The 144,179-nt window shown below is 43.0% G+C and overlaps 1 protein-coding gene across 1 annotated transcript; it reads right to left on the bottom strand.

The window, feature by feature from the left end:
* Positions 1–18,505: 18,505 nt before the first annotated feature.
* ST18 (ST18 C2H2C-type zinc finger transcription factor) lies at positions 18,506–70,586 on the bottom strand. Its single transcript, XM_069600018.1, has 17 exons — positions 69,805–70,586; positions 64,038–64,172; positions 62,832–62,922; positions 61,772–61,876; positions 58,796–58,983; positions 56,385–56,596; positions 46,545–46,790; positions 37,839–37,954; positions 33,697–33,759; positions 32,878–32,946; positions 32,225–32,287; positions 32,044–32,124; positions 30,990–31,211; positions 24,689–24,777; positions 22,262–22,365; positions 22,013–22,156; positions 18,506–20,949 (listed from the first exon to the last, which is right to left on the bottom strand). The coding sequence occupies exons 1-17, from the start codon at positions 70,580–70,582 to the stop codon at positions 20,809–20,811; spliced, it is 2,847 nt and encodes a 948-aa protein (XP_069456119.1). The 5' UTR covers positions 70,583–70,586; the 3' UTR covers positions 18,506–20,808.
* Between the last annotated feature and the right edge of the window lie 73,593 nt (positions 70,587–144,179).

Consider the following 144,179-nt stretch of genomic DNA (forward strand, 5'->3'; position numbering starts at 1 on the left):
AACCCGGCATTTTGCATTATATACTCTGTGTGTAAGTTAAATAAGCAGGGTGACAATATACCGCCTTGACATACTCCTTTCTCGATTTGGAACCAGTCCATTGTTCCATGTCCAGTTCTAACTATTGTTTCCTGACCTGCATACAGATTTCTCAGGAGGCAGGTCAGGTGGTCTGGTATTCCCATCTCTTTAAGAATTTTCCACAGCTTGTTGTGACCCACACAGTCAAAGGCTTTGGCATAGTCAATAAAGCAGAAGCAGATGTTTTTCTGGAACTCTCTTGCTTTTTCTATGATTCAACGGATGTTGGCAATTTGATCTCTGGTTCCTCTGCCTTTTCTAAATCCAGCTTAACATCTGGAAGTTTACGGTTCATGTATTGTTGAAGCCTGGCTTTAAGAATTTTGAGCATTACTTTGCTAGCATGTGAGATGAGTGCAATTGTGAGATAGTTTGAATGTTCTTTGGCATTGCCTTTCTTTGGGATTGGAATGAAAACTAACCTTTTCCAGTCCTGTAGCCACTCCCAAGTTTTCCAAATTTGCTGGCATATTGAGTGCAGCACTTTCACAGCATCATCTCTTAGGATTTTGAAATAGCTCCACTGGAATTCCATCACCTCCAGTAGACTTGTTTGTAGTGGTGATTCCTAAGGCCCACTTGACTTCACATTCCAGGATGTCTGTGGCTCAAATCATGAACTCCTTATTGCAAAATTCAGACTCAAATTGAAGAAAGTAGGGAAAACCACTAGACCATTCAGATATGACCTAACTCAGATTCCTTATGATTATACACTGGAAGTGACAAATAGATTCAAGGGATTAGATCTGATAGACAAAGTATCTGAAGAACTATGGATGGAGGTTTGTGACATTGTACAGGCACAGTGATCAAGACCATCCCCATGAAAAGGAAATGCAAAAAGCCCAAATAAGCTACCTGAGGGGAAATACTTCAGAAAAAAATGCCAAAAAAACTTAAGGATTATAATAAGTTGGTGGTAGTTTAGTTGGTCAGTTGTATCTGACTCTTTGTGACCCTATGGACTGTAGCCCACCAGCCTTCTCTGTCCATGAAATTTTGCAGGCAAAAATACTAGAATGGTTTGCCATTTTCTTCTCCAGAGGCTCTTCCCGACCCAGAGACTTCAGGCAGATTCTTTACCAACAGCTACCAGGGAAGCCCCTATAACTGATAGATGAACAATCTCCATTTGATTCATACGTGCATTTCTCATTGGCTCAAGTCGAGTATTATAAATATGCTTTTACTTTAGATGTTGTAAATGCTGAACTTACTTCTCATTTCCTAACAACAATAAAAGTAATAAAATATTAGTGCTCAATGTGCCAAGCACTGTTTACATCATCGTTGTTCAGTCATGCCTGACTCTTTTATGATCCCAGGGACTGTAGCCCGCCAGTCTACGGAATTTCCCAAGCAAGAATAGTGGAGTGGCTTGCCATTTCTTACTCCAGGAGCACTGTTTTACTTATACAATCAATTAAATTAGGAATAAGAGAGCCTTTGCTATTTTCTTTTCACTGAGGCCTCTGTTCTGACCATCCATCCAGGGACCGTCCCCAGCCAAGGGACCCACTTCTGATCCTGCACCCTGACTTGTCAGAACTCGGTCAACCCTGGTGCGGCCCTGAGTACCTGGTTCTGCTGCTCCCCATGCCCTCATTGGATTCTGGTGCATCTTTTGTTTTTAGGGTCCATCCATGTGCTGATCTAAATGCATTGATGGTTTGTAGAGATCATGTGTCTTTTGGGTGAAAGAGGATAAAGAATCTGATTTAGTAGTCTCTCCTGTTTGTTTGTTTTGTCTGTATCGAGCTCACATCAATTAAGGACTCATACACTTTGTGGAAGAGAATCAATCGCTCTTTGGTTTGAGCAGTAAGTTTCTTAATCCTGTGTTTACCGCTGACCCATGTCTGAAATTCTGCTCCAAAGCTAGAAGCTTTCTCACAAGTTTCTACGTCTGTGACTTAGAAAGGCCTTTATCTCTCACTGGTGAGTATGTAACATTTCCCTTTCTTCTGATGATATTACTAAATTAGATTATAAATCTCTTAAAGGAACTATGCTCTGATTGCACCTATATAAGTCAAATATTTGTACAAGTTCCAGAAATGAAGGAAATGTAACTTTTGGTACACTCAATGTTCTCAAAAACTGTATTCTTATAGCCTGACAAGCTCCTGTGTCCTTGGAATTCTCTAGGCAAGAATACTGGAGTGGGTAGCCATTTCCTTCTCCAGGGGATCTTCCCAATCCAGGGATCAAACCTGGATCTCCTACATTGCAGGCAGATTCTTTACCATCTGAGCAACTAGAGACTCCATATTCTTATCAAAATCAACCCAAACAATATTCTCCCTATTTCAATACGATGAATGAAATCATAACTTTCATTGTCCAGTACATTTTATCCTTGACACCAATGATCTCCTTTCTGGCACTAGAGTAGTTTTCATGTTCTGGAATTTTATAAATGAAATCTGTCCTTTTTTTTTTTTTGGTCTGGCTTCTTTCACTCACCGTATCGTTTCAAGTATGAGCACCTCACTCCCTTTTATGGCTGAGGAGTGTTCTATTACATGAATAGGCCACAATTTGTTCATCCACTCACCTGTTGCTGGACATTTGGGTTGTTTCTGGTTCGGAACACTCATGTACAAAAATTTTCATGGGCATATGCTTTCACTTCTCCTGGGTCAATACCTAGCAGTGAAAAGGCTGGTTCTGAGCAGATTTCACTGTTTAGCTCTAATGCTCTTCTGTTAGAATGTCTTGAAATTGAACCTTTTCTTTTTCCTTTTGTGGCCAAGGGAGTGATTTTAAGCAGACATTTTTCACAGAGAGATTTTCCAAAGCTCACAGGATGACCTAAACAATACTTTTGACAAGAACAATGAATTTGAAAAATCTGTGTGGCTTCTACAGGTTTTTTTTTTTTTTAATTCAAAAAGAGAGAATCTAGGTTGCCTGAAATATCTGTAAGTTTCAAATAATATTTCCAATAGCATAAAATTATCCAAATGAGATGCTGTTAACCAGAAATTATACTAGTGATGGTCATAAACACAAATGAATAGATCAGAAGCTTCACTGATACAGGAAAGTCATATTATGAGGGTGATTGTGGGGAATGTAAGATACAGAGTTGAAAGAAGATGAAACAGGTTAAAAAATTATTTCAGAACTGTCATTTAAGCACATTTCTTAAAAAAATTTTTTTGGGGGGGTGTTGACCATTTTGAAAGTCTTTATTGAATTTGTTACAGTATTGCTTCTATCTTATGTTTTGGTTTTTTGGCCACAGGGCATATGGGATCTTCATTCCCTGACCAGGGATCAAACCTGCACCTCCTACATCCAAGGTGAAGTCTTAACCACTGTCCCATGAGGGAAATCCCTAAGTGCATTTCTTTATAGGTAGTATCTGTGCCTCCAATCAGCTCCTTCCTATGGGCCTATAATCATGTTCAAGACTTCCCTGAGGAAAGAAAACAGAACACTTTGCCCCCACCCTCCCCTATGACCCATCCCCCTCCATCTTGCAGAGCCAGTTCTTCCTCAAGTCCCCACTGGACTGCAGGTGGCCTTCCGGAGAGGATGGGCTTCCACTCCATGCTCCTGCTCAGTCATATCCGACTCTTTCCAACCCCATGGACTGTAGTCTGCTAGGCTCCTCTGTCCATAGGATTTCCCAGGCAAAAATATTAGAGTGGATTGCCATTTCCTCCTTCAAGGGATCTTCCCCTTCCGGGGATCGAACCCTCAGCTCCTGCATTACAGGTGGACTCTTTGCCCAGGGAGCCTTGGAGAAGCCCTGGGTTTCCACTATCAGCAATATCAGCAATTATCACCAATTGCTCCCCTCAATACTGTTCATCACATTCTTCCTGCTTAGCCATCTGCTGCCCTGATTCTGGGGTCCTGCCTTCCGCCTGGTGATTCTCCTGCATCTTCACCCTTTGTCTGGACTTCTCCCTCCTCATAAACCTCAGGGTCCTCACTGCTCTGTCCTCTCTACACACGCTTGCTCTGACGCCGAGGTGAGGATGTCAACTTCTCTTGAGTGAACAACAGACTCAGGGGCCCCTGGAAGAAGGTGAATTAGGAAAAGGCAGCCCACCCCCTCCTCCCTGTGGAGGCACAGCTGAGCCCAGGGCATGAGGTTCCCAGAATCCGTGCCCTCAGGCATCGCCCCCAAACACCCTTTTTCCTGCTCTGGGTGTCTCTTTGCTTCTAGCTGGTTCTCACTGTTCAGGAAATGCAGTTTAAAATGTTCCTCTGCACTGCAGGTCTCCTTCTTTAACTCACAGCCCCTTCATTCTGCTCTGATGAAGGAGACTGGCATCTGTAATTACAAACAAGATTCACCTCCAACTGGCATGTTTTCTGAGAATAGCAGGAAGCACATAAGTACTGATAGTAACGTTTTCTGGATAAAATTACAGGTTTTTTTTTTTCAGTCAGAGTAGCTTATCAGAATAGCTTTAACTGATATGATTCCCCACTCATCTCTTCAATGATATCACTTTAATAAAAATGTATGTATGTGTATATATGGTAGGAAAATTATTGGAGAAATACTGGGAGAAGGTGAGAAGGAAGTTGCTACCAGGAAATGGTCACCGATGATGTGTTCATTTAAAGATTAACATTTCACAAAATCTCTTCAATATTTCTTTGTATTTCCTAATTTTCAGTGCAATTTTGTCTGTGTTGACTTGCTAATGTATTTGTGTGTCAATGAAGAATAATTTGCAAGAAAAAATACAGCCCAATATTAAATAATAACAAACAGCATTGCTATTGTTTCCACTAGAGGTCAGACAAAATAAACGTGCCGGAGACTTTGTTCCTGTGTCCTTCATGAAATATAATAAAGCTGAGCTATTTCCAGTGCATATTAAACACATGCTTTGTATTTCTCCTAGCTTTTCCACAGAGCCAGAAGAGAATGCATCTATTACCCTAGATTATGTAGTCGAAATCGTATCCGTTTATTACTCTGACTTTTTAAATGAAATGAATAGTTTATGAATTAGTAACGAGATTGTAAGCATTCACAACATTATATTCCTTACCCGACTGTTGCTAACTAGACTCATAAAGATATATGAAGTTTCATATATATTTTTAAAAGACATACAATGTGAATTAGTGAAAGGGTTTTGCTCAAGATTCTTTTATAATAACTAGCCTTAGTAATGAGCATATTTTATACATTATACTATCTTCTTTATAAGATATGTTAGAAATGGACTTACACACGCAGAGAACAGACTTGTGGTTGCCTAAGGGAAGGGGAGGAGAGGGCAGGGTGGATTGGGAGAGTGGGGTTAGCAGATGCAAACTGGTATATTTAGGATGGATAAACAAGGTCCTCCTGTATAACACAGGGCACTATAGTCATTATCTTGTGATAAACCATAACGGAAAAGAATATGAAAAAGAATGTATGTATATGTATAACTGATTCACTTTGCTATACAGCAGAAACTAACACAACATTGTAAATCAACTATATGTCAATAAAATTAAAATACAGATATATTAAACACTGAAGCTCAGTAAAATCTCTACTGAGTACCAAGAGAATCTCCCTCTCCACTGCCCATCCCCCAGTCACCTCCTACCCTTGAGCCTTTACTGTGAAGATGGAATGGACAGGCCTGGGGGCAGGAGGACCTGGCTTTGATTTGCATCAAAGCTGTGACCTCAGGTAAGCTCAGCAAATTCTCTGAGTCATGGCCTGTGTTCACAGTTGGATGGAGCTGTAAGGACCAGGGCCAGTAGCTGCAAGGTCTTGGTGGGGGCGCGGGCAATGACTGGATCATGGATGCAAGAATTCTTACAGTGAGAGGCCCCCAGAAGAGCACAGACCCTCTTAGATCCTAATGGGTTTGGAGAAGGTGCTGGAAAGCCTGTAGATTATGGGGCAGAGACTTGAATTAAATCACAATTTCCTCTAATATTCAAACAACACAGAAGCTAGAACTTGGGGATGTTTATAATACTTGCAAATATACTGCCTCAAACTATTTTACCTTGTGAAAGACAGTTAAGTAAAACACACCTTACAGGTTAAATACCATTAGCTGCTCACACCTCACTTCCCGAGAGTTGTCCATGTGTTGACTGCGCCCTGTGGACCCTACTGCCTCTGCATCCCAAGTTTTCCTTGCCCTGCTCTTGTCTACTCTTATTTATGTACCTGTCCCAGGTGATGCCCCTGTATCACCTTCTGCGCTAGTCAGATCTGACCATCACTATTGGCCCCCCATCCTGGGCTCCATCCTGAACTTCCTGCGTCTCTTCCTTGTCGTCTGCTGGCTCTGGAGTACAGGTATCCATCTCCCATCTCTTCTCTGTGATTCTGTTCATCCTTCAAGTCCCAGCTCAACTATTACTGCTTGGAAGTGAAGGGCTGGGGGTGCACTCAAGCCAAAGCACTGACACTCCCTCCCCAGCTTCAGGGAGATGTGTGTCCCCCACTGAAGGGAGCCCCCTGGGCCTGGCCACACCCTCCATGGGCTGCGGGGTCTCAGGACTCCTTGGAGGTTGGTGGTGAGAGCCAAAGGCCCATCCCTTTGGCTTCAGCATGGACCAGCTCTGTGGCGCCAAGCCATCTCAGCAGTGGAAGTGCAGTGTCCCAACCACTGGAACTCCAGGGATGTCCCTACTACCAGTATTTTTAGAAAAAAACCTTCAAATATTTTAGGGACTATTAAAAGGCTTCCCTGGTGGCTCACATGGTGAAGAATCTGCCTGCAATGCAGGAGACCTGGGTTCAGTCCCTGGATCAGGAACATGCCCTGGAGGAGGGTATGGCAACTCACTCCAGTATTCTTGCTTGGAGAATCCCATGGACCCAGGAGCCTGCCAGACTACAAACCGTGGGGGTCACAAAGAGTTGGACACAACTGAGGGACTGATACACACACACACAAAGGACATTATTAAAATGAGAAAAATTTTCAGGTCTACAAAATAGAGGCTGCAGGTGAATTGATTATAAATCGACTAAGCAGAGCTTTTGATCAAATTCAATCAGAGAATAAATTGGACTATCTTCAAGCAGAATATTGTGTAGGTTTGACTGGAAGAGTATCATGAGTGCAGAAGAGATGGAAGAAAAACAAATTAAAACGAGTTGTTGAAAGTTGTCATGGTCCGTGAGATCCATGTAAACTCCTCTCCCTTTCAGTGAGGCCCACCCACCCCCACCACAGGTCCTGTAAACCAGCCCTTCTCCCAAAGAGTATCAAGTCAGGTGCTGGATGGATCAAGTACAGAAACAGCCTCAGAATCCTGTGGGGACATTCAGGAAGAAGATGCGCGTGATGATAGGAAATGGTTTTGGAACCGAGCGCATCGTGGGAAATGTGTGTAATTCAGCCACAGGAACAGGCTAAAAAAGGCTATTGAAAAGTTGATTCACTCATTGTGTGGGGCCAGATCCAAGTGTAATTGCAGTGGAGAAATTAGCATTCCATTATTGCAGAGCGGTTCTGAAAAACTGTGTCTTGGCCAATTTGTTTCTCAAATCTGTGTAACATTATCGAACGTGAGTCAGGCGGTAATATTTTTCAGGCTCTGCCTACATAGTGCCAAAAGCCCTAGATGCAAAGTTAAAAAAAAAAAAAAACTATTCATACAGATACAGATGTTTTTAGCTCTATACCAAATATTTCACCTATAGTTTTCACTCTTATGAATAATAATTTTATAGGGTTTGGGTGAAAAAAAAACCCCACTGATTTGCCTGTTAAGTAGGATTTTTCAGGGTGGAGAAGGGAGGGTGACTGTCCTGCCACTGGACTGTCTGTGGGCATTTCAGGTTTGGAGTCTTTTAGGAACTGGATTCTTAGCCCCCTCAAATTTAGTCATATCCATAAATGCATATAAACTTCGGACATATGCAGTCCTTTTGGGCTGCCGTCTGTGGGGTCGCACAGAGTCGGACACGACTGAAGTGACTTAGCAGCAGCAGCAGCAGTCCTTTTAAAGATTGTCCAATAATTTCAAATGTCCATTTTTCAGGAAGAAAAAAGACTTATCAGAATTATAAAAATCAATAAATTCAAAGTATTTTCAAAATAATGATTTTTAAAATTGTGGTCAGAGGAATGCTATTATTTGAAGAATTCTTGCACCCAATTCTGCCCTGGATAAATGAGTCACAAGTGATGTTTCTACATCAAGTGGGCTCAGAGGTAGAAAATGAGAGCTATCTACCTCAACATCCATTCTCTTCTTTTCACTGAGTGATAGAACTCAAATTCCAAATCTTGGCTACATACGTGTGCATGCTCAGTCATTTCTGACTCTTTGTGACCCCGTGGACTATAGCTTCTGTCCATGGAATTCTCCAGGCAAGAATACTGGAGTGGGTAGCCATTCCTTTCTCCAGGGGATCTTCCTGACCCAGGGATCAAACCTGCCTCTCCTGCATTAATGGTGTTTTCTTTACTGCTGAGCCACCAGGGAAGTCCCTTGGCTACATATGTTATTATACAACATATATACATATGTTAATATACAATATTAACTAGCATTAGTTAAGTCCATGTGACTAATTCTGGTCAATGAAAGTAAAGTAAAAGTGTTATACATGGTGTGTGGGATGGACAGTTAAAGGGATATGCTAAGATTTGTGGCTCAATTTTTGCTCTTTTGTCATTCTTTTCATTCTTCTGTTAGTCTAGCATGCAGGTGAGATGGCTGGAGTGCTAGTAGCTATCCTGGCTCATGTAATGACCCTGAGGATGCAACCTAATGATAGGATGATAGCTCAGAAAGATTGATGAAACTAGAGCCACATTGAATTGTCTGCCATCCACCTTCTTGAAAAAAGAGAGAAAGCAAGACAGAAAAACCCTCTCTGTCATTTGTATTGGGATTCCCAGGTGGCTCAATGGTAAAGAACCCACCTGCCAATGCAGGAGACACAGCAGACGGGGGTTCAATCCGCAGGTCAGAAAGATCGCCAGAGGAGGAAATGGCAGCCCACTCCAGTATTCTTGCTTGGAGACTCCCATGGACAGAGGAGCCTGGTGGGCTACAGTCCACGGGGTCGCAAAGAGACAGACGTGGCTGAGCACACATGCACCATCACTTGTACCAGGGTTTACTGTCATGCTCAGATGATCTGGATCTAACACAGTAACTCTTTACATGGCATCTGGTCCCATCACTTCATGGGAAATAGATGGGGAAACAGTGGAAACAGTGGCAGACTTTATTTTTTTGGGCTCCAAAATCACTGCAGATGGTGATTGCAGACATGAAATTTAAAGACGCTTACTCCTTGGAAGGAAAGTTATGACCAACCTAGATAGCATCTTCAAAAGCAGAGACATTACTTTGCCGACTAAGGTCTGTCTAGTCAAGGCTATGGTTTTTCCAGTGGTCATGTATGGATGCGAGAGTTGGACTGTGAAGAAGTCTGAGCGCTGAAGAATTGATGCGTTTGAACTGTGGTGTTGGAGAAGACTCTTGGGAGTCCCTTGGACTGCAAGGAGATCCAACCAGTCCATTCTGAAGGAGATCAACCCTGGGATTTCTTTGGAAGGAATGATGCTAAAGCTGAAACTCCAGTACTTTGGCCACCTCATGCGAAGAATTGACTCACTGGAAAAGACCCTGATGCTGGGAGGGATTGAGGGCAGGAGGAGAAGGGGACAACAGAAGATGAGATGGCTGGATAGCATCACCGACTCGATGGACGTGAGTTTGGGTGAACTCTGGGAGCTGGTGATGGACAGGGAGGCCTGGTGTGCTGCAATTCATGGGGTTGCAAAGAGTCGGACACGACTGAGCAACTGAACTGAACTGAACATAATTATAAGCCATTAAGATAGCAGTGATTATTTTGTGGCTCTGGCAAAAAGCTCTAGATATTTGGATTGAACATGGGCCTAGAAATAATGGTGAGATTTTTCATTTCTTACTAGTTTCAGTGCTTCAAAGGTATCACAGTGACAAACACCTGACACTCAGACACAGAGGCTTCAGCATTAACTTGGACGGAATCTGGGAAGCTGGGGATGAGTACCTAACCCATTCCTTGGGTGTGCATGTCTCTGAAAGCCCTTTGGAATGCATTTGATCTTCATTTTACTCTCTGAAATGTTTCCTTGAACTTGGTCTCCTCCCAGTTTCCTGCACGGTTGCCTTTGCTCAGAACCTCACCATCTGCTCAGCTTTGCAAGAGCCCTGGCATCTGCCCATGCCCGTCCCCACCATGTACTTCACCCCCCATCCAGATCTGAGATTTTTCTCAATCATGGATCAGGTTCAGCGTAATGAGGTGGGAGAACTACAGTGTTCAGAGTCAGACACACCTGAGTATAAATTCTAACCATTCTACTCGCCAGCTGGATGATCGTGGACAAGGTATTTACCTTTGGGGAACCTTTGGTAAAATGAAAACACAGCGGCCTGCCTCATGGAGGGACATGTCCTGAAGTCATGCAGGTCCAGCATTTGGTGGCTCTGGTTTTCATAGGCGCCCCTCTCACAGGTTCTGCCCCAGCCTTCTGCGCATCAGTTTCACTGTACTCAGGGCTCTCGTGTACAAGGGTGAGGGAGCGGTATGCTTTCTGATCCACCTGTTTCACGGTGTTCAGGTTGAAGCCATTGTCACCGGTGCTCCTGCTGTGTTCTGAGAATGTGCCGTGTCCCCACACCCAGGAACTCTCGCTGATTCTGGCCACCTGGTCCCCACACCTTCCCTGAAGCCGATTCTAGAAGCTCCAGGGCCTGAGGGCTCCTTTAGTTCACAGGGAAGTCTAAATTTACCCTGGAGAGCAGACCCCACCCTCCACTTTTGTCATATGAATCACCATGGCCTTCCTACTGCAGTGTCTCTGTGCATGTGGCTTTACTAATCCAGGCACTGCCATCCAGAAGATGAAGCTGCAAATAACTATGTTGTTGGTTTCAGGAGCTTCCCCCAAATCCATTTATACGGACATTAGATCGGTCAACTTCAGTTTCCGTTTATTCTCCAACACTCCCTCCACAGCTCTCCCCTCCTAACTGGGGGCCACTGTAAGTAATTATACCCCACACCTTACCCAATCAGGCCCTTGTTCAGAAAGAGTTACCTAAACCAAGAAGAGCCACCTTCACCTTTCCTTCAGGATCAGAGGTCCTCCTGCGGTGGAAACAATTAACTCAGATTGCAAATAAAACCACCAAGAGTTATCATCTCACACTGGTTAGAATGGCCATCATCAAAAAATCTGCAAACAATAAATGCTGGAGAGGGTGTAGAGAAAAGGGAACCCTCCTGCACTGTTGGTGGGAATGTAAATTGATACAGCTGTTATGGAGAAAAGTGTGGAGATTTCTTTTAAAAATTAGCAATAGAACTGTTAGGGGAAGCACAATGATTGAAACCACCCACCCTGGCCAGGCACCATATAACCATTTGCATGAGCTGTTTTATGACAGGAGATCCTGATAAGGAATACGGAACCAATAAGCCACCAAACCCTCCACCAACCGGAAGAGTTTGGGAAAGGTCGAAAGGAGACACCGCGTGTCCGTCCACTTTCCAGAATCCCTCTCGCTAGCATCCATCTTGGCTGAGTGATGCGTGTGCCACCAGGAAAGACTCTGAATTTGAATGATTGGCCAAAGACCACCTGGAAACTAATCCCATCACTATAAAATCCAAGACTGCGAGCCATGCGGCAGAGCAGTTCTCCTGGGTTCCCTTATCCTGCTGCTCTCCACCCAGGTGTCCTTTCCCAATAAAATCTCTTGCTTTGTCAGCACATGTGTCTCCTTGGACAATTCATTTCCGAGTGTTAGACAAAAGCCCAGTTTCGGGCCCTGGAAGGGGTCCGCCTTCTTGCAACAGAACTGCCATATGACCCAGCAATCCCACTCTTGGGCATACTCCGTGAGATAAGAATAATTGAAAAAAAAACACATGTACCTCAATGTTCATTGCAGCACTATTTACAATGGCCAGGACAAGGAAGCAAGCTAGATGTTCATTGACTAAATATGGATAAAGAAGATATGGTACACATATACAATGGAATATTACTCAGCTAGAAAAATGAATGAATTTAAGTCAGTTCTAGTGAAGTGGATGAACCTAGAGCCTGTTATACCGAGTTCTGTAAAGTCAGAAAGAGAAAAACAAATACCTATAATAATGCATATATATGGAATCTAGGTAATGGTACTGATGAACCTGTTTGCAGGGAAGCAAAAGAGACACAGACACACAAAACAGACTTGCGGACATAGAGGGGGATGGAGAGGGAGGGACAAAGTCAGAGAGTAGCACTAAAACATATACATTACTGTATGTAAAGTAGCCAATGGGAAGTTGCTGTCTAACACAGGGAACTCAATGCTGTACTCTGTGATGACCTAGAGGGGTGGGATGGGAGGGAGGTTCCAGAGGGAGGGGATGTATGTATTATAGCTGATTCGCATTGATGTATGGCATTAACCAACACAACTTTATAAAGCAATTATCCTCCAATTAAAGATAAACATTTAAAAAATAAATTCAAATTGCTCCCCCACAAATTGTCACTGTTGCTTAAAGGAAAAGAAGTCCACTGGAATTTTTTTTTTGGTTCTCTAGTTTCAAACTGGTTCCCTAAGCTTCCAGTTCAGCCTTGTAGGCAGATATGTACTCAAAAAATTATTTCAAGGTCTATAGTGATCTTTTAAAACAGAATTTGGTTGTGTAGATTGGTAATTGTTAAGAAAAAGAAAGCAGAAATGAGTAAATTTTCAGGTTGTGTGAACACATTCAATACATTTATAGATTTAATGGTGTGATTAGCTGCTTTGCTTTCTTGCCTGAACACATAAAATTTATAATAGGTCTCGAATGTTTTCATAATTTGGCAATTTCTCCCTCAAAAAAAACCGAAAAGGGACGGAAAAAGCACTGCAACTTCTCAGCTGCAGAAACACACTCATGGGCTTTCTGCTTGAAGAGTGTTCTGGCTCCTCACAGAAGAGATGGTCTGATGATGATGTCCAGGAGAGAGGCAATGAGAGCCACTCTCAGACTTCACATTTTCTAGCAGTTACATTAAAAAAATAAGTGTAACAAAATGAAAACTGATTTTAAAACTATTTTACTCAAGCTGTTACGTGCAGCGTGTTCCCGTGTCACCCCGTGGCACTAGCCAGGACTTAAGCCGGCTGCTCCTGCACAGGGAACAGGAGGGGGACAAGAGGGCCAGGTGGGTGAGGGCAGTGTGGATAAGCAGTCTCCAGGCCGGGAAGGGGCCCAGGGACAGCCGGCCTCAGCTGAGCTCCCGTGACTCAGGCCCTGGGTGACTCCTCTTCAGAGTGTGCAATGATTGGAATCATTCATAGCTCTTACAATTATAGTCAGAGTTAAATCACGTATGCAAAGCCCCTGGGAAACCCCTGGTGAATGTTCAGCACTGAATAAATGTTAAAACAGACATGTGTGTGTGCACGCATGCACACACACTTTTTTAAGTTGTCCTGGGCATTTGGCAGTATTCGTGGGAACCAGTCAAACTCTGCTTGTCCAGGACAGAGAATTGGCTTCCGCATGTTCCCCGGTGGCTCAGTGATAAAGAATCCGCCTGCCAATGCTGGAGACACTGGAGACCAGGGTTCAGTTCCTGAGTCGGGAAGACCCCATGAAGAAGGAAATGGCTACCTGCTCCAGTAGTTTTGCCTGATAATTCCACTGACAGAGGAGCCTAGTGGGCTACAGTCCATGGTGTTGCACAGAGTCAGATACGACTGAATCGACTTAGCATGCACACATGCTGTCCATAAGGAATTTGCATTCACTCTTCATTAATTTTTTTGTTAAAATATTTGTTTTCATTTATTTCTGTGGCTTCACAGGGCCTTTGTGGGTTTGGGAAAGATGCTCCCAGTGAATCAGGGGAGACAGAGGGCATCTTCAAGTGTGAACGGTCATTCTGGGGTGTCAGTTGTTCTGAGAAGGAGAGTTTTCAACGAGAGCATGCCAAGGCCTTCCCCATGCGATATGTGATTAGCTGAGAAGCTGCTGACAAATACTGAAGATGCTAAAACACTTTCTTCCTGGACAAGGAGTTCCTAGAGTCAGGGAGACACTGGTGGTCTGGGTGCATCAGAGCACGGCGTAGCCAGCACTGGGGGTGGAGGCTTCCTCCTCTCTGGTCCGAGGGTGTTATTTGTTTGTTTATTTTCTTGTTGCCCTGGGTCTTTGTTGTTGCTTGTTGCTTGCAGCTTTCTTTGATTGAGGTGAGCAGGGGCTACTCTCTAGTTGTGGTGCGTGGACTTCTCCCCGTAGGGGCTTCCCGCTGCGGAGCATGGGCTCCAGGGTGCACGGGCCCCATAGATGTGGCAAACGGGTGGAGTTGCCCCCTGGCATGTGGGATCTTCCCAGATGAGGGACTGAACATGTATCCCTTGAATTGGCAGGTAGATTCCCAATCACAGAACCAGCAGGGAAGGCCCCTCGGGCCTTATTTCTTGACAAGAAATGTTCACGGCGATTTCCAATGGATAGATGTTTGATTTTTCACAAGCACTGTTAATGTCTGTCCCTAAAGTGCCATTCTTCCTTCCAAACATCTAAACTATCTCCTCGTACACTCAGTTCCAGATTTCATTCCAGACAGAATAAGGTAATCGATCACAGAAGGAAAATAGCTGCATTTATATATGATAATACATATTTGAGTGGAAAACTCTGAAACAGCAGATGTTTCTTAGAGCAGGGAAATGTCTTCTCTTTATGTTTCTACATATTCAATCACTGGAAAAGGTCGGCACAAAGTGTCCTTTACTCATTGGAGGCCAATGTGAAGCTGTCAATCCTATACAAGGCAGCTTTGAACCCAACTCAATTATTATGTTGTTCTGCCTTAACAACAGCAAATATAAGTCATTTATATTTTCCTTATTTGAGGGAAGGAATCCATATGGAGAAGGAAATGGCAACTCATTCCAGTATTCTTGCCTGGAAAATCCTGTGGACAGAGGAACCTGGTAGGCTATGGTCCATGGGGTCGCAAAGAGTCGGACACAACTGAGCGACTTTACTTACTTACTTATAATCCATATGAAGATTTTCAATCCCAATTTGTCAAGTTAATGATTAGGGTGTCAGATTTGCATGATGGGTCTGTACAAGAAAAACACATCACAGGGGTGTGGCTGAGATGCAAAAATGATACTTCTTTGAACAACTTTATCCAGATTGGTGGTGACACTGACCCCTTCTCCCCTCAGGCTGCTGGGACGTCGGCTGGGAAGTCGGGGGTTGGCCTACAGGAGGGACAGGGGATTCCCTGGGGGGTCAGAACTGGGTTGAACCCTGACTGTGGACTTGTCTCTGGCACGTGAGGCAAATTATTGACTCTCCAAGTCCTGTAATGCTGACGGAAACCTTTCCACTTGTTGCGTCTAGGAAGCTGCGAGGATGAACTCAGGACCTCAGGACACCAGGAGGCGCTGTTGTCCCATCAGGATTTAGGGATAGTCCACCCACTCCAGTGTTCTTGCCTGGAGAATCCCAGGGATGGGGGAGCCTGGTGGGCTGCCGTCTATGGGGTCGCACAGGGTCGGACACGACTGAAGCAACGCAGCAGCAGCAGCAGCAGCAGCCCATATCCGGGCTTCCCATGTGGTGCTAGTGGTAAAGAATCCATCCCCCTCCCAATGCAGGAGATATTAAGAGATGCCAGTTTGATCCTGGGTTGGGACGATCCCATGGAGAAGGAAATGGCACCCACTGCAGTGTTCTTGCCTGGAGAATCATATGGATAGAGGAGCCTGGCTTGCTGCAGTCCATAAGATTGGAAAGAGTCAGATATGACTGAAGCAACTTAGCACACATGTGTCAGGACCCAACAAATCTTATTTTTAAAACATTCAACTTTGGAAAAGCACATAGTAGTATTTATTAGAGCTGGCCCTAAAATCCCATTCTTAGTTTTAGACCTGAAAGAAATGAGTGAATACCAACAGATGTCATAATCTTGACTAATTCTTGTTTTCTTTCTTCCAGTTGAGACAACAGCTAACAGGTGAGTAGATAGCGCCCCATGGCCGAGATATTAAAACCAGTGGAAGGTGGTCCAATCATGGTTTTCTGGTCTTGGACAACTTACCCACTTTCCTGAGCAACAGTTTCCTCATCAGTGTTTTTGGGCCTTGGGATGTTTGCTCCATAAATGTGCTTGAGGATTTCAGGACAAGACTATATGGGCATCAGTGATGGGGTCTGACAGTGTCAACAGTGATTAACCAATTAAATCTGCTTGTATGATAATCAGCTGCTGAATTATGACAGGAAATAGCAGGGTATTGCTCCCAGACCACAATAAAATGGATGTGATGTGTGGAAAGAGACATAGAAAACACGAGTTTTAAGAAGATTAGTAAAATATTTATGTATCATTATGTCAGTTTTAAAACATTTTCTAGGGAGCCAGATCAAAGACTCATTTACCCTCTTCTTTTTGCTCAGAATGTAGTTACAGTGGAAGAATTTTACTTCTCTGCCTAAAGGCTCCAGGACTTTTCACGGGCTGGTGACAAGGTTTTCACCTGAAAACAACCACAGCAAAACTCATCGTCAGTTTTTATTTCCTACCAAATATCAGAGGTACAGCACTGAACACAACTGTGTTGCCTTCAGGTAAGAAACTGTAGCGCTTCCCTGGTGGCTCTGACAGTAAAGAATCTGCCTGCAATGCAGGAGACCCGGGGTTCAATTCATGGGCTGGGAAGATCCCCTGGAGAAGGAAATGGCAACCCACTCCAGTATTCTCGCCTGGAGAATCCCATGGACAGAGGAGCCTGGTGTAACTGTTTGAATGGATGGAACAAATTGTCTTTAATGGAGATTTGATCCTTCTTTGGTTTTAGATCTTTCCTTGGTATTCTGGAGTCTGTGTGTGGAAATTATAATTCTTTAGCACAGATGTTTATAAAATGACCCCCTCTCCCACTTATCTGGGTTTGTTGCTTCTTATGGCCTCACTTCTCACTAATTTTTGGGTATTTCAAACACCTGCTTGGTGGATGGCCATCTCATTGTCATCTTCTGTAGATGCTTCTCCACACTGCCTGCAGTGTTTTTCTTCCAACTTGCCAGCTTGTCTGTAACCAACACTTCTTTCCAGGGAATCGGAGTCAGGATGGCACCCTGCTCACTGTGTCCATAGGAGGCTGTGTTCCTGTCACTCACTTCCTTGTCCCCCGCTAGGCTGAACTCCCTGGGAGTGGGCCTGGCACACACGTCTTCTGATAAAACACCTGTCATCTGAGCATCTCTGACTCTCCATCCTGTCTAGTTTCTCCTCTTCTCCCACATCTACTGCCTGGGATGTGTATGGAGCTTGCGGATGTAACGCTCCACAGAGGGCAAGACACCCGTGCTCTGCAAAGAGTGCGCTAAGAGCCACGGAGCAGATTTGCGGCTTGTGATCCCTTTACAGGACGGATCACATGTGCATCGTAGGTGCATCGTAAATACATCAGCTGGTGATTCCAAGCAAGCTACAGGGACTTCCCTGATGGTCCAGTGGGAAAAAAATCAGCTTCTCAAAGCAGGGGACACATGTTCAATGTCTGGACCAGAAAGATCCCTCATGCCTCGGAGCAACTAAGCCTGAACACCACAACTACTGAGCCAGCACGCCTGGAGTCTGGGAGCCGCAACTAGCGAGTTCAGAGGCCGCAACGACAGAACCCGAGTGATACAGTGAAGTCCTCCACTTGCTCTAAGACCTGATGCAGCCAAATAAATAAGAACATTTTTTAATATATATATTAAAAAACCAAGCTAAATATATATTCAACTGTTGTGTGCCAACCCCTATAATGCAAAGGTCTATTCAGGTATCGGTCTTTTCTCTGTGGACCCAGACTCCCCTTCAGTCAAGTTTGCTTTAAAACAAGGATGACATGGTTTAAAAAAAAAAAAACAAAACTATATTGAGTATGAATGGCAACCAACCTAGAGATGTGTAAAAGTGAGCAAGAAACTGTAAAATTAAATTAAGCTGTTTGAAATAAGATAGGAAAAACAGGTAAGACAAAGAGGTCCTGTGAAGAATTAACAATTTTCCTTTAATCTGAGTTCAGCTGGCTTGTAGGAATACAGAGAGATACTCCTCAAAGCATGAGGAGGGTGGGGCCTCTCTTACTGCTCACCAGATGCAGGTGAATTTCCAGCAAAGGTTTCCTGACATCGGAGGCAGCCGCCCTTCTGTGTGTGCCTTTACTGGAACTCAGGCTGGGATGGCGTAGCAGCTGGCAAAAAGTCCTCTCCACTTGGGGTGAGAAAACAATCCAAGCAGACTGGCTGATGGACCCCAAAGAATCAGAGTGACTCAGAGGTTCAGGGGTGCCCTCCCCTTTCCCTCTCACTGAGCTCCTGGGGCATGGGGGACAGTGTTTATCATGGGCTGGCCACAAGCATCTCTATATAGCAGCTCGAGAAAGACCACAGTGAAACTCTTTTCCATTTTTATTTCCTACCACACACCAAATGTACAGCACTGAACACAATCTGTTGCTTTGATGTAAGAAATATTAATTGTTTGAAGAAACGGTATACAAACTACTTCAAATTAAAAAAATGCATACATCATTGCCTTTTTGTTTGTTTGTTTACAAAAGACCCAATTTACAGTATCGACCGTTAACATTATGGAAAGAAACAAAAATTCAGTGCACATTACAAAACAGACCAAGTACAAAGGCAGCAAATAAAAACAAACATCCTTCACAGAACCATCCCGTTCAAACTACGCGAACACAAATCAACGAACCTGAACTGCAGTAAGTTATGGTAATAAATACATAGGTTGGTAAGAGATTTCTTTTAAATTAAATAAAATATATAACAAACTCGTTAAAATATTTAGCAAATTAAACCTTTGTCTTTGTAATAAGTGAACTCATTTGTATGCATCTATCGAGGACTGTATAGCAAAATGTTTGTAAATACATAAATAGAAAATTTCGTTTGGTGTCCTGTTTGTAATAGACAGCACACGCGTTAGCTCTTTTTTCTTAGAGTTGATTTTTAAATACCCACCGCTCCTACCTAAGAACAGACATCTCATTTTCACTAGACTAAGAGTCAAGGATTTCAGTGAACGCCAAACCAAAGATAAGCCCCACTTAATACAGAACAATGACTAGTGTCAAGGTGGGGGGAATCACCGCGCATGGCGCTTCAGCTGGTGCAGCAACAGTGACAACAGTGGGAAACAGCAAGCCTGCGAGCGCCATGGCATCCGGTCCACATACACATCCATGTTGCTAAGAAAAATAAACACTTTGTTACAGCACTGAAATCAAGCCCATTTACACGGAGGCACGTCGCACACCCGGGGTGTGTGCACAGCAAAAAGGCAGTTTAGCTGGTTGTCTATACCTTTCTCTTAAAAAAAATAAATATAAAAAAACTTTTGAAACAATGCTTAACTACTTTACAATCCCTGAAATAGACATTGCCTTTCCTATAGCAACTACTAACCTCTGATCCATCCAGAAACGTGAGATCACGGGCTCAATCTCGTGTTGGTGAGCGTGTCTGTGTGCCTGTGGGTGTGAGTGTGTGTACTTTGCAGCACTCCTCTGTCTGCAGAAAGACTTTTGTCAAATTGAAAGCTGTCTGTTTGCCTCAGGGGGCTGAGACAATGTTGCCAGTGTTTAAAGCAATGACTCAGATCCGGGTGCCGTTGGTGCTTGTGTGACTGTATTTTCCATTCCTTTCCAGTCAACCCAGTAAGATAAATGCTATTTCAGGGGATATGGTATCTACACAGTTTTCCATTTGGGTGCGTTTACATTTGCTAAGTACAAATCTACAACAGTGTCCCTCGTGTATTGTACCAACAAGTGGCAGGAAAGCCTGGCCAGTTACATCAAGTCTTATTTCTCATCTTGGGGTAAGAGCTGCCAACTATCTGGTATAACCTGAAAACAAATAGACAAACCTGCATCGCTGAAAAGCTTGTTTCTTGAAATAATTTCAAATAAATAATTCATATGAACTGAAACCGGACAGCCAAGTCGAATACTTTGCTGATTGCTCTATTTAATTATTGCTAACAAATTTGAAACAGGCTGGTTTTCAGTCAACTGTGCTTCTGTAGGGCACACATCCTGTGAGTGAGTGCCTTTTATCTATGTCCCTCCACGCATTTCACCCAAGCCCGTTCATAAACACAAAGCTCGTGAAAGGGGTTGGGGGTGGGGGGTAGAGTGTGCAATAAAAATTAAACTGGACCACCGTGCAGTCCTTAGACAAGGGTTTTCCTTCATATTTTTTTTGTCTTCTTTAAACCCAGCCAGATATGTAATTTGAGAATAGCATTTCTAATATTTAAATTCTATTGGAAAATAAATTAATAAACACACTTGTAAAAATATGGCAGACTTCAAAATGCAGTTAAAAGATAAAAAACTCTTTGATTAGAAATAAATAAAATATAAAAATGTCACATTTATTTTACATATACTGTACAAAAAAAAAACCCAAAAGAGTGCAATGAAGGAATAAAAGGAAAACATATGAAAATAAATAAGATCTAATATTTGACTGCATTGCTTTTTCATCCAAAGAGTCTATCATAGTTTTTCTTTCCTTTTCACGTCAGCTGGGGGGGGCGGGTGGGGGGGAAATTAGTGCAATGTTGCAATTGTAAATGCAGTGTGGCCACTGCCTGCCCGGGTGGCCTGGAGCCCCTCCAGGTGCGTCTGTGAGGCTGGCAGGGCTCCCCAGGGCTGGGGCACTACGGTCTACACGTGGATGCCCTTGACCGCCTGCTTGATGCTCTCCAGGAGAGCTTTGCATTCCGGCGAGTAGTCCCGCTCCAGGTTGCTGTACATGTCTGTGAGCGTGTTGACATATGCCTCGAAATTCTGCTCGCTGATGGGCCCCTGAAGGAGGACAGAATACAGGGCTCCAGTCACGTGACCTGGGCTGCCAGGAAAGGGGGAGCAGGGAAAGGGGGTGTGGTATTCTGACCCTGGAGCCTAGGGAGGGGTGAGGGGACCCGTGTGGCAGTTGGAGTTCAGGGGGAGTCAGGAGTGAGTGTGTGGTGGGCTGGTCTGCTTACTCTTCACTCAGCTAGTGGGGGGAGTGTGGCCACTTATCTGTGCATGTGTGCCAAGTCCCTTCAGTTGTGTCCCACTGTTTGAGATCCCATGGACTGTAGCCCACCAGGCTCCTTTGTCCATGGGATTCTCCAGGCAAGAATAGTGGAATGGACTGCCATTCCCTGCTCCAGGGGATCTTCCCAACCCAGGGGTTGAACCCACATCTCTTATGTCTCCTGCATTGGCAGGCGTGTTCTTTACCACTAGCGCCATCTGGGAAGGCCGACCGACTGTCCATACTTTGGGAAAAGCTTAGAGCCACACAGGGTGGAGGTCTGGCTACTGGGTCAGGTCCCTCCCAGCTGCACCCCTTCTGAACCCCTTCTGCACCCCTTCTCCTGAGGAGGGAGGGGTCTCAGCCTCAGCTCATGTGTGCATGAGCTCAGCACAGAGACCTTGTCTGCAGAAGGGGGTGCAGGCCGGGCAGGGGAGGGGAGGCCCTGCTTGTGCCAGAAGCTTCCCCAGACTGCCCTGAGCTGGGACCAAAGGGATGTGGGGGTGGGGGGGCAGCTGTCTGGTGAGAATTGTCCTCTTTCATCCTCAGACTCCTTTGTCCACATCCCCGTTCCAAGAGTCAGAAGCAGGCTCCTTCCCCCCTTTCTCTGTCCTTCCAGGTGATGATTGGATCCATAGTCAGGTTTGTTCATCTCCTGCTCTCTGTGTGCTGGGGCACCTCCTCTCCCTGACCTGATGGCTCAAACAGAACAGCCCCTGGACATGTGGAAACTGCACATGAGTGAAGGACTGAGCAACCAGCAGGTTCCCCCTGCCCAAGCCACCCTTCTGCTCCAGCCCTGGGAGGGAGCCTGGGGGCACGGGGAGGGAGCTGTGGCCTCAGACTGACCATCTGTGGGAGCTGGATGTCAGCAAGGCTGGAGATGAGGGCCTGGCTGAGCCCCGCCAGCTCCTTCAGCAGGCTCTCATTGTTCTGTTCTATCAGCTTGTTCTCCTCCTCGATGGTCTTTAAGTTGCTCTCCATGGATGTAATCTGAAAGGGAGAAAACTTGGGAACGTAGAAGCAGATTCCAGAAGGACAGGGCACCAGGTGGGTCTTGTCCCATCCTTACCCCCTTCCCTCATTCTTTCTTTTTACCTGTGTCTGGAGTTTCATCATATCGGCTTCAATTTTAAGGTTGGACTCGTTGAGTTCCTTTATTTCTTCATCCAAATGCCTAATTTCTTCATCACTCTCTATACCTGTAAAAAGTCAGATTTTTTTCAATTCCAAGTGAAAAAAGAAGACTGACAAATCTGAGTCCATTTATGTTTAATTTGTGGTTTGGTAAGTGAGAGCTGGACCATAAAGAAGGCAGAGCGCCAAAGAATTGATGCTTTTGAACTATGGTGCTAGAAAAGACTCTTGAGAGTCCCTTGGACTGCAAGGAGATCCAACCAGTCAATTTTAAAGGAAGTCAACCCTGAATACTCATTGAAAGGACTGATGTTGAAGCTGAAGCTTCAATACTTTGGCCACCTGATGTGAAGAGCCTACTCGTTGGAAAAGACCCTGATGCTGGGAAAGACTGAAGGCAAAAGGAGAGGGTGACAGAGGATGAGATGGTTGGATGGCATCACCAATGCAATGGACACGAACTTGGGCAAACTCTGGGAGATGGTGGGGGACAGGGAAGCCTGGTGTGCTGTAGTCCATGGGGTTGCGAAGAGTTGGACACGACTTGGCGAATGAACAACGACAAGTTAAAGTGAGACTTTAACTTGAAATGTTGAATTTTTACCCAAATCCATGTCCAAGATTCTAAGAAAGTGGGTCCAAAGAGTTGCAGGATGGACTCCCTTGGTAAGAACTGCCCCAGGATTCAATGTAGCTCTGCTGTGTTCCAGGTCTGCTGGCAGATGGGTTCACAAGTAAGGTCTCATTGGAACTTGGCTGGACCCTGTCGGGCAGGTGTCATCATCCCTTCCCCCATGAAGGCCAGAGCCTCACAGGGGCTAAAGGAGGCTCACTGACCACCGACATGACCACATCACCTGGCTGGGGCCAAGGGAAGGGGCAGGGCTGACCTGAGATCCAAGGCCTGTGAGTCCGTTGTGCACAGTGTTACCAGGCCAGGAGCACCCGGACTGTGCTGATTAGTGACCAAATGTAGGGACCTTCTGAGCCACTATTAGAGGCGGGCTGGGGGGCAGTCCTGGCAGATGGGTTCAAGCCCAGGGACCCACAGCTTGACTTCTTTGTGGACTTTAATCAGAAGCAAATGTGGTCTGGGGGCAGTGTAGCTTTGGAGTCTGAACACTGCCTGACTCTTGTTGTTGAAGTTGAGTCACTTCACCTCCTCGTGCTTCAATAAAACGCTGTGAGAATTAACACAAAAAAACATAAAGTGCTGAACAGACAACAAGTTCTCAATGAACGGGGTTATCTTCCCGTCATTCTTTTATACAAGTATGAGTGCATTTTAAAGATTTTAAAAGTTAGGAATAGTGGCTGATAGAAGCAGGATTTAAGGTCATCTCAACAGTCCAGAATGATGACTCTAAACCAGAAGATGACAATTCAGCAGGATAAATGTGATCACCAGCGTTTAGATTTAGTAAGATCAATGCCTGGAAGCAGGCTGGGTGGGAATCGGCAGCTTGTGTGCAGAGGTGCAGGCTCTGGTATCTTCCTGGGTCAGGGCTCTTGAACAGCAGTGCACCACCTACTGAAGCTGGGCCTCGCAGGCTCCACGGCCCAGCAACTTTACTCCTAGGGGCAAATGTTTACACACCTACAACAGGAGGACATGCGAGCTGCACGAGTCATATTGTGCATGGAAGCACAACCGGAAACAAGCCACTGTTTCTAAGAGTCGCGCATGGATTTAAAAGATGGAGCAATGCTTTCAGACTCATGTAGAACTGAGTGCCAAAGATGTCATTGACTAAAATCGATAAAGCAAGTAATGATTTCGCCTCTGTTCCCCAGATGCGTTAGGATGATCTTGTAAGAGAAGAACACATGCCTGAGAAAATGCTGATGAGAACTCAAGAAAAGTACTCAGAAATCAGAGGGACACGAGAAGATTCCAGTAGGGAGGATGGCTTAGCCTCTGTGTCGGGGGTCGACCCTGGGAGAACATGCAAGGAAATAGAGACAAAGATGCTGAATTAAACCATCTGGATTCATCATAAAAATATTCTGGGTGTAGGACAAAAGGTAAAGAAGGATTCAAACATGGGTGCCCAGACCTTGAAATTTCATAGAGGGCTCACACCAGGAACACACACACATGCAGGCTTGTACAAAAACTGTCATTTTAAGATTGAAGGACAAAAGTTCAAGCAGTGTACCCTAATTCTTCCAGCATCATTGCCTGATTTTCTCTGTTGGAGATCCTTATTAAAAAATAGGAAAAACACCAAGACATTGTTTTTTAGAGAAAGTTACAGCTTAGTTCAAATTTCAGGAAAGTGTCTTTCTTGCCTCTTCAAATATCACTTCCAGCATGGAGCAGGGTTTGGATGTGGGCCCCTTGGGGGGCCAACCCTTGGGGGTCATGGCCCCGCCCTGTCCTCCTACCTCCAGATGCTTTGACCTTGATGGTCATTAGTTCTTCAGAGACCTTGCCCTTCTTGATGGCTTGTGCATTGAGAGGACATCCAGACAAGCTGTGAAAGTGAAAATTACACCAGTGGGTGAAACCTGTACTATTTCTTAGAAAAATTAAAATTTTGTATTCACTACATACTCTTTAAGTCTTTGCCTGCCTACACATTACATTATAATCTGCAGTCTCTGTGCAGAAAGTAACAATATCTCCTAAAACAAAAGCAGTGAAAGTCTCTCAGTCCATGTTCAACTCTTTGAGACCCCATGTACTACACGGTCTGTGGAATTCTCCAGGCCAGAATACGGAAAAGCGTAGCTGTTTGCTTCTCCAGGAGATCTTCCCAACCCAAGACCTGATCGAACCCAGGTCTCCCACTTTGCAAGCGGATTCTTTACCAGCTGAGTCATAAGGGAAGCCCAAGAGTTCTGGAGTAGGTAGCCCATCCCTTCTCAGGCAGATCTTCCCGACCTAGGAATCGAGCTGGGGTCTCCTGCTTTGCAGGCGAATTCTTTACCAGCTGAGTTACCAGGGAAGCACACGAATAATGTAAATGTTTCGTATTTTTTCTTAAATCAAAATACAAATAGCTACTGTAGATCATTATCATTTAATTAATTTTTCAAAAGCATCACTATTTTGTATTTTTGTGTCATTTTTTTCTTTTAGCAGTGATTACTTTATTTTCTGTAAAATTGTACCTATACAGTTTGAATAAGATTTGCTCCAAATCAGTCAAAATGCCGTGGATAATAAATCTAGTTCTTTCTGTCTCTATACACACTTTCATCAGATCTTTACAGAATGACTCAAAATAATACAGGCTCAAAATAATTATTCTACCCCATGATGGCAAATTCAGTTTGAGTAAGTGAAAGTTTCAAATTTACTCTTTAATTTTCTTAAAAAAAATTGTTTTGTTGGAGTATAGCTGTTTTACATTCTGTATTATTTTCTGCTGTACAGAAAAGTGAAGCAGCTATTCTGTAACTTTTTAAAACATCATTCTTTATTAAAAAATCTCTTTGTTGTTGTTTAGTTGCTCAGTCGTGTCCAACTCTTTTCAACCATGTGGACTGTAGCCCGCCCGGCTCCTCTGTCCATGGGATTCTCCAGGCAAAAGTATTGGAGTGGATAGCTGTTCCCTTCTCCAGGAGATCTTCCCAACCCAGGGATCAAACCCACGTCTCCTGCCTTGGCAGGCAGGTTCTTTACCACTGAGCCAGGTATGTGACAGGAAAATAAAAGGAGGGGCTGCCGGTACATTTAGGAGCCCTCATTGCTCACAGTGCACTGTCTTGTAGACTGTTTATATATCTTTCCTACAAAGCTGTTCCATTCAGGCCTGCTTCTTTCATCTGTTTTATTTAAATTGCACCAAAATGATAATGACAACATTGAACAAAACATGTTTTCTGTTGGACATGATGAGATGATTTTTTGTTCTAAGCAGCCACTAATTTTTTGTCATTTGTTATATTTTTGGATCAACAATTTTGAAATAAAATTAAAAAATTATAATAATCAACCATTGAAAATATTTTTTCCCACAGAAATTTGGTTACTAATTATTCATGAGACAATCATTTTCCATCCAAAGATTAGGACATTTGGTAGAATGAAAGAGGGTATTTCTGAAGCAAAACCCTTAGTAAACGCCTGTAGAGTGCATGCATTTTTTGAAGAATTTAAAATTATTCTATATTAAGATGATATGAAATAAAACAATACTAGATATGTAATACTACATGTAAAAGGAAGGCTGTGTGGTTTTCCAAGACTTGATAAATTATGAAATATTTTACACAGCAAAATAAAATAATGGAAAAGCAGAAACTGAACTGTGACCATGATATTCTGTTTTGGAAACTGCTCACGTAAACAGTGGCCTCAACTGGCACAATATTATAAAGCAATTATCTTCCAATAAAAAAAAAGAAAGAAGATACAAAAAAAAAAAAAGAGTAGCCTCTATAAGCTGCATTATCTTTCTTTCTTTTTCTGGGAAGTTTTTGCCAGTCTGTCTTGTTTTATGTCACCTACTGTGTTCTGAGAAAAGGGTCACAAACAGGATTACTGTCTAGTTGGTAAATGGGACTTTAAAAGTGACCTGCGGGAGGCTGGTAAGAAGATGGATGTTAACACCTCCAGAGAGTCTCTGACTCTCCCCTTGAGGGTCTGGGTTATTCAGACAACATGAGCTGAGAGGAGTGGTTGTGTGGATGGTCAGTGAAGCCCCACAACCACAGGGCTGACATCTAGTAGAGTTCACGACAGATACGAGATTCTGGCCTAAAAATGCCACTGGGGGCTTCCATGGTGGGCCAGGGGTTAAGAGTCCGAGCTTGCAACGCAGGGGCACGGGTTCCATCCTGGTGGAGGAACTAAGATCCCACATGCTTGTGGCAGGGCCAAGAAAATTTTTAAAAATGCCACTGGGTATTTTGTATCTCCAAGGATATGAAACAAATCCTAAATTTAAGAAAACTGGGGCTTGAAAATATTTTTAAAGTTCCTTTTTCTTTTCAGGAGGCCAGGTCCTCCACAAGGCTCAGTTCTGCTGCTAAGGGAAAGGGGAGGTTGGCCGGGCGTCACCTTCAGGGTCTGGGCAATGCATTGTAAAGGCAGGAAAGATGTGCTTTATATGGCTTGGACCAAATTCACAGTGCAATGAAAGTACAGGAAGGCAATTTTAAACTATATATATCTTCGTCTGCTCTGTTATAATGAAATTGCAGGTGACATATTTGTGTGAGGGACGTCCCTGTATAACATATTTATAATCTTCAATAAAATGACAGTTACATCTATTAATAAATGAGTTGTGTTTAGTCCCAGGACTTCCGGTTTTCAGCCTCAAACATCCATGAGTGTGTGTGTTTATCTGTGTATTTAATACGACACAATTCGTCACCTCAGTTGCCATTAAAAAGACACAGATGTGTATAACGGACTTTTGGACTCAGAGGGAGAGGGAGAGGGTGGGATGATTTGGGAGAATGGGAATTCTAACATGTATACTATCATGTAAGAATTGAATCGCCAGTCTATGTCTGACGTAGGGTGCAGCATGCTTGGGGCTGGTGCATGGGGATGACCCAGAGAGATATTGTGGGGAGGGAGGTGGGAGGGGGGTTCATGTTTGGGAACGCATGTAAGAATTAAAGATTTTAAAATTTAAAAGAAAAAAAAAAGATATGCGGATCCATAAAAAAAAAAAAACAAAAAACAAAAGTGGAGGTTTGTAACATGAAGACGCAAAGCAAGGTTGTAAAGTGCTTATCATGTAATCCTGATGCTGGGAAAGATTGAAGGCAGGATGAGAAGGGGGCGGCAAAGAATGAAACAGTTGGATGGCATGACTGACTCAATGGACATGAGTTTGAGCAAACTCCGGGAGATAGTGAAGGACAAGGAAGTCTGGCGTGTGGCAGTCCACGGGGTTGCAAACAGTCAGACATGACTTAGTGACGAAACAAAAACAGCAACACAACACTGACGCCAGGCACAGGTAACTGCTCTAGGCACTATTCCCGTTTTGCTGAATCTTAAATGGGAAAAGTTACAGACCCTGCCTTAGAGGATGCCCAAGAGGAATCTGCAGGAGTGTTGGCCTGGCGGTTGGAAGGAGCCAGGAAACACCCGGGGTGGGCTGGTACCTAGCTCAGGAGAGGAGCTTTGTGTCCTGATGCTGTGAGCTGTGCATGGGGGCAATTCTTGAACTTCCCTGCACAAGGATTTGTCTGTCAATGGAGGCAACCATAGTGCCTGTAGCTCATTGGGTTTGTGAGGGTTTAAAGGAATAAACAGTATGAGGAACTTAGCTGGGACAGCATCTCTGCCCGGACAGAGCAACCTGGATAGCGGCTGGCCTTTGGCAGAGATGGGAAAGACAACCGAACCACGTCAGGATGTTAGGGGCGAGAACAGGACAGATAAAGGTGTATCGTAGGTCAGCAGTGTGATCCCAGCACAAGTCATTTCTACTGTAATGAATTACTGCATATATGCACATATATTAATACAGCTGTACAAAAGGGAAAGGAAATAGTCTGTGTCAAACACTTCTTATGTGCCAGGCAATAAGCTAGGTATTTTATTATATTACTTGTATGAAACCCCATACAGCGTAAAAGAAAAGCATTCCACCTCAAAGAGAATTTCCCCAGGTGACGTTCAGGCTCTTTGAGTAGCAAGACTGAAAAGCAGTGCAATCTGAATTATTCATTTGTCTAAACTCTTAATTGTTTCTCTTCTATAAAATAATATCTCTGCATTAATATTGCAGCCTATACTTTTTGAGCTCCTAATTTCCTTTTTCACGTGATGAAATAAACGGTCTGTACATAGATACACACAATGCGCATCTGCAGTTGAAAGAACAGCCTTGAGGGGTTTACCATGCGTTTACCTGCAAACACAGAACACGCTTTCAAGCCTCACCAGCCCCGTAGCAAGAGCTGGCTCCTGGTCCCCAGAGACGGCCACTGACTCCAACTATAGAGGAGTAATTACCTGACTCTTTAAAAATGGGATTTTGCTACATCTTTTTTCACTCGGTGGAAACAAAATCACAACACACATGTCCCTCAGCGCTGTGTCACTCAGTACCTGCTCCAGTCCTTGAGGAGCCTTCAGGCCCACACTGATCAGCAGCCCTGCACGTGGAACCACCGCTGTTTCCTGTGCTTTGGGGACCGTGGTGGGGGGTGGGTGGGGGGCAGGTGGAGGGGGTGCGTGGGCCCCGGCCTAGAGTCGGGGGAGCAGACCTCCTGGCACATGTCTGTCTCTGACTCCGGGTTCAGGAGTGTCTCTGGGGCTGAGCCGGCAGCTGGATGGCAGGGCACCTTCGCTCACCTGCCCCATTACACCTGATACATCAGCTTCCCGACACAGTTCTTCCAGCTCCTCCTCCTCCATCCACAGCCCTGAGGGTCCCTGCATCCGCATCAGGCCTTGGTGTCACCATGTAAGACTACCCGGGAGTTTACAGAGAATTCTAACTGAGGGATGTGCTCGCCACTGTCCAGCATTGACGTTTCATTATTGATGTCAACATGGATATTGCAGGCTCTGTGATAAGGAAGCATGGCCGCTGTGGAGCCCGTGTGCCACTGGGCTCCCCCCTAAATGGGAGATGACAGTGCAGACCCCGCAGAAAACAATGTGTGCTGCTGTGAACGTGATCAGGCATCCGAGAGCCATCAGGAAAGAAACCACCAGAAGAGTTCAGGAGCACTTCCCTGGTGGTCCAGTGGCTAAGATGTCACACTCCCAATACAGAGGGCCCAGACTCAATTCCTGGTCAGGGAACTAGATCCCAAAGGCTGCCACTAAAGATCCTGTATGTTGCAACTAAGACCCAGCACAGCCAAATAAATCAGTAAATAATAAATCAATGTTAAAGGATAAAGAGTCCAGGTTCCTCTACAAGCAGGTGTGACTCGGAGAGGAGAACCTCATTTCCCGACATACAGACATGCACCTGGGAATGGAATCAGCTTTGCTGTGTTTGCATCCTGCCCATGAGCAGAGCGCCAGGACTCCCTCGTGCTTCATTAGATCTTAAATCTGCATCGTGAACCACAGCCCCATGATGGGAAGGGCCCAGTGCCCGGAGAAGCATGCAGGAACCCTCCAGGTCCTCTCCTTGAGGTGGGATGAGGACAACACCTGAGCTGGGATCAGTGCTTCTGGCCACAGGCCGGGTGAAGTCCATGCCACTGAGTGAAGAAGGAGCTGAGTACTTGGGAAGCTACAAAGGCTTTTCTAAACCTCTCTCACCCTCTGTGTACTTATCAATGGCTGTGTCCTTTTCTGTCTGGCTGCTGGGGACGAGTCACAGCTTCCCAGCTGCAAACTATCTACCATTTGGTCTGAAATGGAGTCAGTTCGTGAGCAGAAGGGAATGACATCAATGAGTAAAGTGAAGCTTCACAACCATATGACATCAGAGAGTCGTTATCACCACCCAGAAGTAAAATAAACCCTTGAAAGATAGAACCATCTGAAAAGCAGTGGCATGAGCAACATTTTAGGACAAAAGATACAAGCACAGTTTTGAAAGTACCTGAAAGTCGAGCAGCGGATTTCAGAAATAGAGAAAAGAACATTTTCCATCTCTCAAACTGGTCTAATACCTCTGTGGCAAGACTTATTGCTTGAAATCTAAGGTGCTCATTGCTAGAACATTCCTGACCTTGGGGGTCTCTCCCCCACACCCAGCCGGTGACAATCAATCACAGCAACCACGTGACAGACAGCAAAGCTCACCTCCTGTGGGTGACGAACACGTTGTTGACATGGCCCAGCCCATTGCAGCCTGGCAGGGGGCAGTGGGGAAGTTCCTGTTTGTTCAGCTTCCAGGAGAGGGGTGCCCCATTGAGTGGGTTCTCCTTCTGTCTCTTGGCAGCCAGGGGACATCCAGACGCCGTGCGGTGGGATGTGTATTTACCTGATATGTGACCTTGGCCATCACACCCAATCACAGGGCATCTAGAGAGACACAGCACAGTCACTAGATGCTGGGGGAGATGAGATAACCCAGGTGAGGTGCTGTGACCAAATCAAGGCGGTGATGTTGAGTTCAAATCACACAGGAATCAACTGAGGGAGATGACAGGGTTTACCAGATGTCTGGTAGATGCTGTCTACCTTCAACCAGGTAGACAATGGGTCCTGGCAGTGACAATGGTTCCCAGGCTCTGAGCTAAGCAACTGTCATGCATCATCTGGAGGAGAGAGCTGTCATCCCACTTTATCATGTCATTGTGCCAACTCCCTTAGGTCGTGTCTGATTCTTACTGACCCCATGGACTGTAGTGCACCAGGCCCCTCTGCCCATGGGATTCTCAGGTGAGAATACTGGATTGCATTGCCATGCTTTCCTCCAGGGGATCTTTCTGACCCGGGGATGAAACTCACATCTCTTAAGTCTCCTGCATTGGCAGGTGGGTTCTTTACCACTAGGGCTACCTGGGAAGCCCATCACCCAAGGCTTGAAGCATATTTCTCAGAGGAGGGAATTCAATTTAGATAAAATTGTGTCTTAGGCAGAATGGAAGTTCCAGGGGAGGTGCAACCATGTTGATGACACCAGGGCACATCCCCAGGAGACTGAAAAAAGAACCCCCCTCCCCCACCCCCAACACACACACTCCTTCTGCAGCATCCGAGCACTGATCGAGCACGGGGGAAGCCCCTGACCGCTCTTGTCTGTGCTGCCCCAGCACTTGTGATGCTGGATCCCTAGCCACCTCCCAGCCTGGATCCCGAGTCCTGCCCGCTGACCCTCGTTAGGCTTCTGCCCTGAAACGGGGTCGCTTACTTGAGTTCAGGGTCTTCTTTTTCTTCCTTTGTAGGAGTCACCTTGACACCACCTTTCCTGGCACGAGGGCAGCCGGACAGGCTGAAGCAGGGACCCAACAAAGAGCAAGAGAAAAGTGTGTGATCTCACGGTATGCTGCCGCCCCTCTAATCTCCATCTTGGGGGCAGGGGTCTGTCCTACCTGCGGTGGGAGGCATAGTTTCCGGTCACGTGCCCTGAACCGTCGCAGCCTGGGGTAGGACACCTGGAAAAATGAAAGCAGAGCTGGGCCCTGTTGGCTTGGCGGGGGTGGGTCCCACGATACAGTGCAGAGCCAGGTATTCAAAAACAGGATGAGCCAATTTCGGGGGGTTCTTTTTGCTTAAATACAACTGGTTTTGGCTAAGAATCCATTCATGTTAATGTATGGCAAAACCAATACAATATTGTAAAGTAATTAGCCTCCAATTAAAATAAATAAATTTATATTTAAAAATAATAACAATAAAAGGAAATGCTGATATGTAACTACTGCCCAATGCTTGGGAGAAACCGTATCTGTTGTTATCCTGCACTCTTCTTTTCTTCTTTTTAAACCTTATTTTGGAATAACCTGCGATTTGACCCACAGCTTACCACTGGGCGCCTGTCAACATCATGCCAAGTTCTCATCTTTTGCTCAAGGCCAGTACATTTCGAAGGCCAGCAAATGAACTAAACTAAATTTCAGGGACTTGATTTTAGTTGTGGACTTTTGGTGAGAGGGTACGTGGCTATGGTTTACTGAGGTGCCATCTGCCCCTGGTTAGGACCACCCTGGCCAGACACAGGTGCAGAGGCAGGGTCCACACTCACTTGAGCTCCTGAGAGTTGGCTGCCATGAGGGATTTCAGGGTCTTATCCGCCAGGGGACATCCAGAAACACTGAAGAGGGAGGAGAGAGGCAAAAACAGAGACACGCTACCACACATAGGCCCAACCAGGGGGAAGCCTCAGCTTCTGAACAAACCTGTGTTCAACCCATGGACAGGGGTCTGGGAAGAAGAACCAGGTCTGACCCCGGGTTAGCTGGATCAGGCTCTGGACACCTGGAATACTTCTCATAGACTGCGGTTTGCTATCTACCAAGCCAGGGGCTTTACCCAGGGACACCCAGACCCTAGTGATGACCGACACAGAGAACCCTCTGTCTGAATCCTGAGGGATGGTGCTCAGGGTTAAAGCCACGGCCAGAGGGACAGAGAACCACACAGTGACGCAGGAGGGTGGAGCGCCCACTGTCTGCTCCGCTGTCTCTTTACTCCTGCACCAGCCGCCTGCCCCGGTGAGGAAGTCCCCACAGCGTGAAGGGTCAGCCCAGTCACTGCTTTCCTACCTAGGTTTCATGCAAAGCTAAATGGAACCACAGGCTGAGATGAACTCTAGCTTCTGGGTTGTAGCCTGCCCCACTGGATCAGAAAATCATTTTTGATCATAAAAGTATAATTTATTTACAACGTAAGTAGAAAGACTGAAGATTTAAGTTAGCTTTATTTCTGAAAAACAGAATGAGCCAAACACCCAACTAACTCAGCCTCCAATTTCTGATGGAGAGAGTGTCTTTCTAGAAGGGGTGAGGACAAGTCCTTGAAGAGGATGGGATGATGGAGCCTGACCCAGCAGGCGGTGAGCTACCTGCGGTGAGATGCATAGTTGCCCGTGACGTGGCCACTCCCATCGCATCCTGGTGTTGGACAGCTGGGTCAGTAAAAACACAGAATCAGGATTAGGTGCATTCATGCGGGCATTGGCTCTGCCTGACTGGTTATGAATGTGGTAGCTTCTCTTTTAAGACAAGTTAAAGGCAATGGCAACCCACTCCAGTGTTCTAGCCTGGAGAATCCCAGGGACGGGGGAGCCTGGTGGGCTGCCATCTATGGGGTCGCACAGAGTCGGACACGACTGAAACGACTTGGCAGCAGCAGCAGCAGCAGCACATGTGAGACGTGCAGAAGCTAAAGGAACTAAGGAACTAAGGATGTAGCTATATAAGGGCCTGCAAGCTCGCTAAGAAGAAACTTGTATGGGCTTAGCTGCTTAGTCATGTTCGACCTTTTGCGACCCATGGACTGTAGCCCACCAGACTCCTCTGTCCATGGAATCCTCCAGGCAAGAATACTGGAGTGAGTTGCCATTTTCTCCTCCAGGGGATCTTCCCAACCCAGGCATCAAACATGTTTTTCCTGCATTGGCAGGTGGTTTCTTTACCCCTGAGCCACCTGGAAAGCCCAAGAAGAAACTTATGGTCCTAAATTATGAGTTTCCAGCTTTGTATCAGTTCTCTGATTCAGAATGATGCCAGAAAGTGATGCTAAAACGTGTGTTCTGGTGATGGGTGAGAGTCAACAGTCAATGCTGTTCTATTTCTTTGAAAATACGAGTTAAAAAATAATTATTATAAACCTATGTTTTATCATGATAGTGGCTCTTAGGAATACTGGTACCAACTACATCATAGATTTCAGAAAGTTTTGTAAGTTTTTAAAGAGAAAGATAACAGTAGCTTCATAAACATGTTAGAAATCACCTGAAAAAGATCTTTGAAAATACTACCTATGGCTGACATGTAAATTGACATTTCAGATGGGAAAGCTGCTGACAGTACAGAAATAGTTAAGAGGTTTAGTTAATAAAGCTTGTGATCAGTTTCATCCTAAGGTTTGAACCCACCAAAGACACGAATCACCAACCTAAGCAGTAGTCTCTCCCACCCACCTGCCCAGAGTCTATCCCAGGCACTTCATTCATCTGAGAAGCTGATCACATTCTGTGTATCTTATGTGTGGTTTAAAAATAATGAAAGAGGATAGTTATTCTGAACAGGTTTACTCCCATAGTTAACAGGTATACCTTGGTTTCTCAGCCATTTATTTTTCTCTGACACTGCTATAATGTTGCTGGGGGTAAGCAGATTGACCCCTGCCCACTCAGTGGCCTTTATGACGATGCCGATAATCAGAGGAAGCATCAGCTACGTCAGTCATGCCTTCTGATGTTCTAGGCACCCTGCCTTATGGAGAGGTTTACCCATGTGTGGAATCAGACTCTGTCCCTTTAGAGGAGTATCTGGGGATAGTCTCACGACATTCAAGATTTCTGAAATGTCACCTTCTCAGTATATTTTTCCTGTAAGCTACTTTCTGATCGTTCTCAGATATTCTAAAGAAACTATAAGGGTGGAACATCTCCATCTCTCGGGAGAGGCCTAATTTTCAGAGCTTGATCTGAGCTAAACCAGCCAGCTCTCTGCCCATCACCTTCTTAGAACATCAGGAAGGAAAATTAAAAACTACAAATATATGCAAAGAAAAAAAAGAGAACAACAATCCACATCTGAGCTGAGTTATCCCGCAAGTGCCATTCGCCCGCTCAACAGAGAAACAGTCTTTTCTGATCATTGTGCAGCTGGAATGTGCAGAGCCAGAGGGATGGCTTATAACAGTCTGGGAATTCCCAGTTTGGAAATACATCGCCACCTGGTGTGCCAAAACAGCATTGCGTTTATTTTATTTCACTTTAAATTTTATTTCTATTTTTTAAATCATCCTTATTAATACTGCCAGGAGAGGCAAAGAAGTGCCAATGATTTTTAAACCAGACAGTGATAAATTACTTAGAAAGTACAGTGATAAAGCGTGCATTTAGGAAGTATAATGATAAAGTGTGCGTTTAAATAGTGGCTAATTGTTTTGTTGAAGCTTTGTGCTTTAAAGAGGTCAAGCAATAAAGCAAAGACTGAAGGAGTGACATAGTAGGAAAAATTGATGCGTTGGGCTCTGATGGCTGGGTTAATTTACAGATCTTCGATGAGAAATCTTGCGCAGTAACGTGCCAGTTGGGTGATACGTTCTGGGAAGATTTGCAAAGGAAAGCGTCACAGTTTAGAGAAAGGAAATCAGCTACTTCCCTTCAGTAAGTGGCGCCCAAAATCTAAATGAATTTATGTTGATCCCGTAGCATCGAAAAATCTACTCTAGCCAAACAGTTTCTGGTAAGCAAGTAAGGGACATTTACCGGTTAGAAATGTAAAGCATGATAAGGACTGGGTGCGTTGTTTACAGAACCCGTGTGTGACACAGGTTCGTGAGAGTGCTTGGTACCCACCCCAGTGCTCACCTGTCCTGAAAAAAGAGGAAAACCACAAGGCCTCTAAGGAGCTCATGTCCTAGGAATTCATGGCTACATTCCGAAAATCGTTCACCGCATTTTCAGAGCCCTTTCTCTTTGCACCAATGAGAAGGGCCCATGACAAAATAATTGCACTTCATTTTTCTGTCCAACATGGTGATGCAGGTTAATCATCAGTTTTTCACACTACATTTAGTTTGAAACAACTATGGAAATTTCCAAAATCTGCCTTCAAAGGATAAACATTGGTCCTTTTTGAGGATCTTTGAGATAATATGCAGAAACAAAATCCATACAAAAATTTTAGCAACTTGACTAGCAGGCCAGGAGGACGTAAGTACCTGGCTGCCCAGGTCACCTCCCAGGGGGTACAGTGCTCAGGGATGCTCAGGCATCAGGAAACACTATTCTGGTAAGGGAACCCGATGCTTGGGCATTCTGCCTTTTCTGCTTTGACTTCGCTGAACTTCCTGTGGCATTTGAAACCACCAAAGGCCCAGGTGGGAATTTTCTGAGCTCTCAGCTCCCAAGACCATCACCTTCCTCCTTGACCCCAGGTCTATATTCTTTGTGGGCGTCTTTGACCCTCTCAGGTCCCAGCAGCATGCGTGCTCTCAAATTCTGGGATGAACACTCTGTCCCCTTCCTTCTATTTGTCTTCCCCAAAGGCACTGTCTCCCAGGCCATATCTCACGTCTGCATCTTTAGTTAACATTTTAGAAGATCTTTCTGACCCCAGACGGTCCCCCACATGTATACGGCCTCAGCAGAACTCTGCACACTGCTCTTCCCCAAATAGCCCAGCACTAGCTCATATTTCTGCTCAAACATGTGGTCTGTTCATGGAAAACTTGCAACCAGGCCATCTTCTCAGGCCCCTTGTCCTGGCCCCGCCTTCTGACTCTGTCTCTGTCTCTCCGGGCCGCCTGGTCCTGGGGCTCGGCATAGGGCCTTCTGGTCCAAGCAACCCTTCCTGATGAACAACCCACTGCAACTTGACCAGTACTACCTGCCTGGGTCTTTCAACTCTCCTGAGTCATAGAACTCCTTGAGAATGTAACAAAACCCATGAACTCCCTTCCCAAATAACATGCTGCAGGAAGCTTTCAGTTTCTGGGCTTCCCTGGTGGCTTGGACAGTAAAGAATCTGCGTGCATTGCAGGAGACCTAGGTTCGATCCCTGAGTTGGGAAGATCCCCTGAAGATAGGAATGGCAACCCACTCCAATATTCTGGCCTGGAAAGTTCCATGGACAGAGGAGCCTGATGGGCTACAGTCCTTGGGGTCACAAAATGTCAGATACAGCTAACTGACTAACACTCACACAGACTATCTCTAGCCCTAACTTGGCTCCTCTGAAGTCAGGGAATGTCAGATTAAAATCTCTGATCAGAACATAAACATTTCTAATTGTTTTACATATTTTGTTTTTCAATTTGACTTTTAATTCCCTTAGCACAAGATCAAATCATGCACCTTTTTTTCATAATCCTCTTAGTTCTGAGTAGAGGTCTAGGTACACATAGCATATTTAACTATCGGTCAGTCAAAATTGCCCTAAAGCAGTGTCAAGTCAGCTCCATAAGCCAAGGTGTTATTACTCAAGGCTTTGATCAGGAGTCTCCATTCTAGAACCACAGGTCACTCACGTGATGAGTTCTTTCTTGAGATCTCTGGTGTGGAGCTTGGGTTTAGGGCTTGGTATGGAGGCCTCTCCAGAGAACTTCTTTTCCTCTAAATTTTCTAGAGAGCTCACTGGGTCTTTCTGGAAAAAAAAATATAGAAGCACACAAGGTATTAGGAAACCCTGGAAAAACAATTGTATTTGAGGTCATCGGGGTCAAATCTGAGTTTTGGCTTAAAGACTTAGATGACATCCTTCACTGGATTTGTACACAAAATAAAAAAAAAAATTATAAGGGTACACCTGGGATGCCATGGACCTTTATCCTTGGTAAAGAATGAGAAATTATAACTCGAAGGCCCAATTTTTAAAAGTTCACATGTTGGCAGATAAAACTACAGAGGAATTTCTTGAGCCATGTAAATAAGTTAATATTTTAAAATATTAACTTCAATATATTTCACGTTTTACAGTATAATAAACATTTCCTAGAGAGCATGGAAATAGTTCTCTATGTACATAGTGCGCGAGTTTGCTAAGTCACTTCAGTCATGTCTGACTCTTTGTGACCCCACATACTGTAGCCCACCGGCCTCCTCTGTCCTTGGGATTCTCCAGGCAAGAATACTGGAGTGGGTTGCCATGTACACAGTAGGCACTGGTAAGACAAGAAATTCTGCAAAAAATGAATCACAAAAATTTTTAAATAGAGAACGAAGAAGTAAATTTAGCTTATTAAAATGTCCTTCCTGATATGCAAATAAGATTTAAACTATTTGCTTAAATGCATAGTGGCTGAGTCCACAATGTCTCGGCAACGTTTAGCTTGATTTTTCTGGACACCTGTTTTTAGTCTCACATCAATTCCTTACTGTTTTCCTTAAGCTACCTCTTTTGCTAAGTTGGTTTTTTCTCATGTTTTCACTCTCTCAATGGACTGTCTTGTTGGATTATCATTAATTTTCACGGTCTCCTTTTAAGCTTAGTACTGATCCTGATTTCATAAGGAAATCTCATCAATCCTTTCACATCACTTATTTACCATCTGATATATTATTGTCAGACAACTAATGATGGTTTCACTCAAACACATAATTAGTTTACTTTTATCATTAAGCTTATTTTCAGTAAATGTAATATTTTCTGGATTTAATATTAAAATCAGATTAACTACTACTAAAAAAAACAAACTGTCTCCTAAATCTCAAAAGTATTGATCCGTTTAAGATGAGAAAACAATTTTGAGTTGTTGAGGGCAAATCTCATTTAAATCGCATGGACATGACATTGCAAGGGTAAATACAATTTTAATCATTCTGAGTTGACACTCAAAATCAATGGAAAAACAAAATCCGTGGATTTTCCCAATCTAAGAAAAATTCTAAGCCTTGATCTCAGTTATAAAGGCAAATGTAATTTTCTTCATTAATTACCTGGGCAACAGTTCAATTGATTATTTTACACCAGGCCACACAGTGGTGAAAACATGCGTGAATGACCTCAAGAAACAGGATCTTCAGAGCAAATTAGTAAAACCTGGTTTGGTCTAATTTCTTTTTTTCATATTATTTTTAATACTGAGTATTCCATTTTGAATTATTGATAAATGTTTGAAACTAGTAGCAGAAAATCATACACCATTAAAAAAACAAAGAGAAATGGGTGCTTGATGATCGCGTCTATTAAGGTACAAGGAGAAGGGTTATTTTAATGCTGCTTCTGTGAAATCTATAGAAAACAAGTGAATGATGGTTATCCTTTTCACATTTCACAATGTGACTAGAGCGAAGCAATTCCTAATTATAAGACCTTAAACTGGATTCACTATTTTAAACAAATATTATTTGCTATTCATTTGCTGTGCTGGGTCTTCATTACTGCCTGGGCTCTTCTCTAGTGGTGGCGAGCAGTCCATGGACTTTTCATTGCAGGGGCTTCTCTTGTGGAGAGAAGCTTGTGGAGCACAGACTCTAGGTGCACAGGTACTTCAGCAGCTGCAGCTCCTGGGCTCCAGAGCACAGACTCAGGAGTTGTATCACACGAGCTTAGTTGCTCCGAGGTACGTGGGATCCTCCTGGACCAGGGATCGAACCCGTATCTCTTGCATTGGCCGGTGGATTCTTTACCACTGAGCCACCAGGGAAGCCCCCAGATACACTATTATCCATTTCATTTGGAGGTGCCTGGATTCAGCGTGGGTAGTGTTTTCCACTATAATTTACAAAGCGTCTTGGCCTTTTGAAAGTGGATACAAACGTATATCCAATGACCTCTTCTGCTAAGTTGATATTTTGTAATGCTTTTACTCACTGGATGGGATTGTTATTAACTGATCCAAATTCAGTGTTGGATCATTACTAATTTTCATGGCCTTCTTTTCAGTTTAGTACTGATCCTGACTTCACAAGAAAGACAAAGAACAGACTTTGTTTTTCTGATCAGATGCTAGATTTTTCACAAAAATGGCGTAAAGCAGAAAAGAGCTATTTTATTATTTTCTTTGTGATAGAAATTAACAAAGCATCTCTAAGAAGGCATGTACATTCACCGATGAACGTATAAAGCTTATCAGCTGTTGTTTGTTGAATCTGCACACTGTGGAAAACAAGGGAATAAGAGATTCTGGAAGGAATAATCATCTATGAGAGCTTAACTTACTATCTCAAATGCATTCAAAGTTAATTCTTGCAGAGTATATGGTATTTAACAGCACAGTAAAATGTGGTGCTGTTTCAACAGAATAATCTTATTGGATATGACCTTTTAAATATTTTGTAACTTCCTTAAAAAATTATGGACTCTTGGATATGCAATCGCATTATGAAATGATTGTCTCTCCCTTCCTCCTTTTTTTTTTTTTCTTTTGGCTCAGCATTCTACCTCTAGAAACTTGCAGAGAGCATATGTATTAAAATGCAGGTGACCCTCATTATAAGAATGTTTAATTTTGTTACAGAAGCATTGTATATCATATAAACTCTTAAACTGCATACCATAAAAAATATGTCAACATCATTTGTCAGGTTTTTTTTCAAAATTTATAGCATCCTTTTGAAAATAATAATTTATATTGGAGATACATAAGAGAAAATGTGGCATACATATATGTGTGTTTAGAGAGTGCATGGGTGCGATGAAATTCCTTTAATGTACAATAGGAGTTTATATTGATTTTAGTAAAAACCAGAACATAATGAGAGCATGAATAACAGATAATAGCATCTGGCACTTTTAACATCTGAAGTCTTTGGAGAACTGACAGTTGAACAAAACTGACAGCTCTAGTTATTTCTCAGCACTTTCCTTTCGAGATAGTTTGAGTTTTTTCCAGATTCAGGATTTTTTTTTTAGGGGGCATCTGGACAGGCTATTTCACTGAGAGAGACAGACAATATTTTCTGAAAATTACCACCAAAATTAAGCAACTGTTGTGCATATGAACAAGATAACAATGAATTAGAAATAATCACCCAGTTTCTGGTCAGGAGTACAGGCGTGAGTGTTGTGTGGGGTGGGGGGTGTGGGAGGTGTGGGGGCTGTGAGGGTGTGGGGCGTGTGCAGTGTAAGGGGTGTGTGGAGTGTGGGGTGTGTGGAGTGTGTGCAGTATGAGGGGAGTGTGGGGTGTGTGGAGGGTGTGTGGGGGTATGTGGGGTATGGGGCTGTGTGGGTGTGGGGTGTAAGGGTGTGTGAGGGGGTATGGAGTGTGTGGGCTGTGGTTGTTGGCGTGTGGAGTGTGTGGGGTGTGGGTGTACGGTGTGTGGAGGGTGTGTGGAGTGTATGGGGTGAGGGGTATGAGGGTGTGTGGGTGTGGGGTGTGAGGGGATACGAGGGGGTGTGGAGTATGTGGGCTGTGGTTATAGGTGTGTGTGGCGTGTGTATGGAGTGTGGGGTGCAGGGTGTAAGGGTGTGAGGGGTTGTGGAGCATGTGGAGTGTGGGTATGTGGTGTGTGGAGTGTATGGGGTGTGGGGTGTGAGGGTGTGCGGGGTGTGGGGTGTAAGGGGGTGTGGGGGTGTATGGGGTGTGAGGGGGTATGTGGGGTATGAGGCTGTGTGGGTGGGGTGTAAGGGTGTGTGAGGGGGTGTGGAGTGTGTGGCCTGTGGTTGTAGGTGTGTGAGGAGTGTATACAGGGTGTGGGGTGTAGGGGTGTGTGGGCTGTGTGGGTGTATGTGGGGCTTGGGGCTGTGTGGGTGTGGGGTGTGAGGGTGTGTGGAGTGTGTGGGGTGTAGGGTGTAGGGGTGTGCGGGGTGTGTGGAGAGTGTGGAGTGTGTGGGTTATGTGGGGTATGGGGTGTGTGGGTGTATGGGGTGTGGCGTGTAGGGGTGTGTGGGCTGTGTGGGGGTATGTGGGGTTTGGGGCTGTGTTGGTGTAGGGTGTGAGGGTGTGTGAGGGTGTGTGGGATGTGAGTGTGTAGGGTGTGGGGTGTGGGGTGCAGGGTGTAGGGGTGTGTGGGGGTATGTGGGGTTTGGGGCTGTGTGGGTGTGGGGTGTGAGGGTGTGTGGAGTGTGTGGAGTTGAGAGCAGCCCAGGTTCACAGAGCACCCTGGGACCCTGAGCAGCATCTCGGCAGAGCTCCCGGGAAGCACAGCCAGGACCATCCGTCCCTGGTTTGCGTGGTCACTGGCCATGTTCTGCACCAGGGCTCAGAATTCTGGTCCTGCCATCCTGAGATGGCACCTGGTCCTGGCACCTGGTCCTGACACCCAGGCCCATTACTAAATTTCTATATGACCAAAGAACAGCAAGTTCACTCCATCTGGCTTCAATTTCCTTCTCTAGAAACTTTGGTAAGAATCCTGCTCTTCAGATTAGTCAGGAGAGTGAGACACTGTAGAGAAAGAGCCATCATCCTTATTCTGACTCAGTGTGGCCACCCTGTGCTACCTTCGCAACGAGGACATTGACTACCATCGATTTCTACAAAATAGTAACTATTGAGCATCAATTCTGGGATTCAGAACAGAATGTGAAAAATACGCTCTTTATTTCACACATGCAAATCACCTTGGCATGGACTCAGGAACAAAGAGCAGGGGTAAGGAACCGTCCCAGGGCTCCTGTCCCAGGGCTTACAGGGATTCAGAAGCACTTTTGTGTATGTCCTGTGGGGATAGCACTCAGCAGTCAACCACCCACGCTCAGACCCTGACAATAGGCACTGAGCTTAAAAACTACCTTGTCAACTCAAACCTAGCCCAAGCCCTAGGACTCCAGGAACTCAGGATCTCCAAAGCCGTCTTTGTTCTTGTTATAACATCGAACTTCCAGTAGCTTGTCAATCCCAGATGTCAGATGTGTGCTGTGTGCTAAGTCACTTCAGTCATGTCTGACTCTTTGCGACCCCAGGGACTATAGCTGGCCAGGCTCCTCTGTTCATAGGATTCTACAGGCAAGAATACTGGAGTGGGTTGCCATTTCCTTCTCCAGGGCATCGTCCCAACCCAGGGATCGCACCCATGTCTCTTATGTCTCCTGCATTGGCAGGTGGGTTCTTTGCCACTAGCTCCACCTGGGAAGCCCAGATGTCAGATAACTTAGGTTGCAAGTTGTAGCAGTGAGCATGCACTAGCAGACCTGAAGGGAGTAAGCCGCTCTGAAAAGAGCAGAGGTCTAATCGAAATGATCCATCTTCCCTATGACTGCGCTGGGACATCAGCTCCATCAGCATTAGATAGGAACGGGCCCCAGCCGAATCCACAAAGCTGCCCAGATGACTCCTCACATGTTTCTAAAGAGAGAATATTTGTTATGAGACTTCACTTTCCGCTGAGTGATAAGAAGTACACACAGCCAAGGAGGTCCCCAAGGTACCTACTCAACCCCCAAGCGGCAGGAGTGCCCCAGAATATAAGGGGTACCCTGCAGACATTGCTATAGAAATTCTGGTGGTGGTTTACAGCTAAGTCATGTCCAACTCTTGCAACCCCATAGGCTGTAGCCTGCCAGGCTCCTCTGTCCATTTCCAGGGATTTTCCAGACAAGAATACTGGAGAGGGTCATCATTTCCTCCTCCAAGAGATCTTCCTGACCCAGGGATCAAACCCGCATTTCTCGCGTCCTTTGCATTGGCAGGCAGGTTCTTTACCACTGAGCCATCAGAACCTATGTCAAATGACCCAAAGACTCTGAAAGGGAGCAAAACAAAGAACTTTGCTTTGTTACTGGTGGAGACTGGACCAGATGTCTGACTCTGTGCAAGCAGAAAAGAGACTTGGGGTGAACAGTGACCTTGGCTGGTATGCAGTGGGGTTGCAAGGGAGAGGAAGAGAAAGTCCAAGCCCCCAGCACATGGCACCAAGCCTCTCCAACGTGGGGGGTTTTGTCCCAGCAGACTTGCCCAAGAACAAGGATGTACTAACGGTCACTCTGTAAGGGACCGTCCTCCATGCCACACATTTTTGACTGGACCCCACCTCCAGGTCTCATAGCTGGGATTAGGTGCCCTCATTTGGGAGTGGTTTAGGCAGGAGACTGGTTGGCAATAGGGGGTTCTCCTGGACTGGGGGTGTCCCTGACCCAGAAGAATCACCATCCTTGCTCTCATCTGGGCTGTGCTTCCAAAGGATCCACCCCCACCACCTCATCTCCACTTCAGACCCCAGTGTGGAGTGATGGCAAGTGTGAATGTAGGCACATTTCTGGATTATATGGCAATGACATAAACAAGGTGTAACCTTGGGGACTTTGCACAAGCTGACCAGGGAATGCGGAGGAGGACAGAGACACATGTTCACCAATTCTCGCTCACCACCAGAGGCAAACCAGCTTCTTACACTTTGCAGGGTCTGTTTTACATTAAAGTTGAATGTGTATGATTTAAGAAAGTTTTTCTAAAGTAGTGTTATGATAGATTAACTCAAACCATCCCTAAATACGTGGGTGAAATGGATGACCCACAGAGATGTTATGGGGAGGGAGGTGGGAGGGGGGTTCATGTTTGGGAACGCATGTAAGAATTAAAGATTTTAAAATTAAAAAAAAAAAAGCCAAAGAAAGGACAGTGATTAAGCCCCACATGGCAGAATCTAACTGGAACCTGCTGCCGTGGGAGATCCCTGCCCTCCTGGGAAGGTGTGGCTGGTGGTGACGGAGACGCAGACCTGCCTTGGGTCCTGGGGGCTCCTTCAGGCCACCCCCGGTCCAGCTATTCTGCATGCCTGCTCAACTGCTCACTCACCCAGGAGCTTGGCTACAGGTTGGTTCTCCTACCAGATGGGTGTCCTACATCCTCGGGGCCAGTCTTACTGGACATGGGGATGCCGACGAAAGTGTGGAGGGGGAGGGTGGGGGGAAGGACAGCAGGGGAACAGAAAACACCCCAATTTTGTGATCACTGCCACTACCACTGACTCATGCCCAGAGATGTTAAGCAAGATGCTAAAGTCACACAGGGAACTATACTCAGTATTATGTAATAATCTGTAAGGGAAAAGAATCTGAAAAAGAATACACACACATACACATACATATGTAGAGTGAGTAGTGTTAGTCGCTCAGTCGTGTCCGACTGTTTGTGACCCCATGGACTGTAACTCGCCAAGCTCCTCTACCCATGGGATTTCCCAAGCAAGAATACTGGAGTGGGTTGCCATTTCCTCCTCCAGGGGATCTTCCCGACCCAGGGATCGAACCCCAGTCTCCTGCATTGCAGGGAGATTTTTTACCATCTGAGCCACCTGGGAAGCCCATGTATATGTATATGTATACGTATATGTATATGTATATGTATATGTATGTGTATATGTATGTGTATATGTATGTGTATATGTATGTGTATGTATATATGTATGTGTATGTGTATATGTATGTGCATATGTATATTATCTGAAGCACTGTGCTGTACTCTTGAACTTATATGATATTGTAAACCAATTATACTTCAATAAAAAATAAAGTGTATGCTAAAATTAAATTAGCCTCCCTCCAAAGTCTCTGAGCTTCACAAATCTGAAAAAGGGGGATGATGCTTACTTCCAAATGTCTACTTCAGTTCTTCAAATGTGTCAGCTGGCAAACACCAAGACTTCCCTAGGACAGACAAAATCACTTGCAGGAAGGCTGGGGTCACATGTGCAGTGACCCAGAGGCTAACCAGTGGAGGATGTGGCCGTGAACTCTTTGGAATGACACTGAGTCAGGGCTCATCAGACCCACCCCTAGGGGCTCCAGCCATGAGAGGAAGCTGATGGCTTCCTGCACAACATCTGACTTCCAGGGTGACACCACCTCCAGGGATAACCCAGCCCACAAGTCTGGGGTTGCCACAGCTGGGACACCCAGTAGCCAAGATCAGTCCCTGGACTACAGCTTTGCATGGAGGGATGCCTACACCTTCCCTCTGTGAAACCATGGAAGGGAATTTGACAAGAAGCATCCCTGTACAGATTTGCTCTCGTGTTCCAGCCTCTGGTGCAGTGACGCATGGGCTCATGGCTCACAGGCTGCTGTGTCCCCAGGATAGATGACACCACCTCTCAGCGCACATAACTCAACCCTTAACGGTGATATGACAGACTCTAATGACATCTCGTTCTAGGCAAGGGGTGGGAAATGTTGAATTCATTTGTAAATACCTCCTGAAATTTAAAATCATCGCTTTACCAAAATAAAAATCCAGCTACAGAATTACGTGTTATCTAAATAAGATGGTGAGAAACGGTGCAGGAGGAATAAGTGAACCACGCTCTCCGATCACGCTCTGTCTCCAACTTATTGACCGACACTGGAACAGTACCTCTTTCTCCTCCTCCGTCTTCCCGTGGGCTTTGCTATAGTTGATGGGCGTATCCCAGCCCTCGTGGTCACACAGGGCCTGGTAGAAGGCTGCGTTAACCAGAAGGCTGCTGGTTTTGAACGGGGAAGAGGAAGCAGTTGGAACAGAAGGGTTAGTGGAAGTTAGGGGTGCAGCTTTGTCCAGGATTCGAGCTTTTTTCATGCTCAAGTCCAATGTGCCATTCTCATCCACTTCTATCTCAGCCCCCTGTGTATAACAGGAAACAAAAAAAACCATGTAAGCAGTTTGCAGTGGTAGCCTGGCCATGTGGGGCTTTTAAGGGATCATTTTAAATGCAAGCTTTTATGGAAGTATATCTGATTTTAAATCTCGCTTTCTGATTCGCTTTGGTTAATGTTCAATTCTTAGGCAGACTTTTCAGGGCAGCCCCATTAGGGAGTTTCGTGTTTCTGGGTTTAAGCAATGTAAGCCTGAATATAAGTAAGATGGTCCAAATACTAAATGTACTGGCTAAACGTATTTTATCTTTTCTTTTTAAGTTTAGCTTTAAATCTTCCTTTCTAGTTTGCAGAATTATCACTCCCAATTCATCCTTTAAAGCATTAACACTGGAGTTAATAAAGAGACACACTATCCCCCTCCCAACATGAAAACCATGCAAAAAACAGCCAGCTGGGAGAGAATTTTTATTGGGAAATATTAGAGCCATATTAGATCACTGTGGCAGTGACATTTTACCCTGGGTGACTTGAACCAGAAGAGCTTGGTTAACTCACGGGGGGCGGGCTGGGGGAGGTGGGCAGTGCACGCCTAGTTCCCCCTCGGGGCCGTGAAGTGGCAGCTGGCAGCATGATGAGGGTGGGGGTAGGAGGTTAAGTTCTACATTGAAAACTCCAGAATAAAGGTGATTATTTTCCAGATACTCAGTATGAGACCTTAATTCTGCCTCACAACATTTCTCCTCGGGAGACCTTGGCTAGGCTTCGTTTTGTTTTTAAGGTTCAAGTGCCAACAAGGTCCCCATGCATCCTGGCCCTTCTGCAAGTCACGTGCCCGAGGATGGTGTGCACGATCCTGAATCGTGAACGCTGCCAGACAGTAACTCCCAGGATGCTCAGAGAGCGAGCTTGTTACCCTCCTAAGTGGGTCAAAGGAATACCTTCCCCGGGTTCTCATTGCCGTCCGTCAATTCACAATTAACTTCTAGACAATGTCTCTCCCCTGTTTCTTTTGTCTGGAAAAGCAGGAGAGTTCCCTGAATATGTTCCTAAAATCCCTAACAGTTACTTCCCAGGGGTTTATTTTAACCCCCCAATTACGCTCTGCCCTTACCCCCTCCCCAACATTCCCACTGAGATGAGATCCACTGTACTGTTGCTGAATTAAAAAATAAAAGCATCTCTTCTGTCTGCTTGTTTTACCTGCAAAGTTTTTGTTCTCAGTCTCTCAGGTAAAGATGCTTTACGGTATCTATGGGAGGTAAATACACTTCTAATGTATTTGTACTAAGATGCTTTCGTCCTGTCTTTCTGTCCTTTTTAGTAAATAGTTTAATCTCCTGTGATAGTTTTAAGCCCTGAATTTCACAGTAGAGCTTATCCAGGATAATAACTTAGTAACCACCACATCTTATGCCATCTGTATAATATCAAATACGTTTTTATACCAGCATTAATAAACCTTAGTTACAAAAATCCAAGATATTAACCATATCTGTGCTGCACACTCTCTCCATGATACAATGCAGTCTGCCACAAGCACATCAAAACAACTTTTGGCTTCCACGCTAATATGTAACTATAGCAATGAAACAGAGCTATAGCAATCAAGTTTAATGGCCAATGTAAAGTAAAATGCTAAATATTGTAGTTGCTGACATTTTTTTCATAAAAAAATAAAAAACTTGGGTTAAGACTGCACAACCAACGCTCACATAAAATTCCAGACCTCTGTGACAGATGGCTTAGGAAAAAGGAGCCACGTGACTGGGCTGCAGCATTTTATAGTGCAAAACCCATAAATAGTGCAGATTCGAGCTTGCTAAAAAAAAAAAAAAAAAAAACCAACTATTCCAAGACAACACTAATATATATTTTAGTTTCTACAGGAAAAAGAAAACTTCCAATGAGTAAATGAGAAAACAAAAAACAAAAAACAAAAAACAGAGATTCTCAAAGTTGTGGTGGTTCTACATCTTGAGTAATCATGGGTTGATTGAAAAAAAAAATCATTCCTAATGTTTGAAAGAGGTGGTTTTCTGTGCCCCGCGCCCCAGCCGGCTGCTCTGAGCACCTGACTGTGCTGGGGAAGGGGAGGGGGGTAGCAGGCGGCCATGCGGGTACAGATGGGCTTTAAGTGAGCTCACAGATGCACTCGACAATTACACACAGCACCAGAGAAGGGCCCCTTTCTGCCCATGGATGGGTGGATCACACGTTTACTGCATGGATTTCATTCAGAGCAGTATCAATAGACATCATTTCTCTCTGTGCTTGAAACTCCACATGGCAGGGCGATAAGGAGGGGTTGGTGGTCGTGGGAGAGTCCATAGGAGGGGGAGAGGACAGCCCCACCAGACAGGGACCCCCAGCCTGACTCCTAAGATGCTCATTTCTCAAGGGGCTTAGTTCTTATTTTAATTATTTGAATTTTAAGCTTCTTGAGCCTGGTGTAACACTGCTCATATACTCTCCAACTTGGGAGCAACATCAGTGACCATGTAATTCAGCCACTTCTGAGTTAGAGATATTTCCTGTGATGTGTGTTGATTTTCAAAAGGATCGAGAAAGCACATAACATTTTCAAGCCATTACATTTAGGGCAAAAGAAAATGGAAAAATCTAGTGTCGCTGCCTTCAAGAAGCTTATGTGACACATATAGGACACTTTTAGTGAAATAGACTACAAATTATTATTTTAGTTTATATAATTTATATATAAATTATAAATTTTTATTCAGCTGAAAGTTGAGGTGATTATCTATGATAAGCCTTATCTGTACTATAAAATCAGTAGTGACTCAGATGTCTGCCAACAGAGGGACAATATAACACTGCACCTATTAACTGGCATGTTATGTGATCAGTAAAATGATAATTTCAAGGACTTTGTTTTGACAGGGAAAAGACTTCTGTCACTGAAGGCAGGAGGCAACCTGGAATTCTGGCTACACTTACAACTAGGGAAAATAGGAAGAAAATCGTTTTCTGAAGAATAATAAAAGGGAAAACACAGAAATTCTTGTGAGGATAGGCTAAGGGCTCTTTTCCTTGAATATTTCCCAGGAAAATGATAATATGATATTGTTTCAAAAATTTTAAAAAACTACCTTACACTCAAAGATGGTGACAAAGTAAATAAAAAACAAAACTGTAATTTTACTTTAAATGTTTTGATTATGAAAAGCATTAACTTCCAAGGCATTGGTAGAATACGATGGCCTTGTTTTCCTTATTTGGCATATTTTCCGATGTTAATAAGGAGAGGTTGAACCACCTCCTTGTTTTGTGACAGGGCTAAGACGAATGCAAGGGTTGGGGGGGGGCGGGCTCTGCAGACGGGTTTCTGCTGCATCTCTCCACTAAGGCTCTTCTGTTCCTGATTCAGGGGGGTTTTCTGTGGAAACATCTTCATATTGGAAGTCCTCTGAAACATGTTTTCAAAGTAGGCAGGGTATTGAATACAGTTCACTGTGCTAACAGAAAGTCCTTGGTAACAATACCCTGCCTACTTTGAAAACATGTTCCAGAGGACAAGCGTGTATATGTTAACACCAAGTTATTTATAGCACAGGGCACTCTACTCAATAATCTGCAATAATCTATATGGGAAAAGAACCTGAAAAAGAATGGATACATGTGTATGTACAATTGAATCAGTTTGCTGTATACCATAAACTAATACAGCACTGTAAGTCAACTATAATATAAAATAAAAATTAAGTTTAAAAATCTAATTAATATAAAAAAGTAAAATCCTCTTGCTCCTGAACTGTGGTGTTGGAGAAGACTCTTGAGAGTTCCTTGGACTGCAAGGAGATCCAACCAGTCTATCCTAAAGGTGATAAGTCCTGGCTGTTCTTTGGAAGGAATGATGCTAAAGCTGAAACTCCAGTACTTTGGCCACCTTATGCGAAGAGTTGACTCATTGGAAAAGATTCTGATGCTGAGAGGAATTGGGGGCAGGAGGAGAAGGGGACGACAGAGGATGAGATGAAATGGCTGGATGGCATCACTGACTCGATGGACGTGAGTTTGAGTAACTCCAGGAGTTGGTGATAGACAGGGAGGCCTGGCATGCTGCAATTCATAGGGTCGCAAAGAGTCGGACGTGACTGAGCAACTGAAATGAACTGAACTGAACTGATCCTCAAGAAAGGGTAGGCAAGGTACTAACAATAAACAAATGGGGACTTCCTGGTGGTCCAGTGGTTAAGACTCTGTGCTTCTTCTACAGAGGATATGGGTTTGGTCCCTGGTCAGGGAACTAAGATCACACATACCTCAAAAAATCAAATGAATAAATTAATAAAATAAATAAATGAACTGAAAACATCTTATTCTTACTAAATAGCAATTGAATATTAATATTAATACTATTAAGAGTATGATTCATGAGATATACTAATAGAAATCCTGTGATGGAATTCAGAAGAGAAGTAAGTGACTGATAGAAGGTAAAAAAGTAAAGTGTTGGTGTGTCAGTCACTCAGTCATGACTGAATCTCTATAACCTCATGGACTGTAGCTCACCAGGTGCCTCTGCCCATGGAATTGTCCAGGCAAGAGTACTGGAGTGGGTTGCCATTGCCTCCTCCAGGGGATCTTCCCAACCCAAGGATTGAACCTGGGTCTCCTGCATTGCAGGCAGATCCTTCACCACCTGAGCCACCAGGGAAGCTAAATTTATAATCTTTTTCCCTAAATCTTTGTCTGACACTTGAAGTCATAGTGAAAACTCTTGGTAGACCAGTAGTTTGTATACCAGAGAATGATAAATTTATCAAGGAGATCAAAAGTTAGGCATGAATTCAAGTTTTATCTCCAACAGTCGTAGCTGCGCCATTTAAGGGGCATTATTTAATATCTCTGCACTACTTTCTTCATCTGCAAAATGAGATGCCATTCAAGTATTCTTGGACTTCCCTGGTGGCTCAGATGGTAAAGAATCTGCCTGCAATGCAGGAGACCTGGGTTTGATCCCTGGGTTGGGAAGATCCCTTGGAGAAGGGCTTGGCAACCCACTCCAGTATTCTTGCCTGGAGAATCCCATGGACAGAGGAGCCTGGCAGGCTACAATCCATGGGGTCACACAGAGTCAGACATGACTGAGTGACTAAGCACACGGTACATTATGGGCAGAGGGCTCATTTATAGTGCATGACACATAGTAGGTATTCAGTAAACAACACAACTGATAATAATCATAATTTGATTGGGTTTTTGGACTCTAAGAGCTCTCGCCACGCTGTTCTACACAGAAGCAAAGCGGTGGTTTCCCCACACACATCGCTGGTTCTCTGAGATCCTGACTACAGTCCCTCAGAGCAGTTCACTCACATTGTGCAGCAGCATCTGACTTCACATTAAAGTTACTGAAAAAGGCTGATTTTGGATTCTAACCATCCCCAGAGCCGCCGGGCTATTTCTGAGAGAAGGCAGCAGGAGTCACGATGGGATAGCGTGTTGTTTCTCGGCCTTGTTCAAGTACAAAACAGACTTTGAACTTTAAACATTTCAAGCAAGTGTCAATTTTTTGTTTTCTTTTAAGGCACACTGTGCATATGCCACTTTGTCTAAACAGGTGGGGAAAACACCAAAACAAACAACAGAACACTTGGCAAGCGGCAGTGATTGGGATAAAGATAGACTGTGTGCCTGTTCCTACCTCTGCTGACGAGGGAGGAGGAGGAGGGTGGGGAGGAAGGAGGATGGAGCGGACTGCCCATACCCCCGCTGCTCACTCCTCCTGCTGCCTGGTTGTCCTCAGCCCTGTGCTCATCTCAGGAGCACCATCTCCAGACTCAAGGGGGAATGTCTGAAGCTGTGGTCCATCTATGTTTTGCAAACTCACAGGAATTCCACATGGAAATGAAGCACAGGCTACAAATCTCAGGACCAAGGACAGTTCCAGGATCACACTGTGGCTCATTCTTCAAACAGAAGTGTCCGTAACCACAATGATCTCCACTCGGTATTGCTATTACTAATTTTTCTCTGACTAGATTTCTCAAAGAGATACTTAAAACACGCACAGGTGATTTAGGCAGTGTGGACATGCTGTGTAAGTGCTGGACTGGATTTTAACAGGAGCAGTTCTTTCTAAGATCTACTTTCAGGATGTAGTGGATGTGAGCTCAGGCAGCAACTGACAGCGTTTGCCCTGGCACCTCCACCCAGGGCTGGGCGGTGAAGGAGGCGTGTGGGGTAAGCAGACACTCAGGTTGAGAAACTCAGGAAGAAGAACACTTCAGAATGTTCATAACGTGCTTCATTGTTTTTGGAAGAGGGTCTCTTGCCTCCCTGAGGTTTGCCTCTGCCCTCTTTTCTTACACAAGAGTAGGGATTTTGTATATCATGAATTCAGTTATCCTGGCAAACTTGGGGTGAGTTATGACTTTGCACATAGCTTGAAAGAATTTGTATTAGCCCTGATGAGTGGGTATAAAGGCAGTCTCAAGGTCAATGTCCTTTGGCTTGATTTTAACAAAGTCATGCCCACATGCAAGATTCATAACTTGTTCTCCTCTCAGGCTCTTTAAACGACTTCTGAGAAGCTCACTGGGGGAAGGAAAGGACCAGATGGAGGCAGAAGAAAATCAATCCTTTGTCAAAGTTCTGGTCAAATTCCCTACAGAGTCACCCACACCTCCCCTGGACCTCAGGAAAGGCCCCTCTGAAGACCTTGCTCTCCTCCTGCACTGACCACTTTTTTTGTCCTTCTTTGATAAGCTCCTTGAAGGCAGGGTCTCTGAGGGACTCTACTCTGTTGGGCAGAGCACCTACAGACTCTCCATTTGGGACAGCTGAATCCTCCTGCCAGAATCTCTCTAGTCCATCAACAGTGCTCCTATGCTCAGCTCCAGAAGTTGAGAATGGGGGAAAGCTGTGTATTTCTATATCTTGTTTTCCGAACTAGGAACTCAAGAGGTCTCTGGATTCTGATCAGCAAAAACAAACACACCAAACACCCACCATGGAGGAAGCCCTGCATCCTGGTGGAGAGAGAATCAGGCTAGTTTTCAGTGCGGAGCAAGATTGTTTACATTTAATCCTACATGAAACAAAGGGCACGGAGCAGAGGGCATTGCGGACAACAGAAACGGCCGGCACAGGGCACTGCTGGATTGGAGCCCATATTTCAGGGTTAATTACTTTGGCTTTCTCTCTTTCTCTCTCTCTCTCTTTTTTTTTTTTTTTTTTTTTGCTATAATAATTACTTTTTGTGGTTTCAGGAATGTATGAGGTTCTCTTTTAAGGTCAGAAAATAGAATCCAACCAGGATGGAATTCTGCAGATCGTTACAGTTGTGTGCAAATGCAGGCCTGGAGGAGAGTGGCACCAGGTGGCAGTGCAGGGGGCCACACTGATCCTGTTTACCACCCACGATGTCCGACGAGACAATGTTCATGGGGAAAAGGGTTTGAAAACTAACTGCCAGCATCGCAGATTCTCTGAAAACCGACTGCTGCACTTTCTGCCCCTTCCACTCTTATGGTCTCATCCGTGGCTGGGCTTCTGCAGTTAAGGTGTGGTTGACAGTTTTGGGGCTCGGACATTTGGGGGGTTCCTGTCATCTTTGTTGGATTCACTGCTTGGCTTCAGCAATTGATAGAACGTGGAGAATACAAAGGTAAAAGGCAGAAATTCGAAGGAACCAAACTGCATCTATCCACGTAGAGCCTTCACCCTACAACCATTCACACAAGCAAATTTAAGTAGCTTTAACCATTATAATACTGGCACTTTTTTTTAATGTGTGCGTGTGTGCTCAGTTGCTATAGTCATGTCTGACTCTTTAAGATCCCATGGACTGTAGCCCACCAGGCTCCTCTGTCCATGGGATTCTACAGGCAAGATTACTGGAGTGGGTTGCTATGCCCTCCTCCAGGAGATCTTCCTGACCTAGGGATCAAACTCATGTCTCATGCATTACAGATGGATTTTTTTACTGCTGAGTCACCAGGGAAGCCCCTTTATTCTTACGGGACAGCCTAAACTGACAATAAGGCAAATAAGAAGGAAGACAGTTTAGTATCACTCCAATGAGCTGCACATTAGAATATCCCTTTAAAAAGAAGAAATGCGTTCAGGTTTTTAAAAATGGATTTAAGAATAACCAAAGTTACATTCTAAAGAACCCAAAATCATTCATTTATGTAAATAATCTTTGACTGTGATTTCTGGAGAAATTGGAATTTTCTTTTTATTTTTGAGGCAATGTGTTTTTCTTTGTTTAAGGAACTCATTTGTTTAAAATGGTTTTTGAGTGGTTTTTGGCCACCAACTCTTCCTGGGGTTTACTTGGCTCAGACCTGTCCAGAAGCTAATTCTGATTCTTCTGTCAAATGCTCCATGCCACTGTGCGCCCTGCTCTCCTGAAGGCCTGGCACGCACACAGGTGAGCAGCTGACTGCACCGGGACGAGTTGAGCTTAAAGGGAAAGGGGAGCGAATGCCTGTGCTCAGTGAGTTTGGGTTAGAGTTTAACCGGGCCATCTTCCACCCAGAGCAAGGGGAACTCGCTTCTCTAATCACCACTTCTTTGGTGGCTCAGATGGTAAAGAATTGGCCTGCAATGCGGGAGACCCAAGTTTGATCCCAAGGTCTGGGAGATTCCCTGGAGAAAGGAATGGCTACCCATTCAAGTAGTCTTGCCTGAAGAATCCCATGGACAGAGGAGCCTAGCAGACTACAGTCCATGGGGTTGCAAAGAGTTGGACACAACTGAGTGACTAACACTTTCACTCTTCTCCAAACCAGCCTGGGCATGCTCTGTCAGCTAGCTTCTGCCAGCTAGGTAGGAAAACAATTTCTTTTAACAGCCTTCCATGTAGACAGACGTTACTGGCTCTAGCTGCCTGCGGCCAGTTCTGGCACCCCCATCACTGTTACTCTGGAGCATCATGACTCCCTCCTCAAAAGCCAACACACAAAGAAAGGATCTTTGATTTCTATTTTCATCAAGACATCCTAAACACAGATGTCTACTTCTCCTTGTTAGTTGGAGAGGAGAGGTTATTAGAGAAAGGTGATTAATTTTGTGAGCTTCAGAAAGATGGGGATCTTCAGAAACTTCCTAGAATTTAGTTCTGGATTTGAATTTGGGCCCTGAGCTCTCAAGAGCCCTTGATCCTTCTCTTGTTGACTTAATGGACCCAGGTTTTATGATGTCCTTTGAGAAAACTACAGTATCTCAGACCATTTTATGCTCTATGATGGTTCTACACACATGAATGAGATGTCATGAATTTTGCCACGTTTTACAAGTGGCAGTTTCATTAAACACATCCTACCATCTTTGATTCTCAGACAGCGAACAGTTTCCACTGTTCAGACAGAATAGCGCTGTCTGTGTTCATGCTGCTGTGGCCAGGACCCCAACACAAAAAGAGGTTTGGAATCCACTGGGCTCCCCAGCCAGTCTCCACACCCCCCACCCAGCTTCCTTGCACAACCTGCAAATGGGCCCTGGTCTCTCTGCTCCTTGAATCCACCAGGCTTGCCCCTTCCCAAGACAAAGGGGGCCAGGCCATGGGGGTGGTGAGCATGGCCAGGATTGCGGAGGCAGCCTATCCTCACGGCGAGCCGCTGGCCCCCCTCCGGGCTCTTGGCCTGCCTACCTTGGCGTGCAGACCCTGCTGTCTGTTGGCGAGGATGTCGGCGGCTTCCCGGCAGCGGGTGGACAGGTTCAGGATGGCCGCAGCTGCTGCGATGTGGGTGTCTTCACTGCGCTGGCCGGAGCTGTAGGAGCTGGCACGGCCTGGGCTCTGTGTGTGGGCGCCTGCACTCGGCAGCCGGGGGGGAAATTTCCCTGGACTGGAAAAATGCTTCGCTGTTGAAGAGAGATTTGATTAGCAATTGCACAAACATGGATTTACTCATTAAATAGACTTGTTTCAAAGACAGAACTTCTTGCATAAAAATACGTGAAGAATACGCAGAAACACAATCCATTCTCTCTGGGTACCTTAAATGAATGTTATTCAGATTGGTTTTCACTGGAGTTCATAGATCAAACAAGGTGACTGCTGAGAAAGGAGGCCTATTCACTTAATATTTTTTTGCATTTACACATTTTATGAGAAAAACTCTAACTCAGGTTACTGGGCACGTGCTCTGGCAGCACAGGTGGTAAAAATGGTAGATTCAAGTCTACGCTAGTGAAACTTATCAGGGACTAGAGAGGTATAAGGCCACAACATCCACAAACAGCGTAGGTACGAGAATCAGAGATCCCTATGGAGGAAATGGACTGTTTCATATTTGTTCTCACACTAACAATTTATACTTAGATTCAGAATTGCATGCTTTGCTATTTGTTTTGTGCTTAAATCAGAAGCTTCTCTTCCTCCAACTTGGTGGACCTGAGTAGATGATGAAGCTTTTTTTTTTAACTTCATTTTTGTGTTCAGGTGCAGGGCAGCGAGTAGGGGTGGGACTGAGCCCAAGTTCTCAAGGTGAACAGAAAAGCACTGAGTTATCAAGGCTGAGTCCTCCCTTATGCTTCTGCTATGGGTACCAGGGTATCCCTGAGAGAATTAAACGTGTTTCTCTTTACTCTGGGTGTTTGCAAACATCATTCAGGGACTGGGAGGCACATCCGAAATTTAATGTGGGCTATAAAGGCATTTGGCTGTTTTACTGTATGCAGTGTTTATTTTAAATATTTGATCATTATTTTTCATAAAATATAGTTTAAAACATTATCAAATATTATTCTTGTAGTTATATAAATGTCACGGAAAATTCTATTTTTTAAACCCACATCCAAATTATATGAATATTTAGAAGGCTCTTATTAACTAGTTTCACATGAATTAACATATATGTATGTGTGTATATTATATATATATATATATATATATATATATAAAATAAAACTATCTCCATATAGATACAAAACACTGTGTGTGTATTTGTGTGTATAATTTTCCCCTTGAATCTAATAGATTGTCAGTGGTTACCTATGTTGGTTATACTTTATTTTTAGTAAGAACAGGTAAAACAGTCTTTTAGAGTACACTGTACTCTAGTTGACGGACACACTCCTCCCTAGTCTGTTTAGCCAGCTGTTGGGTTCTATACCACATTCAAATTCTTTGAAAAATTTGATGATTCATATCACAGAAGGGAGAAACATTCTGTGTTTCCAAGAGCACCACATCTAGGTAACTATGTGTTAGATCAAAGGGAGTCCAGGGATCTGCGAAACACTGTGAAAAATTCATGGTCTATGGAGGACCCCAACTGGGAGATTATTTCCCTTTGTAGAAATCATTCCTGGATTTACTCCCAGGTGAAAAATCTCACCTATTCATTAGAATATTCAAGGACTCTAAACAACTGGAGAAAACTGTTAGTAAAAACATCAAGTTTTATGTGTTACAAGTACCTTTGCATTATGACCATCCATACAAATGTGTCATTGTTAGAGAATGAACACATTTCTGCATTAATTCTTAAATCTGTGGGTGAACATCTCCATAGCCACACTTCTTTTTTCCTAGTAAAATCTTGACTTTTGAATTATGAGTTTCCTCTTAGACTTTTCACTTTTTCTCTCACCTTAAGCCTGAAAGCTTTTGCTAATGCAAGTCATACTTTAGGTAGTATTTTGCTATTTGACCTATTAGATTTTCATAATTTTAATATGAATTTAAATTACTGTATTATAATAGCTATTGCAGTTTCCAGTGTACTAATCCCAATCCTGGATAAATGAGAATTAAATATTTTGTCAGAATTACTGTATTTAGATTCAACAATGGCACCATATTTATAGAATAATTAAAACACAAACTATTCACCATATTCTGTGTAACATCATGTAATATCAATAGTACTGATTAACTTAATTGTTATTCTTATTTCACTATATATTTTCTCTCCTCCCAGAAATAGTATATTACCTATTAAATATTGCTAAATATTACCAATAAATAATATATTACCTATTTAAATGCATCCCCTCCCATAACACACACATACACAAGATACATTTTGGGGGATAAGTATTGGAATTCAAGCTTACATTCAGGAAATGGTGGTGTTTTCCGACCTGTTTGTACAAGGGGGCATTTACCAAAAACCTGGGCATCAAAACTGGCGTAATCGAAGGGTACTTTTCCAAACTTCTCTTGCTCTTTAGACACCGTGGCTCTGGGAGAGTTGATGGCTTGTGATCGGAAGTTGAATTCGATCTGCTTCACCAAGCTCGTCCTGAAGAGAGAGGCACAGAGCTCGAGAGAAATAGGAGGACACTCTCAGTGAGCGTCCCAGAGTCAGAATATAAGCAGGGTGGATATGTCACACCTGTGGGTGCTACAGAGACATGCACTGGGGAAAAGCCAGACAGGGAGGAGGGACAAGGAGGTGCTTTGGGCCCTGGGTGGCCGAGTCGGGGGGTTTAGGGGGGCAGTTGTACATGGTTGGTCTGAGTCTCTCATCAGTAACAGAGAGAACATCATCCTCCACTCATTAACAAAGATGCTTAAGGAGCAAGTATGTGATGTCTATTTGCACTCTGAGCTACTTAGAGAAAAGGGTGTTACTACCACCAGGGGACTGATAAGGTGCACGCATCCCACTGTTCATCAGAGCAGCCGTGGAAGTCACGACCGTCGCTAGTGAGGAAATGCTATCATATTCTTTTTGGCAGAGCCAGCAGGACCCTGACGTCCAACAGGGTCAGTGTCAGCACCAGAGACTAGATTTCTGAACCATGAACTTCTGAGCCTTTTTACTTTTTTCCCCCAAGTTCAGAATAAAGGCTTTTGCTGTGTTAGGTAGTATTTCAATATTTTATCTATTAAATTGCCATTGTTTCAATATGAATTGAAATTACTATAATAGCTATCACATTTTTCAATAGAGTTATCTTAATCCAAGCTAAATATGACTTAAATATTCCTTTAGAATTACTGTCTCGATTAAACCAGGGCATCATGTCTGTGTAGCACTAATGTCAACGAAGGAAAACACAAATATTGTGGGGCTGTGGTCTAAGGCTAAAGAACACAAATATACCTTTCACAATTTAGTAGTATCAAAATTTATTATTTTTCTTATTTTTCCCACCAAAACATACTTTGCTCATCAGAATGTCAAAGTTTCTGTGATATGTCTTGGATTAGGTAAAAAGCTTGTGAGTGCTACATCAAAATATTTAAGTAATTAGTTGATCTTGTTATGGCATAAATAACTAGATTTATAGCCCTAATATTGCAGCAGTGTTCTAGCCTAAAATAATACATCTCTTTTAAGAAATGGGCAAAATGAAACAATGCTTTTTCTGTGTTTGATAAATACCCTCCTTAGGGAACTTCCCTGGTGGTTAAGGGGTTAAAAATCCAACTCCCAGTACAGGGAAAACAGGTTCAACCCCTGGTTAGGGAAGATCCCACATGCCATAGAACAACTAAGCCCTTTTACCACAACTACTAAAGCCCTCAGGCCTGGAGTCCACGCTCTGCAACAAGAGGGAAAGAAAGTCAAAATGTTAGTCATTCAGTCATGTCCGACTCTGTGCGACCCCAAGGACTGTAGCCCGTCAGGCTCCTCTGTCCATAGGATTCCCCAGGCAAGAATACTGGAATGGTTCGCCATTCCCTTCTCCAGGGGATCTTCCCAACCGAGGGATGGAACATGGGTCTCCTGTATTGTAGGTGGATCCATTACCATCCGACCCACCAGAGAAGCCCCTGCAATAAGAAGCCACTGAAACTGGAGAGCAGCTCCTGCCTGCCAACTAGAGAAAGCCCTGGAGGGAACAAAGACCCAGCACAGCCCCAAAAAAAACTTACTAAGGGAGGACCTGGAAAATACAGTAATACTGACAAAAACTCTTGTTATAAGATTTTAAACGGATAGCTACTCAGGAATTATCATGATCTTTGCTTGATTTATCTTTTTCACTCATGTAATTTTGATTCTTGGCAAAGTCATGCCAATTGGCCCTTTTAATTAAATCTACAGAAGCAAATATTAAGGGATACCATATCTTAAAAATGTTCCTAATAACTGTTTTTCTCAGCTCAGTGTCTCAGTAACAACAATGAAGATCTGGTTATCTGTTGTAATCCTGAAATCGTTTTTTTTCCTGCATGTGTGATTTTTGTGTTAATAAGTATATCATTTCACACTGTGTGGTCCTCTGTCATTATTTAGATGTATGTAAAGCCCTCCAAAGTGCTTGAGAATGTAGAGGACCCAGGACCAACAAGAGATATTTTATTACAAGTTACCAGTTTGGAATGAATTTCTGTTTTAAAGAAATTATATGCATATCTGAAAGAGAAGGATGAATATATAGCATCACATATTTTGAGTAATGAGATTTATGAGATGGAAAGGTTACATCAACCATAAGGTGGTGCGTGCCTGACTCGTGGGAAGGCTTACACTGAGTGAAACAGAACTTTGATTAATACATACTATTATATGAAGTGAAAGTGAAAGTCAGTCATGTCTGACTCTTTGTGACCCAGTGGATATACAGTCCACGGCATTCTCCAGGCCACATTTCTGGAGTGGGTAGCCTTTCCTCTCTCCAGAGGATCTTCCCAACCCAGGGATCAAACCCAGATCTTCCGAATTGCAGGTGGATTCTTTTCCAGCTAAGCCACAAGGGAAGCCCAAGAATACTGGAGTGGGTAGCCTATCCCTTCTCCAGCAGATCTTCCCAACCCAGGAATCGAACTGGGGTCTCATGCATTGCAGGCAGATTCTTTACCAACTGAGCTATCAGGGAAGCCCATGTTATCATATACTTCATATCTTTTTGATTCATCCACATTACATAACACTGCATGCAGATTAATTTTAAGCTGAACTTCTGGAGGGTCTAGCAGTTCATTTCAGTGACATGATGATGAACTGGGCCGGCCTCTCAAGTGGACAGTGGCTGCTGCACACTGAAATGAAGGTGGCCCATGGTGCTCACACATGGGGGGCGAAGGACCCTCAGTGTAGGATCTCTGAACACAGGGAGCATAGGGGACTGTCATACCTGTGACCCTGCTCAGGACACTGTCCGGTTTTGGGAGAATCAAGCTGACTTTTGTCCTGGGACATAGCCAGTTTTTCAGCTGCAGCAATTGGACAACCAGAAAGACTGTTAAAAAAAAAAGTGGGCAGATCTGAGTTAAAAAGAGAATGTAATTTGCTTGGGCACCTACCTCACTCATCCTTGGCATGCACCAAATGTTGTCGTAATAATATTAATAGTTCTCTTAGCACCATTATCATCCTAAAAGATTCCGGAGGGCTTTGCAAAACTACTGTGTCAACATTTGTCCCAAAATCTCATCTCAGAGGTAATAGAAAACAAACTCATTTAAAAATCAAAATATTATGTAAAGGAGATATAACTGAATTATTTGGAAACTTGGTGATATTTTAAGTATTAACAGAATGCACTCATCCAATGGCAATTGTCCAGCTATAGATAATTCCATGATATAATAGCTTAGGGTCTATAGGCAAAATGTTAGGAACTTAATTTTACATCTTAGTTTAAATGGAGAGTACAGAATATAAGTTTTCTGGCAATATGCATATGCATCAAATAGTATCTCATGATTACATAATCTATACATATTATATATAAAACAATAAGCATTTTAGCAAAATATTTACATGTATGCAATACATAAATGCACATATGTGTTTAAAGTTAGTTGCAGTCTCTGTGGAATAGCTCTCAGTGAAATGAAATGATGTTTACCTTCAGGAATCTGAAGTTTTATGGTGACTGCTTTAATGTACATTGGATGGGGTTCAAGAGAACCCCTAAGCCACTCTTTCCAATATCAAACAGCTCTGGGGAGGTTCAGAGCAGAGGTCACACTCTGTGTGCGTCCCTATATGAGTATCTACCCCTGGTGTTCAAATATGACATTTTTTGTTGGCTGTTCTATGAAAATTTCTAGGGAAATAATGAGGTATTTTATTTTTTACTCTCCACACACTGAGAATATTTCTTATCTATGTCAAGTGCTAACACAGTTGACAATGATCCAGCAATAGTGATAACACAGGTTAAGTCCCTGGAGTCTCATTTGTATTACCTCCTGTGCGTGTTGCGGTTGCTGTTCACATGCCCTCGTCCCGTGCATCCCGGGGTGGGGCACTTGAGCACGTTTTCATGCATGGCAAGAACTAAGCACAAAATAGCACAGAAAAGAAAAGAGCAATTTACTACCAGTACATCACATGCCAAGAAACTGATATCTCAGCTTCGCATCCAAATGAATTTAGTTACAATTCAGCTTGCTCCCTTCCCATACAACTTCGGGTTGAAGACCAGAAGCCCATGCGAACGTCCAGTATTAAATGTCTTTGGGGCGGCTGGCACTGAGACATGCCCGTCAGGGCAGGTTGTATGGCCTAAGAGGTGTTTCAATAAGAGTCTCCAAAATAGAGGATGGAGCCTGCAGGGATTTCAAAGTTTAGGAGCAGCTTTCCCCTCTCCCTCCAGTTTCGGGGCTCATGGTGGGACATGGGTGGAGGGACCAACAAAGCCCTCACTCTGCAAAAGTGTTCTGGGCAACGCTTCAGATGCCAAGTGTCTCTGCTGTCAAGGAGGAGGGGGACACAGGTGATGCTCTGGAATCTCAGGTGAGAAAGGACCACAGGGCACACAAATCATCACTCAGGCCTTTTATCTCCTGTATATTCTGATGCCTTAACACTGCGGTCTTGCTGACTCTGGGGAGATGACCCCACCTGCGGCTCCCTAATTCCCAGAGGTTGTAAACACTTTTCAAATGCAAACCAGACAGTTGGAGTCCACATCTGACATACTCTCCCATCTGATTCTCACTCCAGGACACTCTCCACCTGTTCTAACCCCCAGGGCCAGGTCCCAGACAACCACAGACAGCCCCCAAGCTCTAGAGCTCCCAGGAAAAATTCCAACTGGTCGATCTGAGACCGGCTTACTTCAGCAAAGGCTCTTGCCAACGATTCGTCCCCACTCTCAACTCCCCACCTTCCCTTCTGGCCCTGGTGCTTCCCTTGGGGGCTCCGCCTGGCCTGAGGAGCCCCCTCCTCTTGGGAACTGTGAGAAGCAAGTTATGTTTACAACACCAGTCATCTCTTGATCTATTGGCCTCACTGCACCCCAATGTTTTTATGAATACGCTGTATTTTAAAACACCCGGCTAGACGGAAATTGTCTTGACACAGAAAACTTGGTGTTTCCATGTCTAATCCCAAACTGGAGGGGAAAGTGGGCGACCCATGGACTTCTTCCAGGGCTGGGCGGCACTCACTCTCCAGCGGGACCCGCACTTTGTGGGGGCACCCCGAAAGGCTGCGGTGGTGGGGGTATAGTCCCGTCACGTGCCCTGTGCCGTCACACCCGGGGATGGGGCACTTGGTCTCCCTCTTCTCAGGCCTCGGTGAGTCTACGGAGGAATTAAACGGAAAGACAGCTGGTCAGTCCTCACCCTCCCTTCAGAGAGCGCCCCTTGCGGGGGCGGTCTTCTCACGCTGCTCAGCCTCCACATAATAAAATCGCCCTGAATAAGACCCTCCACTAAGACCCGCGGGAGCAGAAAAGTGCTTTCTCTCTGATTTTCTTGGTATCTTAAGCAGAGGCTGAGACAGGGCGAGGGTGTGTCAAAACACAGAGACGGTCTCAAGCTGTCGTGTCAGGTCGTAGTTGCGAAAAGTCAGCCCTACACCAGAGGATGAGTAGGCTCCAGAAAAGCAAAAGAGAAGGAATTTATTTAAACCCACACTGTCTCTTATTGAGGGAATCTGGAAAAGCCAGGCTCAACCATCACGCGATGAAGAAGCTGTCCTATTTGAGGAGGGACTGCCTGGCCAGCCCAGCGGGTCCTGGTGGCAGGTGCAGTGGCCCCAGGGCTCTGGGTTCCAGCCACGTTGGGAGGCTGACCTGACAAGAGGTCACCTCTCGCCAGTCCCGGCCAGTGGACAGGGCCGCAGGGGCCCAGGAAGCCCAGACCCCCGTGGTCCACAGCCCTGGATCAACTCGCAGCAGCCACGGAGGAGAAGGGACCATGGTTTCACTCCTGGTGCAGAAACTGAAGACAGAGGCCTGGCAAGGATGCGTTCTTAGGGGAGACCTGCAAAGTGTGGGAGCAGGAGAGTGGGGCAGGCTGGAGTGGTTTATAGGGCACTGTCAGAACACGGTAGGGGATGCGGGTAGGCCACATGCACAGCTGGTAGAGGAAAGGGACACTTAGTATCCCACACAGTCAGGCGGCCTAGAGGGTGTGGGCGGAAGACAGCTTAGGGTCCTCATTTCCCAGCACACATGAGGCTGGGGCTTAGATAATAAGTGTGAGTATGTGTGCCTGTGTGTGCACGTGTGCACCATCATGTCCGACTCTGCGATCCCATAAACTGTAGCCCAGCAGGCTCCTCTGTCCATGGAATTCTCCAGGCAACAATACTGGAGTGGATTGCCATTTCCTTCTCCAGGGGATTATCCTGACCCAGGTATTGGAACTGTGTCTCCTGCATCTCCTTCATTAGAGGCAGATTCTTTACCCCTTAACCACCGGGGAAGCCTGAGGGTTAGATCAAGGATTATACCAATACATAAAATAAATGAGGACTAAATATGAATATGCTTATATTCATGACTGAGAGGGTAGATAAGCTTAAAAGCAAAATGCATTCTCAGAGGTGAAACTGCACTCTTCACTAGTGAGTGAAGTGACAATGCCAGCTTGGGACAGGTCTGCCCCTCACATCCCTCACATCAGGGCTTCTAGAGAACCAGGACCAGAACGGGCAGAGAGGGCCTCAGAGAAAGGACCAGCACGGTGCAGAGACTGCGGCTCATCAGAACTCCATCGTCAGGAATCAGGAGCACACAGTGCTGAGAGTGAAAGTCAACAGTCCACGAGGTCCTGCCGCTCGGAAGCCACGGGCGAGGGGTGCGGCACGGTCCCAGCTGCGAGGACGCCAAGGGCCATGTGCTCCAGCTCCAGAAGTGGCACAGAGCGCCAGGCAGCGCTGCCCGATGAATATCATGGAAGCAGACGTGCCTCAGTGTGGCCATGTCACCCCAGTTTTCAGAGGGTAAACGGTGCTGGGCAGATGGGCACAGCAGGTCGCGTGTAATGCAATTATTGGGGGCGGGGCGGGGGTGCTGGTTTTAACAAAGCGGGAGGAGCCAAGGACCCTTGGAGTTAGAAGTGCTGCCTGGGGTGGGGGGGCCAGGGATAGGCAGGGAAAGGACGTGGTTGGTGGAAAGGGATACTGGAATAGCCAGTGTGCATGTTTCCAGAGACAGCATTTAATGCCAGGATGTGGAAACTATATTGTTTTCTGTGAGAGACAAAGGGACGTATGAAGAGTTCTGACATATTGTATGATTTTGTGGGGCTATTTTTCACTGAGTCTGAAAATGCTGCCAAATTTCAAGTTCGTTTGGGTACAGAATGTCTGCAGAAAGCTAGTCAAAACCCTCGATGTTTGATTAACATGAAATTAGGATGGGGGGTGCTGACACCCCACGAGAGCTCATTGGAAAGAACAAATGACCTGAAGTCTGATGGCCTCCCTCCCTCGGATCTTGGCCAGGTGAGGCCGCATTTCCAAACCACGGTGAGAAGTCTGGCCACACTATCTGCCTGCGGGAAGCCAGAGGGGGTGTGGGAGATAAGGGAGGCTGGCCCCTGCCCAGGTGGGGGCCGTGTCTGCCAGCCTCTCCTTGTGGGAACAAATATGCCCACAGCGCTCTCTAGGACCAGCCCCATGCCTGAACCAAGTGCAGCAGCAGCTCTGGGGGTGAGAGGGCTCTCTGGCCTGGCTTTTCTTTCTTCATTTTCTTTCCTGGATGCTGCTTAATGAAAATGACCTTGCAGTCTGGTGACCTGACATCCTGATGGACTCGTGGGCGTGTTCTCATGGCTCCCCTTCATCCTGAAAATGTCACAGGCTGTAGAATAAATTATATGGTGACTCTACTTACCCTGCGACCCAAAATCTCCCTGTGGCTGGTGGCAACAGGACAGCCAAACCCGGTAACTTAAGACTTGGGTGAAACAATACTTTAAAATCCTAGTATTCTCAGAGAGCAAAGTCCCAAGCCCGAGGCACATGGGAAATTAGTGCTAACTTGCCGTCGTTTCATCACTCAGTTTGTGTCCAGCTCTTTGAGACCCTATGGACTGTAGCCCACCAGGCTCCTCTGTCCATGAGATTTCTCAGGCAAGAATACTGGAGTGGGTAGCCATTTCCTCCTCCAGGGGATCTTCCTGACTTAGGGATTGAACCTGCATCTCTTGTTTTGGCAGGTGGATTCTTTACCACGGAGATGCTTGGGAAACCTGATGTTTACTTAGGTGCATGGAATATACTCTCAAGAGAAAAAAAAATAGCTCCTCTTATGATCCCACACCAGGGATGAGAGGAAGAGTATGAACTTGGACATCCTCTGGGAGAAGCCTGAAGTCCCTGCAGTTGGCTTCACTGTTCTGCCTGTTTCTTCCTATCTGGAATGAAGTTCCCTGCATGGACTTGACACCCCAAGGCATGACCTCACCCCCTCCACACACACACACACACACACACACACACACACAGAGGCTACACCGTGGACTCATCTAGTTCCATCAGCGATTCTCTAAGGCTCCATCATGACCTGTATTCTCTAACTCACATTCTATTGCCTTGCTAATGTTTGTAAACAAAAAACATTTTGAAAGTTCTGTAAAAGAGACCTAAGAATTATCATGTGTTTTAAACTGTGGAACAAAGTATCTCCGAAGTTGAGATATCAGTGGCTGAAGATGCCATCAGTCGCAAGAGGAAACATTATTCTGTGTGCCAGTGAGAAAGGAAAAACAATTGAAAATTGAATAATGGCACACCCTTCTAATTTTACAGAGATGCTAAAATGGGAAAACTGTGTGTCTTAGAAGGGAGGAAATAGAGTGCTTTGGAAATGATGGAGTTTGGGAATAGGAAGTAAATTTCATCTTTTCTTCTGATTTTGTTGTTCATTAAAACACATACACATGCACACACACACACAAACACACACATGGGTAAGTTTCCAAGCTGAGTGTAAATGGAGTGCTCAGGGCTGCTTATACAGCATCCTGCCCCAGACTACATGCTGGTCCTTAATGTTCAGCCCTTACAGTATGTACCCAAAGAACTACTTGTCTTATCCCTCACCAAATGACATTGTTTTATTCTTTTTTCCTCAGAGATGAGTTGCAACACAGTATTAGACAAGATTGCAGGTGAATACTAAAATGGATTTAAAATACCCTCCTGATTTCTCGGTAAATTTCAGTGATCAAAACATCTAGCTAGACAGCACATTATTCTCATCAATCCTGCAAGATTGGCCTTCTCTAGGATATTCCTCCCTTAACTCTGTGATTCTCAGATTTTACGGTGTCCAAGAATCACCTCAGGAACTTGCTTTAAGAAAAGCAAGTTATGCACATGAAAAGATGCTCAACATTGCTAATTATTAGAGACATGTAAATCAAAACTACAGTGAGGTACCACTTCACACCAGTCAGAATGACCATCATTAAAATGTCTATGAACAAAAAAATGCTAGAGAGGGTGTAGGGAAAAGGAACCCTTCTGCACCACTGGTGGGATTGTAAACTGGTACAACCACTATAGAGCACAGTATGGAGGTTCCTCGGAAAACTAAAGCCAGAGTTACCATATGATCCAGCCACCCCACCCCTGGGCACATATCTGGAGGAAAATGTGGTTTGGTTCAAAAGGACATACACACCCTAATGTTCATTGCTGCACTTTTCATTCCATTGCCAAGATACGGATGAGCCTAAATGTCCACTGACAGAGAATGGAAAAAGAAGATGTGGTATGTACATGCAATGGAATATTACTCAGAATAAAATAATACCATTTTCAGCAACATGGATGGACCCAGAGATTATCATACTAAGTGAAGTAAGTCAGACAGAGAAAGACAAACATCATATGATGTTGCTTATACGTGGAATATAAAAAAATGGTACCTATCCATGAAACAGACTCACAGACATAGAAAATGAACTTAAGGTTACCAGTGGGGAAGAGTGGGGTGGGAGAGATAAATTAGGAGTTGAGGAATGACAAATACACACTACTACATGTAAAATAGATAACTAATAAGGACGTACTGTAGAGCACAGGGAATTATACTGAATATTCTATAATGACCTACATGGGAAAAGAATCTGAAAAAGAACAGATATTTGTATATGTGTAACTTAGGGCTTCCCAGGTGGTAAAGTGATGAAGAATCCACCTGCAATGCAGGAGATGCAGAAGACACAGGCTTGATCCCTGTGGAGGGAAGATCCCTTGAAGGAGGATCCAGTACACTGGAGTAGGTTGCCCTTAAGGACCACCCCTTGGGAAACCCCATTTAACTGAAGGACTCATCACCAGGCCCACACAGTGCAAGACTCGGTGGTGGTGGTAGGGTACATCTTCATGGGAGGTGCAATTTCCCAAAGTCTGAGGATCGATTTAAGGTCTCCTCCAAGCACATTGACCTTCTCATTCAAGTTTGGTCCAGATGCTTCCAGACCCAGAGTCAGAGAGCTTGTTTAAAGCATAGGCTTACAAAGGAATTAGCTCCCAGTCTCGTCCCAAGAACGATGAGAACATCTTGCCTGGCTTGCAAGTAGCCTGATGTTGATGAAACTCCAAGCCAGTGAGATGATCCCAGAAAGAGGGCGGGGAAGAACAGTTAAAATTCAGTAAATACTAACGTACTTCTAACGTATCCAACATACCACTTTTTTTTTTAAGTACCATATATTTTTAAAAAGTCACATTAAGAGAAATACAGTCAATGATTTTTCTTGTGTGTGAAAACCAAGTAAAACCAACAAAGCTTGATCTGAGAACAAGCTAGAGAATCGGAGAAAATTTTGGTAATTTTATAGTATAAATTAGATTTTTAAACTGTGTTAAATTGTCAAAAAGCTATCTGGCAGAAGCAATTAAATCTCACTTGTTCTCCACTCCCAACTCTAAAGCAATTTTAAATGAAATAAAAGCAAAACTGGGTCTTACGTTTATTGGGAAAGACTTGTCTTCCACCCATGTCGATGACTTTAGTTTGCCTCCTCTCCCCTGAGAGATGCTCCAGCAGAAAGCGGTCCAGCTCTTTGTAGGTGTTGTGGAAGACGCAGCCTCGCTCAGCCTGCAGGGCAATCGCCTGCTCCAGCAGACTCAGGTTCCCCTTGGCTTTCTCCAGGGTAGCGGCCTCCTCTGTCCCCGCGGCCGGACACCCACGCCCGTGACCGCGGTCCTCACTCCCTGGGAAGGAGGGCTGGGCTGGGCCATCTGATGGGTCCAATGCAGTGTTCTGAGGGTCTTTCCTTTCTGTCTCTGAATCACACACATTTTTGCAGGAGATAAACTTGTTGCCTTCAGTTTTTATTTCGGGAACTTCCAGTAGGTCTTTCCTATCATCCACTAAAACATACTTTGGGACCCTCGGAGGTTTGGCTTCTTCTGAGAAGTTGGAGCCGCTGTCCCAACCATTCTCCACACTTTCAGAGTTACTGTCGCTGTCGGAGGAGGGTGAGAACCGCAGCTGGGAGTTGTCAGTCTTATCTTTTCCATCATCGGAAGGAACCAAAAAGCACTCGTCCACTTCGTCCCCCTCTGCTTTTAGAGATTGGATGCCACTGTCGTTTAAGTTTTCACTTATGGTCTGAACAGATGCACTTTTTTCCAGTGTCCCCAAGTGCATTAGAGATTTGACCACGAGTTCCTGATAACAGCCATATCTGTCTTCCTTCCCATCTGAGTTTTCTTGTGCAGTTGAATGAAACTTCTCATCCATGGGTTTTATCATGATTTCTTCAAGGAGAAAAAGAAAGCCATTATTTGAAAATCAAGAATAAAAATATTTTAAGAAAATTACATGATCAATAAATAAATAGATACATATACAATGGGCTTCCCTGGTGGCTCAGCAGTAAAGAATCCACCTGCAGTGCAGGAGACACGGGTTCAAACCCTGGGTCAAGAAGATTCCCTGGAGGAGGGCATGGAAACCCACTCCAGTATTCTTTCCTGGAGAATTCCATAGACAGAGGAACCTGGAAGTCTACAGTCCATAGGGTTGCAAAGAGTCAGACGCGACTGAAGTGACTTAGCACACACACATACATATATAATAGATGCAATATGTGAATATGTCGACTCCATCAGTTTTATAAACATTGGGTAGAAAAATATACACTCTCGACAAAACAAAATAAAATTCAGACCTTAATGTTCTTAAGAATTACCTTTAAAGAAATGAGCTATTTGAATTTTCAACATGTCAGAGCTAAGTGTGTTTAGTTACTGAAATAAATGCTCAACCATCAGAGTTCTGAATGTGAAATTCACATTACTGTACCTCTTATATTTGCAAGTCTCAGCCAACTGGAAGAAAATCAAATATATGTCCTATTATACATTTTAAAGGAAGTATTCATTGGTTTTCTCTGCTAGCTGGCAATATATTTTCAAAGCTTATTCAGCTGATTTTCTCTACTTCTGTAGTATCCCAAACAAACTTTCAGATTTTATGGAATGTTAGCTAAAATACACAACACGTCTACACAGAGATGATACCTAAAAGAAGCCCTGACCACTTTCATACCTGTAACATGAAAATTCCACACCAAGGGAAACATAAGTACATGGAAAAAGAGTAAGATGGAATAATGCCTTGACCAGTAGCACTGTTTCTGGCCTGGTACCCATGTACACTTATGTGAAAAGGGAGGTAGGGATAGTTGGAGGATGCTGGATGTCAGCTAGTTGTTCCCAGTCCTGATGGTCAAGAAGGCCTGAGACTGAGGACAGGCGCCCAAGTACCCATCTGTCCTTGTTGTATTCACATCCAGGGCAGCCATCAGTGTCACCCCCTTTCCCTCTTGGCAGTGGCCTAGTCAGGGTGACAGACTGTGTGTTTATTTATATACACTGTCCCCGTGCAAACACACCAACTGAGGTTCAGGTCCGTGGGTGCCCCAGCCCAAGCCTGGCACCTGGGGAGGGGTTGCCCAGGGAGCTCAGCACTTGCCAGCCTATGAAATATACCAGACAACCCGGCAGTGGTCCCTGGCATTCATGAAGACAAAAAAAAAAAAAAAAAGCAGGACCATTTCTGTGTCTCTACAGGCAGAGTGGGGGATGGGAAGACAAAATAATAAGCCTCCTTAAAGACTGTTAAAGACACCAAGTGCAGGGCATTCTGCGTTAATGCACATCTTGGGAAGGAAGAAAAGCACAGGCGTCCCACGGAAGGGCTGCAGGAGAGGGTGTCTGTGCAGAAGACAATATGCCTTTTTTTTGGGTCCCATTTAATTTTTTATAAACATTGTCTCTGACAAGGACACTCAAAAATACATCTCCATCATCTTCCTTTCTGGTAATTATCTCCCTAAATCAACACTGGACTGCCAGGATCAAGTAAATATTGCCATAGTAACTAAAAGCATTTTTGGATGAAGAGAAGAATTGAGTCACAACACTAGCCCCTTTAAATACCACTGATTATAGGGTGCAGTCCTTTGTTGGGATCTATTCAACATAAACTGAAAAATTTAACATTTTACTTCCTAGAAAAGAGGCTGGCAAAACCCAGCCCATAATATTTGAGAGGACGGTCTATCCTCTCCTGAATTCATATCAGAGGAACTCCAGGTTTAAATAATATATTAAACATAGTCTAAAATGCAAATGAAGTTTTTCTCAATATCACGGCTGGCTATTAAGAGAAAGTGTAAAGGGTTATGATAATTTTAGAGTATTATGAACTACAGAAAACAAATAAAAAGCGTTTTCCGTGAATATGCTCAATTCATTGAACTATTCTCTCAACTCCACTTAAGTACCCACATGTGTACAATAATGATTTATAGACATTATACCTAATTATGCATATTTGGGCTGTGTGAGAGTGCTAACAAAAGCTCTGGGAAGCAACAATTACCTCTGTTGCTTAGCTACATAGTTTAAAATATTCCTATTAAGTGCAGATCGTCGGAGAGGCGGGGTGACAGCCGTGCACGTGTGCCCGACAATGCGTGTCACCGAGCCGCTGCCAATGCGAGCGTTTTGGGTCACTTCCAGTTTCCATAATTGTTTGGTTCAACTGTTGGTTATATGCTAAAAGAAAATATTTATTAATTATTCTTCAGAAAGAGAGGAGCCCTGCGGGGAGAGGTGCCGGCGTGCGGTGTCCGGGGGTTTCCAGGCATGCTCAGCAAACCTGCCAACCAACTTGCCCCGCGCCCACCCGCTGCTGTCGCCGTCACTGTCACAGAGAGAGACACTGAGCTCCCTCGAGCCTGACAGGTCTGTGACGGGGTGCCCAGGCTGCCTATATTCTCTATGCGCATGCAATTTTATTTTCCGGGTAGGCTCAGTCATCTCTTTTGTGCTTCTGCCCTTGAAATAACCCACGAGGCCTGTGTTGGGGACCCCATTTGAGTCTGGGCCTGGCACGTATCTGTGTCAACTGCGATGGCTCCTCAGCCTCATGGGAGAGCAGCTGACACCCTGCGGGTCATCAGTAAAGGATGGACACTGTGCCTTTCCTGACGCTGCAGCAGAACGAGCGATGGCAGAGGAGACACAGGAGCCTCCACCTGGACAAGGTGGGCCCTGTCTTCATCCGGAGTGAGTAGTGACCAGCCGGCCATAGGAGGGCCCAGTCTTGCATCTGAAGAGGACTCAGCCCTGGTCGCCACGGTCTACATCACACACGCTGTGATCACCAGCTGCCTGGGGGACGGGAGGGTCTGTGCACAGCGTGGAGGGAGACTCCCCTGCCGGTCTGAAGTCCAGAGACTGGGGTCATGACCTGTGTGAGCTCAGGCAGGCCAGTGTCCTTGGAGTCCCAGGTCCTCATCTTTAAAGCAGTGATAAGGGGCTCCCCTGGTAGCCCAGTGGTTGAGAATCCGCCTTTGAATGTAGAGGACACAGGCTCGATCCCTGGTTGGGGAACTAAGACCCCACATGCCTCGGAGCAATGAAGCTCATGCACTGCAACTACTGAGCCCAGTGCTGCCAACTGTGGAGCCCACGTGTTCTAGAACCTGTGCTCTGCAACCAGGGAAGTCCCCTCGTGCTGCAACTAGAGAAAGCCCTAGAGCCACAAAAAAGGCTCAGCACAGTCAAAACTTTTTTTAAAAAGGATGATCCGATATCCCAGTGACCAATGAGCCAATAATAAGATATCCTGACAATAAACTGGTATGTCCCTGGTATGATGTCCAGTTACTTATTTCATTTAATCTTCACAATAACTCCAAGAAAGTTACTTTTGAATCTCTCTACCAAAGGGAAACCAGGGTTCTAGAAAGCTAAGGGCTTGCCCAGTTCACATGGCCAGCCAATGGCGGGGGCGGGGGCGGGGGGGGGGGGCGCTAAGAGTCAACTCTGAAGCCAGGTGCCTACTGTTTGCCCAAATCTGGATACTATCAAGACTGAATTATAGGAAAATACTAAAATACACCTGTCAGCTAACTGGTGATGAAAAACAACACAACCTAATGTATAAATAAAAATACATAAAACAAACACAACAACAAAGCAAAAACTAACGTAGTGCATCTCACAACACGTGATGGAAAGTTCCTCTGGTACACTGCTGGGCTTGGAGAGGGGCAACACTTTCCTCGTAGAGCAAAAAATAAATAAACTGTTCTTTTGGGGGCCTGATATGTAAAAGCTCACATTTTTTGATTTCCTTTACATCAAAGTCTCTTCTCTGAGGAGTCTGGTAATCCTGAATGTACAGAGCAGTGACTATGCATGTCAGCTGTTTTGCATCCAAACGGCTTAAACAAAAGAAATCCTTCTGTGGTCCAGTGGTTAAGAATCTGCCTTCCAAAGCAGGGACACAGATTCAAGTCCACATTGGGGAACTAAGATCCCACATGCTGTGGGGCAACCAAGCCTGTGCGCTGCAACTAGAGAAAGTGCATACTGCAACTAAGACCCCCTGCAGCCAAAACTAAAAATAAAGATTAAAAGAAAGAAAGCCTCTGAAAGTCCCAACACATTTTGAGTTTGATTCCTTTAGTATAACTAAGTTTCAGATTTTAGTTCTGTTTCTAGCTAAATGATTTTTACACATAACTTAGTTTTCCAGGGCTCCTGAGTTACGTCAGTTTTGCTGAGAATAAAAGCCCTAAGAAATGAATTCGCCTTTCAGAGTTTTTAAGTGGGAGTGGCTTATCCCTTACTTGCTGTTTCTTGAGAGATAATATGTTCAAAATGTCACCCCAGCCCTCAGAGCTCCCAGGAGTGTGAGGAGTTTCTCAGATTCACGAGCTAGTGCTCACAGCCTGGGAAGGACTCCAGACAGTGGTTCACCGCCCACCCCCCCACCCCCCCTCCACCCCCCGCCCCCCCGCCCCCCCGCCTTCTTTCCTTCATCTGCACTGGGAATGCATGAGCTCGACCTGCCTCCTGATGGTGCTTTGAGCTCGCCTTCTGTTTGGCCCAGTGGAAAAGGTGCATCTGCCTTTTTTGTCTAAATTTTCTTCTATCGCTCTTTTTCTAAAAATGTGTCTTTTGTGGCACTGGGTTTTTGTCGTAGCATACAGGATCTTTAGTTGCAGCATGTGGGATCTAGTTCCCTGACCAGGGATCACACCCAGGCCTCCTGCATTGGGAGCTCAAAATCTTTGTCACTGGACCACCAGGCAAGTCCCTCTTCTATCACTCTTATTGCCCACGGGCAGCTCTTGGAAAGATAACTGGCAGAAGGCACATGAGGCACAATTTTGCCACTAAAGGGACTCCAGTTCATGACCTTAGCTTTCATGAGCTTGTATCCTCTCTCATCACCTAAACTGCCCACTGAAGACACAGTCAGGCACACACCTGGTCAGGTGAATACCTTGGGGCACCTGCATGGTAGATAAAAGCCCTTAGGCTGGGCTTGGATGAAAACCCAGCTCTATTTCTCTCTGGGGGACTTGCTTAGGAGGCTGAAGGCCAGTTAAAGTTTTCCTCTCTCAACCAGGGAAGGGAGCACCTGGGACTGGTCATTTCTGAACATGTGACTTCATGACTTGACATGGTGGGGACTTTGCCCAATCTGCCTTCTAAAGGTACTCAGAGCATGAGGATTGGATTATGGAGCATGGTTAGCTGAGAGATCAGAATCTTGCTTGTCCTTCGACTGTCTCTTAATTATCTTCTTTCCATAGCTACAAGCTCCATCACCTTCAGCATTAACCCGTTTGTCCTCAGTGGTCTTATCTGCACACCTGTAGTTACAATTACACAGTCATGTCACTGTTGGGTGGGTTAACTGATACAATTTATGTGCTCAGGATATAGTGAGAATCAAAAGTAATGGCCACCACAGTGTAAGTTTAGCATATCCATTATTAGTAGTGGTGGTTCTAATATTGAATATAAAAAAGAGTGAACCTTTCTGAAGCTGCCGAAAGATGTCCATTGGTGCTTATAAGTGAATATTTAACTGAGAACATTTGACAGTATATTTTCCTGCTCAATATCAAGCACTACAATGATCATTCAGCAACAACAGAAGGTGGGAAGCCAGTGGGCAGGTACAGACCTGGTCCTCATGGCACCTGCAAAATGTGTTGGTGTAAAAGATGCCAATTTTCTTAAATACTTGGTAAATTAATATCAATGGTATTAATTATTTTGTGTGTATATGCTGTGCTTAGTCATGTCCGACTCTTTGTGACCCCATGGACTGTAGCCCGCCAGGCTCCTCTGTCCATGGGATTTCCCAAGCAAGAATACTAGAGTGGGTTGCCATTTCCTACTCCAGGGGATCTTTCTTACCCAGTGATCAAACCTGTGTCTCTTGCATCTCCTTATACCTCAAGTCTAACCATACTAAATCAGGGATTTTCCCTGACACTAGATTCAACCTGCAATTTTTAGGAATCAACAAAAAACTGACCAGCCCAAGGAAACAAACAAACAAAAAAGTCAAGGATGATAATTTACAGATGAGCCATGAGGCTTGAAGATGTATGTTAAATACAGAAAAGCCAGGAAATTTACTCCAACGCTAATAAATAAGAATACAATTGTTTTAACTACAGAACCTCACACTACTTGCAAGTTGAGATTACTGGAGACTGATGATTGTGCTCCAAGATTTTCATCCACTCAGTCAACACACTTTGACACTTTTTCTGTTAACTCCTATTGCAATTACTACCATTCTATATGCAGTAGGTTTTTATGACCTAAGAATCTCATTGCCTTAGGCTTGTATAATGTATACTTCTTTCCAAATGACAATTTATTTGGCATATTTTGATTACTTAAAAACACATTCAAAAAAAATGTGTATGTAACAGCGCATGAAAGTGAAAAGTGTTACTCGCTCAGTGGTGTCCAACTCTTTGCAACCCACCTACTGCCAGGCTCCTCTGTCCATGGAATTCTCCAGAAAAGAAAACTGGAGTAGTTTGGCATGTCCTTCTCCAGGGGATCTTCCCAACTCAGAGGTCAAACCCAGGTCTCTCACATTGCAGGCAGATTCTTGACCGCCTGAGCTACCAGGGAAGCCCATACTTAGGTCTAACAGCAGATACGTACATTTAATTTCACTTTCTAATTAAGTCAAGCTTTAGATCTCCATGTATTTTAAAAACAAACTTCATGTTGATGTACGGCAAAACCAATACAATACTGTAGAGTAATTAACCTCCAATTAAAATAAATAAATTTATATTAAAAAAAAAAACTTTTGAGATACTTCGCATGTCCTTCAATGTCAGCCTCATGCACAAAGTGGTCTGTGATGGTCTAGCTCCTGGAGGTATTGTGACAACCGGCTCTAGTGGGTGTGACCGTGAACTGGGGAGAAGCACATCCTAAGAATTTCAAAATAAAATTTGGGATGGGGGATTAAGAGATGTAAACTACTATGTGTAAAATAGATAAGCAACAGGGTGTATCATACAGAACAGGGAATTATAACTCTTTATGGTATACAATTATAACTGTTTATGGTATATAGAAGAAATACTGAACACTATGCTGAACACCTGAAACTTAATACTGTGAATCAGTTATAAACGTCAGTAAAAAATTAACAAAGTAAAATTTCAAAATAGAGACTGCATCTCAGATGTCATTTGGAAATGTTGTAAAGCTCATTTTGAGGTTTTCTCTTTTAGGGATTGGACATCCACCCCCTTGCTGAGTCAAGGTCCTTTTCAACTGCAAGGCTGAGCAGCTTTTATCTTCTGCAGAAAGAGGCACAGTCCAAGCTTGTGCTCCTGCAAACGGCCCAGGGGCAAGGATGCTCTGTGGCTTGTGTTTGACCTCCCTGCAGTAACAGAGGAAAACCAGTCCTCGCTAGCAGATGCTGAGGGAAACCAGTGTCTGGTTTTGATCCCACGTTGGGATGGGCTTTCCCACCACACACGCGGCATGTTCCCCCTAAGGTGGGCCTGGGTCTGTGTGCTGGGGAAGAAGTGAAGTAAAGCTGGGGACAGGTCCCTTGCTACCTGTGCTGGGGTGATGGTTGGTCTCCAGGCGGCTGTCCTGCCCCTCCGCCTCCGTCTGGTCTGCATGTCCCTCCTCGCAGTCCACACTGGGGCTGTAGTGTCGGGGCTTCATGAGCAGGGACTTTCTCTTGTTCACCGGGACCCCCACAGCCTGCTCCCCGGCTCTTCTCTTCTTGGCCGTGGTACAATCGTGTGCAGCACTGCAGTAAGAGACACAGGTTAAGAGCATGGCAAAAGAGTTCACGGCTGCCTGACCCTTGACCATCACCAAGTAAACCCAAAGGAAGTTGTGGCCCAGTTTGGATTAGTTGTCGGCACTAACAAAAACAGCCGGTGAGTTGAATTCATTGAACTGTGTAGATTCTATTTTACTGCTGATCAGAAGAGTTAAAAAAAAAAAAATCATCCTTAATCCTGAGTAAGCATATGTTAATCTGAGCTTTGCCTGGCACTAGACTAAATACCCAGGGACGGATGAAACAAGATTTGCACTGGTTTGTTAATCCCAAGAAAGAGCTAATGTGAAAAATATACCACCAGCTACAAGAAATGTGTCCAGTATGGATAAATCACAAGGTTTTTTGGATAGTTGTTTGCTACTGAAACTGCTTATCTCTGTCACAGTTGCATGTCAAACTTGAGATGCCATATCCTGGGCTTTGACTTGAAAGACGGGGCATTAAGTGTGTGTGTGGGGGGTGGTGGGGTGGGTAGGCTGTGAACATTTGATCAGCCCATCTCCAGGCACAGAAAAAAGTGGAAGGATGCTCATGGCACTCTGCCGTTTGAGTCTCACCCATTTGGCACACAGAACAAACATAAAAGGAGGAGAAAGGAGATTGGATTTCACAAAAATGGACCACAGTTTATCCTTACTCCTGCTCTCATAGCGTTTTATTTGGAAGTCCTCCTGAGGATGGCCCTTTGAAAACACATTTCCTACATATAGCTCGCTTGGCGTCAGTGCAGCTCACTCTGTGCTGAAGTTAAAACAAACATTCTCTTGGTGAGATCTAGGAAGACCAGAGGGTTCAGCCAACACTGAGTCTCTGACATATATTTATTAAATGCTCTTTGGAGAAAAATGTGAGGGCTTAAGATGAAAAGATCCAGAGGAGAGAACCCTGGTCACAGAGTAATGAGATATTATTTATTCCATCTCTAAAAGAAGGCTAAATATTCAGTAATATTAAACAAGGCCTTAAATTGTTCTCTTAAAAACATCAATACAGAGAAATACCCATGGTGGCCTGTTTGTGAAAATTATCTGATCATCATCACACACGAATTCTTGGGCTTCACAGGTGGTGCAGTGGTAAAGAACCCGCCTGCCTAGACAGGAAACTCAAGAGACTCAGTTTCTTTCCCTGAGTCGGGAAGATCTCCTGGAGAAGGGAATGGCAACCTGCTCCAGTATTCTTGCCTGGAGAATCCCATGGACAGAGGAACCTGGCGGGCTACAGTCCAGGGGGTCACAAAGAGTGCGACGTCACAGCACAGGCACAGATACATGAATTCCTGAATTTAGAAGGGTAGATTTAACAATTTCAGAAGAAAACAAGTGCTATTCTTTCTGGGAAATAAAAAATTCTGGAAGGAGGGATAATTCAAGAGGGTTAGAAATCCCTCAAAAAAAAGAGTAAAAATTGAGAATTGAAAATTATCCTGATGTGGAAGAGAAGAGCAAGTTTCTGAGACAAACTAATGCACTTTGGCAACATTTCTCTGATGAGCCCAAATTTAAAGTGACCATGAACAGACAGTGGGGTAGAATAGAATAAGCAAATGAGGAGAGCAGACGGGGGCCTTCAGGAGACTGCATGGCCCAAGCCAGGCCAGTCAAGCAGCACAGTCCTATGTCACGGGAGCAAACGCAGACAGAGAAGCAGACCTCCCGGGGCCCACGCCTTCTCTGGACAGGAGGACGACCTGTGAAAGGGGCGGGACAGGAGAAGAAAGCTCCCAGGAGTGTGAAGAGGGTTCAGGAAGCCCCCTAAACCAAGAGAGTTTCCATCGAGATGCTCACAAGATACACAAGGCCACTTAACCGCTATCCAGAACCAAGAAGATTTCTAGAAGACGAAAGAGGCTTCTGGCAAATGACATTCAGATACTAAAACGGGAAAGGAAAGTGGACTCTAAACACCAGTGTAAGCAGAGCATGGGCTCTGGAAAAGAGGCTGGGAAGGTTTATTCAAACAAAGCTTCGTCAGCACCAGGACAAACACTGATCACAGAGACCTGGCTGGAGGCCTTGGCCAGTCCGACAGATACCATTTCTTTCTGATGGTTGGGGTGATGGGTGAAGTGAAACATCTAGTTCCGGTGGGATTCTTACAGATTTTGCCTTATAGGTATATATTATTGAAAATAAACTATCTCCTGGAGCTACATAATTTGTTCTCATTTTCTTTTTTTTAATATAATTTTATTTATTTCTGACTGTGCTGGGTCTTTGCTGCTACGCGGGCGTTACTCTAGTTGCAGCGAGGGGGGTCTTCCCTCTAGCTGCAGAGTGCAGGCTTCTCGTGGCTGCGGCTTCTCCTGTTGTGGAGCACGGGCTCTAGGGCGCACGGGCAGCGCATGGTCTCTAGAGCACAGGCTCAGTAGTTGCTGCACACGAGCGTCATTGCCCCACGGCACGTGGGATCTTCCTGCATCAGGGATCAGACCCATGTCCCCTGCACTGGCAGGCAGATTCTTTACCACTGAGCCACCAGGGCAGCCAGTTAATATTATTATCTTGTTAATGTTTTTATCCGAGTTTATTTAGGAAGACAAGGAACTTCTCAAAATCACGTGACCTGTAACTTGTGGGGCTGATATTTGAATCTGGCCTGCTGGTCCCCAAAGTTCATGCTCTCCCTACATGTCACCAAATCAGAACAAGGAACCTGGGTAATTTCCATCTGCCTTTGACAACTGGGTGGAGCAGGCCCTGTTAAACCAGTCACCGCTCTAACCGAAGGAAGCCACCTGCCACAGGGCTGATCCCAATGATTCAGGTCTCATTAAACCAGGAGATGACGCTCAGTCAAAGCAAAGAAAAATGCCGCAAAACGTGGTTAAGACAAGGCTCCCCCCACAGTGTCCGTAGTGTGGAGCAGTAGAATGAACATAATGAGGAGACATTAATAATAATAATAAAGATCAAGTTCAGCATTTGGGTCCAAACAATAACTTGTGGAAGGTTGAAAAGGATATTAAGGTTCTATCAAAAAATACAAATATAGCTTCAAATAAATTAATGCATTTGATATTAACAGTGCATGAAGCTCCTTACATAATATTAGCTGTGTCATCTGCAACAAGTAATTGAATCTTCTGGGATGCTAAATTCCTCATCCAACGATGAGGGAGAACAATTCCCATATCACATGTTGTGGGCAAAGAAGGTGATATCCGCGTTGCTGGTGACAAAAGCAGGTCAGGGCAAGTTGGTTCTGACCCCCGGTTCTGACTCTGTGTGCCTTGGACTCCACCAAAACCCAGCTGAAGGTTCCACCCAGCAACTCCAAATTCTCCCCCACCAGGTGCCCTGCACAGACTGACACACGCTTGTGTGTCTGTAAATGTGTTCTACTTTTTTACATCGTATTTGTATTTACATAAATTACATTAGATTTATACACAACATTTGCTTTAAATCTCACATTCTGTGCATTTCTCCACTGCAAAGTAGCTGTGGCCCAGGCAGCATTTGGAGCTGAAATGAAAGCCTTTATAATAAATATTACCCTTTGTGTGTGCATGGAGAATGGTCCCTCTCCCTCGTTTTCCCCGAGGGCACACTGTTTTGGCTTTATTGTGACACTTCTCTGTGACACTGCAGTGAGGGAAAGCCAGGCTTTACATGTCACTGAAAGAAATGCCACAAAATGCTAACATATCTTCTCAAGGTTGCCAGAAATCATTTCCACTGGGTTGTGTTTTCCCATCTGCGGAGCTCTGAAATGTTAAGGAAATAAATGAGCTCTATTATCTATATTTTTCTAGTAGATGAGAAAGAAAGAAAAAATACACTCAGCCCTGCATTTATTGTTCTATTCAATCAAACTGTTGCTTTAAACATTCAGAGTCCTCCAGGGAGCGTTACCGATGCACCAAATGCCTTTCAATGCCATATTTCATATCTGCAGTTTTGATTTTATTAAAATATCTTTAAAAGATCTGTATTTCTTTTTTTTTTTTTAAAAGATCTGTATTTCTACCTGAAATTTTTGGTTACATTTTCAGAAAAAGCTTCCATTTGGTAACCTGAATTCTAACTGGAAATGGTGCTCCCTTTGATGACAACATATAGCTGAAATTTTATTCAAAAATGATGGAGGACAATAGCAATCAGCTGATGATAGATTCATTGCTGGAGATCTGTTTGACATCAAATTCACAGGTTTAGGAAACTGTGAGTCCCTCAAATCTGTGCAATGAACACTGGGTTCTAGAATAATTTTTCAGCTTATTTTACACAGTAATAAATCCTCGATGCAAGTTAACAGAAGATATGTAACACATTTAAAAACACAGGTTCATATATGGGAATGGGCTTCCCAGGTCGCACTAGTGGTAAAGAATCCTGCCTGCCAATGCCTATGTGAGGGATGCAGGTTTGATCCCTGGGTTAGGAAGATCCCCTGGAGGGGAGCATGAAACCCCACTCCAGTGTTCTTGCCTGGAGAATCCCCCTGGACCAAGGAGCTTGACAGGCTACAGTCCTTAGGGTCGCAAAGAGTTGGACACAACTGAAGTGACCCAGCACAGACATATACTGGGACATCTATTCCCCACATATACGGGAATAGAATCTTAAAAAGAGTGGATATATGTATATACATAACCAACTCACTTTGCTATACACCTGAAACTAACACAGCATTGTACATCAATTATTCTCCTATAAAAATTATTTTTAAAATGTAGGTTCAGCAACAGCTATATTTTGAGTACGTCCCACCAAAAGAATAGAACAGAAAAACAAATGGAAGTTATAAATCCCTGAGTCCAAGAAACTATTTATGTGCTCCAATATTTCCAGGGAAAATTCATATTGGGTATTCCTATTGTTTTCTTCTGGTTAGAAAGAAAAGCACAGACTCATAGGAAGGGATCCAGAAGAATGAATTTGAAAAGTGACTGGCAAGTATAGTATAAGTATAAAAAACTTATGCTATTATTATTTTCAGAGACATGATATTATTTGAGGAAACCCCCAAAGACCCTACAAAGTATTAAAATAAGGAAGCAAATTTAATGAAGTCACTGTTTAAAATTATTTGAACTTCTACAAACCAGTGATAAAAAATGAGAAAAAATTAAAATAAAACCATTTATGATGCATGGAAGTATGAAATACTGAGGAATAAATTAATACAACACATGTAAAACTTATACAAAGCAAATAACATTTTGAGAAAATTAAAGACAATCTTCATAAAGGAAGAAATAGAAAATGTTCATGGAATAAAAGATTCAGTACTGAGAGATTTCATTCTTCTCAAATTTTACCTACTAATTTTAATGCAACCCCAAACAAAATCCCAAGAAGAACTTTTTTCATTTTTTTTTTAGCAATTGACAAGTTAACTCTAAAATTTGGATGGAAACGAAAAGAACCAAGAATAGCAAAAATGGTCTTGAAGAAGAACAGTGAGGAAGTTGAAAGACTTACAGACCTGGATGTCAGAGTTTATCATAAACCTTTAGTACCTGAGACAGGTATTTCTGGTGCAAACATAAACAAATAGAGAAAAAGAACAGAGTATACATTCCGTCTACTGGATCCAGAAATAGACTCACACAAACACAGACAATTCATGGCAAAGGTGTCACTGGGGAAAGAGTTGTCTCTTCAGTGGCTGGCACTGGGTCGACTGAATATTTATCTGAAAAAAAATCTTGACTCTAACTGATGGTGCATACAACAAGCTATTCATGACAGGTTATGGATTTAAATCACGTGCTATGAAACAATAAAACTTCCAGGAAAAAAATGTGAGAAAGTTCTTTCATGACCTTGGCAAAAACTTCCTAAGCAGTTTACAAAACACAATGATTTAAAGGAAAACACTGATAAATTAGAACACCTGAAACTTAAGAACCTTTATTCATCAAGAGATACCAGCCAATAAGGAGAGCTTTCTATCAATATTCTGGTTTTTAATCTATTTACACAAACTTGTTTAGGTCATGAAATTTCATTGAGCTCTCCTCTTATGATAAGTACATGCTTCTGTAGATATATTACACTCTTCAAAACAATAAAAGGCCAATAAGACAAAGAATTCTTTCAAATAAATAGGAAAGTGACAAGTAACTTAAAAGTGGGCAAAAACATGGCAGAAAAACTGACACGCAAATGAAGAGGCACTTGGGCTCTTTCCTCTCAGGTAAACACAAAAACATGACTGGCTTCTTGGCAAGTGAAGTGGGAACATGGAATCCTCTAAAACTTCTCCATCCCAGCATCAAAATAGTAACCCCCAAACATCATACTCTAGAAGAAATGACAGTGATTAGTGTCACTTAAAACTTAGAGGATGCATGGCTGGTGGGCCCTGTGTTCTTTCTCTTCATTAAATTTAACAGTGTGAGTCAAGGAAGCTAGAGAAATAGCATATGACATCCTTTATGCATGGAATTTAAAAAGAAGTGATACAAAATAACTTATACACAAAACAGAAAGGGACTCACAAGACTTAAAGAAGAAACTTGTGGTTGCCTAGGGGGAAGGATGGGGGAAAGGGATAGTTAGGGAGTTTGGGATGGACATGCACACACTGTTGTATTTAAAAAGGATAACCAACAAAGACCTGCTGTACAACACAGAGAACTCTGCTCAATGTCATGTGGCAGTCTGGATGAGAGGGGAGTTCGGGGGAGAATGGATACCTCTCGATGTATAGCTGAGCCACTCTGCTATGCACCTGAAACTATCATAACACTGTTAATCGGCTATATTCCAAAATAAAATAAAAAGTTAAAGTGCAGACTCTTGGTAAGACTGATCCTCAGGGTTAACAGTGGGCAACCACAAACTCAAATAATAGTTCTAATTGCAACTGCTAGACCAACATAAAGGATAGTCGCTTTACAGATTAACATAGATGCAACTATGAGCATTTTGCAGTCACTGATGGGGCAGATACATACTTTCCATCAGCGAGGGGAACCAGGACTGCTGGCATTCCCCCCACTGGCTCAGCAGTAGAGAATTTTCCTGCCAGTGCAGGAGACGTGGGTTTGATCCCTAGGTCCAGAAGATCCCCTGAAGAAGGAAATGGCAACCCACTCCAGTATTCCTGCCTGGGAGAATCCCAAGGACAGAGAGGCCTGGCGGGCTACAGTCTGTGGGGTCACAAGGAATAGGACACGACTGAGCAACTAACATACTCACATGTATTTGAGTATGGATTCGCCTGGCCCATCTTCGGCGTTTCACACAGCACTGCTATCTGAACATTCTACCAACAAGCATTCTCATGCAACTATAAGAGACCCAGCTAGGAAGACAAAGATTATAACTGGATACACCACTGGTATGACTTACGGCATATCCTGGTCTGATGGAGTGACAGAATAACTTCTCAAAGGCAAAGCTGAGATGCTGACTTGAAGGTGCTACACTGCCAAGAGGGTGTGCCTTCTTTGGGGCCAGCATGCACACGTGACGACCGTTACAGTGTGCTGCCCTCCATGGTTTGGATATTTGGACCCAAGAACTAACAAACAGGTGGCATTAGGAATGACTTGGTTTACTATAATTCCTAATGACTAACTTGAAGGATCTGTACGTTACTCCCCCTAAATCTATCCTCTGAGGATCTAAAGATCCTGGTCCCTTAAGAGAGGGCTTCCACTGGGGGACACCTGAGAGTCCAATCAAAGTTCCAGCTCTGCCTGCCTCTCAGTCACATGGATTTCTTGGGCGGGGAGTCCAGCAGGCAGTGGAGGGTTGCCATCCTGGCAGGAGTATGGATCCTGGCTGTTGGGAACAGCAAGGCTGCCATTAAATTTAGGGAACAGAGAAGAACACATTTGGCCCTTTGGGGACCCTCTTGGCCTCTCCTGGTTCTTTCTGGCCAGACTTGACAGCCAATTAGCTGGGCAGCAGCCAGAGAACTTGAAGGTCGTGGCGACCAGGGCTCAGGTCCCTTAGGGATGAAGGTCACCAGGTAAGCCATCTAGGCAAGCAGGGATGCTAGGGAAGAAGGAGGATGTAGATGGAGGGGTATGTAGGCAACGAGAGGGACCAATGCTGGGAACAGCCCCCATAGCTGAATACCCGGGAGGAATGGCGAGACTTTGGCAGCAAGTTCTCGCCCGGCTACTCGACCAGCTTCTACAAAATCAGGAGACAGGCCCCTGTGGGAAAGTTAAGTCTGTGTTCACTTGAAATGGGCCTGCTGATTTCCAAGTCACAGGCTACCACAAACACGTTTACTTTTACACAGATGAGCCTGGGGTCACTTTTCTTTCATGGAGGACAATCCCCAAGTCCACGCCCAGCTCACTCAGCCACATGGTGGACACTCGTGCCCATGCTCACGTTCACAGAGCTGTGTGAAGCACAGCACCCACAGAAAACCTATAATTTAAGCTTCTCCTGTGACTCATGTCATCAATTCAGCAGCCACGCTGTTGCTATTTATTGATGGCTGGTTTGCTGTCATGGAACACTGATTCCATTGGCAAGGTTATTTGATAATATCAGGTTTATAAGAGTGAGAGTTTTTTACCCATAAGGCCAGAGCTAATAGATGCTTTTTCCTCATTTAATTGGGATTAAGTTTTATGAATGATCAATTACTTGCAAAATGTCCACAACAGTTTTTTCATAAAATAGTCAAGCCATTAAAAGCCACACTGTAATAATAATAATGATAACAACAATAACAATAATAAAAACTTACTCTGAATCCTGAGTAAGAGTGGATCTAAGATGACTCTCTCAATCCTCCTGCTTCCCTTGCCCCACCATGCTGGTGGACACACTCTTCCCAATGATATCATTTTGGCAACACTGTCAGAACACACTCCTTCTGTGCCACCACTGGGGTCTGGAAGTTTCCGTGATTGTAAAACTTAACTCCCTAATTGCCATTGTCTCTCCCAGTAACCTGGAGCTGTCTAAAAGGGAACAGAGTGCTTCTTGTTCATTTCTTATCTCCTGTACATCTGCAGACATCCCAGGTGGTGCAGCGGTAAAGAACCCGCCTGTCAGTGCAGGAGATGCAGGGGACAAGGGTTTGATCCCTGGGTCGAGGGCAGAGGAGCCTGGAGGGCTACAGTCCGTGGGTTGCAAACAGTCAGACACGACTTGAGCAAGCACGCACCAGCACCAATGCACCTATGGGCCTGGGTCTTGGTATCACACTTCATAAATGAGGCCTGGAGCTGAGCCCCATCCAGATGCAAGTGTGTGAAGACGACTTCACGCAAACAGGAATCGCCTTTCCCCGGGAGAGGCATCAAAGCCTACCCAGTGACTGTTCGGACGAGGTGGCTGCCCATTCTCCTTGGAACAACAGGTCGTTGATCCACATGGGCTTTTGCTCCTGGTTGCCCTCTCCACTGAGGAAAGCCAAAGGAGAGATGGTGGTGGGTGGGGTTAACAGGAGCAGGTGAGTCAGTAAATCCTACTTTATTTATTCAGAAAGTAAAACCATGAACTAGGGATGGGTTTGCAGCCTCTTTGTGATCGTGGGGCCGTCACTCCCTGAAACACATCAGGACCACACAAGTAAGCCCTACATTTGGTGGCTTTAAATGAAGATCAGGAAGCATAAAGTACCACCTATTTTAGTACTGAATGACTAGAACTCAGGTGTCGTCTGTTCTCTCCTGTGAACATTTACTGACTTTTTCTTTTTCCCAAGATGTGCAGACATGAACTCTTTCTAAGGAGCAGGCTCTGAATGGCTCTGAATATTGAGAATGACAGAGAGTAAGGCTTAATTCATTAAAAAAAATTTATTTAAGAATGAAATGTTTTGGGTGCTTCCCTGGTGGTTGAGTGGCTAAGACTCCACTCTCCCAATATAGGGGGCCCAGGTTTGATCCCTGGTCAGGGAACTAGATCCCACATATCAAAACTAAGACTTTACAGGCTGGAACTAAATATCCCCCATGCTGCAATGAAGAGCAAAGATCCTGTGTGCCACGACTAAGACCTGGTACAGCCAAATTAGTTAATTTAAAAATAAAAATATTTTAAAAATGCAACGTTTTTACATTCAAAAGGTAATCATAACTATATTTGGCATATTAGCAACTAACATAGTAGCTACATGTTCTTTAAAACATAATGAATTCGCTTCTTCAGACAACATTTATATACACATACTTCTGTCAGGCAGTCTTTATATTTGATTATTCTGTAGTAAGCAGGAGAGTTTCATCTTTTTTGTCATCTAGAACAGATTTTATCAATGTTGCCCTTTTTCACTATTTGCTGATTTCTTTTCCTGGTCATTCCCGGTGTGGTTTCTACTATAAATATTTCTGAGTGTTCAAAAGAATGGTTTTCTCAGTTTCAAGAGGGGTGGGTCTAGTAGAACATTGAAAGCAGACATTTGCAGCAGAAGAAAAGGTAATATGCAGAGAAAGAAAGGGAGAGAGAGGGAGAGGGAAGGGAGGCCGGGAAGAAACTGTGTACCCATGTGTGCGTGCGCACCTGTGTGTGCACTGTGTATGTGCCCACGTGTGTGTGCATGTGCACCTGTGTGTCCACGTGTGTGTGTAGCTGTGTGTGTGCGCTGTGTATGTGCCCACATGTGTGTGCATGTGCACCTGTGTGTCCACATGTGTGTGTAGCTGTGTGTGTGCACTGTGTATGTGCTCACATGTGTGTGCATGTGTACCTGTGTGCACATGCACTGTGTATGTGCCCACATGTGTGTGCACCTGTGTGTGTCAACGTGTGTGTGCGCATTGTGTATGTGCCTATGTGTGCACGTGTGTGTACCTGTGTGTGTATGTGCACTATGTGCCCACGTGTGTGTGCACCTGTGTGTGTCCACGTGTGTGTGCGTGTGTACCTGTGTGTGTGCACTGTGTATGTGCCCACGTGTGTGTGTGCATATGAACCTGTGTGCGTGTGAGCACTGTGTATGCACCCGTGTGTGCGTGTGCACCTGTGTGCGTGTGTGCATTTGTGTGTGGGTGTGCCGAGGGCACAATGTCAAAGACCAGCAGAAATAGACGCCAAGAGCGACCAACATGAGGGAGAGGCTCACCCACTGATGGAAACAAAACAGGCTAGGCACACACACAAACACAGCAACACAACTCCTTCAACTAACACGGGGATGTCTGGCTTTTACCATGACTGTGACAAAAGACACTTTTAGAGCATGTGGCTTTTTTATGACTATCATCGTAAATGCCAATTTTATTTCTTGACATTTACCTGAATGCAGATATTTGGTCCATAAATCTAGTTTCCTTTCTTAGGTCCCTGAACTGGAAAAAAAAAAAAACTAGAAACTTACAGATACACACAAGGCCATCGGTATGAACAAGAGTTGTCTGACATTTGGATGGCTTCCATTTATCCTTCTCCACTTCACCAAAACATATCATGAATCATTTCACAGAACTTGCTGCCATGCGGGAGAAATATTTAAAAGGAGGATCAAGCGTTAAAATAGTCAAGTGAGTGCTGAATTAGCAGGGATCATCTCCTCCGCTGTATTATTAAAATTGGGTGTATGTAAATGTATGTGTCATCTCACTATATATGTGTATGTGCAAGTATATATATGCACACACACAAATCTGTACAGTGCTTTGGCAGCCAAGTATTCCACTGAATCAGAAATAACTTGCTTTTAGAGGCTGTCCCTGATTTAGAAGCTCTCAACTAAAGATTGAACCTGCACGTCCACAAGTCGCTTCCCATCAGAATGAGTCTGAAGTTCAGGGAAGAGCGGATTTGACATGCAAGTGGGTTGAAAGCCAGGAAGAGTTCACCAAGAAGTCTCCAGCAAAGAGGGTCAGGGACCCACCTGGAGTGGGGCTCCAATGTTTAGAGACTGGGGAGCTGAGGGAGAACCAGAGATGAGAGCTGAGATAGAATCAGAGAGGCAGGGGAGGTCAGGAAGGTGAGTGAGCCTGCCAGTTCTTCCTTCCTGCAAGGAACTTGGAGGCCCTGACCCCAAGAGAGATGGTGGGCTCTGTGTCTGCCTCTGCCTCCAAGGACACAGGCCCTCAGAGGGCTGAGGGGGTCTGAATTCTCTCAGCTTTCACGGGGTACCAGGAAGAGCAGAGCTGACTCCATGGTCACCCCGGGCTTATGCGATCATTTCCCTACAAGTGTGGCTGTCCTGGCCTGGAGAACATCCTGCCCCATGAGCAGCATGCCGCACGCCCCCGACCTCAGGTGGGGACCACGTGAGCACCTTCGTGGATCAGACGCTCCAGTCCTCACCTTCCTCCAAGGGCCCATGCATCCAGCAGCAGCGGTTCCACCTGCTGCCCTGTGACCCCAGGCCTCCTGTCCTCAGACTCACTGGCTGATTCCTTACAAAAGCATCTCGGAAACAGGCAGTAGGCACTTATATTCTGGCTGTGATTTCTTTTCCTGACTGAAAATGACCCAAGGAAACTAAGGGCGAAAGTAACAGAGATAAGAGCACCTTGTTTTTATGTTGGATGAAATAGACTGTAGAGGAAAACATGTACTGATGGCAGAAAACAAATGAGAAATGATGATTACAATGAAAGTGGCCTGGTTTGTAGTCAAGGGGCTTGTGGAAGCTTTGCCAACTATACAGCCTTGATTTTATTTATTTTTGTTACTTTTTTGGCACTTTTTAATATTTTATTACTATGGGGTCTTAACTCTTTTAAATAGTCTTGACTTTGAAGGGACAGAAGTCGGGAAAGAATTGAAGAATTTGAAAGCAGAGAGGTTATAGGCACTATATAAAAGAGAATCAACATATTAAATAAAAATTCCTTCATATGAGTCACTAATTACATCAAGGTAAAGGTGCTTGCTCAGTCGTGTCTGACTCTTTGCAACCTCATGGACTGTAGCCTACCAGGCTTCTCTGTCCACGGGATTTCCCAGGCTAGAATACTTGAGTGAGTTGCCAATAATCCCTTTGCCAGGTCTCCAGGTCTTCCTGATCCAGGGATTGAACTTGGGTCTCCTGTGTCTTCTGCAATGGCAGGTGGATGCTTTACCACTGTACCACCTACCACTAACTGCATTGCTTATTCTCTAAATGAACATTGGTAGACAATAAAAAAAAAAAAACCTCAAGTAACATCATGTACTAAAGATACAATAGTAAATAGATTTCTTGTTTTCAAAAAGTTAACAGTATATTAAAAAGAATTATGTACGATTCATTAAAGTTTTGTTCAATAGTTTGCTCTTTTTTGATGTCTCACCAACCAAATTCTAAACTTGAAGGCAGGGGATCTGCTTTCTTCTGGATGGGTGGACAGATGGATGAATGAATAATAAAATAGCTATAATTCAAAGTAATAAGTGCTTTAAAACAGACAGGAAAAGAAGTGCTTTGGGGACACAATGGAAGAAAGTATTAGTCAGCCTGGGAGGTCATGGGGACAGCTCACGGCGGAGATGACATTAGTCATTAGCCTTAAAGAGTGACTACAAATCCCACAGGGGAAAAGATAAAGGAGAGAATGCTGCCAGGAACAGATGTAATAGAATTGAGATGGAAAGAGAATGATATAACATAAAATAAAATAAAATAAGGAGTTTTAGGCTTGGGATTTCCTACAGAAGACAGTCTGGTGATGAGACTGGAAGAAGAACATTTGGAAGTGGATGTGATATGAAAAAAGCACTTTCTGTTTCAAGGAGGATGAAATAAACAAGGAGAATGATCACACAAGGAAAAAAACGAAGTGAAAAGGCAGCAGAGAGCTTCAAAGGCGAAGACAAGTCAGAAGGCAGGTCTGCATAAAGCCGGAGGCCAGATTAGCTCTGTTTGGAGGTGGGGGATGATTCGTGGGACCCAGAGGCCGAGACTGAAAATGCTGCATGGAGCAGCCTTAGTCAAGAAGGCAGAGGGATGTGACATTTGAACACGGCTCCGAGGTCCCACAGAGGGCCTGACCCACCACGAGGTCCCCTGGATCCAGGGTGGCGGTTCACCCAGTTTCTCCCCAACACACTCCCCTGACAAAGTCCCAGTCTGCGTTAAGAGCTCCAGGAAGTCACTCACGGAGAGGAAACACTGCAACTAAAGCACACACACGCTTTAGGGGTAGGTAGTTGACATGTCAGCATGTGGGACACGCTTATCTGGGTTCACACTTCCAGCCGGAAAAACACAACAAAGTGTCAGAACTCTTATGTTTGCAAACACATACTGTAATTGAGAGGAGACTTCCAGTGGGTAGCTTACTTGAGAGATAACAGCAGAGATGAAGGACCTGCCAGTGATTCAAGTTAATCGTTCCTTCTCAGAAGATGAAGGAGAAATAAGAGATGGAATGAAATACTTCTACATTGGGTTAGAGACGCTCCATGGAACAACTGGGTGAGAAGACAGCGGCTGCACCTGAACTGTGACGTGCCTGGGCAGGTTGAAAGGAGCTTCAGTACATTGGTTCCCTACACATCAAGGTGACAAGGCAGGCACGTGATCCATGGAAGCTGACAGAGACTCTGGATTTTGTCTGAGACATAACCAAATCCTCTGAGAACACTTGGAGATGCCTGTGAAAAGTGAAAGTTTTAGTCATTCAATCATGTCTGACTCCTTGCAACCCGACAGACTGTGGCCCGCAGGCTCCTCTGTCCATGGGATTTCCCAGGCAAGCATACTGGAGTGGTTGCCATGCCCTTAGAGACCTCACAAGAATGCAGGTTCACTCAGTCTGGAGTTAGCCTGGGAGCCTGCACTTCTAATAAGCACCCAGGCATGCTCTGAGCAGGTAGGCTCTGGGTGACACCTGGTCCCTGAGTCGGAGGGGCCCTCTCCCTCTACAATGTCACCCACGGGGATGTTATCATATAATCCCCTGGTTTTTTATACCAATGTGCTAATTGGGGCAACACTGGTGCAGAGTAAGTGCTGAACAAACACCACGGAAGGAAACATTCTTTCCTCAATCAAGAGCAGCAAATTGTGCTGTGTAAAAAGGTTTGTGTTTCCAGGTGGTGCTAGTGGTAAAGAACTGCCGGCCAATGCAGGAGAGGCAAGAGAGGCGGGTTCACTCCCTGGGTTGAGATCTCCTGGAGAAGGAAACGGCAAACCTACTCCAGTATTCTTGCCTGGAGAATCCCATGCACAGAGGAGCCTGGCGGGCTACAGTCCATGGGGTCATAGAGTCGGACACAACTGAAGCAAGCAAGCACTAAAGAAAGAAGAGCTAAGTGGATAAACAGTGATCTCTGCGGTTGAGTTCTGCAAACCTAAAGTCTCGGCGGGTGCATCTTCATGTGCGGCCCACAAGGGTGGCCTGCATCACGGTTTTAGAAAAGGTCTGGTTTCTGGAGATGTTCACACCGTATGTCCTAGAACTGTTGGCTGACCTGTACCACCCATATCCTTGTGATAACATTGGAACATGGAAAGAAAAGGTAGAGAAAAGAAAGCACATTTGCTTGTTCTTATTTTTTCTGAGAAACTTTACTTGGAATAGTTATGTATAAGCCCCATGCTGTTTTTCCCAAAATGCAGGCTTTATGCTGGAAAGTAGAACATACACAGCTAAGCTGGGGAGCACCCGCCCCATGCAATCGTCGCGTTAGAGATGCAAACTGGAAAGACTGCTCTTCAGTCTCTCAGCTCCGTGTGCTGTGTTGGCCGCGTTTTAAATGCCCGTCCTTGACCTCAGGCCAACGGCAAAAACAACACACACCTCATGATCTGTAAAATCCGTCTTGCAAGGACAAGGCCCATACCAGTTCATCGCCTGGGAGACAGCATTTTGAAAGGAAAACAACTAGAATGAACAGAGATTTGTACGAACTCCAGGTATATTAACACAGACCTAAAATCACATAACTCATTCATGGAATACAAAAATCCAGAAGGAAGGACAGTGATCTCTAATCAGCAGTATAGTCCACCTTGATTTATTCATCTATTGATGAGATGCAAGTAAATATTGCCCCGAATGTGGATGCTAAGATGGGATCTCAACATGCCAGTGCAGGTTCATCAGCGGTAACAAAGATACCACCCGGTGGGCGTGCTGATGGTGGGGGAGGTTGCAGGGGGTCTGTGTGGAGTTCTGCACCTTCTGCTCAGTTTTGCTGTGACTATAAAACTGCTCTAAAAAGTAAAGACTATTGGGTGAACAAAGGAATGGTAGGGTCTGCAGTATCGGGGCAATACAGTGACTACACTGTGTCTGGTGAGACATGGAGTACACTCTGCACCACAGACAGGCCCACAGTTCTGACTCTGGTCCAGTCTCTTTCAGTCAAAGACCTTGCGGGAATAAAGCACTAACTTCCCCCAACCCAGCTTGTCAGTTAAACCTAGACAATGTCACTTGAAATCAACACTGAATATTCATTGGAAGGAATGGTGCTGAAGGTGAAGCTCCAATACTTTGGCCACCTGATGCTAAGAGCCAATTCATTAGAAAAGACCCTGATGCTGGGAAAGATTGAAGACAAAAGGAGAAGGAGGTGGCAGAGGATGAGATGACTGGATAGCATCACTCAATGGACATATATTTGAGCAAACTCCAGGAGATTGTGAAGGACAGAGATGCCTGACTTGCTGTAGTCCATGGGGTCACAAAGAGTCAGACAAGATTTAGTGACCTAACCAAGTAAAAAGAGACAACTAAATTAAAATTTTATTACAAAACTTCAGCTAACTGGGAGGCAGCAATAAGACCATGAAAGGACAATGGGATTTACCTCTAATATAATTAAGAGCCTTGAATTCACTTGTGCCTCTAAGGAGTCACATAGAAAAGCCATTTCAAAGGCTGGAATATATTTTCCTAATGAGAGGAGAGGGGCTGGACTGGTGTAAAACACTTTACTGACACAGAACACAATTACCAATATTAGCAGATGCAATTGCAGGAGGATCAGATTAAGGATAACAGTAATAAAAGAAAAGAGCACAGAAAATCCAACGGTCATGATTTAGACGGACGCATGAGAGCTCCCTTAGCACCACATGTAACCTGAATTGTGCTGGAGGAAAAACTGGAAATGCTAATAAGACACATGATTAAAGGTGGGTCTGGGGTTATAAATTGCTTTTTTAATGGTGAGGATAGTAGCTGACATAGAGAATCATAAGAAGATGAGAATGTCAGTATCAATTTTTATTAGTGTCAGGAACAATATGCAATATATTTAAATCAGCTTCATTTGTATTAGTGTTTTTGTAAGTAGTAGCTGTAGAAGCAATAACGTGTCTAATACATTCTAAAAGAAAGAACTAAATAAAGTTGCCAAGGTTCTCTGCAAAAGAGCCACAAGTTTTACACTGGGGAAAATCAGCCACATTTCCTTAGATATTCAGAATTCAGGAGCAACAGACTCTGGGTTCTAGACCAGAACAAAGCTGCAGAATCAGTCAGAGGAAAAACCGTAGCAAATGGATAAAGTTGGACAAAATTAAAAAGAGAACAAAACTATAATTTTCCATACAAATCGGACTTTTTTTCAAGGTTTATATAGATCGGCAATTAGGGTTCATACCTGGATAAACTTGAGCCATTTAAGAAACAGCTTGAGACCTATTTAGCCTGAGCATGATCAGGCTGTTGAAAATAAGTAATTATCAAATTAACAATAATCAGTAATTTTTATAAACTCATTCTCAGGAAAGAAAAAAAAAGGTGAATTCATTTTGCTTATTAATTTTCCAGCAATTATCACAAGCTTTCTGAAATGATTAATTAATTTAATGACAAGTTAGGAAAAATTGAATATCTGACAAATATTTATTCAGAAAATTAGGAGACTAGGAAATGTTATTTTTAATTGAAGTGTATTCTTCTTTGAATTTCAGAAAACTAGGCTTTGAAATGCAAGTTCGATTCCTGGGTCGGGAAGATCCCCTGGAGAAGGGAATGACAACCGGCTCCAGTATTCTTGTCTGGAGAATCCCATGGACAGAGGAGCCTGGCAAGCTACAGTCCATGGGATTACAAACAGCTGGACACAACTGAGCAACTGAACACCAACAGGCTTTTAAAAATAAACCATAAGGCTTAAACTACAAAATTGTTAACAGTCCAGATTCTGAGGACATGGATGGCAGACTTTCTTTTTGATTCATATTCTGGATAATCAGCATTAACTGGGTAGGAGAGAGCACGCAGCCAGGGTGAGGAGCTGGCCTGAGTTAGAAGTCTGAATTCCTTACTAGTTGTTTAATCTTAGGCTATTTATGTAAACTATTTATTTTCACTTTCTTCATCTGAAAATTGGAAAAACAATAGTTTTCTACCTTGTAAGGTTCTTGGAGAATTGATGAAACAAACTGCTCCAGGACACTCAGGATTCTCTGGTTTTCAATAAATATTAGTTTGACTGTAATTATTGATGTTAATAAATATTAACATACTTAAATATTACTAGTAATCTCTATTTTGCCATTAGTTAAGTTCAATTCAGTCACTCAGTTGTGTCCGACTCTTTACGACCCCATGGACTGTAGCACACCAGGCTTCCCTGTCTATCACCAACTCCCAGAGCTTGCTCAAACTCATATCCATCAAGTCAGCCATCCAACCATCTCATCCTCTGTTGTCCCCTTCTCCTGCCTTCAATGTTTCCCAGCATCAGGGTCTTTTCCAATGAGGTTATTTAAACAATGCTGCTTCTCTCAGAAAGCCATTTCTCTCTGCTAAAGTCCTCTCTTTTCTCTATGAATTTTAGGTCAAACACAAAATATATTCATTTCTTCAATATTTTCCTTTGTTTTTCACATTATTCTTCAAGACTCATTACTCAAAAGGCCTTCCCTACCTCTGAGTAGTTCAACTCTCTACAAAGAACCCTACTAGAAAACACACTTAGTTCTTCAGTGTGAGACCCCAAGGATCCCCCCTGGGAGATCACGTATCACAGACCCCTGAATCCTTGAGCACTGTCAACTTCTCTCCTCTACTCCTCAGAGACATCATCTCCAAACAAATAGGAATTGTCAACAAGAAAAGATGCAAAAGCAAGAATTTAAGGGAGCCAGATACTTCAGCCATTTAATCCTGTTCCTATGTGTGGGTGTATTATGGGCTATACTCTTATAAAAGCAGTTTAAAATATAAAATTCTCAATGACAACATCCATGTAGAAAGGGCCATGGCTTTCCTACAAACACATTTCCACAGAGAAAAGCTCCAGCATGAAGGCTTGTACCCAATTCTGACAGATCCCGTCCCATTCAATTGATGAATGGACTGAAGGTACTCCTTTAGGAAGCCGCAGGGCACAGCTGCCTCGAAAAATGACTATGTAAACTGTCAATGCACATACTGTAAATTTCCAGGTGTACCAGACACTGTTACACATTCACACACCAGTGCATGTCCAGACACTGTTGCACATACTCCAATTTCTGCACATTTCCCCTGAGGAACACGCATACTATCGCTGCTTCCAGAAAGATGGATTAGACCCTGAGTTTGGGACTTTCTGGGTTTGCACACCTAGAGAAGAGATAAGGGGTTCCTCTTGCTTGACAAATTTTGTTAAGAAAAAGCACCAGGACAGAAAACGTATCAGCAGCAACATACGTTTCTTTTTAAAGATGCACTTCAAAACAAAACAAAGCCAGACCTTGCAAAGACTATGAAAGAAAACCTATGTACTGGAGTTTACTCTGCAAAAACTAGTCAACTGGAATTTCCAGAGCATTGCCTGAGGCCCATATCACAGTCTCTAAGTCTGAAGTGCTTAGATCCACCCCGAATTTCATGTCACATTACCTTCAAATACCTACAGTCAAAAATTCACATGATTATCTCATAATTTAAAAAAAAATTTTTTAATTGAAGTATGTTGATTTGCAAGGTTGTGTTAGTTTTTTGTATGCAGCATGGTGATTCAGCTACATATATATTATATATAATTTCTTTTTCATATTCTTTTCCATTAGAAGTTATTACAAAATATTGAGTATAGCTCCCTGTGCTATACAGTAGGATCCTGTTTATTGATTTTATATATAGTAATGTGTCTATGTTAATCCCAAACTCCTAATTTATCCCCCTCTTCCTTTTTGTAAGGATAACTTCGTTTTCTACGTCTGTGAGTCTACTTCTGTTTTGTAAATAAGTTCATTTGTATTAGCCAAGACATGGAAGCCACCTAAGTGTTCATCAGCAGATGAATGGGTAAAGAAGATTTGGTACATATCTACAGTGGAATATTCCTCACACACCAGTACGAGGAGTGAAGGAACATCACTTGTAGCAACGCTGGTGGGTTATCAAACTAAGTAAAACAAGCCTGACAAAGAAAGACATATCATGTGATATCACTTACACGTGGAACCTATAAAACAATTATCTGATTATTAAGGAGAAACATGGGGCATTCTGGACTGGGCTTGCTCCTCAGTCAGGTTCTCAGATGACCTCAGTTCTCTGTTTCCATCAGCACGAAAACAAGCCACATGCGGGGTATGCACACAGAGGCAGCACACCCTATGAGGAGAAAGTGGGAAACCACTCACGTTGCAGAAGAATGGTGTCTTGTTATCAGAATATTAGCTTGGATTGCTTTAGATAGACAGTCAGTAGTTTCTCCCCTTCTTTATCTCTTTGGTGCAGAGACAGAGGCACATGAAATAGGCCCACTGGCTTAGTGCTCACCGTAAAATGAGGATCTGAGGCTTGAAAAGTACAAAACATTCGAATAATTAAAGCCAATCAATCTTAGAAAAAGTAAAGCAGGGCAACTCTTACCTGAGCTCCTGGATTAGAGAATCCATTGGTGCTACTGACAAAAAGGAAGACAGAAAAGGAAAATCAGTGCATAATTTTGTAAACCACATGAGAGAAGCCTTTCACCTCCTCGGGATAACGACCAGTGCGTGGTTAGTGCATTACGTGCGTGCTAAGTCACTTTAGTATTGTCTGACCCTTTTCAACCTCATGGACTGTAGCCCACCAGGTTCCTCTGTCCATGGGATTCTCTAGACAGGAGTATTGGAATGGGTTACCAGGCCCTCCTCCGACCCCGGGATCAAGTCTCCTACATCTCCCGCATTGGTAGGTGTGTTCTAGCGCCACTTGGGAAGCCCTGGTTAGTACACACCCAACAAGTTTCCCTTTGGGCTGATTCCTCTTTCCGGTTCTGGTTCTTTGGACACAAGAAGACAGGTGATCAGGGCCCAGAACAGATGGTTCTGGATCAGGCCCCCAGTGACCCTGGGACTTTGCAGTCATGGATCAACTTCTAAATACCTGTCTCTAGAATCTCACCGAAAAAGCACAGGAGCACAGAGGACAAACTGCTTTTTATTTTAAGGTTTTTTGTTTTTTTTTAATGTGGACCATTTTTTAAAGTCTATTGAATTTGTTGCACTATTGCTTCTGATGTTTTGGTTTTTTGGCTGCAAGGTATGTGAGATCTTAGCTTCCCGACCAGGTATCGAACCCACACCTCTGCATTAGAAGGTGAAGTCTTAACCATTGGACCGCGAGGGAAGTCCTTGAACTACTTTTTAAATCAATTTTATTGTCTCTAGGAAAATTTTCAAAAGAATCTTATTTGCATTTTATTTATATTAAACAAGCATTTAAATAAAATGGATAATATTTTATTAATAAATGTCTTAAGATTCTGTTCCATAAATTTTATTCCTGAAGAGAGGAGATGTTTGAGTAATGTTAATTTCAACCTCCAATTAAAAATAAGACACTTATAGAAAGAAGAGCTTTGATTTTTCCAAAGACTTATGGACATGGGGAGAGGGGAGGAGAGAGTAAGATGTATGGAGAGAGTAACATGGAAACTTACATTCCAATGGGAATGCTGTATGTCTCAGGGAACTCAAACAGGGGCTCTGTATCAACCTAGAGGAGTGGGATAGGGAGGAAGACGGGAGGGAGGTGAAAGAGGAGGGGACATATGTCCACCCATGGCTGACTCATGTTGATGTTTGACAGAAAATAACAAAATTATGTAAAGCAATTATCTTTCAATTAAAAATAAATAAATTTGTAAAAGAAAGCAGTTAGAGGAAAAAAGAAATGATGGAACTAAAGAAGTTCATGTTTATAAATACCTGCCTACCACAGAATAAGCAGCATATTGAGAGAGGCAACAGGTGGTTTTCAAGATGACTCACGCTACATGAGAAACAGTTGTTTCATTTCTCCAACAACATTTTGGCTCTGTTTAAGAGTGCTTATGTATGTGCCAAAAGGATTCAAAGTCTAAAAAGAATGGCAAATTAAAATGCTTTTGAAGTACGAGAGAGCTGTGTGTTTTCAGAAGTCAGAATAAGGGATTCGAATAATCCAAATACATTTCCTAGAATACTGATATTTATGGCAGACGTGAGCCTATCCTAAATAGTGCTAGGATATTATCACTAAACTCTTATTCCATGGAGAACTTTGCTGCCTAAAACTTTGATGTTTCCAAAATTGCATTCTAAATATTAGGGACTGTAGCCCACCAGGCTCCTCTGTCCATGGGATTTCCCAGGCAAGAATACTGGAGTGGGTTGCCATTTCCCTCTACAGGAGATCTTCCCGACCCAGGGATCACACCTGTATGTCCCACCTTGCAGGCAGATTCTTTACCACTGAGCCACCAGAGAAGTTGCTCCAAATAATAGGATATATGATGTAATTACTTTTAAAGTAACTTTAACTAACCCTGGGAAAGAATATGGCACAACTTCAGTTTGGGTAGAGAAAATTTCCATATCTTGGACCAGATGCAAATGCATGATTCTGCATTTTGGTTATCATGCCTAATGATAATCAGGGTTCTATTTTAACTGAAAAAAAATCATTCTGCAATTTAAAAAAAATGGGTGATTCCATACTTCACTGAAATGGGGATTATGTACCTTGACTATACAACACAAACACAGCTAACAAAAGCATCAAATTTGATTAGATGTTTTCAACTGTAAATCTCAAAATGCTTCCAAACGACTGTGTGATCACTCCCCAGCCCAAACCTTCCTCCACCAGGAGGCCAACCTGAGGTGGGTCAGGCCAGGAACAGCTATCTGGCTCCCTCCAGAGGCCAGGCTGAACCTTCCATTTAGAATGGAGGGTCACACAAATATAGCTAATTATAATAAAAGTTATTTTCCTTAAGGGGTATTATTGCCAGTCAATCCTGTTTTCCAGATGTTTCGATCATCAAGGGCCTGTTTATATTTCTATATTACATTACCATCTGTTGGTTACAAAAAGAGAGGGTAACCGGCAAGTTAAACCTTTCAGACATGACTTTGCAGAGCTGCCGGAAATCCCCAGCGGGGACAGTCTAAAACCAAACATCGTCATTTTATTCGCGTGAAGTTTAAATTGGGAGCCACTAAACCAGATGATATAAAAATCAAAACGCACTTTGGCAATAAATGAATGGTTTGGACTTTTCCCTTGGATGTTAAAGGTCATGTCAAGCATTTGAGGTCTCCATGAAGCCTTCTTCCCTTGCTGACCCTTATACTGTTTTGCAGGATGTTTAAATATACTCATGGTTGCATTTTGTAAACATTAGCATCCTACATTATTTAGCCTTATCTGGGTCCTTCAACTTCTGGTTCATATTCTTTAGCCTCAGAGTGCCATGATGCAGCTTCCTGGCTTGATTTAAAAACGGGAACCCTAAGGAAGTTGTGATCCTCCTGACTACACTTCAGGGACCAAGCATGGGATGCCCACATTTCACGGTGTGCTAGGCACGGAATCTGCATAACTCACCCTTGGTTCCTTTTGCACGGGTACGAAGCGTTTTATCTTCAGCCTCTGCATCCATCTGTAATGTGAACACAAAATCCTGGGTCATTCCTTTGACATTGACTAAAATACAAACACAGGCCACTAGAAGTTCTTTAGGTCATTATGAAGAGCAGAGGAGCTTTCCCACTCCTGAACAGCATCTGACTCTGCGGAGATAGAACTGTGACTGCTCTTACAGCCTGCAAGTTCTGGAAATACTTCTGTAGATGCTGAAACCAGAGGAAATGGACCAGAAGGCAGATGTTCTTGTCTGCAAGTGTTCACTAGTGACTCAGACAGTTTCGGCATCATGAAGATGGAAAGAAGAATGGTCTGATTAACAGTTGTTGTGAAAGAGACAAAATCTCAAATACCAAACCAAAATGTTCCAGACTAAGTTACTCAACCAGATTCCCTTGTATTTCTAGACCCTTATGGATACAAGCCTTTTTTTTTTTTTTTAAAGAACCGGCCTGCCAATGCAGGAGACACAAGAGATGTGGGTTCTATCCTTAGGTCGGGAAGATCCCCTGGAGGAGGGAATGGCTACCCACTCCAGTATTTCTTGCCTGAAAAATCCTATGGACAGAGGAGACTGGCAGGCTACAGCCCATAGGATCACACAGAGTTGGACACAACTGAACACACATACATGACCAGCTTCAGATACAGGCCTGTTTCTAAGTTGGAAAAAAAAAAATTCCCAGTGTAAAAAACCAATGTGACACAAAATCTCAAAATGCCCCTATTGTAAAATACCACTGAAAATGTTGATGACATTTACTCTGGTAATTCCAGAATAGAGGTGAGTTATAATCATCCACATCTGTAAGGAGAGAAAACTTTGAGTGTTGTTTCAGTCAGCATCAAATTCCCTAAAACATCATTGCTAATGATCTTAAATATAACCAAGTGAATTATCAAAGGGATGCCAAGACTTTAAAAGTCTGATATGTTTGTCCACATGGAGATAGATTCTGACCTGACTACCTCCAACCATTTCACTAGGATCTTTTAAGCATTTCAGTTTAATTCACATTTGCACTTTACCAGAAGGAATTCTGAAACAGAAAGAAGTTGTTTCGCTGGTTGAAAATCAGAGGCAGGCAGAAGGTGCTCTCCACGGCTACCATCCTTAAATCCTGACACAGGCGGGGATGCGGTGTGCCTGCAATGAGGATGGGAGACGCATCTCTGCTCTCCGAGGCTGAGTTGTGATGGAAAGCGCTGACCTGCCATAGACTTATAATAGGGGAGCAGGTGTGGCAATGATGGACTTTAATTTCCTTTAATAAACCTTTTATGTGCCACACTTTTACTGCCATTCGACGCTCTCCAAGGTCCTGCACATAATAGGTTCATTACTTTTGATTACTATAGTCTATTGAGACAAACAACTCCAGAACACACTATATATTATGTTCAGTTAAACCAATATAGACTATTTATCCATTGTGCATTTTTTCACCTGCAACACTACAGACAAAATTAACGACAGCCCTCGTAAGCTAAAACTATTAAAACCACCAGCACCCTTTTGTCATCATTTTATAATAAACACCACACCAATCACTGAACTGTTTTGCAAATTAGCCAACAAGAAGTGTGCGCTTTTTCGAGCAGCCATGGCTTTAGCCTACATAAAAACGGTCTATTGTTATAACTATTTTAAAACTACATGATAACAGAAGACAACAAGAAAACAGAGGTGCTTTTTTTTTTTTCTCCTATAAATGTCCCTTCCTTTAAAACCACGCGGATTTATGACAGATGTGACACTGTCCGGGATTAGAGTGGCTTGGTTTACACAGGATGGTGAGCCCTGTGTTGTGAAATCCTCCTCTGTGAGTGTCCCTGCTGCATATAAAGTGGATCGACTCGTGCGAACTCCTCTCCCTGCGTGCTAATTGAGTCGGTTGATTTTAACAAGACAGATCAGCAGCGAAAGGGTTAAAATGGTGAAAACCATCCATTTTGCTTCTGCTGCTGGAGGTGGGGGCGGTGCTGGGTGGAGGGGTGGGTGGTGAGAATCCTCTCAACGTGAGTCTTAAGGTTATCCTGCACATAGGTGCTTTTAGCCTCCAACCACTCTGAACATCGCCCACTCAAACACAAGTGAAGGCTGGACTCCACGGATTTCTTCATGAAAACTGCAACACTGTGTGAAGAGGAGGGCCAGCAGCACACAGGAAAGTTTCAGAAACCTGCTTCAATGCAGCCTTCCCTCTAACAGCTTCAAGACTGATGCTCTTTTCGCTATCCAGCTGTCTGAGCACCTGACGGCTCTGCCATCCCCCTGAGCAGCCGCCTCCCTGTCATAGTCCCGGGAAGCGAGGCATAAATAAATATTCATGGACCCTGGCTTGAGGGTGCCTGGAGTGCCAGCATCAGGACAGCATTTTCTGATGCTATTGTCCTCTGGCTGGACAATAGCGTCATACTGGAGCACACACATCCCATTCAAGGTTTGTAAGAACTGGTAACGCATCCACGAAGCTCAGCATTCAACGTCACACGTGGGACAAGTGACGGGCATGGGAGGGATCGAGGTCCCCACATACAATTCACCCATTTCAGCTCTCCCTCCTTTCACACCTGAAGGACAGTTCCTAAGTTCAGGGTTTAGTTACATCTTGCAACAACTTGGGGATAAAGACATAAGACATCTTGGGCCTTTTGTTTGGGGCAAGAAGTTTTAATATTCATGAGAAAGCTTGATCTCCTGGGAGACCTCAGCTTGAAAAAAAGCCTTTGTTCACAAAAACCTTACACCTGGGAGCAGAAATCTCTAAGCATTCTTCCTATGGATTATGTTCAAGGACTTCAATAAACTGCTGATGGGTAGACCTAATTTTTGTAAAATGGAACCTTGGATTCAGTGAGCACCACATTCCAGGGATGGTTCCTTCATGGGAAGGATGTCCTACCTCATTGCTGGTGCTCAGACATGAGGAGTGTGCATGGGGGAGGGGAACAGCCACCCAGTCAAGTTCTCCTGGTTATAGAAGCAGCCACCACCATAACCAGCATGGACTGCATCCTAAAAACTCCACTTCTTATGGAGAACATTATTTTTTTTTCTATTGGAAAAGGAGGCTTGATCAGCCTTACTGCCTATACCCTAAATGCTATGGACAAGCCTGCAATTGACTTCATAAAACTTAATGAAGCATTTCTTTCCTCAAAACAGAGCTTTGATTTTCCAAACAGCTGTCCTTCTTCCCATTTCTTAGGGCCTTTATCTACATCCCATTGTTTATGGATGGGAATAAGACATTTTCTGAGACTCTTACCATTTCCTCCTGGCTATATCAAGCTACTCAATCGAGATAAACCAGTAAAGGCAAATTTTGCTACTCTTATTTTTCCTGAAACTACAGGAAAAGTTCTATTAACCTGTAACTATGGATATGTTACATATAATATTTATGTTGAAAGGAAAAAAAAGGGTTCCTGCTTAGTATCTATTTCATAATGAAGTCATGAAAAAAAAAATTTAAGGAGCTTCTCCCCCAATTCTCTAGGGAGAGGAATTAATACAAGGACAAATGGCAAGAGGGAAAGAAACTTATAAAATCAAGGAGGCGAAGAAGCAAACTTAGAGGAAGGCTATGCCAACCAACAATGGAGATAAGCAGAGAAGCGGTGAAGAAGAAAGATGACTATGAAATGCATTCTCACTATTTACCTGAATTTGGAAAACTCATGTTACATCTTCAAGGGATTTACAAAGCTATGTGCAGGTGTCCCTAGTGACCTGAGCTTGACCACCTTCTCCTCCTGGTACTTAGATACATCAGGGGCTATCAGAAGATCTTCCTTCTGCATCACTCCACGGCACCAAATAGGTGCCTTCTTCGGGGTTCAGTTGTGTCCAATTCTTTGCAACCTCATGGACCTGCCAGGCTCCTCTATCCATGGGATTCTCCAGACAAGAATACTGGAGTGGGTTGTCATGCCCGCCTCCAGAGGAGCTTCCTGACCCAGGAATCGAACCTGGGTCTCCTGCATTGCAGGCAGAGTCTTTATCATCTGAGCCCCCAGGGACCCCCAGAATTGCTGATTTGTGGAAGGGAGAGATTCAAGGAGCAGGACACCAGATTGATAAACTCAGTTTTGCTCCCATCACACATGCAAATAACTTGTTTGTGAGGAGATTTAGTTCCCTTTTATTTTTCACTTAAAACTCTATTTTGATCAATGGTTAAACAAAATTATTTGTCCACAAAAACAACCTCTAAGTAAATATTTAATCACTTCTTAGGATTTGGGTAAAACGAATCTCTTGGTAATCTTTAAGCGTTATTTCTCCTTTCAACAGAATTCTATCCATTGTCATCCTTGATATAGATTTATAAGTAGTCGCGAATTTCTTAATATTAGTAGAAAAGCCATGGTGATCATAACATTTTGAGGACACTCTCAAAATCCTTACACAATTAATTGTAATCTTGTCTGAAGGTGAAAGTGTTAGTTGCATAATCGTGTCCGACTCTTTGTGACCCTGTGGACTATAGCCCCTCAGGCTCCTCTGTCCAAGGAATTCTCCGGGCAAAAATGCTGGAATGGGTTGCCCTGCCCTCCTCCAGGGGATCTTCCCAACCCAAGGATCAAACCAGGTCAAGCCACCAGGGAAGCCTGTCTAGTTACATATAATTTCACGCCAGTAGCTACTTTTAATTTGAGAAGTCTTTCACTGCAGTTGACTTACAATAAATCCCACTTTAAAGAAGATTTCATAGTGTTCCTCTCCTGGGAGTTGTAAAGCGACAAAGCAGGCTGTCTGTTGTGTCATGTGACTCTTCCATTCCTGAGAAGCTCATGGTGATGGCGAGAAGAAGTTAGTCCCGTGCCTGCCGAGAGGAGGTCCAGGGGTCCTCCCCACCAGGAGTCCCCCATCCTCAGCGGATGCTTCCTTTACAAAAGTCAGGTTTTTTAAAATGACAAAAAGAAACTGAGGAAGTTGGAAAAGGCTAACCTCAGAAAATGGAACAGCTAAATGATGTCTGTACCTTGGGACAAAACTTGGCCAGATCGAAGAACAAAGAACCCTACACTGAGTGCCCTTCCTTTTGATGATTCTGGCATCATTTTGTTTTCAACAGAGCTTTGAATCGACTGAAAATGGCAGCAGAAGATGCTTCCCTGTGGTACAAGGGAAAGATGGGGAAATGAACTGTGATCCTAAAAACACAGTTGCCACATTGAGAAGGAAACCAAGATTGAATGATCAAGCATATTTTTCCTCTGTTCTTATCCTCCTTTTATTTTCCTGGTTCTCTTTTCATACATTTACTTATTTCTCAGGGAGAGTAATTCAGAAAATAAATGTAAGGACTTCCCTGGTGGTCCTGTGGTTAAGACTCCATGCCTCCGATGCTGTGGGCAAAGGTTCAGCCCCTGGTCAGGAAAGTTCCATATGCCATGCGGTGCAGCCAAACACAATAATATTTAAAAAAAAAAAAGAAAGCAAACTTAAAATCATCTAAATGAATAAAATCAGGAAGTTTGACAGCATCTTTGATGCCATATTAGTAATTTTCTGAAACTTTTTTTGAATCCTTTCTTCTAAATGAAATGAAAAATTTTCCAAATCTTTTATTTAGGGCACAGGATCCCTGATTTCAGCTCTCTGTTCCTGTCCAGCTCTATCTGTACTGTCGTATTCTGCAGAAAAAGCTGAAGAACCGAACGACGGCATCCTGCACATTGGTGACCCATCTCATGTCCCCTCACCCCTGATGGGAAAGCAGGTTCAGTCTTCTCTCAGACCAAGCACAGCTGTCTGGGGAGAGCTCTTGCTGAGGCTGAGGGCATGCACACCCCCACAGAAAAGCTGCCTTTGAAAGGGAATTTCTAGAGTCGAATAGAAGAAACCTCAGGCCTGTGAAAGCTTGGGTGGCTTTAAGAGGAGGCTGATGTGTTTGGAGTCTCACTTTTGATTTCTGAGTTGCTGCTGCTCCTGTGTACCGACTAACCCTCTAACTTTGCACAACTGGCAACGTGACCATGAACCAAAGCCATATGTCTGTGTCCTTTTGCCAAACGACTCCAGCAAATAGTTCTATCATTCCCTTAGGTGGACGCCGGGTGCCAAGGATTTCTATTAGTCTCTGTACCACGGCCTCCAAGTCACAGTTTTGTGACCTAAGGGGGCAATCACCAGCTTTGTGTTTTCATAGACTTAAAAATATTTTTAATATGCTCTGATTAAAGAGAACTCAGTGAAAGTTAAAACCCTGAAACCGTCTAAACATTTTTTTTCTTGCTGATATTTTGAGATGCATGTGTTGAAAAATGCATAAATGTTAGAAAACAAGCTTCTTCATAGAGGCGTAAGCCATTTTAAACAGATTGTTCCCAAGGATGTCCCAGTTCCTTACTTTTCACTGCTTGTAGGAATTAACTGCAGAAATCAGCTACAATGCTTTTAAAAACATGCTTTTAAAAATCTTACTTATTTACCTCTGATCCTTAAATAAACTAATTTCTAATACAAATGAATTCAAATTGGAATTTTAAAACAATTTTAATGCTGAGTCTCTAAGGGCAAACATGTGCAAACAAATAACACATACTAATCAATATGCAAAAGGGCTTGTAGGCTCAGAGAACTTCACCTGTTTAATATTTTAAAACAGTTAAGTGATCATGCTTCTGACAAAAAAAATCACAATCCTAAATTGGGCATTAACAATATATTTTTGTGAAAGTAAATCTATAGAGATAAAGCAATGTTGTAGGGGAGAGTCTTTATAAAATGCTTCATTTGGATCCATTTTATTTCAACATATTCGGCTTTTTAATAAAAATGTTGCCTTACCTCTTCCTCCAGGTAACTTGTACGCTGACTCGGTGAGCCCCCCTCCGTCAGAATGAATGAACACCTGTGTTTGCTTTAGTGAGAAACCCTGCAATTCATTCTATTAAAATAAAAAATAAAAGAGAGAGGTATGTAAGGTGGACAAAAAAACAGAAGAGCAAAAATAGCCAGTGATGTGGACAGTAAACAATTGCCTATAATTCTCATGGACTATGCTATACACAGAATGAAAATGTCATACTATTTAATAATATATCAGTGGGGAAAAGATGTTTACCTTTATCCTGGCTGGCTGTGTTAGTTGCTCAGTCATGTCTGATTCTTTGTGACCCAGTGGACTGTAGCCCACCAGGCTCCCCTGTCCATGGATTCTTCAGGTAAGAACACTGGAGCGGGTTGCCATTCCCTTCTCCAGGGGATCTTTCTGACCCAGGGATCGAACCCAGGTCCCCTGCATTGCAGGCAGATTCTTTACCCCCGTTTACCTTTATTAAGGTAAGCCAAATCAATTTTTGTTTTTCTTACCAAACTAGATATATAGATAAGATATAGATAAAGAAGGGCATGGCAACCCACTCCAGTATTCTTGTCTGGAGAATCCCCATGGACAGAGGAGCCTGACAGGCTGCAGTCCATGGGGTCACGAACAGCTGGACATGACTGAGCAACTAAGCATGCACATAGATATAGATAAAATGCCTGCCCTTTACTAGGAAAATTGTATAACAGGGATTCTCAATGTCACTATTGTTGGTTTTATTTTTAACCACCAGAAGAAAAAAGTCAGTCAAGGTTTGGCACATACTATCCTCAAGAAGTCATGAGAGACAAGTTCCCAAGGCATGTGGATTTAGGATGCTCTTGAATGAGGTGTCCTAAAAGGCTACTAGATCTTTTTGCCAATGTTTTATCCTGCTTTCCATGGGAACAATCTGCATGTGGCTTCCTTGCTTCCAGACATAACACACAGGCCTGCATCTCCTTTACCTGCTCCCAGGGATGGAACAGAATCTGTCTTCAGGCTGTTTGGCCCTTGAAAGAAAACTCTGAAATTCAGTGTTAACACTCTCAGCCTGACAGCAAGTGGCTACTGACATGAACAGTATATATAGATATAGACATAGTACCTATCATAACACACACTCGCTATGGTTTGTCCGTCCATTCTGGCATTCTAGAACACAAGTCACCAACCTTCCTGGCAGATGAGTTCTAGGGTCCGTGTTTACCCTTTGCAGTAAGTTGGAGAATCCAGCTTTTTAACCATGGATTTCTGCGTTACTTGAAAGTTCTGACCAGACATTAAGCAGATGCTTCTTCAACTCAAATCAGCAACTGTAGATCCTGGTGAAAAATGGGGATAAAACCCTTAAGACAGAGCAGATGTCTTAAGACACAGATGTCTCAAGACAGAATGTCTCACACAGCAAAAGTCTCAAGACATAGGATGGAAGGACTGAAAAGTCACATAGGACTCGGGAGTTCTTAGTTTGCTTGATTGCAACTAAAAAAAAAAGCAAAAACAAAACCCAGCTTTCTCTACAACTGTGTTTGGCTTTCCCTCCCTCGCCCCTGGTCAGTCCACCTGCCTGTCCCCTTTGTTTGTCACACTCCAACCTAAGACAAAAGATCTGGAAAACACTGGTGGGCAGAGCGCTTTTCTAAACCCTGAAAGTAATGGCTTTTTGTCTACACCCAATCGTGGTGTGTGTTTATTAGCAATACATTTTCCATTTATTTTCTCAAAGATTGCCAATAAAGAACCGAATCACAGAAGGGAGTAGCTCTAAACCCTCCGAGTTCCCTAATGTCAAACTCATTAGCATCCGAATAAGCACACAGCAGCACCTCATCTGCACAAGCGTGATTTTTTACTACTTTTAATAGCGTTTCTCAGAGGGCTCATTTTCAACTTTCTTCAGTGGTTAGTTGGTTCTCAGGGGGAAAGGAGCTTCCTGACGCTCGCGGCTTCCCCGCAAACAACCCGGCCGTTTGCTGTCAGATGCGTCAGCCCTCTGCCCTAACCCCATCTGCTGTCTCTCCCCTCCCCAGGGAGCAGAGCAAAGGCAGCACAGCTGAGATCCACGTGGAGCCCTGCACAGAGGATGCCGGCAAAATATAAGTTCAGAAATGTGGTGTGACACAAAAGGCCTGGGAAGTCCAAGTGCACCGGAATACGGGCGGGAAAGAGGAGCTGCAGAGGCTCGCTGTTCCAAGCATCCATCGTTCTCAGCTCCGCCCATGGCCTTGTGGAAACACACTGGCTGATACCAAGAGGAATCTCCCACTGCAGTCGGTTCCCTTCACTCCCTGCATGCGTCCTATTACTGTATCAAAGAGGTACCCTTAAAAACCCATTTTCGATAGTCGCTATATTTTTTCTTAACTTTTTATTTTGTACTGGAGTATAGCTGATTAACAATGTTGTGATAGTTGCAGGTAGATAGCAAAGGGACTCAGTCATACATACACCTATATCCATTCTCCCCCGAACTCCCCTTCCATCCAGGCTCCTACATAACATGGAGCAGAGTTCCCTGTGCTGTAGAGCAGGACCTTGTTGGTTATCCATTTTAAATATAGTAGTGTGTACATGTCCATCCCAAACTCCCTAACTATCCCTTTCCCTCATCCTTCCCCCTGGCAATCACAGGTTCTTTCTCTAAGTCTATGAGTCTGCTTTCTAAATAAGTTCATTTGTATCATTTCTTTTTAGATAAGGGATGTCATACGATATTTTTCTTTCTCTGTCTGACTGACTTCACTCAGTATGACAATCCCTAGGTCCATCCATGATGCTGCAAGTGGCAATAACTGCTGTACTTTTAATCTCTTTGCTGATCTTAAACCATGCTGTAAAACTTAAGGATTTACTAAAATATTCTTAGGAGATACCCATTTTGGAAGACAATTAACCTAAGGTTTGGAATCTTGGCCAAGCTCCTCCAACTTGTAACTGAGTTAGTTCTCTCCCCCGCCTACCAGGATGGACACTTTTCCATTGAAGTTCATCTTTTCATGAAACAGCAGTCTTAGAAGGTGAAACTACATGACAAACCAAGGTGCTGGGAGCCTAGTGGGCTGCACAGTCTTTCAGCGAGTGCTATAATTAAGACGTGGCTTCACTTGCTAAATGGAGTCATCACAGAAGACTCCATTTGTGTGCTCTGCTTTATGCCAATAACCATGGATGGAGTGCTAAATTTACAGACACTTCAAGGATAAGTATTTGCTTCAGAAAAAGACAGCTCTTTTTTATTTTTTAGCAACTTTCAAATATGCACTACAGTATTACCGTTTTTTATTTTTAGTTGGAGCATAATTGCTTTACAATGTTGTGGGTTTCTGCTATACAACAACTAAGTCAATCAGCCATAAGTATACATACATTCCTTCCCTCTTGAGCTTCCCTCCTGCCCCATCCCACCTCTCTAGGTCATCACAGAGCACCGAGCTGAGTTCCCTATGCTATACAGCAGTGTCCCACTAGCTATTTTATAGATTGTAGTATGTATATGAAAGACAGTTCTTTAAACCTATGATATGATGTAATGAATATGAGATGTTACTTTTTTATTTTTTAATATAAAGTTATTTATTTTAATTGAAGGTTAATTACTTTACAATATTGTATTGGTTTTGCCATACATCAACATGAATCTGCCACAGGTATACACGTGTTCCCCATCCTGAACCCTCCTCCCTCCTCTCTCCCCATACCATCCCTCTGGGTCGTCCCAGTGCACCAGCCCCAAGCATCCAGTATCATGCATCGAACCTGGACTGGTGATTTGTTTCATATATGATATTACACATGTTTCAGATATATCAGATTATATTTTACTGGTGGTGGTGGTGGTGAGGTGACCTGAAGTGATAAGATGCAACTGTCAATTGTGTCCTTAAAGCAGAGAACCATAGATTTACTTACAATTCAGAAACAAATTCCATATTTTAAAAAAAATCCTCCAGACTAAACTCAAAGTGAAAACTCTGATGAAAAGGCAAGGAAATCAAATATGAAAGATCATAGTGCTGGAAGCCCTGTGATACAACTGCTACATTTGGAGTTTACTCACCAGTGGGACTGGTCCGGTGCAAATGCCCAGCAGCCTCCTCTCAGAAGTTGGGCGTTAATTCAAACTCCAAACATCACTCTCAGGTCTAGTTTCCTGCCAAGTGAAATGAAATGGGAGAATTCAGCATGTTAACCTCAGCACTGGGCTTCCCTGCTGGCTCAGAAGGTGAAGAATCTGCCTGTAATGTGGGAGACCCAGGTTCGATCCCTGGGTCAGGAAGATTCTCTGGAGAAAGGAATGGCAGCTCACTCAGTATTCTTGCCTGGAGAATTCCATGGACAGAGGAGTCTGGCAAGCTACAGTCCATGGGGTCACAAACAGTTGGACACGACTGAGCGATTAACACACACATGAAACCTCAGCACTGCTGACCCATGAGGCCCTGTCTCCCAACCTCCCAACACTTTTAACCTCTCAGTCACTAACTTTGGTATCTTCACCAATTGTTCATTAGTTGGAATGGTGAAAAGGGGGGATTTTTCTTGCTCTTTTTTTTTTTTGAATGGGAAAGCAAGTCCTTTATAGTTCTGTCTAGTTTTATTTTTTATATTTATTTTTTAATTGGAGTATAATTGCTTTAAAATGTGTTAGTTTCTGTGTACAATGAAGTGAATCAGCCATATGTATGCATATATCCCCTCCCTTTGGGGCTTCCCTCCTACCTCCCATCCCACCTCGCTAGTTTATTTTTATATTAATCACCATGATATTTAAGTGAGAGTCAAATTTTGTATAAATTTGCTTGGACAGACGACCGAATTCTTCAGCTTTCCACTTGCCATGTTTCACCATTAAATTTCTAATGAAAATTTAAACCTCTTATTTTGAATTTTTTCATCAATGAGCTTTCTCATCATAGCAAGAGAGTATATATTTAGCAACTGATGTACAAAAACGACGTTAGCCTACTGTCACATTATATTTATGCTGTCAAACACTGCTTCCTTCTTCTTAGCCGTCCAGATTGATATAAGGAGGACTTGCTTCATAGACAGGAGCAAATGAAGAGAAGTAGTGGGTTCCTTTTCAGAGAAGGTGATGGCAGCCCACTCCTGTACTCTTGCCTGGAAAATCCCATGGATGGAGGAGCCTGGTAGGCTGCAGTCCATGGGGTCACAAAGAGTCTGACACGACTGAGCAACTTCACTTTCACTCTTCACTTTCATGCATTGGAGAAGGAAATGGCAACCCACTCCAGAGTTCTTGCCTGGAGAATCCCAGGGATGGGGGAGCCTAGTGAGCTTCAGTCTATGGGGTCACACAGAGTCGGACACGACTGAAGCGACTTAGCAGCAGCAGCAGCAGTGGATTCCTTTTAAGTTGTTTTATGCATTGGAGAAGGAAATGGCAAGTCACTCCAATGTTCTTGCCTGGAGAATCCCAGGGACGGGGGAGCCTGGTGTGCTGCTGTCTATGGGGTCACGCAGAGTCAGACACGACTGAAGCAACTTAGCAGCAGCAGCAGCAGGCAAAGAAAAATACTGTTTATTGGCTATAAGCTCTACTTGTCATGGTAGGAGTAGAAAGAACTTCATCAAAACTGAAACAGCCCCCACTGCAAAATGGGGCAGTGGCGTTGCTTCCTCTTAGGGGGAATGCCTTGGGTTTTAAATCACAGCATATTCAGCAAGACTAATTATTTGATATCAGCAACCAAACTGCTCTTCATGATGCATTATGAATGCTTTTTGCTTCCCCAGTGATCACTGAAGTTCAAATACAAACAAAACTTCTTATACGGTAGAGTTTGTTATTTTACAAGAAGAACAGAAACATGACTTGTCAATGTACAAAATTTCCATTGACGGACTTAATTGATTTTTACTGGTTTGCCTGGCCTTTTGAGCTCTCCGCCTTATGAAGTCTTTCAAGGAATCTGAAGTACAAAGAATGCTATGGTAACTCTGATCTTCTCTAGAAAATGTTTTTTTTTTTTTTCTCTGCAAATTGCTGCAGTCATACAGAACATCAGAATAACTTCTGGTTTCCACTGTGATCAATATGAAGTCATTGTACTTGTACTAGCAGGCATTATATTATTCACATTTGTCCTTCTACCACCTGTAAAAATAAAGCACAAGCCCCTTCTTCTGAAACTCTGAGGCAATGCCAATAACTCGTGCGAGACCCATACTTCTCCCTGCAAGAGGTTTTAACTTCCACCTGATTTAAGTCACAAAATAGCCTTCAAAGATCCTTAAAGCCTTGCTGCAATTAACATAAATGCATTCAGATGCCATTCATGACTGATAATTCCAACACCTTGTGGGAAAAAAAAAAGTTGCATGCTGTAAACATTATAAACATATTCAAATAAGCTTAACACAAGCTGCCATGCTTATTTCTGCCTAGATCATGGACCAGCGAAATGGTTAATGCAAATGGATTTATAATTTGCTTTGGGGGGCCAGTTTCTTCTCCTTATTTATTAGCCCAGCTGATGGGGTAGATTTGATGAGGCACTTCTGGAATAATTGAGTCATCACACAAAGAAGGCCGCTAGCATTCAGAGTGGTTTTATCAGCAGCAAGCAGGCCTGATTACTGACAATTACACTCTGATCCGGTGATGGAGGAGAAAGAGCCAACGAGTGGGAAATGTCCATGTTTCTATCCAGGAATAATTTCTACATTCATTTTACATGCTAAGTGTTTCCTATCTCTGCATAATAAACTGTAAACAGGAATCGATGGCACAATGTCCCTTAATATTTCCTGGTAATGAAGACACAAATGTACAGTGAGTGCTGATAAATATAGATGAAACATAAGCTATTCTCCTAGTCGGTATTGTTACCTTTAAAACAAATGCATTTTTCTGGTAAAAGCATAATCAGAGCTAATGCAAAAAAATGACAGAAGATTGAAACTGTCCTTGTAACTACATAGAAACTTTGGGAAAGTCCTGTTAATCACTGCCGCCTTAAAGGCTCACAGGCTGAAGGTGAGACAGTGGGAACCACGTCACTCTGCTTCTCAACAGTCAATGGTGCAGAGCTCCTTGGGTTGCACACAGCAGAGGACACGGCGACAGGAGCCATCTCTAGCACTCAGAGTGCATCTCAGCAAACCGGCATGAGGAGGATTTTGGTTTCCTTCCATCAGGCCTTCTGACAGAATGGTGATCGGGAATAACCAAGTTAGACCTGAGATGGAGAGTAGGGCTGTGCTGTCTCCTGCATGGGTTTTTAACCACTTGTTTATGAAATGGTTCTTAACAAAACACTGTGAGCAAAAATTCATCTCATTAAACCAGGTTTCTCTCTGACTCAGATGCTAGTTGGGAATGCCCAGGGATAGAGAATATGCATAGTTCTTAGTGTGCTGCTATAGATTTTAGAGGGAAAACTTTAATTTCCTGTAATATCAAGTTTCTACTTTTAAACAAGCCAATCAGGTGCAAAGCCCTGCATAATGAACCTGCCTGGGTCTGTTTGCTTAATCTTTTCTCTAAAGCCCCTTTCTGGCTTCCAAAGAAATAAAAGTTATCTTCTGTTCTCCTGTGGTAACTATGGAAACTCTGTTTTATTAAACTAACCACTTAACTTCAAGGCTTGTGTTGCAACTAAATGTGCTATTTTGAGTAAATCTATACTAAACAACCCTATAATGTCAAAACATTTTTAATAAAGTTCAAAGAGCACTTGTTGATTCAAAAAGGAGCCTTTTTATTATGTAAAGGGAATGTTCTCTATTTAAGCTGTTTTATTATATAGATTGTTACACAATATGCTTGATATCCTAAGACATTTTATATTTTCCTTGTCCATTTGTAAGAGGTTTTCTTAGAATTTTTTCCAACAAGTGTGCTGTTTCACCCAGCAGGAACTGTTTGTTTTGCATTAAAATCCTCACCATATTCTGTACAATTGGATTAAGATAAAAGAATAGAGTTATTTATCTTTATTGTCTGACCAGGAAATATGGAATGGGAGAAACTAATGAAACTGACAAAGAAATGACCTGATTCTCAAATGTTGAGGCCAGTAGGCATTGGATTTTTGCAGAATGGTTTTTGGATTTTGTCCTCATTACAGTTAATTTAATGCAGATTCTGTTAACATAGGTCCCTTTCTGCTAAACACTTTACTTACTATTGGTTCAATACACATTTATTGAGAACTGATTTAGGAAACTCCATGCCGGTCTTGGGCATTTAAAGATACAGAAAGCACAGCTCTTATCCTCATGGTACAAATCAGCAAACTGAGGATTCCAATAGGATGTGGAAATATGATAAAGGAGGAGGCAGAACAAGCAATGGGAGCATGGGCTGAGACCAGCCTGGAAATGCTTCCAGAAATGATGAATCATGAAGAACACATCTTCGGAGATTCAGAGACTTTGGTTAAAATAAATAAATGTCCCCAAAGACCAAATGAAAAACCACAGTCAAAGTTGTACTTGGCTTGGTTAAGCAATGTATTTAAGCCACAGTTTTAGATAGCTAGACAAGGGTTAAAGGAGACTAGCTGGTCAGGGTAAAGAGCTAAAATGAAATGTTTAGGATGTGTTGATTTTATTTGCAACTTTCAAAGGAACTAACTTTGCTTTGGTATCAGAGCTGCAAAATGTGTCTGCTGAGAAGCAGTATCACCCACGCCATGTGAAGCAACCGAATGGCATGGACTTGTGAGTTCCAGTCCTATTTTGATGCACCCCCACTCTGCTCCTTGAGCTCCCTGACATCACAGAGTCAAGGTCACTTTATCCTCCTGGTGCCAGTAAAGCTTATGGACTTGAGGGGATGTGTCATGTTGACCTTTCACTGAAACACAATGTGGCCAGTGTGGGTGCTCAATACTGAACTGAATTGAATTCAGTTACTACTGAATTGAATTAAAATAAGCCTAAAGTAATATTCCTTGGATGCCTGAGATACTATCCTATTAATTGTATTCAATACATAGCATCCCAGGACAACATCTGGAGCTTATAGATTTTATCTGATTGCTACGCCAGTTAAGAATTTACAATTTTGTCTTCAATGTCCTCTTCCCTTATGTAAAAAAGTCAAGCTCCCCAAACACAAAAGAGAGCAAGCATACAGTGTAATAGATTTCACAGTCAGTTTCTTCCCCAATGTCTACTTTTATCTGATTTACATGAAAAATAATAGTACGTGATTTAAATCAGTCCTTTCATGGGAATGAAAGCCAAAGGTAATGTGGAAATATTAGTCTTATTTTTCCAAATTTGGCAAAAAATAACCATTTAGGAAGATCTTAAACTCATTTAAACTATATCCAGCTTCCAGTTTCTGTACCTCACTTTCCTTACTCAGAATTTGTCTGTATGGCCACTGTCCTGACTTAAACACACTTACATTTCATTTTAAACAGTGTATGTCCATGTCCTTCAAATGAATGAGCTTTGTACTGGGGATAAAAATGGAACCACAGGGAAAGACAAAACTAACCCATTACTTTTACCATGAGAGTAAACTGGTATGACATTTTCTGGGTCAGGAAGATTCCCTGGAGAAGGAAGTGGCTATTCACTTCAGTATTCTTGCCTGGAAAATTCCATGGAGAGAGAAACCAGGCGGACTATACTGTCCATGAAGTCGCAAGAGTCAGACACAACTTGGCCACTAAGTAACACCTTGACTGAACTCTTTCCCTGAGAAAGGCACTCTCATGAGACCAGAGTGCACTCTTTTCCTGTCATCATCCATGCCTATGGGGAGTTGTCACCATTTCACAATGAAGAAAGCCTTCCATGCTAACACCAGCTTCTGCATGATAGCCCTGTGATTCTAGGTGCCAGGACCCATGAACCCTGTAATAGTCAGATCAGTTTTCTCTCTGCATCATGGACCTCATCTTTCCCATGGACATTCTATTCCTCTTGCTCAAGCTCAGTGAAACAGACATACTAACTATCCCAGTAAAGCTGGTATCCATCTGTACCTCTGATGATACAGGCATCATGCTTACAAAAATACCACGTGGAGAACATTTTTGGTGTGAGGAGGGGTGTTGCAATGCAAAAATGGAAATCTCAGAATTCATGATAACCATCATCATGATTTACAAATTCCAGTTCCTAAAACTGATTTCTCAGTCTTGGGTGCTCAAGAAATCTTTCTTCTCTTCATTCAAACACAAGAAATTCTTTAGAGGATTTACACTGTCAGCTGTAAAACAGGTCCCACCTATCAGTTGACTTATCCTCCATATTAATTTTCTGTTGTTGCTGTAAAAAGTCCATAAACTTCATGGCTTCACACAAATATATTACCTTACAGCTCTGGAGGTCCAAAGTCTGGGACAGTTGCACCAGGCTAAGATCAAGTCAGGCTGTGCTCCTTTCCAGAGGCTGTATGGGGAATTCACGAGGACTAGGGGCATACCCCAGTTCCTTGTATTGTAGGTCTGAGATCGTTGTTTTTTCAGTGGCCATTCTTAGTGTCTCAAGGCCACTGCATTCCATGGCCCATGGCTCCTTCTTCCCTCTTCCAACGGTGGGTCCTTCTCAGGTCACTTCTCCATGACTCATCCACCTGCCTTTCTCTTATGGTCTCTGGGATAAGTTGAGCCCACCAAGCAACTCTCCCATCTCCAGACTCTTAATTTATTCACACTCCTTTTGTATGTAAGATAATGTATTCACAGGTTTCAGGAATTAAGACATAGACATTTAATATCACTGTTAATATTTGGGTTCAAAGTGCCATGTTTCCATTTGTTTTCTACTTGTCTTATCTTTTGTTATATTTTTTTCCCTCTGACTTAAGTTCTTTCGGATGTTAAAGATTTTTTTCCCCATTTATTCTAAAAAAAAGACAGTCGGTGGAGGCCGGGTGATTATGCTGCCCACTACATTCTTCAGCTACGTATGTAAATCCTGATTGTGTTTAAGTATTAACGCTCCTCATATGAGACAAGTGACATCATCAACCAAGAAGGCCTGGTGTACACAATTCTTAAAAAAAATACATAATTGCAACTCCAATGACCAGTAGGAGACCAACATTAACAAAATCAGGCATCTTTAGTTGTCCCCGAAAAACAAGTACCTTAAATTCTCAAGTTTCTGGAGGCCATTGGAAAGTTAGGGGCACTTCTCTCTGGAGGGGGAATTTATTTCTAATCTTCACTCACCTTCCCTAAAGCCCACTGGCTCTGAACTGGAGACTTTCCATTGCTATGGACAAGAAGTGTCATCAGAGGGAAAATGGAAAGAAAAAGAGAAACTTAATTAAACAGTAATTATCTACAGCTTATTAACTGTATGAAACAATCTTTTCAAGTAATTTACATATTGACTATGAGAGAATGGACCAAGGCACTAACCAATCGTCAACAGTCCAACAATATTCATTTGAAAGAACTCCCCTCAACAAGAAAAACAGGTGTCTACTGTGATCAGAAAATGCTTTTTAGATTTGAGTTCCTTTGTCCACAAGTACATTTGAGAACCTTTTCTGGGCACACACCTGAGAGTGAAAGTGAATTATCAATGACAGTCTTTTCAAAAAAAAAAAAAAAAGAGTCAGTGGTTTAACACTAATTTCTAATCAGATCCTACAGAAAGGAACAGCCCGCACGGCAGCTGTACTTTTCCCAGGGTTAATTACCTTTCACTGCTCTCTGCTAATGAGTCAGCTGTCCCTGTCAGCGCACAGCCCTGGTTCATCTGGAGGCCTCGCTGTTGGACAAACAGCTAGTGACAGTTCTATTTACATACGGGGGTGTTTGTTGTGCAAAGATTTCCAAAGGCTTAAAAAAAAAAAATCCCTTCATTTTCATGTGTTTCCATGCCACAAATGTTCTTACAAATACGTTTCTATTTGGTCAAGTCTTCTTTTCTGCTCAGGCCACTGGCTTCACCACCAGAAGGTGGAAAACGCCAAGTCCTAGAAAGGGGCAAACTTCACAGCTTCAACAGAAAGCTTTGTCTTCCTGGTTCCTCAGCATTGTAACAATGCCCCCGTGGGGATGAGATGGGACTCAAAAGTTTACAACCTCCTTCCATGGTAAAAAGCCTTTCTAAGAGACACATTCTGGAAAATTAAATTTGAGAGTAGAAAAAGAGAGACATAAAACATACCTTAGACTTATCTGTACAAGAAAAGTGAATTAGAAAATGGAGCTTTCAAAAAAAATTACTTGAAAACTACACTTTCACTTAAAATGTCTGGGTCATTGTGGGCTATATAGATATATATGTGTCTATATGCGTGTGTTCCTGTGACCGTATATGTATATATATGTGTGTGTATTCTTGCACACTTAGGCTTTATTATCCAGTTTATAGCTCTGCTCCCTAGACCATGGTTCTGTTCTCCATCTCACAATGTAGACGCAGTGTGCCTTTACATATTTCTGAACATTGCGATGAGAGATTTACACATCTCTTCCCTCTTTTTATCCCAGAAGGAACTGAGGGGGATCCACAAACAGTGAAGTGCCCACTGATCCCACTCAACAAAAAGGGGTATAGTTTGCAAGCCCTCTGCTAGAGGCAAGGCTTCATACAACCAAGAGATGATTGCAAAAGTTTTGGCAAAAAGATAGATGCTGAGAAATGAAGACTGATACAAAGCATGGAGTTGTAAGTATAGGAATACCACATAAGTGCTTTCTGTTCTGACAAAGGACAGAAAAACTGGAAAGTGGAATGAAATCACTGGTATGAAGTGGTACAAATAATAACTGGGATTCAAGGTATATTATTTAAAATATACAAACCAGCTAGAGTGAGGTTATTTTTTTTTTAACAGAGAGCTAAAGAAGAGTAAAAACAGAAGCACTGATATATTGATGTAAAGTAAATACTAGAATAAAATTAACAACTTCCACCAAAAGAAACTAAAAATAGAAATCACATACTATAAAAGGCTAGGGTACATTTAACAAGTAACACTTTCTTGAAAATAATTAAGGTTTAAAGGTAGTATTTCATAGTGATTGTATATTTTGTTAGCTGAGTGACCTACCAACTATCTTATAAAATAAGCAAAACACGTGAACTTACTTTTCTCATGCTGTTACCTGTAAACATTTCTTTCTGTACCCTCACCTTCCCACTGTTCCCTTAATATGAACAAGTTGAATTAGGCTGTTTAAATATATTGTAAGATATTACAGAAAAACCCAAACTAACTTTTTGGCCAAACCAATATTTGGTGCAGTGAAAAAAAAAGTATCACTGATCCCACTCTGACAGCCTCTCAAATGTCCCCAAATGCTCTAACCTCAGGTAAGTGTCCTGCTCTGACCTCAGGTCAGTGGCTCAGGTTCTACTCCACATCAGGACCACCTGCTTCCGATACCCCAAACTCCTGCATTGCTAATGAGGGTCCAGGGGCTCCCGCTACTCCACGGACCACAGCTTGAACAGCAGTGTCAGAGCAGCAGTTCTCAGACCTCAGCCAGCACCACGGTCACCCGCAGGGGAGTCTAGGGTGGGCGTGAGCTTGGCCCTTCCCATCATGTTCCCAGGCAATGTAGGTGCTGATGGTCTGGGGACCACACTCAGAACTGTCGCCTTCAATGTTCGCTAACACAGGCTGTGAGGCAAGCCCATCCCACAGTCTAAATTCCCCACGCCCACATGGAGCAGAAGCATTCCCCACTCTGTTCTCAAGCAAATACTTTATGCTAGAAAAGAACAAATACAAAGTGAATGTTCTGGCCCCTCACTGGAGTACATTCTGAGAAGCACTTTATAGCTTATTGAACTTGATCTTCCCTTCAGATGAAGCCATTCATGTTGAGAAAGAAACAGTAATTATGCACTTCTTCATTACAGGTGCCATTAACAAATGTAAGCTCAGAAATTACAGATCTAAGACTGCACCAGCACTGAAACTAGCCCAAAGCAAATAAAATAAGAGGATGAATTAATTAAAAATGATATCATAAAAATGAATTTCCATGTCAAGCAAGAATGCATTTTTCCTTGAGACAGTCAATGTTTTACCAGCCTTAGTAAATTTTCACTTATTCCTAAATGGTACAGCAAGTTTCTCAGAGACTACTGAAGGATTCAGGTTGCTGCTATGTTGAAGAACACATCATCCTGAAAACTTCTCAAAGGATGAAAACACCTTTTAGTCTAAAACTAAATAATCTGTTTGCATTGCTGTCAGGGTAAATACCTCAGTGATAAAGCTCTCACAAGGGTATATGCAGCATTGTTCATTGGAATACATATCCTAGAACTAGAAGTGTGAGAGCAGTTGGAAGTAAAATAAATTTATTTTATTTATTAAAAAAAATTTATTTTGTAGAAGAAAACATCACTGAAGAGATGGAAGATGATTCCCCAAACAGAAAGCGACACATGGAGCAGAAGTGAGGTGCTTCTGCAGGGATGTGCCCAGACAGGCGGAGAAGGCAATGGCAGTCCACTCCAGTACTCTTGCCTGGAGAATCCCATGGACGGAGGAGCCTGGTGGGCTGCAGTCCATGAGGTCGCTAAGAGCTGGACACACTGAGTGACTTCACTTTCACTTTTCACTTTCATGCATTGGAGAAGGAAATGGCAGCCCACTCCAGTGTTCTTGCCTGGAGAATCCCGGGGACGGGGGAGGCCATCTATGGGGTCCGCATAGAGTCGGACACGACTGAAGCGACTTAGCAGCAGCAGCCCAGACAAGGAAAAACTATTTTGTGTCCTGAGCCACGAACTTATTAAACAATATTCCAGTAAAGCTGGGAGAATTATGGCTCAATGTAAGAAATCACAGTAAGCCAATGAGAACAATTTAAAAATTCTTTTTCAAATTCTTCTCCCATTTAGGTTACAACAGAGTATTGAGCAGACTTCCCTGTGCTATACAGTAGGTCCTTGCTGTTTATACATTGTAAATATAGCAGTGTGTACATGTCCATCCAAAACTCCCAATCTACCCCTCCCCACTTCCCCCTGGTTCCCATAAGTTCATTCACAAATAAGAACAATTTCAAAGGAATCTGTAGCCCTTCTGGAATTCATGCCACCTCTTGTTTGGTCTTGCTATCCCCCTGAGATTTTAACAAAGCTATTCTAAAAGTACTAACCTCACCTAAATACAAGATAACATCACAAATAAGAAATCTGATTAATGTCAGTATAACCAACCTTCTCCATATAGAACAGCATTTTTAAATGAACACATTAACTTATTTACTCAACTCCTCACTAAGCACTTATTCTTCTAGAGAAAAAGGGGGAAGAATTCATATAAACAGGTGTACTCCTGGGAGTGGAGAAGGGTGTGAGGTGTGTGCCCCTCTCACAGTACAAATGTTTGTGTTGCACAAACCAAAGAGGTGATGAAATGAAAGTCTTTGAGGAGATGGAGGTGCTGAGTTTACTTCTTAGTGAGTCAGGAGAACAACCTGAGGGTTCTGGGTTTGATGACTTCTCTCCTGCAGAAGCACAAACATGAGCTACAGAGTCTGAGAAGAGGAGAGGAGTAGGAGAATTATGTAGAGTTCTCCTCTACTGTCCTACGCATCTAGTTCGGCTGCGCACAGTGCTGTTACAGCCGAGACTGCTGTGAGAGTCCAGATCTTAACCCACATCTCTGCTTGGGTGCCTTTTACGAGTTATAATGAATCAGACTCAATAAGAGCCTCTGGTCATTTGAACATCTGGTTTTCCAGAGAGACCAGGACAGCTCGCATCAGGCACTTCGTCCTGCATTTATCCAATTCCAGAACCCTATTGGTTTCCACTAATTTCTCTCGACCCCCACATTTCACTATCTGTAGATGATTACTGAGGAAATTTGGCGTTAGTTTTCTGTCAGAGGTAACACACTACATATTTTGGGAGGACATTAAATTTTTCCCAAAGAAGTGTGTGTAAGAAGAAAATTCCTTAGACGAACTACAGAATCCGTCTTTTAAAACCTTAATTTATATACTGTGATTCCGAAGTGAACAACAAGAACACTAGTGAAATGAAGACTTGGCCTCCAGGAACCGCGATGGGTTTCCTCTCACATTCTAACTCCTCCTCCCAAGTGTGGTTCTGTGTTCCCACAGGAAGCCATGCCTACTCCGATCACAGCCCCTGATCCCATCATGTATCACCCTCAACATGCTCTTCACCACCCACCTATTGACGGCTCCCACAGGGCTGGGACAACCTTGTCTCTGCCTCCTCCAGAGTCCAGAAACCCAGTGAGAGTGCTGACTATTTGAAGACTGCTGACCAATTAATTATTAAGGAAACAGAGAACTGTGATCAGGGCACAGCCTCTCGGATATGAATTTTGAGAAAATAATATCTAAAGATAAAATATGAAAGTATCCTTTAAAATAATATCTAAAGATAAAATACGAAAGTACCCATAGCATGTAGCAAAAAGTTATGCAGGTGAAAATATACAGGGTAGATCAGCTTCTAAGACTAGTACATATGATGCTTAAAGTCAATTATTGTATTATTAATGTTACATCTGAAAAGTAGGGATGTACAAAATAACAATCTTATGAACAGTCTACTTGTGAACTAAGATCAACTTTACAAATTAAAAATAATTTGCAAGTTAAAATGTACCCAAAACATTATGCAATCTTGCTATTACCTTAATACATATAACTATTGATTTTAACTCCAAGTGGGGGTGTATTAAAATTTAAGGATTGTCATAGCCAATTCAATCATATGCTAAAAACAGAGGAGTGACTGGTGTGTTACAAATGCCTAAAGAAACTAAATTGGGCAGTTCTTAAGATACCATGAAATAAAATTGAGGCAATGGAAGAAACACAGCATTATTTATCATGAATATGCCAAGCAATAGGCTGACTCTAAATTAGGTAGAGGCAGTAGGGAATGGTGGAGGGTGCTTTAAGCAATCTGCAGGAAGCAAGAGGTAAACATAGAATCAGAGGGGGCTTTTAGCAATCGCCATCTTCAGTCATACCTGGACACCAATTCATGCACTGGACTAGGCATCTCATGGTCATATTATCTTAGTTAAATCTCACAACAACCTAAGGGGGTTGACGTCATTATTCCTATTTTAAGTTGAGCTAATGCGCAAGACCCTGTATGATGCCAAGGTTTCTCCTGCCGTGTAGCTGTGGCTAAAATGGCAGGTAGAGCTTGTATGTCTTTCACTGAGCAAATCCTGGAAAGACCCACAACTGAGTCAGAGCTCACAAAATGGGAATTTCTTTGCATCATTTATTGGAAACTGCCTGGAGAGAATGTTCAGAAAGTCGGTGATGAGTGATAAGATTATGGAGACAATGAAATATGGTAAAAATCATAAAATCAGTCTGTGGGGAAAGACAGTGACAAATAACCTGGGAAATGCTCGTAGCTGAAGGGACACTCAAGCCCCAACCAAAGGTGGCAGGTGTAAAGTGGTGACACCAACCTGAATTTAGTTCTGTGATCTCAGGACTGCATTTAACCTCCCTAACGGATCTTCAGGGTCTTCAGCTGTTAAAAATGTACCATAACAGAACCTCCCTCTAGAGCCCTGAAGACGTTTGAGCTATCACTCATAAAAGGCATGGCACACAGCAGAAATTCTGTAAAACTCCACGATCCCCACAGAGATCAATTTTCATGCAAAGCCCACAGGTAGTTGGTACCCAATTAAAAACCTCTCCTGGTCATAGTGAGGATATGTGTTGATGAAACTGATTAAATCTTTGTAAACTTAACAGCACATTTTCCTTGTTAGTAGGAAAATTCATTAAGTATTCATTCAAAAATATTTGCTGACTTTTAAAATTTTATTTCTTTGTGCTAAATACTATTGTAAATGCTTCATTATATATTAATTCATTTTGCATAATGACTATACAAATCGATTATTAATTTTTCCTGTCTTTCAAATGAGGAGATTAAAACACAGAGAAGTTAAATACTTGCCCAGAGTCACCCAGCCCTTGAGAAGCAGCCCTGGGAACTGGACATCTGCTGAAAGGTACATGTGTTTAATCACAATAGCCTCTCATTGTCGTGAGAGAGCAGAGGGAGAAGCGGGGCTAGATGAGACAGAAATTATATTCTTGGGAGCCAAACCAAGAGAAAAGGAAGCAATGAATGTACACTGCAATTTGAAGCAGTAATAAGTACTATGCAAAAGTACTCAAGAAGCTGGGGAGTCTTTTAAATTGAAGTAATTGTAATCTTTGCTCATTTAAAACAAAGTACAAGAACTGTGCCTGTGGTGAAAGCAGTTAGAGCTCTCTACCCAGAATATCAAAAAAAGATGACAACTCAATAATAGGAAGATGAGCTACTCACTGAAAATGGGTCAAGGACTTGAACATTTCTCCAAAGACGTACAAATAGCCAACAAGCACATGAAAAGATGTCTAACGTCATTAGTCACTAGGGAAATACAAAACGAATCTATGATGAGATACCACTTCACATCCATTAGGATGGCTATAACAAAAAAAAACACACAATAATAAGTGTTGGTCAGGAGGTGAAGAAATAAGATGTTCCTACACTGTTGGTGAGAATGTCAATGTTGGTGAGAAAGTCAAACGGTGCAGCTGCATTGGAAAACTGTCTGGCAGTATCTCAAATGGTTAAACATGGGGTTACTATGTAATCCAGCAGTTCAACCCTTAGGTACATACTCAGGAGAAATAAAAACATATGTGCACACTCACAAAAACTGTACATCAATGTTCACAGAAGCATTGTTCATAAACAATGGAAATGAGGAGACAACCCACATGTTCATAAACTAATGAGTGGATAAATACAACATGGTCTATCCAATCAATGGAATATTGTTCCACAGTATAAAGGAGTGAAGCACTGATAGATGATACAACATGGATGAGCCTTGAAAATATTATACCGAGTGAGAGAAAAGTCACAAAAGACCATATGCAATGCTATTCCATTTAGATGAAATCTCCAGAGTAGGCTTAGCTATAAAAACACAAGCAGACAAGTGGTTGTCTGGAGCCTGGGGCAGAGGGAACGTGAGCATGATGGCTAAGGGATGCAGAGCCTCTTCTGGGGAAAGGGAAATGCTCTAAAACTGATGCGTAAATCTGAACATACTGACTATTGAACTGTAACATTAAATAAGTAAGTTGTTTGCTATGTGAATTATATCTCAACAAAGCTACTCGAAAAAACAGGTGGAGCCATACAGAGCATAGTGAGGAGTATGCATTTTGTGTTAAGTGTGATAAAGATGACTTTGGACAGCCGTGCGCAGAGGCATGGAAGTCTGGGAGAGCAGTGTCCAGGCTGTGGCACTCACCTGGGTCCCAGGAGGTGGACCTTGTCTGGGGTAGAGACGGGAAAAAGAAAAAGAGGCAAATGGCTAAAGGTCCATCTTCAGTGTAAATCAAGGAAAAATACAAAAAGAAGACAGATACAGGACAGAAGTGGGTCTGCAGCCTCCTGGGATCTAAGCCCACGCCTCCCAGTGTCCTCACGAGTCCTCAGCGCAGAGGAGCCAACGCCTGCCCCTCCCGCTCACCTCCTCCTTCTCAGTCCCAGGGGACACACTCTGCTCCCCTCCCCTCACCACCTGCATCTTCCAGGACCGCTCAAAGCCCTTGCTCCTCTGATTCTCTTCCTCCTTCTGAGTTTCGGTACCAACATCCTTGATATATAACATTTAGGAGTGAAGTAGAACATTTCGTTTTTAATATGATGTAAATGTAATAATAAGAACATATTAAAGGCACTTAGAGTTTAAAGCTATTCCACACAGAGTTGATACAGGACTTTGCTGCTTAATTTCACAGAAAACGTGGGGCTATCTACTTGGAATGGTCCCAAGGTCTCACCTTTCCATGTACAGAGACCCTGTTATCTGCATCTCCTCATCTGTCTCTTTTTCTCTCTGGTTTTAGAGAAGAGTGCTCCCTCCCAATTTGGGGCTCCACCACACGTCCTTCCTGCCTGATCAAGTTTGTTTTTCACCCATATTTTGTTTCAGCCTTCTATAACCTCTGGTTCCTTCTCTTCAGTATATAAACATATTTCTCCTCTATATATTGTTGACTCTGTTCTTCAACCTTTTTAAAATTCCCAGCGGCTTTCTGTTCTCACCTTACTTTCCAGTACGACCCGTGGTGACCTGGCTCCCGGTCCCTGAGTCAACCTGAGTGTCCATAGCTGAAATCACCAGTGTCTTCCTACTCAGTGTATCTCACAGAGCATTGTCAGTCCGTTTTCTGAGCAAGTTGTTTACACCCTTGTTTTCTACAAATTGGAGAAATTCTCAAATTTCTCCAGTTCTCTTCATTCCTCTTTCGTTGGCTCCTCTTTGCTACCTTTCCACACTGATCTTCCCCGGTGTTGCTAATTTTGATCCTCTTTGCACTCCGTACATTGTCCTCGAAAACCACATCCAAATGTCCCTCTCAGATCTTGCTCTTGTATCTCAGATCCATGGATCAACTGGATACTCAATATCACTGCCTGATGTCTTGCATTTATCAGCTTTTCCTCTAAATAGCCTCCTTCTGAACCTCTTAACCTCGCTAATCACCCTCACTGTGGTCCCAGCCACAGGGCTGTCGCTTACAACTCCTGACCAGTTCTCAGCCCTGTGCTCTGGGCCTGCCTCCCGCACAGCACGGGCCCCGCTGGCCTGTGAATGTCAGCTTGCCCGTGTTGCCTGCTGTGGTATGGCATCTCACAGTCCTTGTGTCTATATCCAAAATGCTGGAGCACAGCAGACTCTCAATAAGCCGGTCAGTGGATGGACTCAAGGCTCTTTAAATGGCTCTTCAAAGAAGTCTCCCCTGAGGCCACAGCTAAGCAAAAGCAGTCATTCTATTCTTTAGGCCGTAACCTTACCTTCTAGGGGAAAATGGAACCAACTAGGCCTGGTGGGTGCTCTGGGCCCACATACAGTAGGGACGAGTGGCAGAGTGGAGTGGCATGTGGCCACGAGGAAACCTCCCTATCACATGAACAATGACCCAGCCAAGGCTGGTGATTTCAACCACACCACTGTGCTCCACTCCAGCTCACAAAGTCCCTGAGGGCAGGTAGCATGACTTACATCCATCGTCTAAACTCCTGGCAAATTCTAGTCACATCACTATTTCTTGGTCAACCGAGGGCCTGAATAAGAAGGCAATGGCACCCCACTCCAGTACTCTTGCCTGGAGAATCCTATGGACAGAGGAGCCTGGTGGGCTGCAGTTCATGGGGTCGCTAAGAGTCAGACACGACTGAGTGACTTCACTTTCACTTTTCACTTTCATGCATTGGAGAAGGAAATGGTAACCCACTCCAGTGTTCTTGCCTGGAGAATCCCAGGGACGGGGGAGCCTGGTGGGCCGCCGTCCATGGGCTCGCAGAGTCAGACACGACTGAAGCGACTTAGCAGCAGCAGCAGTGGTGATATTTACATTTTTTACTTCACTGGGAAACTATAAAATACAAACACTATCTTAAATCATATCCAACAGAACAAAGTGTTTTAATCATTTGTGAACTTGATGTGGTATCTACCTAGAAGAGTTTCACTGCGATCAAAACTCTTCATCCTTAGATTCTTTATTTCCAACAAACGCTTTTGCATCTGGCACAATGTTCACAGTTTCTGTGCTAGATAACTTCGATGTGATGATGTTCAGCACCAGAGCTAAAGCTAACACACTTCTCAAAGTTTCTGCGCTAGATACTGAAAAATTATTTTAAATACAGCTTCTCTTCTAAAGGATTTTTGTCAAATCGCATTAACTTGACTCTTCTTACTCAGTATTATATTTTCAACATGGTATTTGCAAAAGATTAGACAATGTTTTTGGGTTAATCTTCTATAATAATTTAAGGAAACTGAGTATTATAATAGTAACTGCTTAAATAAGATTTAAAATGCAAAAATAAATACTATGATGAATCTACATGTAATTCATAATCCGTAATCGATGTCCCTTTTTCTTAAGCAAGTGAAATCTTAACGAGTCCATAAAGAGAAAGGGAACACAGTGGCTGCCTGTGTAACCCATGCTGCCTGAGGCCACAGTGTCAAACAGGGTCAGCCAGGCTCTGCTCTGAAGCCCCGAGTTCTGGGCAGGCTCATCCATGTCCCCAGGGCACGGTCACCTCACTATGAAAGGGATGATGGCAGACCTCACTCATGGACTTTTCCTCTGGTTGTTCTTAGAATTAAAAGAATTCATAGCTGCAAAGGATTCAAAATAGCGGCCTGCATGAAGTCAGCACTGTGTTATCATAGTCAAAATAATTGTCTTCTGCTCAACATCAACATCCTCAGAGGAGGAATTTAATGATCGGGTGTTTCCAGGTGAGTGTGTGCTTTCGCTCACAGACTTAAGATTCTGCCTGTTTGGCTAAATGTGTAAACTTTGATGTGCTAATGTTTATAGTTCTCAGAGCAGGCTACTTCAGATACCAGGTTATGGCCTGCTAAATATCTATGTATTAGGTATATCACGGAGAAGGCAATGGCACCCCACTCCAGTACTCTTGCCTGGAAAATCCTCATGGACAGAGGAGCCTGGTAGGCTGGAGTCCATGGGGTCACTACTAGTCAGACACGACTGAGTGACTTCACTTTCACTTTTCACTTTCCTGCATTGGAGAAGGAAATGGCAACCCACTCCAGTGTTCTTGCCTGGAGAATCCCAGGGACGGGGGAGCCTGGTGGGCCGCCGTCTATGGGGTCGCACAGAGTCGGACACGACTGAAGCGACTTAGCAGCAGCAGCAGCAGCAGGTATATTAAAATACGTGTCTGTGAACTATTTTTCAAATTTGGGGATGTTTTCATTTTTAAAAAGTTCATCGAGTTACAGAATTGAGGCAATGAAAAGGACCCACCACACCCAACCATGAATATGACAGATGTTATCAAAATAAAGCAAGTTGTTGGGTCAAGATCATTCAACAACTTAACGATATTTGACTGTGAGTAGAACCCAAAGTCCATGGGATCTGGTGTCACTTGACACTGTCGCTGACAATGTTTTTCCCCTAATCTCCACGCCCAGAGACCACACAGCATAGAAAGAAATTAAGAGCATGGATTTGGGGAACACTTAGATTTGGGTTCAAGCCTCGATCCTGCTGCTGACCTCCAGGAAAGCCCCTGGGTATGGGTCTCAATATCATTTGTTTTATCCACAAAAAGGAGTACAGAGGGAAATATTACAAGTAATAAATAACATAATAAATCGCATAACCGAGGGGCTTAACACAGGGCTGGCACATCGGTCCTGTGCGTGCATCAGTGAAGGTCAAAGATGATCACTTTGTTATTACTGTCACAGATACCATCCTTGTCACATATACAACGTTTGTACCAGAAGTTCTTTTCCTATTGGCCAAACCTAAGAAATAGTCCTTGGGTCAATGACTTAACAGGTGTGTGTGAGTATGTGTGAGTGTGGGGAAGGGAAGGGAAATGTGTGTTTCCATCATTCGACAAAGCCAAGTCCTGGATCCCACAGTTGCTGGCGTCGCCCTCGGCTCGCCTGCCGTCTTGCTGAGATACGGCCTAGATACATCTCCAACCACAAAACCTGACTGCTGGAGTCTCCTGGTTCACCAGGTCCCATTATGTAGAAACAGTCCCAAGAAAGTAAGGGAAGCAGGCATGGGACATCACCAAGCTTCAAATGTTCACGGGAGCAAAAAAGGGACCCCAGAAGATTCCTGCCATGCGAAGTCTACTCAGCACGAGATTTCCTACAAAAACACTTAGAAATTTGACCTTCAAACCAAAGGTCTATATCAAAATGCACAAACTGTCCTACAATCTGAAATCGATGGCTGGGAAGTGATTCAGAATGTATTTCAGAAAAAATAAAACCAGTGGAATATTCTATTAGGTCAAAAAGTCTCAGTGAAATGCATTCCACTTACCTGTGAAAACCAATGTGAGGATTATTCAGAAAGGTTTTTTATTTGTTTTGTTTAGACTTAGAACCTGCCTTTCAGGAGTAAAATGGTAGAGCTTTAATCCTTAGGTAAAAAATTCCTAAATACATCATAGAACTAGGATAATCCTTCATGAAGTCAAAAGCAAAAAAAAGAAAATGGAAAAATGACTTCCTCTACCCTTAAAAATACCCTCTGCAGTACCCCACCTCTGTTCCTTCCCTTCCTCAGGCCTGACATTCTGTAGATGACCGCCCTTATTTGTCCCTACATGTTTTCCAAAATATAAAAGTGAAATAGAGTCCCAAGGGCACTGTACTTGAAAGGTTATGAGAGTTAGAGAATTTTAACCATGCCTGCCAAATCAGCAGATGGCTTGTGATTATAATTATATGCATCAATAAAACGAATAATCTTTACAAAATTTGAATTTCTACTAAAGTAAGGGATTTAGTAAGCAGATGCAACAGAATGCATTTTCTTTAACCCTTTTGGTAGACACTGGTATATTTCACACACAAAAAAGATCAAGGGCTGGATACATAATGGGTTGTGTACTCGAATCTCTGCCCCCTTTCTAGAGTAGTCATTTTGTCAGCCTCAATCTTTCCTTGATTTCATTTTCTTCATGAGCATATTTCATCCTCACCCCTTTCTCGCCCTTCAGAATAGAAATGTTAAGACTAATTCCCTACCATTGTTTGTTATTTGAAAGAAGAAAATTTAAAAGAGGTAAATACCTTCATTCTAATTCATACCAAATATACTGTAGGAACAAAAGAGCGCACACTCATGCATCTTCCTAGCTGACGGTATTCCTCGACAAATTAGGTTTTCAGTAACAAAATTTCTCATTTATTGTTTTCTTATTCTCTTTAATCTACATGCCAGGAATGAAAATACTGTTTATTCTATTTAAATAATTAACCATTTCATTTCAGTCTGCTTCTGCATAACACTAAGTCGAGACAACTAAGTTTTGTCTCAAGCCAAGCGTGCATTCACTCATATAGAAACTGGACACAGGCAGGGCATGCCTGAAAAAAGCATGAGGCAAGGTTTACACAGTGGCCTTGCGTCATGCTTCCTTCATGGGAAAACTCAAAGTTTAGGAAATGAAACTGTCTTTGTTACTTTTAAATTTTGAAAAAGGTGGGGAAAATGTACCATCTCCATTTGTAGACTTGTTTTGCAATGAAATCATGATGCCAACGTTTTTCACAGAATACCAAGGGTAATTTTTTCATCTTAATAGCATATCAATTAATACATATTTTACTCTGACAAACCAACAGTATTTAGGAATATTTGGAGAACATAAACTGTGTCAAGTACCTCTGTTCCTTCATATTTATACTGTGTAAGTCAAATAAATTAAAATATTGTATTTAAAAGCTATTATACTTTTGTAGTTAATACTACTTAGTATAAATAAGTCACTAATAAGACTTTGGATGCATTCACATTTTTGAGAGTACCTGTAGACACAAGGTACACAAGATCAGAAATTCTTCTTAGCAACAAAATTCTAAGTTGTAATTTAAATATACAGGTCAAACCCTAGCAAAACAAGTATTTCTACAATTCAATCTGAAGACTTAAATCAAAAAAGTAACAAATTTGTACCTGAAAGCTTATCAACTTGATACTACACTTAGAGTTCACTAGAATGAAATTTTAAAATATTTAGCAGTCAACTAGGTTCAAGTTTCTTTAGTTAATGGAATAAAATATTTTCCAATCATAACGTCCCTGAAGAAGACAAATTTTTCACCAAATCAAAGTATCAATTATAAGAAATAATCTACACAGAAACCTTATGAAATAAATCCCACAGGGACAAAACATAAAGATACTAAGTTTAAAAAAAATGAGGAGTAATCCTAACAGTAGAAAAAGACCTTTGCTTTCATTAAGTACTTAACTTAGGGAATGAAATACGGAATTTCATTTCAAATTCTTTTCTGAAATGAAATGAAATTCAGGATTTCTGCTTATAGGAGATTGAAGTTCAAATGTAATGAAATTTTAATATACATTCAATTGCTATAAATAAAACTATGCATAAGAAGCCCATCAAATCACATATATCAACATACATTTGATATTTTTAACTTGTTTACCTTAGACTTGGTATGAGCACACAGCCACGTAAAATGGACTTTTCACAATCTTTCAAGGAATCTCACAAAATTGAGGGCTCTGAAAGTGAAAACATGAGAAAGAGTTCTGTACTGGTGAGGCAAGCATGAAGGGGTCTTCATGTGATATTGTCAGGTCCACCTACTGGTTTAAGCACCAGGGGAAAGTTAAGGCAGGAAAAGCTTTTAAATACTTATATCACCTTACTTAATTTTAACAGAAGTTATGACAAGAGCAAGATTTATCCCCCCACCCCCTATCCAACAGACCAAGAAACTGAGGCCCAGGAAAGCTAAATAACTCTCCAGGAGCACAGATCTAGGCAGCGGAAGAACCAGGTTTCAAACACATGAACCTGGGAAGGGAGTAGAGCAGATCCTCGGGTGACTCTGTGCCACTCACATGGAGCTCAGACAGCCTCATCTCCAGCAAGCAGGTCATAGTTCTTTCCCTTAGGACTGGAAATGAGCCCCCTGCACTACCCACAGCAAGCCACACCATCCTTTGAACTTATAACACTTCTCTCTCAAATCAATCTGAACAAAAGTTCAATAACACAAAGTTTCCTTCTATCAGCAGAAATGAAGTTCCTCCCTCTTTTTTTGAAGAATAAAGTTAAACAGCAGGTAGAAGCATTTTCTTCGTGTATTTTCATAGTTAGATTTTTAAAAACATCTCTTAAATTCAGGACCAATCCTGATGCAAACAAGTTCCCATAAAGCAAAAGTAATGACCCAGGCCCTCTGGTCTCAATTGCAACACAGCCCGATTTTGCTTGGAAGAGTGACAACTATATTTCTGTGGAAGCAATCCCACTCGGTTTTATCCACAGTGATGCGAGTATCACACTTGGGCCCGCTTGCCCAACCTTATCTGCACTGAGGAGGAGAGGAGTCAGACATGTACAGCCATCCGAAAGGACTGTGTGTTTTCTGAACGTCTCATTCCTGTGTTAACATGATGAACACAAGCAACCACAGAAAAAAATAAACTATACCACATGAGATTCAAATTTAAAATGTTCAGTACAAGAAGAGAACCTCATGGATCTACAATGTCCAAAAGACTGACTGCCTAACTTGCATAACTCTACCTTAAACTAGAATTGTTAGTGGTAATTGTAGCCACTTTCAGATCGCCTGGGCTTTCCACAATTTCTACCCCATTAAAGGCCTGGTGATGAGATGCCATATTCCAAATATCTGAATTGAGTAAAATCAAAGCAACTCTTTCTTACTTGAAACTGTTACAAGACACTGTTAGATACTTTCTTCACAAAATCTATTTCCTTCTAAATTTTGGTTACTATAAAAATAATACTGAGAGTTCATAATACATAGTATATATTATATACTGTCCACATATAGTCTTAAATGACTCATAAAGGAAATGAATGCTGGGAACACACTGGAAAGAGGAAAGTACTTCAAGACACAAAAAAAGTATGTGACCTCTGGGTCAGTGAGATCCCATTCTAAACTTCTATTATGAATCTCCCATGAATACTAATAGTGAGCAATCACTCTATATCCTAATATTTCCATATTCTTATATAAATAAAAATATTTCAGGGCAAGTAATGCAAGTTTAGAAACCAGTTTCTGTGTAACACGGAGAGTTTTAATTCATGAACAGATGACTCGCTATTCTAATATTAAATGACAATGTCTTCAAAAATTGAATCCTGACAATATTATGAATCCAACTATTTTAAAACATCGCACTTAATAATACTTTTTAAAATGTTTTCAATGAGAGCATCAGGGTTTATTAAACCATTGACAATCCACTTATCTGACAGTCCTTAGAATAAAATACTGAATTTACCTGAATGCCGTGTAACAATGTCATTCTCTCTTGAACTAAACAGCCTCTGAGTACACACATCTAAGGCAGACAGACATTTCAGCAGGGCAGACAAGACTTTCCGGCAACTTCCTGTTGCCATATTTCTCTAAAAGGATCCTGCAATGTTAGAGCTCAATACTAACTGTATTTTTCAAGGGATACAGTACCCCCATGCTGCTCAGTGTCAGAGAGCTTAGATTTTTCTCCCCAAGTACAGCAAGCAAATAACCACTAATCCTATTCAACATTACAAAATCACAGCAATGATTTTATTTGCAGATTCAAGAGAAGTGGAATGCACACACACACACACACACAAAGCAGCTTTCATCTCCTTGTTCTGTTGTGTTTGATTGATTGATTTTTAAGATACTGATCAAGGAAATGGTTATCTCACACATGTAAATACATTCTAGCGGAAGGGACAATTTCATATTGACAAGAAACAACTTCACGGCCCCCATTCACACCCCGGTTTCCGTCCTCCCTGAAAAGCAGCAAGACTAACTGAAATCAAAGTTACCTCATGCATCTGAAAGTTTCTCAAACCTCCACACACACCTGAACAGCCGTCCCTCGCAAAAGCCCCCTTCCTCCAGCCAACAGCCTGCCTTTCCAATTCAAGTCCCCTTGCATTCTGGAGGGCACTCGACTTTGAAATGTAAAAACTTTTATGAAATGGCAAAAACGAAACGAGCAGAATGGCCACAGAAGAGCTTTGATCACTGAAGCAACATTTCCAGAAGTGATAGCAAAACCCCTTCATTCTGACCTACTTGTCGAGAATCGGACTTGCCTCGCCACGGTTAGGCTAAGATTTGTTCAACTTCTCCCTGGGGTTTAATTGCCAGACTGACTTACCCGCACCTCCTGCCTTTGTTCTGCTCTCATGCTGACACCAGGGAAGCAGTGATGTAGAATAAAGCAGGGGTGGGCCAGGGTAGTCCAGTGTTTGTGTCGTTGTGTGGTGTGCAGGGATACTCTGTGATACTCTAGTGAGCTGCTAAGCTTTTTTTGTGGGCTTTGTGTCATTTACTTAACGACCAATCTCATTAGCTGCCAGGGTACAATGGGCTGATGCATTTTCTATGTACATACTCTACACAGTGACCCTCAAGGTTGCCGAAGGTCTATTTAATCAGTCAAATGCTGAATATATTTGCAGTAAATCACAAAAAAAAAAAAAAAGAAAGAGAGAGAGACTCCCGAGGTATACTGCAGTCTCACTATTTTAAGGGTGGTTACTCGCAGGTAATAAAATGCATGCATATTTAGCCAAAACAAGGGTAGGGCAGGCATAGATGAATTCTCTGGTTGGAATGGGGGACCTTAATTTAAAGAAAAAAAGAACTTTCAGCATCAAAGATATCTTCTCTGAGCAAGGACCCCAGATTTGAAATTTAATTTCTGCCTTCACTTAATCACATTAGCAGAATCCAAAAGCACTGTTCCCTTTCACAGTTTCTCCGGACCCTCGTGTCACCCCACCCCAGTTCTACCGCCCGCCCCCGCCACCAGCCCGAGCAGCCTCAGGACTGGCAAAGTTGCCTTTCTGCCCTCTTTCCGTGACAAGGTAGAAACCCTTCTAACTCCTCTGAAAAATGAAATGCTGACAGCACGGTGAATGACGACAGCTGTCCATAAGTATCAGGGAGAGCTCCATTGTCCAGCCAGTCCCTGGATAAAACGAGTACTTTACAGCAGAGGCTGTTCAGCTTGGCCGCAGAGTGTGGGGAGAAGCGGAGGAGGTCACTGGAGATTTCGCACACTAATTTAATCTGGGAAAAGGCAGGCTCTGCCTCTCCCCTGAACAGACTGGCAGCAGTCTGGGCGCCCAAAGAACTATCTCCTTCTGCCTGTGCTCTATTTATTCCTTATCTCTGTTTACCAACCGCTAGGTCCCTTTCATTCACACCATGAGGCCATTTTTCCTACTATCAGTCAGCAGCTGACACTGTGGAAGAGCCTCAAAGGCAAAAAAAAAAAAAAAAAAGGCAAAAAAAAAAAAAGATCAAAACTAAACCAAAGCTGTATAAACAATGCAACAGTACAAGTAAATGCATAAACCCTGATTCTTAACCCAACCCACAGGGTGCAAACAGAACCTTTAGAGCAAATCCAACAAACCCACCACAGTGAGCTATGGCCACAGAGAAAGAATAGTCAAAAACCATTCATGAAATCACCATCCAAAATGAGAGGCTCAAAAGGATGCTGATTCTGAAGCAGGTCAGGAGCATCCTTATCTCTATGGTGATCAATTCACTGTCACCCAGGACATATTTACCTCTCCCGGGAAGGTGAGCACCACACTTCTGAAGGAAAACTCGCTCCCATTAAAATGCCAGCAGATGGGAAAAAGACCCACCAATATGATTATGATTATCAGTTAAAGGGAATTCAAACACATTAACTTTTTCAATACCTCACCATGTTAGTTAAATTTAAACAATTCAAGAAACTGAGCATCAAACCTCTATCATTTTTATATAAAGATACTAAAAGTTCCATGCCATGCAGCCAACTGAATCTTTTTTCCATGTCCTACGTCAGCATGATTAACAGAGAAGAGATGCTGGGAAAAGACAACTTCAAGTACAACTTTTTATCTTTGAAGTCCTTTGCAGCCTGTGAGTAAAAACAGAGGCTGGAGCAACTGGTTTGAAGTGTAGAAAGAGGAGAAAACAAAACCAGTGTCATTTTGAACCTTGTAACTTTTGAGTAAATATGAATTCTGAATCTGAAGGATGCCTACATTAATCTTAAGGACTAAGGAAGTTTGAATATTTTGACAAATGGGAGGATGTCAATTAATATAGGTAGTTCATTGGAATGATTCAGAATATATATGATTTAGAGAATAAATAGGTATTACTATAAGCATAGACACACACTGCTATCCATGTATACACACACACAAAATGAGAACATGTATAATTTCTAATGTTCCCTAGATTAAAAAAAATGTGACTCACATTAAATTTCCCCGAGTTTTTCATTTTTATCATTGAAATGATTGGGAATGATTGGTTATTCTCATAAAAATCAACACCGTATTGACTCCATCACTAAGACCTTTACCAAAAAAGGGAAGACAAAATGTGGCTCATTATCTTGGATGATCAATTGGACCAGATTTCAGTTTGTGTTTTCACCTCTATGCATTATGAGCAATGAAGTCTTTACTACTTCGGATCCTTTTTTCCAAATGAATTAATGAATTAAATTTATCCTTTCACCAGCTGCTAGGCAGCAGATGGAACCATTTCTGAAGCCTTGTTGAATTCAATCCATAAAACTCATTTCCTAGGATTAGCAGTCCAAAGTTTCTTTTAATGTTTATATACCGCTTGGGATTTTGAATTGCATGATGTTAAACTTTCAATTTAACTATTCCTTTTGCATTTCATATCAAACAATTATGATCTTTTAGATTTCTATAGCAGACATGGCAGGTCACATAAGGACAGGAATTAATTTCAAGAGCAGTAAAGTCATACAAGTTACATTTTTTGATGTTTGTTCGCATGGTCCTACTACCATGGAAACTATTTGCACTATGCTTTTCTGTTAATGTAAACCTAAATAATTACATAACTAATAGCTTATGATTTTTGTTTACTTACTCATAAACACTTTAAAGTGAAACTGAAAGATTTATTACATTACGGAAGCTTAAAGTTTTGCAATTGAATTGTAAGAGTAAGGTTGTTACATTATCTGCAAATAATTACTATATATACCCAGTTAATTTACCTAATAAGAATTTAATCCTGACCTTTTAAAATGGTAATAAGGCCAATTATACAGAGTATATAGATATACATTTTATAACATCTAACTTTTTAAAGAGCATGCTACCATGGACAGCTCCGAGCATCTCCACTCTTCATGTGCACTTAAAATGTCTAAGTTAAGAAGAACCAAGAAACTTTAAAACTTACTGGTTGATGTTATAGCAGAATAGTAATGGCCACTCTTTAAAAAAAAAAAAAAAAGACGACTCCTTTAACCTTAACTAAATTAGAATCTCCATAAAAGTTCCAATGTACTTTAAAAGGTTTTAAATACAACTACCTTATACTCTCCAAGGTACAGTATATCCAAATTTAAAATATAAAAAAGCTTTTAAGCTTAAGATGATGCAGCTTCTATAACATAAATACAACTAAAAAAGAGTGAATCACTCTTATGTGCAACAGTGATTTCCGCTAATTTGGCACAAGAAATCTATATTAATCTAATACTGGAGTAAGCCAAGAAGGCCACAATAATCACCAGTGAGTAATTGAATATTTAGAATAAGGAGAAAAGAGATCACGGGTAATCTTAGGTTACATGCATAAAAGTAGGATAATATGCAGATGATATTTGCAAGGGTAAAAGTTAGGGAAAGTCTAATTTCAGCTTTATTTTAGACTATGAATTTGATGATTTTCTGGTCCTTATTTACTTTTTTCCCTAATATAAAGATAGTGTACACAACTATGCTTAAGATTTGTTCATCAATTCTCTTCTCTTGAGTTTTGCAGTGCTAGTTATTACATAACGTAAGAGTTGGTATAACTTTTCTGACAATAAGCCACTTTCATTAAGAAAAATATTGGAGAAGTTATTTTATACACTTTGCCTATGAGCTGCTTTGTTCTTTGAAATTGAAAGAGAAAAAGCTCACTATACCCCTTTAGGAGACATCTATTATTTCCACATGTATCAAAACATGTTTAATAAATGCCTTGTTAGGATGAAAGGAACATGAGGCAAAAGACTGTTTATCAAGGTATTTGAAATTTTTCTCTCTTTTAATAATATTTCATTGAACTCATCCTTCAGCAAAATTTTGTTCAAGGTTCATATTAAGTCTGTCTCTTTTTTCAGCCTTTTCTAATATCACTCTTTAACTTTCTAAAGAGTCTTCTGATATCTGCATTTATAAAAAAAATGGACCATCTCATTTTTTAAGAAGGCTACTCTGATTCAATTCTCTAAATATTTAAAGACAAGATTATAAAGACCATACTTAACATTTTAAATATCTCTGGGACTTCAGACAAACTCTTTCCCTTATGTGTAAACATGACTGGAATTTCTGACTTTCCAAAAAAATATGGAACATCTTTGATACTGGTAATTTGTTAATAAAAATAATCTATATTTTTGTGCTGACAACCCATTTACCAGCCCTCCCCCGCCTGCCCCCCGCTTCCCCAGAAAAGATTTCTTCCATCCTAGTGAGATGTCAGATTTGCAATCTCAAGGACAGTTTTTGTGATCTCAGAAATTATTTCACTTTACTTTGTTTCAGAGAAAGAAGTGTACCAAGTATCATTTCATATCAAATATTCTGTTGCAAATTTGCACATTTCAAAATGTATATGAACAAAGACAATACTGATGCAGTATAAATGCAATTGCACCAAGATATTTTATTCTGAAATCCTTCTCCATGAAAATCCAAAAATCTTTTTTTTTTTTTTTTTTGCACAAATTTAAAAAAGAGAGACAGAGAGGGCATTTAAAATGTTGACCAAGTGTCTACCACAGCAGAAACCAGAAACCGAAGTTCCAAACAAACATCACAAAAACCATCTACATACTTCCAAACTTCAACCTTTAGTGGTATCATTTTCTCCCCCAGGAACAAAACTCAACATGACGACTTAAAACACAGAAACTTACTAAAATGCTGAGTGACTTAAACCTCCATGCTAGCAGTAACGCAGTTCCAAAGTTTTCAACTTACTTTTTTGTTCGTTTCCAAAACTTATATTTCTCTCCTCCCTTGTGTGCTGAACGGAAACACTAAAGCTGTTTCTTTGGAAGGTAGTTCCCATGATATGACATCCAGTGCCTTTGACTGCCGAGAGATAAGCACCTGCCTTGTGTCCCCTCTTTACGTCACACCTCCCTATTCAGACCTTCTCAATATGACTCACATTTGCACATCAACAGCCTCATGCGCATACACAGATTTTTTTTCGGCTCTGGGCCCAAAACTTTCACTTTAATTTTCATCACATGATTGCCGTGGCATATGTCCTTCCAAACCTCCCATATATCAGTCATCATGCAAATGAGATGGAGTATCACTCCTCGGCAGCAGATGGCCAGGGATGATAACAATGGCTCAACAGAGGAGATTCAATGTCCCTGACTTTATCGCCACGGCAACAACAACCTAAAATATATGTAATGGAAGTGGTGCTTATTAATTTTGCAGGCTCGAGTGTTCTGATTTTGTGAGTGAATGGGCTGAGTTGAAAAGGGGGCTGTGTCCTCCTGCCTCCAGAAGACTATCTATAAAAGCCAGGGACCTGGAAATTATTTTCAGTGACTAAGAAGGCAACAGCCTAGCAATTATTTGAGTAATTAGGTGTAATTCCTCCCTGTAGGCCTTGTACCCTCCTGTGCTTGCTTCACAGAAGCTCACGAATTAGACAGGCACAGATACTGAAAAGAAAAGTGCCTCAAGATACAGGGGGAGAGCGTGCGGGAGCCCTGTCACTTGGCCTCCACCAGGCTTGGTAAACACAAGCCCCAAGCTATAAGTAAATAGAGGCCCCACTTCACAAACACAGACCAATTAAAATGACAAAGGCAACCACACTTCTGGGTGGAGCTTAGGGGAGCTGGATGCTGCCAGGAATGAATGGTCTTGGGTTCCCAGCCTGGTGCCCCCACCCTTGCAATTCCACCCCTGCCTCTCACACCAGGTTTCGATCCCTCAGCAGGTCGTGTCCAGCTCTTCAGGGAATTTTTCATGTGCCTGCTTTCATCCGGACTCCTAGCAGATCCTCAATCTGCTTCTCACTCCTAACCATATCAAAGAAATGAAATCATGGGGAAAAAAACCCAATAGATCCTTCAAACTGTGCAGCAAGCCCTTTTACCTCGGAGAAGGACGACCCCCAGACTGCCAAGATGAGTGGGAGTTTTTGGGAAACGGGACAAAAAAATCAGCAGGGACAATCTTGCCTCCAATTACTTACCTGGAGGCTATTTTTAAAACACCTTTGGACATATTTTTCAACAAACTAGTAACAGAATGAAGATCTTGCTTCTCATTTGTTTGTAGGGTTGAACCACATGGCAACATCTTAAAGTTCGAGATGATTTATTTTTCAAAGAATAAGCCACCATGGCAGTAGCATCTTAGAGCAAACTAGAATCTGTGTCCGTAATAGGAAAAAAAAGGCATTGATTGATAAGAGTTTATTGTCATTAAAAAAGGACAACTGTATACATTCTTTTAAGAATTGAAAACTTTTCCCATCCTTTCAACACTGAACAAACCTCACAGCCACTGCACCAGGCTCTCTGAACAGAGGAGGGTATGATAT

Source organism: Ovis canadensis, chromosome 9 (assembly GCF_042477335.2).
Source record: "Ovis canadensis isolate MfBH-ARS-UI-01 breed Bighorn chromosome 9, ARS-UI_OviCan_v2, whole genome shotgun sequence".
Taxonomy (NCBI): Eukaryota; Metazoa; Chordata; class Mammalia; order Artiodactyla; family Bovidae; genus Ovis; species Ovis canadensis.

Coding starts and splice junctions, on each gene's coding strand:
- ST18 (XM_069600018.1), bottom strand. CDS start 70,582: ATGGATGAGAAGTTTCATTCAACTGCACAAGAAAACTCAGATGGGAAG. Junction 33,760..37,838: donor CTCAAGAAAGAACTCATCAC/GTGAGTGACCTG, acceptor TTACTGACCCAG/CTGTCCAACACCAGGATGCG. Junction 31,212..32,043: donor AAAGAAGACCCTGAACTCAA/GTAAGCGACCCC, acceptor GTGTCTCTCTAG/ATGCCCTGTGATTGGGTGTG.